The sequence below is a fragment of the Nuphar pumila genome, chromosome 2 (assembly GCF_984573655.1).
Source record: "Nuphar pumila chromosome 2, dmNupPumi1.hap1.1, whole genome shotgun sequence".
In the NCBI taxonomy this organism is placed as follows: domain Eukaryota; kingdom Viridiplantae; phylum Streptophyta; class Magnoliopsida; order Nymphaeales; family Nymphaeaceae; genus Nuphar; species Nuphar pumila.
In genome coordinates, this window is record NC_143250.1 from 124,685,047 (window position 1) to 124,829,225 (window position 144,179).

At 37.7% G+C, this 144,179-nt stretch overlaps 2 protein-coding genes and 1 non-coding gene across 11 annotated transcripts; 1 reads left to right on the top strand and 2 right to left on the bottom strand.

Moving 5' to 3' along the window:
* Positions 1-19,848: 19,848 nt before the first annotated feature.
* Positions 19,849-26,096, bottom strand: LOC149847008 (uncharacterized). Of its 5 annotated transcripts, none has more exons than XM_089996739.1 (9): positions 25,751-26,096; positions 24,848-25,353; positions 24,650-24,722; positions 21,467-21,547; positions 21,310-21,373; positions 21,011-21,098; positions 20,604-20,688; positions 20,289-20,484; positions 19,849-20,173 (listed from the first exon to the last, which is right to left on the bottom strand). In XM_089996739.1, the coding sequence occupies exons 1-8, from the start codon at positions 25,850-25,852 to the stop codon at positions 20,398-20,400; spliced, it is 1,086 nt and encodes a 361-aa protein (XP_089852865.1). In that variant the 5' UTR covers positions 25,853-26,096; the 3' UTR covers positions 19,849-20,173; positions 20,289-20,397. The 5 variants fall into 5 exon arrangements, with proteins under 5 accessions (XP_089852865.1, XP_089852867.1, XP_089852863.1 ...); XM_089996741.1 differs by having other exon boundaries at positions 21,310-21,547; positions 24,848-24,920; positions 25,305-25,353; positions 25,751-26,053; XM_089996737.1 differs by having other exon boundaries at positions 21,310-21,547.
* Positions 26,097-56,823: 30,727 nt separating this feature from the next.
* LOC149847009 (protein LNK1-like) lies at positions 56,824-103,281 on the bottom strand. Of its 5 annotated transcripts, none has more exons than XM_089996746.1 (9): positions 102,786-103,223; positions 102,605-102,673; positions 102,412-102,492; positions 83,960-84,549; positions 83,644-83,810; positions 83,446-83,534; positions 82,169-82,888; positions 81,837-82,009; positions 56,824-57,314 (listed from the first exon to the last, which is right to left on the bottom strand). In XM_089996746.1, exons 3-9 carry the CDS (start codon positions 102,439-102,441, stop codon positions 57,029-57,031), a joined length of 2,055 nt encoding a protein of 684 aa, XP_089852872.1. In that variant the 5' UTR covers positions 102,442-102,492; positions 102,605-102,673; positions 102,786-103,223; the 3' UTR covers positions 56,824-57,028. The 5 variants fall into 5 exon arrangements, with proteins under 5 accessions (XP_089852872.1, XP_089852869.1, XP_089852870.1 ...); XM_089996743.1 differs by having other exon boundaries at positions 83,377-83,534; positions 102,786-103,056; XM_089996744.1 differs by having other exon boundaries at positions 83,377-83,534; positions 102,807-102,926.
* Positions 103,282-140,824: 37,543 nt separating this feature from the next.
* TRNAR-ACG (transfer RNA arginine (anticodon ACG)) lies at positions 140,825-140,897 on the top strand. Its single transcript has one exon. It is a non-coding gene; the product is annotated as a tRNA-Arg (tRNA).
* Positions 140,898-144,179: the final 3,282 nt, after the last annotated feature.

The following is a 144,179-nucleotide window of genomic DNA, read 5'->3' on the forward strand; positions in this document are numbered from 1 at the left end:
CAGGTCAAAGACTGAGGTTAATGAGGATGAAGAAAATGACGAGGTAATGGTGTGTGTGTGTGATCGCGCATGCGTGCATGTGTGTGTTGAATTGCGTATGAATACCTGCTTCAGAACTTGAAGCATTCAATTGTCTCATATTCTAAAAGTTTGCAGAATTGGTGTTTCTCACATGTGCTTTCTTTTAAACATGATTGCTGGCATTTATGCAAAAGCATTGACCTATTGTTGGCAAAAGCCATTTGAGATACATTATTGACTTTCTATTCCAATTTATACTGATTTCATTTTGAGTTTAATCCCAGAGTAGCACCAAGAAAATCCATCTTCCACATGCCACAACTAGGAACATCAACAGGAAACCATGGCACACTATCCAAGAAAACTTCATAGGGAAGGACCTGTTAATGGGGCATAATATGCTTTCATAAAGAGGACACTAGTAACAGGAAAGCACATGAAAAATGAAAGTGATGGCCTTCAGTCTCTACGTTAAATGGGCTGATGCAGTTTTTCCTGTGTGTTGTGTGTGCAGAAAAATGAAATGCATAATAGATCCGCTTCACTCTAGGCATGTAAATCAATACTTGGTACCCTTAACTATTGAAGAAATAAAAAAGCTTCTTAGATCACTATACCAAATATATGTACCAGCTATCAAGAATCATTGTCATAGTACTGATCCTTTTTTCTAGATCTTTCCTTCACTTGCTTCGACCTAGTGCAGTCTTGGACTCAATCAGCCTAGGTCTAGAAACAAAATGACTGTATCTTAAACCAGTCTTTTATTGTCTTGGCAAAACTCTGTTTATCTATGATTTGTATAGTCAAGACAGACCTGGTTGATTCTTGATTACACTGCCATATTGTTGTTTAGAATTGTCTCAGTTAACTGGGACAAATACTTCTGTGATTAAAACCACGTCATAGACTATGAGGGGATATTTGACTAGTGGATTCTTACTATAAATACTTTTTGTGCTTATATAAATATATTTATTTATTTCACACAACCCAAATGACACCCTTGGACTTTATATTGTAAACCAACTGATAAGCCATGTCACGGGGTATTCTAACTTAATTACCCTCGTGTTGTTTATTATTTTATCTAGGCTGCTTCTGACTTCTGATCGAATTCTAATGGAAAAGCGGCTATAACAAAACTAAGTTGAATTTCTGCTTGGGGGAGAGAACAACGTTGAATTTGACAAAAGAAAAAATTAATAAAGAAAGAAAAAGGGGAATTGGTTCTTTGGTGTGATGTGTTTCTTACCTTTTTGCTATAATCTCTCAAGATGGGTGCTGGAATTGAATGGTAACAAAGGGATTAAATGAATGAGCGAAAATAAAGTAGAAGGGTGTTGTTTTGAGTTTTGTTTGTTCATTTTGCAGGGAACCAAAGGGTCGAAGATGGTAAATGCTGAGAAGCATCGCAAGAGCTTTGTGGACGTGCTGAAAGAATACATATATTTGTCGTGTAATATTTCGGTGGATGATATTGTTGTAGCTGAAGGGGCGGAGAAAGGTTTGGTGGAACCATTCAGCCGGAAAGTAGATACTGTTGTTCCAACCTTGTGAAAAATGGATTTCAGAAAAGAGATTTCAAACCTAGAGGCACGTTCTTAAGATCGCTATCTTTAGAACTTCAATCGCCCCACTCCGGGAATTCCAAAGATGCGAAAAAGGGTTTTGTTACGACTGAGTTCCCAAGATACAACTAGGTTTGAACCTCAAGAGAGTCACTGCTTCGCAAGGACAGATAATCTCTACCACACTTTTACTCAGCAAGCCAAATCGAGAAGAAGGAAGGAGAAGATTGGAGAGTCAGAAAATTCTTGTGTATTCAAAAGACGAAAATAGAAGATATTTATAGACTTTTAGAGAGGCCAAAACGTTTTGCGATAAATGAGATTAATGGCCATAAATCTGACGGTTTGAAAATAGGACGAAAAGGTACCTGAACGGTCACCCACATTTGACTGTCAATCAAAGGCCTTCAAAACCGTCCAACAATCACAAAGCGCCATAAACTCAATATAAATGCTATTAAAACCTTTCAATCGGCAAAATTTCTCAAAACCAAAAATCCAAAACAGACATTTGCGCCTCATAAGCACCTCGCACCGCTGCGAGCGTGCGAAGTGCACCATCAAAATGCCACATTGCGCATCTTGCGCCCTTGCGCATGAACGACGCTTGTGCAGCAACGTCCGCAAGCCACCCCAAGACACAAGGCTTACCAAAGTAAAGAATAGAGAACAAAGTCTGTATTTAAACCACTCAAAAAACTGATTTCTCTTAGATATGGGACTAAACATTTTAAAGCACTTTTGGTGGAAAAAAATCACCAATTTTAAAACTTTCCTAACAGATACAACTTTGGATTTTCAAACATGAAATTGCCGATAAAATCGGTAGAAGGATGGAGTTCCGATCTTGAGACGTGACTGGACATGATTCAAGGAATATTGGCTGCCCTCTTTGCTTAGGTGTGTTCGATCGGGTGGGTTGCAGTGGGAGGATATGCGGCCTCTTCACAGAGGATCGGGACCCATCAGTGGGAAGGATTCTTGGTAGGGAAGTTCAGTGAGGTGTAGTTTACCGCAACTTGTGAACAGATTTAAGCTGGTGGAGAGTGGATGGTGGTGCAAGGCTTGTGCAACCTTTAATGGCATAGACATGGTGAAGTGCTTATGGTGTTAATTTCAAAGGGACCATTGTAACTCAAACCTCTTCTCGACACCGATTAGGAAGAATATGCAGAACTTGGGTTGGACTAAGTACAAGTCCAAAGGTTCCATAAAAAGAAAGAAAATACAGCAAATCAAATCGGCAGTGGGAAAAGAGTAAGGTTGATTGGGTATGCTCAAGCTGTGCATACTCAAATTTCTGAGTTGTAGAAGATGCCAAGCGGTAATAACAACCTCGCTAAAACTACCAAGGAAGGAGGGGGTCAAAGGAATGCCGCAGCAAGACATCATCCAGGCGGTTTCATAACCGCAGGATTCATCTTTTTTTTGCTCGATTAGTTGTGGTCTTCCTGGTTCTGGGAACGATTGTGGAATCCAGTCAAACCATACATCCTTTTAGTATCTTAGTAGATCTTGGCCAAGGCTTCCTTCTTGTCCAGCCGGGAAAATGTTCACTGAAAAAAATGGCTCCCAACCGGCAGGCGACTGGACAGGGAAGACAATCATGGGTAGGGATGGCAGTGGTCCGGGGCAGGGGCGGGGGACAAGGTCTCCACCCCCACCCCGTTTCAAAATCTGAACCTTCATCCCCGCACGGGGATGGATTTTAACCTCCATCCCCAGTCCAAACAGGGTGAGGCGGGGCAGGGCCCGTTTCCCCTTAATCTATAGTCATCCCTTAAAGGATTGGGGATGGTGCGGGGCTAGATGGACAAGGCAGGGAAAAACGTAAGTCCATCCTCGCCTTCATCCTCGCATGGGGATAGATTTTAACCTTCAACTCCGCCTCCATCCCCGTTTCATGCCCTTCAAACGGGGCAAGGTGGGGCGGAGCCTTGTTGTCCCCCGGTCCACAGTCATTCCTAATCATGGGATATATGGTGGGAAACATGTATCTCTAAAATCTTATTATAAGCAACCAATCAGGTCAAGGCATTTTCATTTGGTTGGGAGGCTCAATGAGAGGGTTAATTATGGTAGTTATGCAAATATGTCTAACCACCCTCATCAGCCAATGGAATAGAGTCATATCCCGCAAAATAACATTATTTAAAGATGGCAATCTCATTGGTAACGGATATATATATATTTTTTTTGGAGGAGATGGCGATTTTCTGAAACCATTTAAGGGCTGACACGTGGATCTTCAATGATGTGTAACCTATTCTTCTCAACATTTCAAATTCCCTCAGCTATTAAAAAGGTAATGAATATGTCAGTTTTTTTATTCCTTGAAATTTCCTCTTTTACAGGTATTCTTGCAAATGGAGAATTGGGATTTTAAGGGGGAGACGCTGACTTGGCTCCACCACCACAAATGGATAAGGTGCTAGACTTAGATGACATTTTTGTCGATTTGGACCCATCTTTACAAATGGTTTGGGCGGTGGAACGGGTTAGCAGAGTGGATCAGGTTTCAGGTCAATTGGGGAAGGGACGCCTTATACCCATACATGATCTATGGGTGGATTTGGGGCCGATCCAAAGCTCGATACCAGAACCATTATATTCAGATGAGACTGTTGTGGATGGTTCGATCAGGATGGCTATTGTGGATTCGATAAGCAGTTGGGTAGCAAGGGAGAGTGGCAGGCAGGATAAGGGGAGTCTGGACTAGGTTGTGGGTGGGCAGGTGGCGCATGACTCTGTCCTAGGCCTGGTAGGATTGTCGGCACAAGGGGGTGAATTGTTCAGGGTTGACACCTTCCAGGGATGATGCAGTTCAAGGATTTTTTTTTTTTTTTTGGGGGGGGGGGGGGGGGGGGGGGAGGGATGGGTGTAGTTGTAGGGAGTCTATCCTTAATTGGGTGAGCTCCACGGGGGCAAAAGAAGTTATTTCCCGGCCACTCTACACTCTGAGATGCCTTGAAGGAAATAAAAATCAACCTTTCTTCAAATTCATATTCAGTTATAGAGAATAAGTTGAAGGAGAAACATATAAAAAAAGGGAGGCCCAAGAAGGGGACAACTCTATAGGGACCTAGAATTTTCAGTTTTAAGGGGCTTGCATACATCTCTAATGTAGATTCTTATGTGGAACATTCGGGGCTTGGGAGGTCTAAGACAAGCATAATTTTTTGTCTTGTTTAATTACACAAAAAAAAAATGCCAGATATTATCTATATTCAAGAAACAAAATTAGCTATAGTGGATAGGAATTTTATGAATGAAACTTGGGGCATTGTAATTTTGTTGAGAGGCCTTCTAATCGGAGGGCGGGAGGTATTCTTGTGGCGTGGAGAGAGGATTTAGCAGGGTCAAATATTCTTATTGGTGAATTTTCGATTTCGGTGTTCTTTCATAGTCAAGAACCATCATACTTATTCATTGCAGTTTATGGTCCATGTACTTGATATTGGAAAGACTTGTTTTGGATGCAGTTGAAAAATATCTCATGTGACTCGATTCCAAGGACCAAAAATTTTTGGTGCGTGGGAGGAGACTTCAATGCTCTATTGAGAGTGGATGATTTTAACAAATCATAATAAACAACCTAATTCCATACTAATTAAAGAATATACCAAAAACCTTAAGGTCCTATGTGTGCACCGATGTGCCTGAGGATGATGATGGGCCAATGGTGGATGGCCAATTGGAGGATGTTGCTATGTTTTGTTGGTTGTGGGGTCCAAGTGAGGAGGGGCCACCATGCACACTGCACAAGCCACAACAAAATATATATAGAGAAAGAGGTGTCCAAAACCACATATTGCATATATATCAAAGTGCACATTGTATAAAAAAAACCTTTGGTCGATCCTTGCAGCGTATTATGGCCACTGAATAATATATGTCAGTGCAATCCATAAGTCATCTGAGACCTGAGTTTGTCATTGTAACATATCGGAACCTCAAATGGATCCATCCCGATCGATCGTGACCAACTCGTCTGCCTAGCATTTTTTATAATTTTTGAAATTGAATTTAAATAAATTTAATAGCAATTTTTAATAAGTAATTAATTAATAATGTTTAATTAATTAATAGACTAGGGTATCACATTAGATCATAGGAGTGGATCCTATTGTGGATCCCGTACCTTTTTAGATAGAGTTCATAGTCCATGTAGGACTTTATAATTTATGTAATTAAATAATTAAATAATTAATAATTAATTAGAGTCTTAGACTATACTAGACCTTGACTGGTCTACCTAGGTGAGTCATCTAGATTTGGTTAGAGTCCAATTAAGAAACCTAATATAAAGAGGTAGTTGGGGTCCAAGTAGGAAACCCAACCCCCCTACTATATATAGGTTATGTCTCCTTCCAAAAAATACTATTCACGTTTTTGGAAGAGAGAGAGGTAAAAGAGAGATAAAAAAAATTGAAAGAGAGAGAGAGCAAGAGAAAAGAGTGCTGGCCAACCCTAAGAAGGCTTAGGTACTTTTTTTTCATAGTTTTTTCAGTGATCGATCATAGGAGCTGATCACATTTGTTTTTCTTTTTTGTTTTGTATGTGTGAACTGATACGAGGTCTATAAATCAATCTTAGATAATATAGAGAGATCTACGATCTTTTTTCAGATTTTCTTTGGTGTTTAGGGTATTCATGTGTTCATCATAATTTTTTATTCGTTTACACATCAAAGGGAGGTTTCTCATTACTCAACATGTTTATAGTTTGGTATAGGTTGATCAAGCATGGAATTGCATCCCTATGGTTATATTTAATGTATATGTTGATTTTTAAACCATAGTTTCAATTATTTTATTTATTTTTAATTGTATGTTTGATTTTATTCATTTTTTTATATCAAAATGTCGTAGTTTGATGTTTAAATTTATATTCATGCTAGATCTATTTACAACATGTTAAATATGTTCATACATAAATTTAATATGGTTTGATATATTAAAAATGTTTGTTAACCCAATTTTTTTTTTAAAATCATTTTTGGAGAAAAACATGTTTTTTTGTTTGGAAACATTGAATCTGGTTACCGCATGTTTAGATATTGATATACATGTGTATATTGTTTTTATGATTCAATGAAAATCATTAGATACATGATTACTGTGTTTTATTATGAAAATCATGAGATTTATTATGCATTTAATTAAAAAGCACTGATTTTCATGGCTCAGATACCTTTTAAGAACATTATCGTACTCTTAAACGGTTTGTTTAAAAATCTCAAATTTTAAAAGAACATTTCAGACTCATAGAGGAAGTCCCAGGAGAAAATTTGGCTATGTTCGAGTTCCGAATAAAGAAATATGACATTTGAGAGCCGAAATAGAATTTGTCCTAACAGAAATTCTACATTTGATTGTATTGTCTTGTAGATTTTATTTCTCTTAATTTGTTTTATGGTTATGGTTGAAAATTTTATATGTGTTCGTTTACATATTAAAGAACTTTCAATAAAAATTTGATGCACAGACTCTTTACGGTCTGTAAAATAGAAATCACGAAAATTGTCTTTGAAACTTAAAAATTTCTAGAACACAACTTGTCTAAGAACTTGAATAGACTATGGTCCATGAAGTCTAAATTCACATAAAAAAACCTGTGATTTTAGATTTAAGTAGGTGTTGGACATAGCTAATGGTCGGTATAATTTTATCGCAAAAAGCCTAAATTCACAGTTGCAAAGGGTAGAAGAGTCATAACGATGATGGATATTTGCGATTTTGAACATCAAAAGAATATTGAAAATTATAAGGTTATTAGGAAATTGGGTGAAATTAGTTGTACGGTATGGTCATTTAGTTGTATCAACCCAATCTGACTTTATAGATGTCTTCAGCATGACTTATTTGTTAGGGACCCTATCTTTTTTTTTATAGACATTAAGGTTAGGCAAACCCCCACCAGTTATATAACTATATCAATGGGATTCGAACTTGCAGCGTCTTAACACAAGGTGATGTGCACTAATTGTTCCTCTGATGAGTCAACCTAAGGCTTCAAGAGAGTCGACTCAAGTCCCAAATGTAATTTTCTTAGCACATTGACTTCGGTTAAGGACTATTAGACCTGGGGTTGGATTAATTAGTCTGAAATTTGTTATGTATGGATTGCAATAATTGTATTTAATTGTTTTTTGAGTAATCTTTGTACAATAAGGTATAAATGTGAGTTTGGGTGGTCCAGGAGGAACCCATTTTATGTATTGATGCATATTGAATGTTATATATTGCATTGGGATGTAAGATTCTATTATTTCCAGTTATGAGTATTATAATGATGGTAATACTGATTTGAAGAAAATGGTATGTTTCAGTACTTTTGGAATTCTAGGATGGTATCATGTTAAAAGAATATGCTTTTATTAAGATTGACATGTGCTCACCAGATTTTCTTATGGCTTGAGCTAGCTTGTCTGAGTTGATACTGGATATCAAGAAAATATATTGTGAAGTTGTATAATGCATAAGAACTTAATTAAAACCAAGGTGCAATATATGTTATCACTAAGAGTGACATGTGCTCCCTTAGTTTTCTTATGGCTTGAGCTAGCTTGTTAGATGTGATCAACTGCATACCAACCTCATGAAAAAAATTCTTGTTAATTGGGTCAAAGAGATCTATTCTCCACCATAGAGCCTAGGGAACACTGAAGTGAACCCTCTCTTGTAACCAATGTTGCTCTTAAGCATTTATGCTACATAAATATGAATATTTTTTTATATTTTGTGTTTTTCTATTTAGTTCCTTAATGTTTTATATGCACTTAATGCTTGTGTTGTTGCTCCTTGTTGGCTATTGTTTTGTCCTATAGTAAACTTATGCTTGTGATCTTGTAAGTCCTTAGTGACATTGATTTGTGCTTATGCACTTTTGTGATCGTGATCTTGTAAAGCTCTTAGTGGCATTGTTTTTTTATTTTTTGTTATTTCATTACATGGTATCAGAGCCAAGAATTTTTTTCTTGTCATTTTGCCACTTTTGTGTCTTGTGATTCTTTGGTTCAAGTTTGTGCTAAAAAGACAAGGCGAGAGAGATCAGGGAGGGGCGGTGCCCCTCTCCTGTTAAATAAAAATAGGGGACAAAAAGGAGGGAGGGTGGCACTCGAGTGGTGCCGCCACTCAGGCAGAGTAGCGGCATCAAGGTGATATTGCTACTGTCGAAAGAAGAGGGAGAGGGCAGAAGGGCTTGACCCTCCTACGCTTGTCGATAAAGGAAAAAGGGTAGGAGGGTTGGTGCCCTCCTGTCGGCGTCACTCAGAGAAAAGAGGGAGAGGGGGAGGCAGCGAGGAGGGGGGGTGCTCAGCACCTCCCTCATGGCAGACCCAAAGCCACCAACAATGGTGGCTCTGGTCCGCTGACCAAAAAAAAATGAGAGACGAAGGGGGGAAAGCAAGAGAGAAGAGAGTGAGAGCTCACCTGAGGGGGAGGATTGGCTAGAGGTTGCCGGGGAAGACGAGCTCCAGCATCGACGGCAAGATCCTCGAATGAGGAGGGGGAACAAGTGAGAGGGGAGAGGGTGAGAACTCAGGGAGGGAGAGAGAAGGTATCAGAGAGAGAGAAACAGCAGGGGGGTTTCTTTTGCGTAAGAGGAACTCCCCCACTATGTGCTTATTTATAAGCACGGGGGGGGGACTCGGTTCTGGATCCGGATCCAACCTAGGTCTGATCTTTTTTTTTTTTAACTGGGTTTTACATCCTACGCTCCTTAAAATAATTTCATTCATGAAATTTTATAGAATTTAACGCTTAAAAGTACAAGTCAGGGTATTTTTTCCTAACATCAGTCTTAGGTTTCCAATGGTCCGACATATCTGAGACTCCACTTTCCTTTTTTCTCGAATCGAAAAATACTCTTCGTCGAAGATACCTTGACAAAAACCCTATCCCTAGTCGAGAAAGTGTGTTCTCAACGACGTTAATCGACATAACTCTTTTGCCAACTCTAAGCAATTCGAAGTCATTTTTGTATTAACTATACTTGCTGAGTATAGTGTTGTAGCACTATTAGTGAGTCCAACTTTCGCTTGTCAACTTCGTCCCAATAGACAGATGATTGACAAGGTCTTTCATACAAAGCCTCGTAAAGGGTCATCCAAATGCTAGTATGGTAGTTGTTATTATATACAAATTCAACAAGGCTGGTATGAGAATCCAATTCTCCCTTCCAATCCATCATGCATGCCCAGAGCATATCTTCTAGAGTCTGAATTATGTGTTCAGACTGTCCAACAGTTTGGGGATGGAAGGCAATACTGAATTTTAATTTTGTACCCATTGTTAACTGAAGTTGTCCCCAAAACCTCGAAGTGAACTTCGGATCATGATAAAAAATATTCAAGTTTAAAACTTTGTATAACCTTATGATTTCTCGAACAAACATATTGGTCCGCCAAACTATCCAGAGACCGGTTGAAGCGAATAGGCAGGAAATGAACTGACTTGGTGAGTCTATCAACGATCACCCAAATCGCATCATGTTTCCTCTATGTCGTCGACAGACCTACGATAAAGTCTATAGTGATATTCTTCCACTTTCATTGTGGGATTTTCATCTGCTGCATTACTTCGTCGAGTCTTTGGTGCTCGATTTTGATTTGCTGGCAGGTCAAACATTTTGAGACGTACAAGGACACATCTCGCTTCATCCTATTCCAGCAATATCTTCCTTGAAGATCCTTTAACATCTTCGTGCCTCCCGAGTGAATAGTGTATCTTAATTTATGAGGCTCAACAAGAATTTCATTTCTCAAGACAAGGTCATCAGGGACCCAGAGGCGATCCTTCAGCCATACGCTTTCTTCCTCCTTAAGATGGAAGGAGGTATCACCCTACTGTGCCTGAGCTTTCAGCTTTTCGTAACACGCATCAAATTTCTACCCGACAATGATTCTAACTAGTAGCTCAGGTTGAGCTACCAGGTTTGACAAACAGATCGAACCTTGCGTGATTGCAAACGTTCCCAAGAAACCAGATCTTCTATCAACTTTCATCCTACGTACAAAAGGTTGACCAAAACTCCGAAAGTCTTTCGGTTGAGGACGTCAACCACTACATTCACCTTTCCTGAATGATAGGAGAGGGTGAAGTCATAATCTTTAAGGAATTCCAACCAGTGGTGTTGACTCATATTCAACTTCTTCTGAGAAAATAGGTACTTGAGGCTCTTGTGATCTATAAAGGCCTCAAAATGTTCTTCATACAAGTAGTATTGCTAAATTGTCAAAGCAAAAACTATCGTGGCTAACTCCAAATCATGAGTCGGATAATTCTTCTCATGAATCTTAAGTTGGCACGAGGCATAAGCGATTACGTTTTCATTCTGCATCAAAACACAACCTAAGCCTAACCTAGAGGCATCAGTGTAGATAACAAAATCGCCTTGACCTGAAGGTGAGGCCAAAATAAGAGCAATGATAAGTCGCTCCTTCATCATCTGAAAACTACTCTTGCACTTATCATCACATTCAAACTTAGCCTCCTTCATCACCTTAGTCATCGGTAGAGTGATCTTGGATAAACCTTCGATAATATCCAGCTAATCCAATAAAATTCTTAATATCATGTACATTTACCGATTGTTTTCAATTCAGCACGACGTCCACCTTAACAGGATCAACGAACACTCCTTCTTTGAAAATAACGTGCCCAAAAAACATAACTTCCTAGAGCTAAAACTCACATTTGAAAAACTTAGCGAACAAATGTTGTTTTTACAAAGTTTCCAAAATGATGCTCAGGTGCTCGCGATATTATTTTTGGCTTTCTGAATACAACAGGATGTCGTCAATGAACACGATCACTTAAATATACAAAAAAAGCTTAAACATCCGATTCATAAGGTTCATGAAGAGTACAGGTGCGTTGGTGAGTCCGAAGGGCATGACGGTAAACTCGTAATGCCCATATCTGATCTGAAAGGTCATCTTTGAGATATCATCTTCCTTAATTCTAAGTTGATAATACCCAAATCTAAGATCGATCTTTGAAAAGATTTTAACTTTTTACAGATGATCAAATAGAACTTCGATGCGAGGTAACGAGTACTTATTCTTTACTATGGCCTGGTTGAGCATTCGGTAGTCTATATACAACCGCAACGATCCATCCTTCTTCTTTATGAACAATATTGGCGCTCTCCAGGGTGAAACACTAGGACAAATGAATCTCCGATCCATCAATTCCTGCAACTACTTCTTGAGCTCCTCGAGCTCGGCTGACGCCATCCGGTATGGTGCCTTAGAGGTTGATGCAGTGCCCGATAGCAATTCAATATTGAATCACACCTCATGTTGCAGAGGAAGTTCCCACAACTTCTTTGGGAATACATCTGGAATTCCTGAACCACATCCAAATATCTGATAGGAACAACCATCGGTTCAGACCGGACGACACTGACCAAGAAGGCAATACATCCCTTCCATAAATAGTTTTGCGCTTTCATCAATGAAATCATTTGGCCTATAAGGACAAGCTTCAAAAGCTTGAATTCCACCCTAGGAAACTTGGTGGAAACAACACAGCTTTTTCATCACGGCAAAAGACTTTGGCGTGATACTTGTGTAACCAATCCATACCGAGTATAACGTTAAATTTCGTCGTATCAAGTAGGGTAGCACAGGCAGGCAAATGCCGGGCTGCCAAGACTACATCCAAATCTGGAATGTAGTTAGCATAAACTATGTTCTTCCCAATCAGGTTATATACGTCTAGAATATTGTTCAGGGGTTTTACAGATATTTGCATAAGTAGCTTACAAAATCCTAGCAATGCTAGTAGATATGCAGAAAGAGAAAACTATCTGCAAAAGCAAAGGAGTTCACCGACTCCTAAACCAAAACCACAAACACTAACGTCCCTCGGGGACAACTAGTAAATTGTCTAAGGTACTCTCTCCTGTTGCCAGTGCGCCCAAACTTGCACGGAGAAAATGGGTGCAAATCCTCGTTCGAGACTCCCTGCACGTGGAGGGGTGTTGTGGTGAGTCCGATGAATACAATGGTGAAGCCGGGGTGTAGACCAGAAAATCAGATGAGAGCGTGTGGATAGGTGAGGCATTGTCTTGAGTGCTTGTTGGGTGTGGTAGCAACCCACTAGACTCAGGTATTCCCAAAGAACCCTGGACTAAGGAAGTCATGTCCTCATGTCCCTGTGTTGTCGATACTCTTCTGTCGTAACCTTCTTTGAGGTAACAAGCATCCATTGTGTGCCCTGCTTCTCCACAAAAAATGTACTCCTCTTGTGCATTCAGTGGGCCTTCTACCTCCGATGCACCATATGTGATGTTATGGTTGACCCGTACATGTGACGAAACACAACCATCCACCTGAAAGAGTATTGTTGACCATATCACAACCAACGGCGCCTGGTAAGCAACAGAGAGTGCAAAACCCCAAGCATCAGTGAACGTGGGTGGGGATGGCTTGCTAGCTCAATAGTCTGACCAAGCTGACTGTTGTCCGCCTCTTTCTAGTACATGACCCCTATCCCTTACTGAGCGGCCACACGTCCTACGTGTGCCACTGCTCTAGCCATTTCCGACATCAGAAGAAGGATTCATAACTTTAAGCAGAACTTAAAAAACAAAGAACAAGAATTTTCATTTAATCGAAGTCTACTCAATTCAATTATAAGTAGACTATTACTTACAGCGCGATGTGGATGCTCGATAGTCAAGAATCATTGTTTCTCAAAGCTTTGATACCAAGTTGTAATGCCCCAAAATTTTGAACTTGTAAACCTTTTAAAATAATTGAAAGAGACTAAAAAATCTTTTTTTTTAAGATTTTGTTTTAGTGAATTAGCAGAAACAATTTTTTAAAAATAAAAGACAAGTCAATAACCTTGGGCACATTAGCGTAAAACCTCCATTTCACAATAGATTGTATCTTCACAAATCATTTAGAAACCCCCTGTATTAGAAGAAAATATCAAGTTTATACAAAATGGGATTTCCTGAGAAAACCCTTATACAAAATACAAAACTTAAAATACATCTAAGACGCGAAAAGCCAATAAAAACAATGAGATCTTGAAGCCATCTTGCAATCGTATCATCATCCGTCTCGTAAACCTAATCATCTCTTGTACCCATAAAATGGGTCAGTTTCAGGAAAAACTAATAGGTGCACAAGTAAGAAAATATATAACAGTTCTAGGATATGCATTTAATCCATACATGATACACAATTCAACAAGTAATACGTTAAATATAACATAAACAATTAATTAATACATGATAGGTAATTCAACAAGTAATGTGAACAAATCCAACACATGCATCAAATTCATACATGATACGCAATTTAACAAGTGATGTGAGCAAGCTAACTTTGTTTCGATATTAGTTGGCCTGCGGATACGCACAAACGCGAAACGTAGAAACAACTGAGACTAATCTGAAGGTTTATTATGCCATGTATTTTCGATACCCTGAGTAGCTAGCTGAGTTCACTCCTAAAGAGACGGTCGGTGATCGATAGAGAATTTTTTAAACGCGTATATGGCAATAGATGCATCCAATTTCTGCAAAAGTCCATGTAATCTACCACCTACGATAATCTCTAGTAGTCTCATCCCCTAACTTTGATGACTGAGAACACCGAGTCATTTGCCCGAGGGGTGATTGTTAACAACATGTCCATCGAAGTTTTTGTATTGATTCATTTGCTTTCTTGATGGAAACAAGAGGTGAATTGAGGTGTTAGGTTTTATTTAACTGACGACCCATTCTATATAATGTGGTTTTTCAAACCAGATCGAGCATCTTGCCTGTGAAGTCAATCATCATCATGATTTGATTTCAACAATGTGTCATTTGCATGCTTCGAGGTTACCACAAACCTCTCATCCAATCATCATAGTACTAACATGTCGTGCTTGTCTAAAACTATGTCTATGATGAGAGGGGTATTGGTTTCTCAAAAAACTCCCAACTTCATTGTTTCGTAAAAGAAACGATGCAACAAATATTTATTTTAACATGATCTAATCCTTTTAAAACACTTGTGCATTCTTGTGCAATTTGCACGATATGAGATCATCATGGATCTCTCATCCAATTATCACAGTATCAGCATGATGTGCATGTCTTGCGATACTGCTTGCGATAAACAGAGTATAGGTTTCTCAGCGAAACCCTGCCCAATCACATGCTCATGCCCCCACCTGGGGTTATTCAAGTTATATCAAAATCTCAAACAGAAATTGTAAAACATTTCTCTCAAATGTGCCGGCTTGAGAAAGCTTAGTTGCAATTTCGCAACCTATAAGCCGGCAGACTTTGCTTTGCAAAACTATGCATTTGGAAAGCTATATTCCCGCAAGAAATCCTCTTTTCTTAAAAACTCTAGCTCATGCGCAAACCTGTCTTTCAAAAAATAGCAAGCGTAAAAATTGATAAAATAAAACAGGCGCTTCTGTGTCCTACAAGGATGCATTTATGTAAGAATTATACATATACTACATAATGCAGACCTGTGCACATTGTAACGCGACGACAAAGTATAAAACAAATAAGTACGTAAGTAGTGCGCAGCCCCTGCCCGCCGGCTGGAAAGAGGAGGCGGCAGGGGCGTCGCCCTTGCCTGCCGGTCGGAAGACCCAGGTGACGGCAGGATGGCATGCCCTCCTGCCGGCTGACCTGAGAGAAAGAGCGAGAGAGTGAGGGCGGCAGGAGGACGAACGCCCTCCTGCCGACGCCAATAAGAGAGGAAAGAGAGTGAGTAGGGAGGGGCGATGCCCCTCCCCTGCTAAAAAGACAAGGAGAGAGAGAGCGGGGAGGGGCGGTGCCCCTCCCCTGCTAAACAAAAACAGGGGGCAAAAAGGAGGGAGGGCGGCACCCGAGTGGTACCGCCACTCAGGCAGAGTGGCGGCATCAAGGTAATGCCGCTACTGCCGAAAGAAGAGGGAGAGGCCTCCTGCGCCTGTTGATAAAGGAAAAAAGGCAGGAGGGTCGGCGTCACTCGGACAAAAGAGGGAGAGGGGGAGGCAGCGAGGAGGGGGGGTGCTCGGCACCTCCCTCCTGGCAAACCCAGAGCCACCATTGGTCCGTCGACCTAAAAAAAGGAGAGACAAGGGGGGGGGGAGCAGGAGAGAAGAGAAGAGAGCGAGAGCTCACCTGAGGGGGAGGGTCGGCTGGAGGTCACTGACGAAGACGGGCTCCGGCGGCAAGATCCTCGGATGAGGAGGGGGAACGAGTGAGAGGGAAGAGAGTGAGAACTCAGGGAGGGAGAGAGAAACAGCGGGGGGTGGGGGTGTTCTCTTTTGCGTAAGAGGAAAACCCCTTGAATGGGGAACTCAGGTCTGGATCCGGATCCAACCCGGGTCCAATCTTTTTTTTTAACCGGGTTTTACAGTCCAAGTGATAGGAGATTAGCGACATGGCAACTGCACAAGGTGGTGCTTCTATGTGATAAGGTACTTGTGGAATTTAAAAAGAAAAGATGAAGATGATCTATGGCAAAATTTGACGCAACTTTATGCATGGAAGATTGTAGAACCTCATTTAGCAATCCTAGGAACTCATTTTCCTGTTGAAAATATCTGCAATATTTAATACAGACGCACACTCAGTATTTCTTGTTTTTGTTTGTCGATATCTTCTCATTTGGTTATGATGCCACTGCTTTTTTTTTATTTTCCAGATTAAGGCTCTTCATCTCTATGACTGCCTAAGGGCTAACAAATCTACTTCAGCATGGGGCTTAGAGGCTCCTGTTCCTTTTCTGGATAAACATTTCATTGATGTTGCAATGGGCATATATCCAGAATGGAAGATGGTGAGTTTGCTTTAATAATCTTGACAAGCTTGAATTCAACATTTTGTGAATGATGTAGAATAAGATGGAAGAATGCACATACATCTTGTGATTATGTGCCTTTTTTAAAATGAGAGACCAAATTCATGTTTTCATCTTTTAATGACAGCCAAATTGCCAATTATCAATCTAGCTGTGTAGTAGGATTGCCAAATTGAATGACAGCCAAAATGATAATGCTTCGTTAACAATGTTACTGCCATGAAATTATCTTTTTGCTCTTCTGTTCATTTCAATATCAATTTTGGTGCATGTTCAGTTTTATTCTAAGATGCTATCTTTATCTTATCAGAAAATTGCTAGACGTTATGTATCATAATATGACTGGGTGGGAATGAAGAACTGCATCAGCCCTATAGTTTCTAACATGTGAAATTCCCCACCTTTTTAGGAGCATACCTGGTATGGATAGGATTAGTCCTTTCTGGCTAGATTTTGATTACCCAAGGAATAACCTAAAGATTGCTGTCAGTAGCCTTTAGGAAAACTCTCTCATGCATTTGTATTTGTTCATAATGATCTTTATATAATAATTTTATATTTTTCTTTTTGTTGTCATGAAGCAGTATTTTTTCCTTTTATCCACCCATTTATGTCATGCTGTAACATGCCATTTCCCTTAAATATTATGAAATTTTATAGCATTTACTGGTTGCAGTGACCAGTGTAGAACCTATGGGCCAATAACTAACAAAAGTTAGCGGGGATTTTGGGAAAAGTTGCCTCACCCTCACGCTAGGCAGCCGAAAAATGTTGAGGCTTTTTGGTTTTCACAATCAACAGCTCGTGAAATCATGTTCCTACTTTTTCCTTTTTAAGGAAACAATACCAATTAAATTGAAAGGTACAAGCTTGTTGTAGCCAAGATGTCATATGTTCTTTATCTACTAGTTTCAACATATTGATATTATTCCTGAACTTTCATCTTTTCACATCCTATATGAAACTCATTTCATGTTATGTTGTAGCCTGACCTTGGTCGTATTGAGAAATGGATCCTTCGAAATGCATTTGATGATGAAGAGAACCCTTACCTTGCCAAGGTGTGTAGTTTCTACGTTTGTATGATTGCAGTCTGCCCTTAGCAGAAGATTATCAGTAGATCAAACACTTGTTGGCCTAACAAATTACAATTTTCTTTTTGTTCTTGTTCAGCACATACTATACAGACAGAAAGAACAATTCAGTGATGGAGTTGGTTACAGCTGGATTGATGGCTTGAATGATCATGCCAATGCACATGTAATTCTTAGTTGCATAGAATCTTCAATTTTGATTTTTGATATGTTTGTTGATTCAGTTTTAAAGTCGGATCCTTTCTGTTTAATTTCTTAGGTCTCTGATTCAATGTTGATAAATGCAAGTTATGTCTTTCCTGACAACACTCCTACAACAAAGGAAGCACATTATTACAGGGCAATCTTTGAGACTCATTTCATGTTATGTTCAATTGTTTTGTTTGCATGACAATAGATAAAGTTCTTTCCAAAGGTAATCAGCATTCATGATGGAGTTTGATCAGTCAATAGAAATCATAAGATCCCCATCTTAGCTTGATCAGGCTCTCTTCCAATGCCTTGCCTAACCGGAACTAAAGCGAGTAAATTAGATAATCACTTTCCAGAGTTGCATTTGATCATTACTGTGTTAAGATATGGTGGGTTTCATAGTCACAAATATCAGTCTCAGCTATATCTTGGCAAGGCAGTTTCTTGCGATAATACCGGTTTAGTTGATAAATCTCAGGAAAACTAGTGCTTAAATTTAAAAAATATAAAAATAGTAGAAATAAATAAGAAAAATGACATGTTTAGATAATAAAATGCACATATAATAAAAGAAACAAGTAAAAAATATAAAATATAAAAGAAAAATATAGAATTTAAGATATAGAAAAGAAATAAAAAGGTAAAAGGTATATCGTGGCATATATAAATTTATGATTTTTTCAAAATGGCGTGATCATTTGCCTTTAGTATCATTTTATGAATTTACGACTATATTTTCAACATATCGCCTATATCTGTGACTATGGTTTCAATCTACTATGAAGTATGGAATTGGGAGGATTTATATATTTGCTAATACTGAATGGCAAATATACAATCCATCCATTCTGGGATGCACAATAGCATGTTCCTGGCATATCTGGTTGGACCCAAAGGCGTGAGAGGGCTAATATCTTTTCTGAGGGTCTTGATTATCATCCATGTTACGGGAAAGGGGTAGGCTTCTAACACTTTATAAGATAATATGTTCAATATTTGAGAAGGCTAAGGTACTTTAGTGTTTTCTATTGAAGGTCATACCGAGAAATCAGAACTTTAAGTATTGGTTATTTTGGGGCACTTTGCAATTTTCTGATTTTTTTATCACCTTAGCTGATGTTTCTTTTCTCATTTAGCATCATTGATGTGCATTGTCTTCTTTTGTTTTTGAGTTTGGTGTATATGGAAGTTAAAGTACATTGTGTTGTGAATATATCAACAAGTCCTTTATCATGCCTATCCAAAAGAGCTCTTGCATTTGCTGTTATAGTAAGAAATTAAGGCTATTAGTTTCTTTTTACTTTTCCTTTTGATTTGTAAGTTTTATAGTCTATTGCATTTTGTGACCCTCAATCCATTAAGAATGACTGTTGCGGAAGCAGAATGCATTTCTTAGAACGCCTTGTGGTTTTTCCATGAAAACTTGCATCTAACTTTATGAGCTATTTTCTTAAAACAGAATGCAGCAAGGATGACTGTGCCAGGAGGGCCAAGCGTAGCTTGCAGTACTGCAAAAGCGGTAGAGTGGGATGCCGCATGGGAAGAAAACCAAGATCCTTCGGGGCGGGCTGCTCTCAGTGTCCATGCTGCTGCATATGATCATACAGATGATGCAGCTACCATCTCTTTAGACAATGGAAGGCTTGATTTAGCACCGAAACTGCAAGGCGTAATAAAAACAACTGTATGACTAAAACCTTATTCTGGTTATTAGATTCATTGGTCTTTGTCATAAGGCATAGTACTAATCTGTGAACGGATTTCATCCCTTCTAAAGAAAAGTTGGCTAAGCCATGTATCAATGCATACATTGTTTTGTAATTTTTCATTATTGGTCTATTTGATCAAGCTATTGCCAGGAAATCGTCTCCAAAATGGATGCTGTTAAGGATTAGTATATTGGAAGTAGACCCATCAGCGTACCAGGGAATTGCTGAAATTATACTCGTGCACTGTTGAAAGGAGAATTCAATGTAATGGACAGGGAATGAGCTATACTAATGGTAACTAACGTGTTTTCTGAACCCATCTCTATCACTCGGTTCTCTGCGAGTCTTGAGAATCCATCCAATAAAGAGGCCATGATAAAGGTGCAGTGATAGCAAAATGATGTTTGGATGGTCAATGGAGCTCAGCATGTGACCCCTGACCAAAATTTTGCAATATTTCATCCTGACCAGAAATGATCGGCATGTGTGAGTGCTTTCATTTTTCACTAGACAATCAGCTACCTGTCTTGGTGTAGCTTCTAAGACAATCTTTATAAACCATTAAGGATCCTTGTCTAGCCATCATTCTATCATCTTTTTGAGACAATCTCTTTGAAGCATGTTTCCCTTCACTTAATCATCTTCACTATTAATGACCTTGCAGTGTGAATATGATCACATACTCGCCCGCAACTACTCACGACCAACTTGTGCTATGCCGGCTGGTTGGTTCATATTCATTGTAAAAGCTCCGATCGTAGTTGCAATAGTCTGATAGTATACATCACAAAGCAGAACCTTTTAGGGAGAGAATTACTTGAAAAGACCGCTTCTATATACGGACTAATGTTTACAACCAGTTAACCAACAGTATCATGAAAGTCACCTGTCTGCTCCATCTGAAGTTGTGAACACCAGTTCGGTCAATTAATTCTGTACATCATGACAAAGATTTTTGTTTTGACAAAGCCTGAAAGGTCGTGGGCCTCTTGCATCTACCACCTCCACATGCCAGCTGCTTCCACAGGGTGAAATGGAGCTTCTGTTTCACCATATTTTGAAGCATACGCAAAACCCCAAAGCTACGTAACACATCCGATTAGCTTCCAGTATCAGATACATATTTCAAGATTAAGCAGGAAAATAGGTGTTACAATAATCAAAGCACTGGATAAGGAAGTTCCAAAAACGGTTGTGATACCTCGACCTCCTTGACTTCGAAGTCAGGTGTGTGTGCTAGACACGAGTTGCCAAACGTCTCTGATGCAGAACTTGACCCACTTAATCTACAAATGCAGTTTTTTGAAGGAAGGATTCATTAGCTGTTTAAAAATTAGGATATCTTACCTAGAGGAATAAAAAGACCGCTCAAGAAATAAATATGATAGCATGTGCAGTGCTCATAGACCTTAGATGAAGCGATGATTTTAACCAGCCATTTGAAAAATTCAACTGTCTTGATTAATCACTTCTTTATAGGACCAGCTTTGCATAATTTTAATGTCATATGGTTCTCAAGGCTGATGGCATCACTAAGATATGAGCATCTTGCACACGCAATGACTCCATCTATAAGAAATCATGCATAAAGATGAGCAGACATCTTACAGGTCTCCATCCAAATAAAGTGCGAAATGGCCACCACCGCCCAACGCTATGAACTCAGTCGAGCAAAGTGTGAAATAACGATTTGTACCTAAAAGTATATAGGTCATAATTGAACTCTATTACCTTACGTCCAAGAAACTGAAACTGTGAACCAGCTTGGTCAGAAAGTACAGGGCCAATCAGAGAATCAAGGATCAAAAGCAATCAATGATTTCATCTCCATTTGCAAACAGATAATCATCACAGATATTTTCTGAGAACTTATTTTTCACCATATGAAAGAATGAACTGGATTATACCTGTTGGACGAAAGACAACAGGATGCCTGGATATATCAGTGAACACAAAGGAATTGCTTGTTCCCTGCTTGAGATCCCGAGCAGTAAGGGGCACAAAGAATGACAGGAATGGATAAAATAAACACCAAGAACTGGGTGTCAAAGTTAGATGTGTTACCTGATACTTTCTCTTAATTGTGGGTTTCAGTGGTGCCTCAACCAATCCACCAAAAACCGCACCTTTTCGATCACCAACAACCTGGAAAGGCACAAACTTGTAAGAGTAGAGCTATGAATGCACTATCACTATGTTCACAGACAATTATTTTGGTAACAAAAAGCTTGTACCAGTACCAGCAGGTACAATCACCAGTAGAATACATAAAAAAGATAGTTCTTTGCCACACATGGAAAGAGAAAACATATATCATGATGTGATTAAAGCTATAAAACTAAAATACCATGATGTGATTAAAGCTATAAAACTAAAGTACCACCACCAACAAATTGGAAGTAAATTATACATGGCTTAATTAATTTAGGAAACATAAATCTCTAGGTCTTCTTGGTGAGCGAACTTCTTTCATCTTCTTTTTTGCTGTCAATCAAATTTAGGGAACCCAATGCCCAACATACATAAATACATGCTCATGAATGCACACACTCATATGCATCCACACATAGACACAGAGTTCAATTAAAATTGCACTTGAAAAAAGATTTCAGAAAACATGCATTTCAACTCTTATAGCATCATTAAACAAAGGCAACCAATTGTTTGAATCAGGTCAGTAATAAAAAATTCATAAATAAGCACACAAATTAGATAATTTTCATCCATGACGTAGAATAAGTGAATAGCATAATGGTCAACCAAGCATTACAGGAAAAGAAATAAAAATCATGAATGAGATAAATGCAGAAGATAACAACAGAAAATACATCTGCGCTAGGCATTTTATCAGAAGAAAGCCCAAGCTTCAAGCCCTTAACTGAGGCAAATCAGAAAATATCTTCTTGTTGGATTAAAAAAATGCAGACGACAAAGATAGATACGCACTAGGCATTTCCAAGCCTTCACATTCTTTCCTCTCTCATCAACCAGGCAGGTAATCATAACATCATTCCTCCATCCTTCCCGCAGTCATCTTCATGGTTATTGGGCTCTATGGTTTGGGCAGTGGTCTACAAACCATAACCTGTCAAGCACAACTGGATTTAGTTCAAATGATCCTGACCTAGTGTAATTTGGATTTTTGGACCTTGGTGCTTGTCACCTGCAACCAGCGTCCCTGACAACTAGGGTCATCCCTCCAACATCCATGGGAAAATTTTGATGGGAATCAAAGCAGCTCACAGGAAGATATAGGATTCCAGATGCTTTAGGGAATCCAAAGTCCAAATCTACAGGAAGCTGAACTTATGCACCAGCTTCTGTATTTTTTTCTTGATATTATTGGAGATATCCATTCTTATTATGCATAATACGTATATTATGAGTTTGTGGATGCAACATACACAACTCAGCCACACTACACCCTTCTTTTGAAAAACAACCATGTTGTATAGCCATAGCAGGGTCATATCATACACCAGCACCCATACCTATGTAACATTAAAGAAGTATTATGGTGGCTGTGAAAATATCAAAAAACCAAGCAAACAACACACTGCTGTAATGTGTGGGTGCTCATGGAATTGAGATAGATGAGTAGGTCTTTCAAAAAATTTGCTATAAGTTTACAGTTGACTGTGATAAATTCTGGGACCTTTTCTTCAATAAGAATGTGCATAAAAATGTTTCAAACTTGGATAAACCCATATAGACATTCACATTTATAATGTTAATTATAAATAAAATTAAGTTAAAATTTTAAAAAGTGATGTTTGAGATGGTTTGAATATATTATACAGGAAACCTATCATAGCACCAGTAAGTAGGGCTGCACAACGAGCGGAGCTAGCTCGGACTCAACTCGTTTAAACCCGGCTCGGACTCATCCGAGTAGGTAAACGAGCTGAGCTTGATTAAGCTCGGTTAATAGTCATATGAGGGCTAGTACTAGGATATGTAGAACTTTGTTAAATAGCAAGCACAGAAAAATGTTTCAGCCAAGTGGGTAGGCTGTTTGTCATTTATGTATGAGGTCACGGTTTCAAATCCTGCCCTCTATACCCTAACCTTTCATTTTTTTTAATGAAGTCAATGCCGCTCAAACTGAGCCTAGCCAGGATCGAGCTTGAACTTGAGTCGAGTTTGTACGCAACCTTTCAAGCTTGGCTCAGTTCGAGCCGAGCTTTTTGAGCCTGAGCGAGGCTCGAGCTCGGTTCATGTGCACCCCCTACCAGTAAGAGAAGTTGACAGTTAACACAATGCAAGTAGAACAAATCAGGAAAAACAAGAACAATAACAAGTTAGAGGAAGGCCATAAATAAGGTATATGAAAGGTAACAGAGGTCATGGATCATGGAGAAAAAGAACTCATAAAGATGATTCCATGTAATGAGGGTAAGGCTTCTTGAAGGTGATGCAGACAGTGGATTTCTACATGATATCAAAGCATTGAGCTATTGCTCCAATCAGAATCAGTATTTTTTTTCCTTTTTTTTGCTGAATGAAGAGATAGAAACAATCTTGTTTGATTACAATCTAGGTAAGGACAGTGGTTTACTTGAAATTTCTCACATTGATATCGTTTTTCTTTTTTCTACATTTATTTAAATCTAACAACCCTATTTCCTATAATAACCCAAATAGAAAGTAGGAACCTTTATAACTGCTGACCATCCATTTTTCCTAGAAACTATATTAGTGAAGCGTGGCTGTAAGAGTTACAGTCACAAGACAATTTCCTAGCAAGGATCATTTTCTATTTTCAAAAGTCTATTTAAAGTGGAGCTTTTTCAAAGGAGCTAGAAACAAAGACAACTTTAAAGAAAATATTACAGTGCTAGGAAGAAACACAAACAATTAAGCAGCATCTAAATATGAAGACCTATGTAGAGTGCACTAGCTATAGGGAAAATGGAGATGTCATTTATGTTCCCATTTGCATGCACCTATTTAGACCACATCTTGAAATGTCCAATTCTCAATACTGTTCAATAAAAATAAATATAAATTATTTAAATAATACTTATCAAGTGATTGAAATTATAGATGAAATATCAAAAGGCCAAAATTTAAGAATTATGGCTCAGATATATCATTTGCAATCTGGCTTAACTGTTTCTTATGGTCATGCACCATGCAACAATTACGGACATTTATTGTCCAAAAGGATTAAGTTCAAAGAATTGGATAGCAAAGACAAAGGTAACCATTTATTCATAAGTACTAATCTGAACAGAAAGACAATACCAGCAGACAGTACCCAGGGCAGAGCAAGCTTCTCCGGTAAAGAGTAGAAAGTGAGATTCCATCTCTCCAAGTGCTTCATAATAAACAAGTAAAGAAATGCTAGAGTCAGCAAGAAAACGAACAAATAAATCTCAAACTTTGAACTTGGCAAAAGATAGTGAGTGCAAGGAGAAACAATAACTTATATTCATGTTTTACCTATAAAGCAACACCCATTTCATTCCACGGATCAAAGCAGGTAGTGAAAGACAAAGAGTGTAACGAGTAGTTTCTGAAAGAAGTAATGAAGGCTCAGAAATATCAGGTAGAGTAACATCTAACACAGCATCCTTTGAGACTTGAAACACCTTCATTTCACATCCAACCAAGTTCTGATTATTCCTCTCACTATTTCTAGCATGTCCATCTAAGTTTACTTGATCCCTACGATTATCCTCCACCCCTTGCCACACTGCTTTTCCAATTAATTTCTTCCCCCTTTTAAATGGTAAAAATGTCCGACAAATACTGCCTGTTTTGCTTCCAGAATTAATGTCATTACTGTCCTCTTCATCATTGGAATGATGACCATGGGAATCTGAAGATAGAAATAGAGAATAGAGGAATGCAGTAAAAGAAGACGTGTCAGGGACATCAGCCTGAATCATGGACTCACTTTCTGGAGCTATCTTGTATTCTTCAGCTTTCATCTCCGTTTCTTCGTCCTGAAAACAAAGAGGATGCATTACTGACTTGTAAAGACCAAATCTAAAGCATCCGCCAATTTTGTTTAGGTATTAGTAGCATGCTTAGAAAATAAAACAGTATTCATAACAGCAAACTGAAAAGATCAAATTGGAGTCCCCAGTTTCAACCTAAAAGAACCAAGCAGTAAAACGATTGAAATTCAGTAATTAGTACGAAGAAATTCAATTAGCAGACCATCTACAACTAACATGAACAATCTAACCGAGCATCCCTATTTCGAATTAAGAACAAAGAACGGAAAACCATCAATGGGTGATCCAAGAAACCAATGAAAACCCTTCGAAACAAGGACCCCATCATAGGAACGAATAAAAAGGCACATGCTTTCGACAGAACATGAGATGCCCAACTTACACGAGGGCGCGATGGCTCATCCGAGATGGGGTTCAGGAGGGCCGTGGTCAGGTCGGAGACGAAGCGAGCAGCTTTTCTACCGAAGAATCCCTGGCAACCCATCTTGAGAGCATGACAAACTCTCAAACCACCAACAAAAATATGGTTTGTTTTGTGAAAAGTAGGATGGCTTCCAATTCCATTGTGGTGCCCCCTCTATCTCCTCCAAAAAGCCAAGAAAAGATTCAGCAGAAAGTAGAATTGGAATAAAGTGATTATTAAACAATTATTGAAGAAGACGGGCTCAGCGGTTGCGTGGTGAGCCCTACAGAAACGATTCTCTCTACGAACCTATGGACTGAGGCATGGATTTGGACACAAAGAGACAGATTGGAGATATTTGCTTACAGTCGGTTTGTATCCGCAGACCACTAACGTTTTTTTATTGTTTGATGTTTAGATTTATTGCAAAATAGTCCCCGACTTATTGGCGATTTGCAAAATCTGTCTCTACCTTATAGGGTTGTAACTTGGTCGGGGTACTGACGTTTCCGAACCAATTATACTATTTCCGACCTGATTTTAGTGGACTCATAGATTCAGGTCGGGTTCAAAATATAGACCCATGATGAAAGCATGTCGGGTCTTGGGTATTGCAATTGAAGAATCAAACCCGTTTGAATCCAACCCCCTTTTATACCCAACCCAAATAGTTCTCCATATTGTAAAATGGAACCGACCTAAACCTGATCCAATTATGTATATGAACTTGTTTATTTCTTAAACTGACCCGCACTTGCTTTTTACCAGAACTAATTATGTATCCAAACCCATTTTATATGTGAACCGACCCAAACTAAACACTAACTTATGATACATTTTGAATATGATATATCATTGACGTCTTTTTATGTCAACTTAGGTACTTAATGAATAGTTGGTTTTATTTTTTTATTGGCAAGTAATTAGGTATAGATTACCAATCACATCAAAACTCGAGCTGATATCCGAACCCGTTAAAACTCAAACCGATCATACTCAAACCCATTAATCCATATGATTTTTGTAAGATCCATAATTTTTTAGTAAACTTTTGAATAAAAATAAGAGATATTTTTATGTAATTTCATTGTATTAACCTCAAATGAGAAACAAAAAAAATTTGCTTGGATGCATATATCCTCAAGGATATACACTCAAACATTTAGAGAGCTCTATCACACTCATTTTTGGCAAAATGAGAGAATTTCACATAGACAATCTGCTTCGTCTCGTCAAGACGAAGAGAATGACACACTCACTTTTTTTTAAAAGATATCAGCGAAACTCCAAAAATGTGCAGGCCCCACATACATCTCACAAAAATATCTCATAAATATCTTGTAGGCCCCACATAAATATCACATAAAAATATTTAGGTGGGCCCCATACACTACAAGAAAATACGTTGTTAGCGACGGAATCTTTCCGTCGCTAGTTAGCGACGGATTGGCGAGCGACAAATATTCGTCGCTATTATTACTGAATCTTATGAAAGTAGCGACGGAAGATAGTTCGTCGCCTAGTCCGTCGCTAATTAGCGACAGATGTTGCGACGGACTGTTTCGTCGGTACGATCGCACCATTTACCGACGACGTTAACGACGGAACCTAGTTCGTCGCTAAATAGCGACGGATGTGGCGACATAATATAATCCGTCGCTAGTTTCGCGAATTTGATTTTATGTTGGCTTAGCGACGGAATGAATCCGTCGCTAACTTTCGAATAACCCTAATCCCAGGCAGCTTTTCCTTTTCTTCTTTCGCTGCTCCTGCCGTTCGCCGCTCTCGCCGTTCGTCGTTCGCCGGTCCCGCTCCCGCTGTTCGCCGGTCCCACCGTCTGCCGGTCCCACCGTTCGCCGCCCGGAGAAAGGTAACGCCCTCCCCCTCCCGTTTCCGGCAGGGGGTTAACCCCTATTTTCACGCAGGGGGTTAACCCCTTGCCGTTTCCGGCAGGGGGTTAACCCCCGTTTTCACGCAGGGGGTTAACCCCCTGCCGTTTCCGGCAGGGGGTTAACCCCCTCCCGGTTCACACAGGGGGTTAACCCCCTGTCGTTTCCGGCAGGGGGTTAACCCCCTGCCGGAAAATGCAAGGGATTAACACCCTGCGTCCCCTGCCGTTTCCGGCAGGGGGTTAACCCCCTTCTGTTTCCTGTAGGGGGTTAACCCCCTTCCGGAAAACGGAGGGGGTTAACCCCCGCGTTTTTCGGCAGAGGGTTAACCCCCGCGTTTTCCGGAAGGGGGTTAACCCCCTGCGTTTCTTGCAGAGGGCTAACCCCCTGCGTTTTTCGGCAGGGGACCCTTGCCCCCTGCCTTTCCGGTAGGGGGTCGACCCGGGCAGGGGGTTAACCACCTGCCATAACAGGCTGGGGGTCGACCCGCTGCCCGAACAGGGGGTCAGTTAACTCCCTACGTTCCGTAAGGGGGTCGACCCCCTGCCGGAACAGCAGGAGAGTCGACCCCTTGCCAGAACAGTTTTTTTTCCGTGGTGACTTCATTTTAAAACAGTGTTTTTTTGTGCAGATTTTTCAACGGAACTCGCTTGTGCCCCGCCACCCGTGGTAAGTAAGTGACAAAAACAATGCAAATCGGGTAAATACCCGTGGTGAGTAAGTGATGCAAGCGCATCACATGTTATTTAATTTATTGAATGTAACACTTTATTGTTCACACACTCACTTAGTTGTTGATATCTAGGACTGCTTTGTTGGAGTTCGGAGATCATGCTGAGCATGATTTTAATGTATATATATGGAAGTGTTCTTATTTTTGGAGTACGGAGTCCATGCTAGGCATGGTAGTAGTTAGTGGGATATTGGAGTGTGTTTGTTGCAGGTACATGTTTGAGATTTGTTTGATATGAATTATTTTAATGTATTGCAATGTTTGATGTGATTGTATCCATGCTTACATGTAGTTACTTTCAATTTGATTATGTCTACTATGTGAAATTGTATACTGAAAGCATGCTTCAAATGAATGTATCGTGTCATGAATAGTTTGCACATGAAAATATTAAGTTATCAATGCATGTATCATAATTCTTGTGATTGTATGACATCATATATTGCATGATAAATTTGATATTTTCTTCATCATAGCATTCTGATGGTTCTCTTTTAACTGGTTAGGATACTATTCGCACCATCATACGACAAAATGACTGCAAACCGTGAATGGATGTACCGTAGGATAGTGGACAATGAGTTATCGCATGAATATATGGATGGTGTTGACAATTTTATTGAATTTGCAACGGCAAGTGTCAGTACAGTAGATCCCACAGGTCAGATTAGGTGTCCCTGCAAGATTTGTAAGAATAATCGATTTTTAGAACCTCATGGCGTTAGACATCACCTATACAGGAAGGGTTTTGTGAGTAATTATCAGAACTGGACGTTTCATGGAGAAGAATTTAGAAACGATTTTGATGCACGGGTGAATGTGGTGCACGATAATCCATATACGAATTTGATATTTGATGTCGCAGGAACAGAACTGGGTTCTGCTATGAGTTCTAGTGATGTAAGAACTGCCATAGATGAAGAATCACCAAACGATGCAGCTAGTAGATTTTATGATTTACTTAGAGATGCTGATGAGTCACTTTGGAACGGTTGTGAGAGTCACACTATCTTGTCTGCAGTTCTTCAACTAATGAATTTGAAGTCCGAGTATAATTTGAGTCAATCATGTTTTGACCGTTTGTGCATGATTGTGAAGAGTATGTTGCCTAAAGATGAGAAATTGCCACAAAATTTCTATCGTGCGAAAGTTATGGTCAACGCTCTAGGTATGGGTTACAAAAAGATTGATGTTTGTCCAAATCACTGCATGTTGTATTTCAAGGAGCAGGAAAACGACATATCATGCCCGTCATGTGGGCATCCTCGGTTCAAGCCAAAGACAAGAGGCAATGGTAGCACAAGATCAAAGGAAGTTTCATACAAGTCGCTCCGCTACTTTCCTATCACTCCTAGATTGCAGCAATTGTATATGTCTTCAAGGACAGCTAAACACATGAGATGGCATGCAAATAAAGTTCGACACGATGAAAACAAGATCACGCATCCTGTTGACGTTGAAGCTTGGAAGCACTTTGATCGTACTCATCAGAACTTCGCAATGGAAGTGCGAAATGTTAGACTCGGTCTATGTACAGATGGATTTAATCCATTTGGGGGTAGATAAACTCCATACTCATGCTGGCCAGTATTTGTTACTCCATACAACCTTCCACCAAGCTTGTGTATGAAACGTCCAAATCTTTTCTTGTCTCTGTTGATCCCTGGTCCGACCTCACCTGGCCAAAATCTTGATGTATATCTAAGGCCATTGATTGATGAATTAAAAGTACTATGGGATGACGGTGTTACCACGTATGATGCCCACAAAAAACAAAATTTCAACATGAAGGCCGTTGTTCTATGGACAATCAGTGACTTCCCTGCATATGGTATGTTATCTGGTTGGAGCACACATGGGAGGTTGGCTTGTCCGTACTGCATGGAGGATTCCAAAGCTTTTAGATTGAGGCATGGAAGAAAGCCTTGCTGGTTTGAGTGCCATCGTCGATTCCTACCCCGCGATCATCCGTTCCGACGTCAAAAGAATGCATTTAAAGCAGGCACAATTGAAACGGAAGGTCCATCCTCAAGATTGTCCGGCATAGAGATTCTAAGAAGATTGCGATACTTTCCAGATGTATTAACAGATGCCCGCAGTCCTACACCCTTCCGTGGATTTGGGAAGGATCACAATTGGACGAAAAAATCTATTTTTTGGGAACTACCGTATTGGCCGACCCTATTGATACAACATAATTTGGATGTGATGCATGTAGAGAAAAATGTGTTTGATAAAGTGTTCAATACAGTAATAAATATTAAAGAAAAAACGAAGGATAATCCGAAGGCCCGTATGGATTTAAAATTAATATGTAAAAGACCAGAATTGGAACTCAAAGAGTATAATGGCAAAGTATTGAAACCAAAGGCGAAGTACGTGCTCGGACCTGATCAAATAAAACATATATGTCAATGGTTGAGACAACTGAGATTTCCAGATGGATATGTCTCTAACATTGCTCGGGCTGTGAAGATTGACGATGGACAGTTATATGGGTTGAAGAGCCATGATTGTTATATCTTTATGCAACGATTGCTACCCCTAGCATTCCATGATATGTTAGACAAACCTATATGGGGGGTATTGTCTGAGTTGAGCGGATTTTTCAGAACATTGTGCGCATCGGAGGTCGTTGTATCAGATGTAAAGAATCTCGAGGACTCTGTCATCACCACTGTTTGTCTGTTAGAAAAGATATTTCCGCCAGCATTTTTCGATGTTATGGAACATTTGATCATACATCTGCCATATGAACTAATGGTTGGTGGCCCTGTGCAATATCGATGGATGTACCCATTTGAAAGGTATATGTTTTTTTATAGCACATCTCTTTAATGACAGATATTTAAAATTTGAAATGTATATTCTTGTCAGATGCATGTTCGACCTAAAAAAAAAGGTTCGTAATAAAGCAAGAGTAGAAAGCTCTATTTGTGAGGTGTACACTTTAGAAGAGATTTCAAATTTCTCATCTATGTACTTCGAATTTCATATTCCAACACGTTACACATGCCCGCCCCGTAACGATGATGGAGAACAAGTAACTGTAGCTGACAAACTGTCGACATTTCAACCACTTGGGCATGCATTTGGTAGTTGCCGATCAAGGCTATTGACAGATCGAGAGCAAGATGCAGCACACATCTATATTCTTTTTAATTGCTCAGCAATCGACCCATACATTGAGTAAGTATATGTATATGCAACTCATTTATAAATCCTTTTATGTTCTATATTTGGATACATGGCTCGGTAATATAAGTATTTGTGGTTTGCAGACGATTTGATCTGGAGTTGCAAAGCGAAGTTTCACATCTCATTGATGCAGAAGTACAAAAAGAACGTGAAACTAAGTTTGTGAAGTGGTTGAAGCAGTTGGTAAATAAGCTAACATAAATTTTGTACTTATAAACAACACTAAGTTACTTAATTGATCGTGATCACAATAATTGTTTATGTATGTGCGTAGGTTCACCATGGTGATGTTAAAGATCAAGGAATATGTGATTTAGAAAATGGTCCGACCAAAGTTGTGCAATGCTACAACGGGTATATCATAAATGGTTATCGATTCCATACAAAAGATTACGGTACAAACAAATCAACAATAAATAGTGGCGTGTGTGTCAAGGGTAGCAGCTACGGTGAAAATGAACATGATTACTACGGTGTTATAGAGGAAATAATGGAGTTGACTTACTTAGGCATGAATAACAGGGTTACGATATTCAAGTGTCATTGGTTTGATCCAACTGCAACAAGACTCGACAAAGCTTCAGGCATTGTGGAGGTGAATCATAAATCCAGGTTTGGAACATATGAACCATTCATATTAGCCTCGCAAGCTCAACAAGTTTATTATACTTCATATCCGAGTATAAAAAAGTCAGATAGAAATGAATGGTGGGCAGTTTGCAAGGTGAAATCCAAACTATACCCCGAGTATGATCAGTTACAGGAAGATGAGTTAGCTGAAGACAGTGATTACTATCAATCAGATGATGTCTATGACTTCGCTTATGGTCACGATGTTGCGCATGATATGCATGTCATATCTCCATTGGCCGATGAAACATTCATAGAGGAATGTGATCCAAATGATGTACCAAGTGGATGGGCAAACAATGAAGAAGAAGAAGAAGAAGAAAGTCAAACTAGTGACGAGGAAGAATTCTCAAGCTAGTGAGCAAAATCTTATACTACAAACCTCTATTTAAATGCATTGTAATACTTGATGTGAGTTGTATTGCAATACTTGGTGTGAATGATTAAAAATTTTATTTGAATGTATATTAATACTTGATACGAATGATTCGAATGCATTGTAATACTTGATGTGAATGATTTCAATTATCTGAATGTATTATAATTTATGCAATTAACGAATGATTTGAATTAGTGCAATACTTGATGTGAATGATTTGAATTATTTGAATGCATTGCAATGCTTGATGTGAATGACTTGAATGCATTGTAATACTTGATGTAAATTATTTGAATGTATTGTATGACATATGTTATTTGTTAGAATATGGTTCGTGGAGGTTATAGTGGTCGCTCATCCAGTAGTAGCCAGGCTCAGCCTTCATCTTCACGGGCTCCTATGATAGGTATATCATATAACTAATTGGATGCTTGATTAGTTCAAATGCGCATTCTGAGAATTTCTAATGTATTTTTTTACAGATGATGTTGCGCCTGTACACGACCCACCTACACCAGTTGATCGCACAAGTCAACAGCCAACACAAGAAACAGGGTCTTCTCAGGCTGGCACAAGAAGACTCATTCGAATAGTGTATATCGATAATCGACCGTAAGTATTTTATTTTCAATTATTGCATATCTTTTAAATATTTTATATTGATATTTACTGTGTAACAATTCATGTGCAGCACGAGGTTTGAGCCACAAGAAGTAGTACGGGAGATTAGGAATTCACTTCTTCAACATCTACCAGGACCAGTTGCTCAATGGAAAGAGTACCCAAAGGAGGTGTTAGACAGATTGTGGTCCTCATTCATGGTATACAGTTGTTCCTCATAGTTAACGTGTTTCATATTTAATTTATTTAAGCAATGTCTACTAACTTTCTGAAAATATTTGTAGGCTTCGAATCGCTTCGCAACTACGGTGGAAGAAAATGATGCAAGGAAGGTGTGGCAGAAGGTGGCTGCCAATCGATTTGCAGACATGCTGCACACTATGAAGACTGCAGCAAAAAAAGCATCTGGCGTAGTAGATGATCCATTACTGTGGAAGGGTCATGGTCCTATTACTATCAGGAGAGATTACTGGGATGAAATGTACGATAAGTGGGCGGGAGATGCATTTAGAAATCGCTCTGCGAAGGCTGCACAAAATCGATCGAAGATGCCCGAAGCCCATCTACACACAGGTGGATCTAAGAAATTTGGGCGCCACCTAAAGAAAATGGTAACTCATCAATATATAATATTAATTTTATAAGTATTTTTGCAAACTTGTGTACTAAATCTTTCGTCATTTAACTTCGCAGGAAGCAGAAAAAGGAGGCAGTGTACCATATAAGAATGTGTTTGTAGAAACACATAAATGGAAGACCACGGGAGTCTTCGTATCAGAGAAGGCGAGAACGACAACGGTATGTATTAATTCTATTAATAATCATTGCAATATATATGCAAGTTATCATAATGTTATCATTAATTATTAATGAATACTTTAAACATTATTTTGTAGGAGGCATATGAGCAACAGATGGTAGAGCGATATGGCGAAGACGCTACTCAGCATCCATCATTTGATCCTACAGCATGGGTGACTGCAGCAGGTGAACCCAAAAAAGGTCGCGTGTTCGGGTTTGGGAGTAATATGAACACTTCACCAGTTATTGGTTCTTCCAGTTACAGCTCACCGACTTCTTGCGCCGACATAAGCTCCAAGCAGCCGACTATTCTTTCCGGTGATGATGTACGCGAGATCATTAATGAATCACTGAATAACTACTTCCAATACACCGTCGCCCCCTTTCTCCGAAATGAGATCAAGGCCGCTGTTAAGGATAGGGGATCTTCGATTCCAGGTCCCTCTCAGGTATAATCACATATATAGTTTTTTTGACTGCCTTAAAGTACATCTGAGCATGGTAGAATCACATATAGAGTTTTTTTAGATGCCTTAGAACACATATGAACATGCTATAATCACATATTCAATTTTTTTACTGCCTTAGCACACATATGAGCATGATAGAATCACATATATATATATATATATATATATATATATATAACTTTTTGTCTGCCTTAGAGCACATATGAGCATGATAGAATCACATATAAAGTTTTTTTGACTGCATTAGAACACATATGAGCATGCTCGAATCACATATTCAGTTTTTTGCCTGCCTAAGAACACATATGAGCATGTTATAATCACATATTCAGTTTTTTGACTGCCTTAGAGCACATATGAGCATGCTATAATAACATATAGAGTTTTTTTATTGCATTAGAGCACATATGAGCATGCTATAATCACATATAAAGTTTTTTTGTCTGCCTAAGAACACATATGAGCATGATAGAGTCACATATAAAGTTTTTTTTACTGCATTAGAACACATATGAGCATGCTATAATCACATATTCAGTTTTTTGACTGCCTAAGAACACATATGAGAATATTATAATCACATATTCAGTTTTTTGACTGCCTTAGCACACATATGAGTATGCTATAATAACATATAGAGTTTTTTTACTGCCTTAGAACACATATGAACATGTTATATATCATTTATGATAGAATCACATATAAAATTTTTTGCTTTGCCTGCCTTAGAGCACATATGAGCATACTATATTCACATATTCAATTTTTTTACTGCCTTAGCACACATACGAGCATGATCGAATCACATATAGAGTTTTTTGCCTGCCTTAAAGCACATCTGAGCATGGTAGAATCACATATAGAGTTTTTCTAGATGCCTTAGAACACATATGAATATGCTATAATCACATATTCAATTTTTTTACTGCCTTAGCACACATATGAGCATGATAGAATCACATATATATATATATATATATATATATATATATATATATATATATATATATATATATATATATATATATATATATATATATATATATATATATAACTTTTTGTCTGCCTTAGAGCACATATGAGCATGATAGAATCACATATAGAGTTTTTTTATTGCCTTAGATCACATATAGTGTGTAATTTATTTCATTATATTTTGTTTATCAATACTGACTGTTCTTTTCTTGTGTAGGCCGCTAGCGATAATCAGCGTAGTGGAGCTGAAGGGACAGATAAAGACAATGAACAAGAAGACGCACAAAATCTTGGCGATGATTAGAGGATTGTGTTAAAGAAGTTCTATTTTTTTTATTTTTCCTAATTGTAATTGTTGAATTGTAAATAATTAAACTTCTTAATTTTAAGGTGGAACGATTAATTGTTGTAGATTCTTGTTATATGAATTTTTTTGTGTGGTTTGTTTTTTATTTACAGGAAATATAAATTGTACAGGAAATAAAAATTGTACAGTTCTCGGTATTTAATTTTCAAATAATTTTTTTTTTAATTTTTTTTCGTGTTTGCGACGGATTAGCGACGGAACCATTCGTCGCTATTCATATTAATCTAGCGACGGCATAGCGACGGCAGTAAATCCGTCGCCAAGCCGTGGTCGCCGTTTAGTACCGGCGGATTGGCGACGGAATATAGCGCTCGTTATTCCGTCGCAATTAGCGACGGACCTGGCGACAGAATTATTTCGTCGCCAGTTAGCGTCGAAATATTCGCGACGTAAGCATACTGTCGCCTCGTTGTCGCTAATCCGTCGCTAACCATGTTAGCGACGGATTAGCGACGGAATGTGGTCGTCGCTAATCCACTGCTTTGTTGTAGTGATAGAAGACATATTTGTCCTTGTCCGAGAAAGGTAGGGAGAAATCGAAAAGAAGAGGCATGATTATCTCTTGGGGTGGAGCCCACACCCAAAGTCCATAAATAAGACCCTTCACCCCCCTTTTTAGAAATTGCCACCTCCTTCTCTCTCTTCTCTTTCTCTAGCTTTCTCTCTCCTCTTTCTCTTTCTTGGTTCTAACCTAGGTCAAGCCTACTTGACTTGGATCAAGCCCACTTGAAGTGAGCTTAGACTTGTCTGACCTAGACTGATCCTACTTGGGTTAAGCCTACTTGACCTACCAGGTTAGCTTTTTTCTCTCTTCTTTTATTTTTTAGTCTTAAAAGCTCAATTGACTTAAATCGAGCTCACTTGAAGTGAGTTCGAACGTACTTGACCTAGACCGAGCCCACTTGAATCAAGATCACTTGACCTTGACAGGTTGACTTTCTCTATCTTTTTTGTTACTTCTTTATTGCCTAGGTCCAACCCGTTTGACTTGGATCGAGCCTACTTTAGGTAAGCTTGAAACTAGTTGGACTTAAGCTAGGTCTGATCCATTTTTGGCTTATATCTCTAAGTTTTTTCACGTCGATGAGTTCTATATGAGACACTCTTGGTTGTTATCGTACCAGACGTAAGGACGTGTCGGCCATGACCTAGGAATGCCTCTACGCTTGCGCTAAGCCACCTCTATTAGATTTTTGGTAGGTTTGCACATCGCTGTCTATTTCAAATTATATTTGTTTGAATAACTGTCGTGTACGGTGTGATTTTTTTTACTGTACACCTTTCCAAAACAATATCGGGTCCTAATCCTTGTTTCATGCCCTCTAGACCACCGCAAGCTTGCTTCGGTGTTAACGCACGTGTCATTGCGACTACTTCTTGATATTTATAGTGAATTATGTGTTATAGTGTAATGCCTCTGATTTCCAAAACAATACTTGGTAAAAAATGTATAGATTTCTTTTTTTTCAGCAAAATTTAAAAAAGGTTTTTAGCAGCGAAAATAGATGATAATGAGTCGTCAGTTTTAAAAAACACTAGACAAGTCATAGGTATGTGGCCAAGCACTCATTGACCACCAAGGTGTTCCATTTATCAAAACGAGTTATTTGTTATAAACATCACTACTTGAAAAAGCAGTATTCTATTAAACTAGTTTTATAAATGAAAAAGGTTCAACATTGTCTAGACAAACCCTAGAACTCGATGTCGCCTTGCTTCGTATATTGCATCACAGGTTCAATACCTATATCCCCCACATAACGGAGTCAGAACCATCGCTCGTCTGGTAAAAAACATTCAAATTCAAAATAGGTATAAACTATGAAAATACAAGGAGCCACTTAGGGTCGCAGTTCGAGACAATGACACTAAAGTCTCCATGACTTATCGTATATCACCAAAGGCTCCTCAGGGCCATGGTTGAAACATCCAAGCTCAAGTCTCCAAGACTTTGCATCTCCGTATCCCACAAATCCAAGCTAGAGCTCCTTGAGCTTAGCTTAATCATGCGGATACAATACAGATCTTTGCCCTATTGGTTCAGCAATGTACTGATCTTAAACACCTTTCACAAGGTTATGCATGAATCATCAGAACAATGCGCATTCATTCATTCATTCATCGCTGAACCCAAAACTAATGCATCATTTCGATATTAATCATTCACCCCCTAGTACACGAGAGAAGCTTGAACTTTGGCATTAACACGACGTTCTAGTGGTTTATTATGCTATGTATTTTAGATACCCTAAAGGCCTGGTGACCCTATCCATGGTGGAGCAGTATAACCCATATTGTGCTAACTCTACGAGGTTGTTTTGGATGCATCCTCTACTGCATTAGTGGGGTTCAATCTTTAGATCTTAAGGATAACCTAACCTCCAAACCTCCAGAGTGACGGAAGGTCCCTTGAATTCTTTGGTTCATAATAAATTCACTTTACTCATGGTTGTACTATCACCATCTGCTATGGTGAGCATAAGTTTTAAACGGGTTCAATGGTATAATTGTTCTTATAGGACATTTAAATGTCATTTGGGCAAACCGGTGCATTCTGCACTAAGAAAAATATGTACCCTAACCCCATTTAGTATTCCGAAGCACAAGTCGCCCGTGTGGTCAAGGAATTATTGTTAAGTTTTATTTATATGCATGCAAGACTCTGCTCTCGGCATCTACGACCTTCACGAGTGCTTCACCCTTTTTGGGTGGACAACTAACTCTGACACGCCAACCCTTACGAGTCTTGTTGTATAAGAGTGATTCATATGAGCATACAACAATCACCTTGGGTCGATTGTTCAATGTATGTAGCAGCAACGAGCACTGACCTAGTCAAGGCACAACAACTACTCTGGTGCATCGCCCCTTACGAGTATGGTGCCCTTACAGGCGAAGGTGGAACGAGTCATCCAGGTAGGGTTTCGACAACAGGAACATCATCATACCAAACAAACTAGCTCAGGCAAGTGTTTTGCTAGAAATCTTGGCAGCACTTTCTCTGTTTGACGAAGGAAGTGTGACGATCTTTTTTACTTATAGAAAATAACTTGTCAGAAGTTTGGCAGCACCTCCTCTGTTTGACGGAAGACGTGTTATGCTCTTTCTAAGCTCGGTGAGCATCTTTCAAAAAATTCAGCAACACTTTCTCTCTTTGACGGAAAAAGCATTGCGTTCTTTTAAGCTCGGTGAGCATCTTTTCAGAAAATTCGGCAGCACTTTCTCTCTTTGATGAAGAAAACACTACGCTTAATCGGAGATAGATGCGTACCATTGTGCATACTTTATATCTATCATGGTTTGTTGGAACCTAGGCCTTAGTTAATCCATAAGCAAGTGACTTAGGTGTTTACGTAAAAGTAGTTTTGTGCAAAGAGCAAAACCTTTCCAAAATAGGTTTCTTTCTTCAATCAAAGTCTTGATCGATGATGGGCATATGGAATCACATTTGGTGACAGGAGTAGATCTCCGTTTGTATGCTTACTTATACGTAGCTATATGTAATATAAGCAGGAACCTGTGCACGAAATAGCATGGTGGAAAAAGTGAAATTATATTTATGGTTTTACTGGTGAAATCGAACTAAATAACTTACAGAAAGCAAATACATATATATTTGCAGAAAGCATGAGCCTTGACATCGTTCAATATGATGACAATCTTAAAAGCATAAACAAATACATATGATATATATATTGTGAAAAGCAGGAGCCTTGACATTGTTTAACACGACGACAATCTTAAATGCATAAGTATATATATATATATATATATATATATATATATATATATATATATATATATATATATATATATATATATTCGGCAACACTTTCTCTCTTTGATGGAGGAAACAATACGCTTAATCGGAGATAGATGTGTATCGTTGTGCATACTTTGCATTTATCATGGTTCGTTGAAACCTAGGCCTTAGTTAGGCTATGAGCAAGTGACTTAAGTGTTTACGTAAAAGCAATTTTGCGCAGAGAGCGAAACTTTTTCAAAAGGGGTTTCTTTCATTAATCAAAGTCTTGATCGATGATGGGCATATAGAATCACATTTGGCGACAGGAGTAGGTCTCCGTTTGTATGATTACTTATGTGAAACTATATGTAATATAAGTAGGAACCTATGCACAAAATAGCATGGCGGCGAAAGTGATGCAAAGCATCCAAAGGTTCAGAGTTCAAAAGCAGAGTTGGATCTCAATCCAACTCTCTAGACCCGATCCGAGCATCGCTACCCGAGGCGATCCACCCACTTGCAAGACATCCCTTGTCTTAGTGGATCCATAATTTAGTCGATGCTCGCCTTGATCCTTCGCTTGATTCCATTACGCTCTTCATAGAATCATATTTTTAGACATTTTGTCGTCAACCTTTATTTTATATAATTTAATTTTTTTACTTTTTTTAGGAGCTAGATTCTACGGATCCGGATAGTTCTAGTGTCATGTAGGATTGTTTTGCGACACTAGAGGGTGTATGGAGTACTTAGGGTAGTTTTCTTTTTTTTCCGATTTAGAAACCCAATATCGTGAAGGTTTTTTTAAAGCAAAAACAATATTTGAATCTTGGATCTTATCCAAGATCCAATTCAAGCCCAAGCCCTAGATGGCGTCACCTTGATTGAACCTCTATAACCCTCATTTGAAATCAGTTTGACCATAGAAGGTCAAAAAGGGTTGTTGGAGAGGCAATGATTCCCATTTTCAAAAGAAGCCCGTGCATTGGGCAAGTGGGTGGCACCTTGGAGAAGCCCACCCCCCCTTTTGGTGTGATTGGAGCTGGAAGTGGCATCATCATTCTACCCTCCAGCAGACCTTAAGAGACCATGGTGGTCGACCATGGAGGAGTCCTTGTTTTTGAGAAAAAAATTCAGCAAAGAAAAGAGGTGCAAGTTTTGTTTGGGGAAAGAAACTCGAGTTTGGTAGAGTGCCATTGTTAGTGTGTGGTTCCGCTAGTTGCTGGTTGTGGCAGCACTAGATTGAGGTTGCTGGAGGTTGGAAGGTCGGTAATGGGCTGTTGTGCAAGAACTTGAGATGGTGACTGTTGTCCAGCAACACTCCCTCTTGATCCAACCGAATATTGTGTTTGGTTTTCTTCACTATACGTTTTTTAATTGTTGCTTTGTTAAGATCATTGCTTATCAATTGCAAACTGCCAAACAAGTTGCTTACTGTCAATGTTCTAAATGTTGATAAGTCTTTTATGATATGGAATGTGATTTTTAGTCATCACTTGTTTCGAAGCCTTGTGTTGTACCCATTTCATTTTTCTATCATAAATCAGAATTTCAATTCCAGAGTTGTCAGAGTCAACTCCAAAGAATTGATTGTATCTGCTAAGATACAAGTTCGATTCTGGTGTTCTTAGGCTTCCTAAAAAGATAAAACACAGGCCTTCAACTTTACTGTTGAGGTTATGGCCTGATTCGGCTGGCAGGGTCCCAGAAATTCCCTGTTAAGCTGTCAGTTAGATAGAGCCTATCAGCTCTTGTCCCGTCCAGAACACTGTGAATAGTGTTCCGTATTTTGAAGATTTCTCACGATCCCCTCCATAAAAATATAATCTGTTTGATTATGTAGAAATCTAAGACAAAGATCTATAATTTTCATGTTTTCCATTTTAACTGATTAAGAATGCAAGTAATCTGAAAAAATCTATCTTTCTGTACAGGTCTGAATATAATATTCACTGTTATAGCATTCTGTGTATGGCTTCTTAATTTTCAAATATTTGAATATGTATGGTGTGAAATGAAAATCTGAAAGTTAGTTTGGTTAGCTAACCTTATGTAAGGTCATATATATTAAGGGGCGAAAGTCTTCAAAAGCGGCTTCACCATCACCACTATAAATGATGGAATAAGTGCTATAAAAGTACTGTTAATCTCTCACAATAGTGAAGTTTAGGGTTTCTTCTGAAACCCTCATTTGAGTGCCCGAATCTGGGGTGATTCACACAACCAACTAAACCCCATTTATCAGGTTAGGCTAGTTAACAACTTGCAAGTCAGAGAATTTTAAAATTCAGTAGAGGTGTGTAGGATTGCTTAAAAATTTCAAGCCATAGCTTTTTGGAAAGGTTAGGATTTGACATTCATTTCATTTGTTGGGAGTTTTCACAAACTACATCAGCTGAGGAGTCAAAAACCTCTTTGAACAGGCTGTCCACCAAACCCAAAGAGCCTTTCATAGGCTTGATTATCAGTCTCAGTGTTCAGTTCGTGGAACAAACATCTCTGATCCGAATCTAGTGATTTTGGATTCGTTGGAAAGGCGTACAAGTCACACACAACTTTGTTTTGGACTGCTCTTGTCAAAACAGAGTGCACAAGTCCCAAAAATCCTATTTCCCATATTCCTATTGGGACTTATTTTAGTGAAAAAGCTTATGTGCGTATAGAGATTCATTTGGATCTTAGATCATGGATCGATGCTTACTGAGTTCACATCAGAAAGTGAAAGTATATTTAGGGTTTGCCTGGTGAAACTAAACTAAATAACTTGCATAAAGCAAATACATATATATTTGCAAAAAGTATGAGCCTTAACATCATTCGATATGATGATAATCTTAAAAGCATAAGCAAATACATATATATATTACAGAAAGCAGGAGCCTTGGCATCATTTAACGTGATAGCAATTTTAAATGCACAAGTATATATATATATATATATATATATATATATATATATATATATATATATATATATATATATATATATATATTACGAAAAGCAAGAGCCTTCACATCGTTCGACGCAACGACAAACTTAAAAGCATAAGAAAATACATATATATTGCAAAAAGCAGGAGCCTTGGTATTGTTCAACACGACGACAATCTTAAATGCATAAGTAAATACATATATATCAAGAAAAGTAGAACTTTGGCACTCTTTGGTGTGCAAACCTACACAAGCTATTCAGCGGTGCTCCAACAAGGTGGTTGAGGCACTCCTATGTCGTGCTCAGCACATCCTTTATGTCTGGTATAGTCACAACCAAGAGTGTCTCTTGCAGCTTCCAACAAAATAATGATACAATGAAGTCTAGACCAAAAACCGAATTATACCTAGCTTAGGTCCAACTGTGTTTAAACCTACCTCAATTGGGTTAGGCTAGGTTAGATGGGTTGGACCCAATCAAGGGAATGGTAGAGGAGGTCAAGCAGTCAGGATTAAGGGGTTTTGTCCCAAATGGGTTCAATCTAGGTCAAGTGGGTCTAAGCTTACCTTAAGTAGGCTAAGTCTAAGTCAAGTGGGTTTGACCTAGGCTAAGACCAAGTCAAGAGCAGAGAAAAAAAAAAGCTAACCTAGTTGGTCAAGTGGTCTTGACCAATTGGGCTCAGCCTAGGCTAAGCAGGTCCAAGCTCATTGCAAGTGGGGTTGGTTTAGGCTAGAACCAAGAGAGAAGAGAGAGGGGAGAGTGGCTAGAGAGAGTGAGATTGTCATCGCATTGAACGATGCCAAGGCTTCTGCTTTCTACATATTACATATATATGTATTTGAGATTGTCATCGCGTCAAACGATACCAAGGTTCTTTCTTTCTACAATTTACATTATGCTTTTAAGATTATCGTCGCATCGAACGATGTCAAAGCTCCTACTTTCTGCGATTTATATTATGCATTTAAGATTGTTATCGCGTCGAACGATGCCAAGGCTCCTGCTTTCTGCATATATATATATATATATATATATATATATATATATATATATATATATATATATATATATATATATATATATATATATATATATTTGCTTTCTGCAAGTTATTTAGTTGAGTTTCCTCTGCTGAATATTAAATATGTCTTCATTTACGCTGTCGCACTATAAAGCACATGCTCCTACTTATATTACATATAGTTGCGCATAAATGAGCATTCAAATAAAGATCAATTCTAAATCGTCAATGTGATTTCATATGTCAATCATTGATCAAGATTCTGCTTGACAAAAGAAGCCTCTATTGAAAGGTTTTGCTTTTACGTAAAAACGCTTTTTCGTAAAGACATAAGTCACTTGCGCATGGCCTGGCTAAGGCCTAGGGTTTCAACGAACCTTGATAGATGCAAAGTATGCACAACGGTGCATGTCTATCCCTGAGTTAAAGCATAGCGATTTCTCTGTCAAAGAGGAGAAATATTGCCAAACTTTCTAAAAAGATGCTCATTGAGCTTAAAAGAATGCACACTTTCTCAGTCAAAGAGAGAAAGCGCTGCTGAAATTTCTGAAGAAGCTCAACAATGCTCAGACAGAGCATAACATGTTACTCTGTCATAAAGAAGAGGTGCTAGTACTTTCTACAAAGTAGAAAGGGTCATCACACTTTTATCGTCAAAGCAGGAGAAGTGCTGGCAAAATGGTTTGCAAAAGAATTATCTGAACTAGTTAAATGACACGAGGATGCCATGTTGTCAGAACGTTGTCAAAATAACTCGTTCCTATGTTTGCCTATAAGAGAACCTTACTCGTAAGGGTCGAAGAGCTAGAGTAGTGGTTGCACCTTGTCTAGGCTAAGTGCTCGTTGTGGTTATATACAACGAGCAGTCAATCCATTGAGATCATGTCATATGCATGCTCATGAAAAATATTGTTGCACAACTAGACTCGTAAGAGTCGGAGAGCCAGAGTTCTATATCCACTCGAAAGAGATGAGGTGCTCATGATGACCGTAGATGCCAAGAGGAGAGTCAAGCTTGCATATGAATAAAACTTAAAGGTCTTCGGGACCATACGGTTGGACCGTGTTTTTGAATACTGAATGGGGTCGGGGTACATATTTCCTTAGTGTGGGATGCACTAGTTTGCTCGAGTGGCATTCGAATATCTGACAAGTAATGGTTAGACCGCTGGACTCCTTTAGAACTATTGCTCATCGTGAAAGACAATGATGGTACAGTCATGAGTGACACATATTTATCATGAACTAAAGAGTTCAAGGGAGCTCTCACCACTCAGGAGGTTTGGAGGTCGTGGTTATCCTTAAATATCTAAGGATTGAACCCAACTACTATACTAGAGGATGCATCCGAACCGACCAAATAGGGTTATCCTGGTATAAGTTCTACCACCCTATCATGGATAGGGTCAATAGGCCTCTGTGGTATATAAAATATATCGTGTTGATGCCGAAGTTCAAGCTTCTCCTATGTACCAGGGGGTGAACATTTAATATCAAAATAATGCATTAGTTATAGGTTCAACGATGTATGAATGTATGAATGAATGTGCATTGTTTTGATAAGTCCTAGATAACCTTGAGAAATGTGTTAAGATCAATATATTATTGAACCGATTGGGCAAAGACCCATGTTGCATCCGCACAACTAAGCTAAGCTCAAGGAGCTCATGCTTGGATTCGTGAGATACAAATGCGCCAAGTCTTGGAGACTTGAGCTCGATGTTCTAATTGAGACCCTGAAGAATTCAATTGAAGCCCTAAAGAGGCTCACATGATATATGCTAAGTCTTGGAGACTTGTGCACGATGTTCAATCATAGCCTTAATGAGGCTTTCGCGATATATGCTAAGTCATAGAGACTTAAGCGTCGTTATTGTGAATTGTGACCCAGAGTGGTCTGTGTATGTGTTGATACTTGATTAAATGGGTGATAAATTCTTTCTTACCAGACCAGCAATGGTTCTGGCCCCATTTTGATGGGGAATACAAGTATTGAACCTGTGATGCGATATGCAGAGCAAGGCGGCATCAAGTTTCAGGATCTTTCCAGACAGTGTTATGTTGCTTTCTTTATAAAGCAAATAATATTTTTTAAGCAGTAATGTTTGTAATAAACCAGTTGTTTTGATAAATGGGACACCTTGGTGGTCAATGAGTGTTTGACCACATACCTATGACTTTTTCGGAGTTTTCTAAAACCGATGACTCAATATCTTCCATTTTTACTGCTAAAACTTTTTCTAAGTTCTGTTGGAAAGAAAAAAAAATCATGAAATTTTCAGCTTAGCTTTGTTTTAAAAATTCAGAGTGTTATAGTTTATGCAGGCATATCTGGATAGATCTGTCACTTCATTTTGCTTGGATAGATCTAATCTAGATCTGTCTGTGTTGTTCTTCTTGTACTGGCCGATTGTTTTGGAGTATTGGTTCTTCAAAGCCGAGTTCCCAAAAACTAGTTTTTGATGTGATATTTCACTTACCTGCGTATGACTATTCAGAAATCCTTACACAAGAAATTTGAGATGGTTGTCATTAGGTGGTTCGATGCTGCCATATGAGTGGGCATCGAAACAACCTTGAGATCATAATTTTGATCCATGTTAGCACCCTGATAAAATATTTCCTGCATGCTGAATTTTAATTGTTTCTTAATGTTGCCAAATGAGTTATTCTAATATTGTGTGATATGTTCTATTTATGATTTTGGTGGGCTGTTATAGGGTAGAACAATGTTATCCCGAGCATGATCGAATTGGCGAAAGTGTTTATTGGTTATGTATATGCTCATGCTGTTGAATATCATGTTGGCATAGATGTGCATATCATGAACACGTAAATTTTGAAGTTATTTTGATGTTGCATTAACATGATCATGTGCATGTTTGGATGTTATGCATGAAATGAATCATGAAAGCAAAAATGTAGGTTGCAAGCAAGTGTTCATATGCATATACAATTTGTTTTATATGTACATTCTTAGTGTGTGTGAATGCATATGCATTGTGGACATGTTTCAATAGTTGTGTGTGTGCATGTCCACTGAGAATTTTGCTTAAGATGCATTGGTGGTCAAATGTGAACCACTGTAGGCCATGTGGGTCAGGAGCATGTATAGCTTCATGATTAGTGTTATGCATTATAAAATTCACTTTTGAAATTATTGGCTTTCTATATTAATTGCACTGTTAATTTGTAACGGGCAAGGTCCCGTGTTGATTTGCAAAATAGTTCTTTTGTAAAGAATTTGACTTTTGTTAAAAAAATAAAAGGGATAAACATTGTAATTAATATTTTTTCTCCTAGATGTCTCTTCTACAGTGTAGGAATCCTCGATGGCGGTTTTGGAAAAACCGTGAAGATACTAAAATTCTGTGTGCAATTATGCTCCTGAACCTGATAAGGTGGTTCACCTCTCAGACACGGTTTTAAAGAGTTTTCAGTCACTTTATTTGGGGGTGGTGTTGTAGACACAACTATTGTTATTGGTATACCAAGAAAGTAGCATCAATAGATATTCATTTTCCTGGTGTCCCAACATTAGATGTTGATTTCTAATGTTCCGATAGATGGTGTTGATTCTCGATATCGGTCGAGGAACAAGTGTGAAACCCTGTAATAAAATATAAACTATGTGTTAAGCTACAATTGAAAACCTATCTTGGACTTCAGAAATTTGTGGTGTCTGTTTTAAGTAACCACGGGTTTTAATGAAAAGTAGAACTAAACTTGTGTGCACTTAATAGGAATATGCATGTAAAAGAGAACTCTGATAATGACTTAATAATTTATTCATGCATGTGCATTGAAATCATGCATATTTATTGTTTTGCATTAGTTCATGCATTCTTACTTGTTTTGTTTTATGTAAGATATTGTTATTACATGATAATTGCTTATAAATGGTTGAATGATAATTGAATTATGAGAGTGTTGTAATTATATTCTTCTGAAAACTTACATGAATTTGATTTATGCATTTTCTTGCCTATTTGGATTTCTAGAGGAATTCATACAAAGAATCTTTGATTCTTACCCAGTACTCCCTATGTTTTTAACAGGATCTGAAGCTCAGTGATGAAGACGACTACCACAGGGAGCCTACGAAATTACATAATTTTCTTCTGTTATTCTTGGTAAGTGTGGCTCTATGATTTTACACTTTAATTTAATTATATTCTCAGACTTTGATTTTTTATTAATAAAGTTAGTTCTTTTGATTGGATGGTTCAATATAGAGATCCCTTGTAGTTTAAAATATTGTTAATTCTTTGAAGCACTGAATCCTTAGGTTTTGGTTTTTACAATTGTCTAAAAAATAAAAAATTCCACTTTTCAACGGGGATGAGTTGGGGTCGTTACACTTCGTGTCTGAACCTAGGTCTTAATCAGGTTTTCTTATTTATTGTCATACCTAGACCCTATAGGGTTTGGTTCGGGTTAGATCTGGGTAGACCCTACACGATGACACCCTTAGGTAGAGGCACGTAGGGATTATTCATCCATCTGCTAGAACAGCAACCCAAACAACGGGGTTGGATAGTTTACCTGTCACATGGGTCTCACAAAAATTTCCCTGGCCATTTGTCTCGTAGATGAGAGACATCTAAAGCACAAAAAAGTAACGACTGAAAAACAGAAAAAAATGGTGGTGTTTGCGTTGCCATTCATGTCATGGGTGAACGACATCCAAGGCACCTCCCTGGTAGGGTCTCATAACAATGCAGCAGTCAAATAATATGTTTGAATTGAACCTAAACCATGGTTTCATTGTCTCACCACCACCTATAATAAAAAATGGTGCAACCTAAAATTCGTCTCACGCTTATTAACGTTGATGAAAGGGTAGTTGGATACACATTTCTTTCACTTAAGAAAATATTTCATAATTTTTTTTAATTTCTTTTCTTATGTTAGTACACATTTGATATATAAAGACGGATGCTTTTCAGAGTTCGTTTTATTGAGCTAGTCTTGAGCTTGGTGTATTCTGGCTTCCCAAGAAGGCTCTTTGAGGAGGTGGATCTTCCTCTAGAGCAGTATTTTTTGGTTGGGTCTTACTTGCTGGTCGCTTTAACACGCCTTTTTTTAAGGCAAGCGGGTTTTAGGCAGACCCCCACCAGTTATTCAACGTACCACTGGGTTTTGAACCTGCAAGGTCCCACCACAAGGAGATGTGCACTGACAGCTCCAACCAACCACGCTGAGCACCCGTAGGGTTACATCAACACACTTGACTGTAAAAGAGCTCAAAGAAGAAAGCACACACACCAAACACAATATTTAATGTGGTTCGGTGAGATCCACCTACGTCCGTGTAGAGAGTCTTTATTTATAGTCCGTGTACAATGCATGGGGGACGTCCCGTAACGAGTAATGAATAAGCCACAGGATTGAACTTGTACAAATCAAGGACTCCTTGTGAGCTATTCCTTGAGGAGGAGTTTTGTTACAATGAAGCTCTTAGGGGGCCTTCACAAGCGAGACCATATTCTATGGACTCTTCTTCTCTTGATCATATTGTAGGTCTATTATAGATCCTTTTTTCTACCTTAGGTTCAACCCAGAATATCTATCTCAGTCCTAAATCCGCACCAGTGGTAGTCGCCTAGTATATTTGAGACTCTACGCCAGCCCAGAGTCTTACTCAGGTGAAGGCTCTAGTGAGATGCCCTCCTAGAATTCCTTTTAGTGAAGGACCGTTGATGTACACTTTATCTATTTTTTTTTTTTTTGTTCTATAAATAGGCACATGTAACTCTTTTATTCTTTAATGAGATTTATTGAGTTCAAGCTCTAGATCTCATTCTTGGTATGTGTGATTGCTTCCTGAAGGAAGGACTTTGCTCCTTCACCCGTCCATCCATTTTCGCTCATTGCCGGCCAATCAAAAACATATTTCTTCCTTCCAATCGTGCCCTCCGCCTACCGCCTTGATCTCAGTGACCAGTCAGGAGAGACCCATCTCTCTCTCCCAACAGGTACTTTCTCCCTTGTCGTGTCCCTGCCCTAGACACGTCCAACCTGCCCGCTTTTTTATTGTCACATCTTCTCCCTAGACATGCCTTTGCCACCCTCTGCGTGGTGCGGTTTTTGCTGTGCTTGCCTAGCTTCTGAGCCCTGCCCAGCTCTGCTCCACATGCTTGGATCTAGTAGGACCAACCCCTCTGGGAATCAGATCCTATCAAGGTCAATGGAACTAGGGCTCTTCTTCATTTGATTAACACCTGATTCGTGTTGGATACCTGGTTAACATTGGACTTGATCTTGATACATATCCTTAACAGATTGGCTACAGGGCCGAGGTTTTCAAATGGCCTTTAGGTGTGTGATGTATGTTAAAGATGGTGAAACAACTGCGCATTTGTTATGGTTTTGTGACTTTGTACAACTCTTTCGTGAGGCCTGGCCAAACATCTCAAATATTCAGGTATCCTCGAGCTCATGTTTTAGGCAGCTGAATTTGAAACATCTCAAATATTCAGGTTTCCTTTCACAAATTTGTTACTAGGAATTGCTTCCTTTAACCTTGGTTGGATAACTTAGGGGCTGTTTCTTTATTGTGAACTTGGCAACTGTTAATTCGGCTTAATTCTTTGTTAATTCCTTTCTAAGCATCGACTGTTATAACCAAACTGGAGTCACCTACTACGTTTGATGGGAGTACAATTTTGGGTTTGGATCATGTCTAGTTCAAAAATTATCACGTTGTGTATGCATTATAAGAAGTTTAGAGTAACCAATCTGTTAAAAATTAATGGTAGCTATTCACTAATTACAAAAAATAGAACAAGCATGATTGAAATTGTGTCAAATGCATGATCCGTTTTACCTATGAGAACTCAATTAGGTTTTGATGAAAAAATTAAGGATGTTTAAATTTGATTGGGATTAGAACTGAAAATCCAGCAATTTATTTAATATGTTGAGCAGTACTGAAATAGATATACATGGATATGCGTCAGGCTATGACCAAGTTCATAGTGTCCCATCCCTAGATGCAGAGTCAATTCAAGCACTAACCAACCTTGTTACATTTTTTTTCCCGATCAGATGCTCTACTTGAAAAGGATGCATTATCATATTACAATTAGCACCGAGGTTATGCTGCATTCTTTTATTTCCAACCAACCATAGGTGTAAGGAAACCATAAGCATCTGTTCGCAATGTGAGTTATTTATCCATGACATGTTCGTCATTTATCATTTTTAATCCAAATCCTAATCATGTGAAAGTGAGAAGTCACATACATACATCGATGAGTTACCTATTCATTAAATGTTTCACGTGTCATTTTCTCTTCTCAACTCTACAAAAGGATGTGTTGAGAAGCAGTAACTATCTAGTGGGTCGGGTCCCTCGTATTTAATTATTATTCTTAAGGGTATTATTGTACATTCTTTGTTGCTGGCTAATCTTTCTATTTAAGTGAGATTAGCCCTAATGAGAAATAACGATTTTTATTCTTCTCTCTCTCTCTCTCTTCTTCTCTCCCTCTTGTTTACTTGAAAACCCTAGCCACCAACTTCAATATGGTATCAGAGCAGGTTGCAGATCTGGGTGTGTGATCTGATCAAGTTCCTCCTCAAATAGGTTTACGCGTTAGAAGGATTGCAGATCTGGGCGTCATCTTTGTTATTGGTGTGTCGTAGAGGATAGATTTGCTGTCGACATCGGAGTGGAGGCCAGTCGATGAATGCAAGCATGTGATCTCTGCGTCGTGGTTATCGGGTATGTAAACCAAGATTGCAGTCGCTGCTTGGAGTCGATCTGGTGAGGTATGATATAGTTTTAATTGTGTGTGTTCAGATCTGGGTATCGATCTGAGGGTGAATGACACAATTTTTTTATGATTCAAGTCTGCGTTCAGTTTTGGGTGATAATAAACTTCTTGTCGTGGTTGTGGGTTTCATGTTGCGTGTCATAGCCTTTCCCTTTGTGATCTAAATCAGATCTGTTAAGTCGATGAAAGTGTTTGTGGGTGGTGTTTTAAATAAGACAATGAAAGTTATCGATCGTGTGGAAAATCAGATCTGATCAGGCCTCTTAAAGCTGATCAGACCTATTAGTGTTGAAGTTGCTGATCGGTGTGGAAAACCAGAACTGATCAGCGTCTCTTAAATTTGATCAGATTTATTGGTGTTATAATTGCATCTCGGTGTTGGTCAGATATATAGTTGTTGCAGCAAATTGTGTGTGTGGGAGTGTCTGTGAAGTGAGACACATCTACATCCTTATTTCATGGCTGAAACGCAGAAAACTGAATTGAAGAATGACTCAGCCACTGAGTATAAGGCTTTTGCAAATCCATTCTCCTATGGATCATCTGTAAAACTCGATGAGACCAACTATGCTAGATGGTCTTGTACGTTCATGATGTATGTTTCAGGGCATCGCAGAAAACATATTTTGTTAGAAAGTGAGCCTAAAGACAAAACTGGAAAATATGCAACATGGGAAGAGGACAATGATATAGTCATGTCGTGGATTATGAATAGTGTGCAACCTTCTGTCGCTGATGGGCTAATTTATTACACAACTGCAAAACAAATGTGGGATAATTTGCGAGATACTTACTCACAAGAAACTAATGTAAGTCGTATTCTTCAAGTGGAACAAGAGATCTATCAGTTGCAGCAAGGAGAGCAATCTCTAGCCCAGTACTATGCCTCTGTGAAAGCAGCGTTTGAGAGACTAAATGCACATAGACCATTATGCTGTGATAACCAGAGGTTACACCAGGAGCACACCATGGTCGCACGGTTTCTTACTGGCCTGTCAGCTGAATTCTCAGTTGCCAAAGTTCAGATGTTGACAGGATCCGATGTTTCCACTCTTGCTGAGGCATATAATCGGCTGATCAGGCTTGCCATGTCTCTTCCCTCATCACAGTCGGACTCACAAACATCTGCTATGTCTGTCTCCTATGGTCGAGGCCGAGGTTTTATTCCTAATACACAAGGATGAGGACGTGGTCGAGGCACAGGAGGACGTGGCAAACTTCAGTGTTCCTACTGCGGAAGATTTGGACATTTAGAAGATAGATGCTTTGACAAGAATGGGTGACCCCCTGCACATTCAGCTAAAGTTGTTCCTACAGCTCAAGTTGCCAAACTTGAGTCTCCTGTTGTTCCTCCTAATGATTCGGTTACACTCACTCGTGCTGAGTATGATGATTTGTTGGCACATCGTCTGTCTAGTCCTCCTGTGGCTGATGTTGCATGTTCTGCAGGTGATAATTTATCTTGCCAAGGTAGTAGGTGGATTATTGATTCAGGGGCATCTCAACATTTGTGTGGAAATGCTTGTGATTTTTCCAATTTGGATAGTGTTGCTAACCATAAAAAGGTGGTTCTTGCCGATGGAAGTTCCTCTCCCATTGTTGGCCAGGGAAATATCTCCATTTCCCCTACTCTTCAGTTATCAAATGTTCTCCATGCTCCTTCATTCCCTCAAAATCTGTTATCTGTTAGTTGTGTTGCGAAACAATTGAATTGTCGAGTAATATTTGATCCTGCTTGTTGCACTTTTCAGGACTTGCTGATGGGGAAGATGATTGGTGGAGGATATGAGGAAGGTGGAGTCTACTATCTACATCAACCTGTTGGCTCTGCTCATTCCGCAGTTGAGTCTTCTTCTAGTCCGCTGCTTTGGCATCATCGTCTTGGTCATCTTCCGTTGCTTAAATTGTGTAGAGTTATTCCTCACATCTCACCGTCCACAACTCTGCTGTGTGAAGCGTGTCAGCTTGGGAAGCATCATAGGAGTTCATTTCCGTCTAGTCAGAGTCCCTTGAGTCAAAATTTGTTTGATCTTCTTCATGTTGATGTTTGGGGTCCAAGTAGAATTCTTAGTCATTCTAAGTGTCGTTATTATTTAGTCATTGTAGATGATTTTTCCATATTATCTTGGGTATTCTTGTTAAAAGATAGGGTTGAAGCCCCCATTATTTTAAAATCCTTGATTATTGAAATAAAAACTCAGTTTAATTCTTGCGTCAAAGTTGTTCGCACTGACAATGCTCTTGAATTAAAATCCTCTGACCTGTTATAATTTTATAAAAACCTTGGGATCCAACCTCAGACTTCCTGTCCTCATACCTCGCAACAGAATGGATTAGCAGAGCACAAGCATAGACACATTCTCAATATTGCCTGTTGCCCTATGATTCAGTCTAATATGCCTGCATCTTACTGGGGAGATGCAGTTCTAACAGCGGGATACCTAATAAACCGTATGCCCTCAACCTCAGTGGGGGATCGTATTCCCATTCAAATTCTCAGACCTGAAGCTCCTCTTTTCCCTGTCTCACCAAAGGTGTTTGGTTGTGTTTGCTTTGTTCATAAGCTTGGTCCCAATCGAGATAAATTGTCTTCCCAATCTATAAAATGTGTTTTTGTTGGGCATCCTAAGCATCAAAAAGGATATCGTTGTTATGATCCCATATCCCAAAGAGAGTATGTCAGTGCAGATGTGTCATTTTTTGAGTCTGTCCCATATTTTTCTAGTACTTCTCCAAGAATACAGACTAGTCAAGGTGATTCATTCCCTCTTCTTGTTCCCCCTTTTCCATTAGAGCTGGTTCGTCTTGAGCCTCTTGTTCCCAGTCTGACTCCGTCCCGTTACAAACATCCTCATATGGTGTACACACATCGAGCTCCACCAACTCTATACCCGTGCCATCAGCTTCTCCCGAGGTGAGTGTTCCTGAACCTACTGACAATTCTCTTGTTGATGATGATTTACCTATTGCTCTTCGGAAAGGAAAAAGGCATTGTACACTTCATCCTATTTCTCAGTTTGTTTCCGAGGCAAGAATTGGTGCAAATATGAAGAATTTTGTATTAGCATTATCTGTTGCACCTGTTCCTCTCAATCATCATCAAGCTCTTCTGGACCCCGAATGGGCGAAGGCCATGCAGAATGAAATGGATGCATTGCTCTCTAGGCAAACCTGGGACTTAGTTGATCCTCCACCTGAGGCTGATATTGTTGGTTGTAAATGGGTCTATACTATTAAGTATAACTCAAATGGATCGATTGAAAGGTTTAAAGCTCGCCTAGTTGTGAAAGGATATACTCAAACTTATGGGGTGGACTTTTTTGAAACATTCTCTTTTGTTGCTTGTCTTGCGACTATTCGCCTTGTTTTGTCAGTCGTGGTGCACCATGGTTGGCCTCTATGTCAGCTTGATGTGAAAAATGTTTTTCTGTATAGAGACTTGGAGGAGACAGTTTACATGCAACAACCTCTGGGGTTTGAAGTTCAGGGGGAGTGTCAGAAGGTATGCAAGTTAAACAAGGCAATCTATGGTCTCAAACAGAGTCCCCGTGCGTGGTTCTCCAAGCTGGCTAAGGTCATGTCAGCATTTGGGTTTGTTCGATCTGCCTCTGACCACTCGCTTTACATTAAAAAGTCTTGCACAGGGATTGTGGTCATGATTGTATATGTTGATGACATTATAGTCACAGGAAGCAGTGAAAAAGACATTGCTGACACAAAGTCTCATCTTCAAAAACACTTTGTGACTAAGGACCTGGGACCACTTAGATATTTCTTAAGCATAGAGGTCGCAAGGGGTAAAGAAGGATTGGTTTTGTCACAGCGAAAATATGTCTTGGATCTGCTGAAGGAGACAGGAATGTTAGGTGCCAAACCTGTAAGGATTCCTATGGATCCTAAGGCTCATCTATTTGATGAAAAATCAGAGTATGTGGACAGTAGTCGTTATCGCTCCTTGGTTGGCAAGCTATTATATGTGACTGTTACCAGACCCGACATATCTTTAGCTGTGAGCAAGATAAGTCAGTTTATGGACAAACCTACAAAGGCTCACTGGGAGGCTGCGATGATGATTCTCAAATATCTAAAGTTATCTCCTGGTAAAGGACTATGGTTTAAACAAAATCCTTCTCTTGATGTTACTGCCTATTCAGATGCAGATTATGCAGGGTCGGTTGTTGATAGAAAGTCGACAACTGGATTCTGTGTGTTTGTTGGAGGAAATCTGGTTATTTGGAGAAGTAAGAAACAAACTGTTGTTGCCAGGTCGAGTGTTGAGTCAGAGTATCGGGCTATGGCTCAGACTGTTGCTGAGATGGTGTGGGTTAAATCTGTGTTGACTGATCTCCAAGTGAAAGTCTCATTACCCATGGAGATGATATGTGATAATAGAGCTGCTACTTATATTGCTAATAACCCAGTGTTTCATGAAAGGACAAAGCATATTGAGGTGGATTGTCACTATGTACGTGACCTGGTACAAACTGGATACATTTGTACCAATCACATATCTTCAGAGAACCAATTTGCAGATGTCTTCACTAAACTCCTAGCTAGTTCAAATTTTTCAAAATGTTGTGACAAGATGAACATTATTGATATATATGCTCCAGCTTGAGAGGGAGTGTTGAGAAGCAGTAACTATCTAGTGGGTCGGGTCCCTGGTATTTAATTATTATTCTTAAGGGTATTATTGTACATTCTTTATTGCCGGCTAATCTCTCTATTTAAGTGAGATTAGCCCTAACGAGAAATAACTCTCTCTCTCTCTCTCTCTCTCTCTCTCTCTTGAAAACCCTAGCCACCAACTTCAACAGGATGCAAGGATCTGCACTAGTTTACAATCATTTAAATTTTATGTTTCAAATTTTGATTATCATGATATGGTGAAATATCTTATAACTAATCAAACTATTGTACAATGTACATGTTATTAGAGTCAACAACAGAAGGGGCTAGTTTTGCAAAAGCAAGCAAAAATAAGAGTTTTTGGACTTCTTAAATCTAATTTTTTCATATTTTTATCTAGTTTTCTGTTTTGGTTAGAATCTTTCATACTCGTGCTCAGAATAGGACATGATATTGCACACCCAGTTATAATTTCAGGGAGTTAGCCACATAATGAGACAGATATTAGGTTAAAAGTACAAAAGAAGAGCTTGTTTGCAGGCGTACTTGAAGTTAAAACAACTGAATGGGACCATGGGCTTACTGAATTCACGAAACAATGCATTAGCAGGCAGTGTGATTTGAGAAGTTTCTTATACACTATTACAGAGATGGGAAAAGCTCAGGATCCACCATGGTTCGCCAGAGCAGATGTGACAATGACACAATTTATTGGATGCCTGGTTGGCTCCTCCAACAGTATGGCAAAGAACTTCACCAAAAAAGGGAAAAAAAAGAGAGCACCAAATCCAAACAAGCAAATATAAAATGATAAGTTGCACAAAACAGCCAAGGCAGTTCACTTATAAAAATGAACGCACTTAGAAATAAACAAAAGATCGATTTTGCCAAACCCAAAATCCTCGGTCAAAATAAAATAAACAAACATAGTAGTAGTTAATAATATAAAATTAGGTAGCGACACGATTACAAAGTAGTAAAGAGTTTTAAGCTACTTATACACAAGGCTGAAGAACAAGCCATCAAAGAGTAGTACTATTCCCAGAACTGCAGCAGGGAGCTCTAGGTGCAAGCCAGTTCTCTGGCATCAGGAATGTGTCTGTTCTTTATGTGCAACAGATTGGCTGGTCAGGTGATGCACTGGATCATCGAGCTCCTTGTGAGCAGTGAGTGCTGAATTATTAGTTTGACCTGAACAGTGTCCATAGGCATGCGGCATCCAAGACTTCTGAATGTTTGCCATGTGAGACTCCAAAGGTAACACACCATTAGGAGGCTGTGTTGAAATGTCAGATGGCTTGTGGAAAAGCAAGTGTGCCACTGCTCGATCTACAGGATTCGTAACAGTCTCCATGTTGATCAACCCCTTACACCTGCAAAAGAAAAAAAAAAGAATATACCTTATATGAAAATGAAATAAGTATTTGGATTGAACATACCCAACAAATTTGCCAACAATATCTCAAGTAGACTAATAGCCTAAGTCACACGGACTCGGCTAGGGAGGCGCCGCATCCGAGGACACTCCCCGACACGGGTGCGGCTTAGGACACGGCCCGGACTCGGTCAATGAATCGAGGCCGAGTCCGTCCTCGTTTTGGACTCGGTCAATGTTGACCGAGTCCAAAAATGTCCATTTTTAGTGCAAAAAACAAAAAAAATGTTCTTTTTATATATTTTAAAATATATATATATATATATATATAGATAGATATATAGCATGAGTCTCAAACATAAGCCCCAGAAGAAAAAAAATTCTGGGGGGCGCTGCCCCCCTACGCCCCCCGGACCCCCGCCGGCTGACCGCGCCGGGGGGAGCCCCCGGACCCCCCTTTCTGCAAGGGCAAAAGTACAATTTGCAAAGTTTGTAAAAACACTCATGCTGGTGCCAAACTTTAGAGGACAATATCCACATATATGCACACACTGGATATATATATATATATATATATATATATATATAGCCGTGTCCCCGTGTCCAGAATTTTTGAAATTGCGCCGCACCCGTGTCGCACCCACACCCATGTGACAGCTAATAAGTGCAAGCAAATGACCAGAAAAAAATTCTTCTAAAGTAGGCAACATCCTCAATATTCAACATGGGACCTGTATAGCCACAAGTATTTTGTTCAATATAAAGATGTCTTCCACATTATTAGTTGTTAATACTCACTACACATTTATTGGAAGTGTCACCTCAGAGTCTGATTCTGATCACATGAAGTAAATAAACCTTATTTATTCATAAAAGAATGCTTACTAATTAGCAGCAAGCTACCCAACTATTAAAAAAGTGACATGGTACCAAGGCTAGATGTCAGAGTTGGAATAAGACGACTTCAAGAAGTTAGAGCATATACGAGAGAAGTGATACACAAAACGCGAAATGAGAAGCCACTGTCTACGGAATGGCTTAATAGGTGAATTATGAGATGTTTAGAAAATATGGAAGCTAACTAGAAGCTACAATGGAACCGAGTAGGAAGTGACCATAGCACAAATCTATTTCTTGGCAATTTCTCAGCAAAGTTTTTCCCAGCAGTTTTTTTCAAGATGTTATTCTCGGGAAAATCTTGGAAAAATCTCAAATGTTAAAAAATTTAAGTGTAAAGAAAATTAGAAAAGGTTAAGAAATAATAGGTTGTAGCATTATCTTTTATGAAATATAAATAAATATTTTGCCATTAATATTGGCTGAAACTATTTTCATATTATTTCATTGCAATATTTAAAAAATGTTGGTGATAATTGTGCCTATGGAAGTGACATAGAAACAGTAAAAAAAAACCTATGATTTTAACTAATATATCTTTTAAGCTTTTTAATCATACTATTAGGAGCTATCTTGGCCCTTTCTCAAAAAGAGTAAATGTTTAGCACTTTAGCCTATTCCATAATGTAACAAGACAGATTGTGTTTGTATATATTCTTATTTAGGCCACATCACCCGATTTGATCACTCATGCTTATGATAAAGCATTGTCTTTTTCAGGATGTGGATGAATCTTTTGTTTTCATGTCGAGATTTTTTTATTTATGTAGATGAGATGTCAAAAATACATTAATTTCCAAAAAAAACCTCCTCCACTATATATAAAGCGCTTCAAATTGTTGATTCATAACCAGAGATGGCTTAGGACTAATACTAATAATGGATCTTTTTGTTCTAATACTTTATCCAAAAAAGTTACAATTATTATCGAAATGTTCCAATCTAATTATAAACTCACTATTAGGTCAAATGACGAAGACATTGTTGAGAAAAAGATGGTTTTCCCCAATGAAATGAAAGAATTGATTCATGAACCAAGACAAAGATTTCCATACCTTCAAAAGAAAAGTGGCAGTAAAACAGAGATTAAGTGGAACGAGATTGGCCAGATGGTAAAGCAGTGGAAATACTTGTACATTCCATATTTAGAACAAAATTACACAACATATACATAAATTTTATAATGAAAACTTTATTTCAAAATAAAATTCTTGTAACATAAAAAAGTTACAAGACTTCTTCATGATCAACTATATTTGCCTTCAATCAACTATATTTGACTAAGGCTGTGTCAAGGCCAGGAATACCCTAAAATTCATACATAAATAAAAGGCAAATCCTCATATGACTAGGAAAAGACTTCTTCATGATCAGTTAAGAAATTGGACCATAATACCTTTTCCTTAGGAGTCTATGAGGCTACGATTTTAACAATAAAAGATTCCTACTACCTCCTCTACGACTGAAGAAGGCTTCTCATATCATTCTGAAACATGCCAAATTTCCAGGTTTTCTCAAGCCCATTTGGTTGGAATTGTACACAGGATCGTCTCTGCTGGAGTACTGAAAATGGTCTTCAAACTGGGTTTTTGAGCTGAGCTAAGGTGTGGTTGTTTGCATTATTGTTTTCAATGAAAGAGGTAATCAAATAGTTTGCAGAGATAACGCTGGGTGTGAGTGTAATAAGAAAGCAGTCTGGCACTTATTATTGCTATGAGGCATATGGACACTTATTATTGTCGAGATATGTAATATAGTTGCATCACTAGAGTATGGTGCTACCCCCATTAGTCTCTTTATTTATTAAAGGCATTATTGTCCACTCTTGTAATGTTGTTGCTAGAGTCAAAGAGGCCTATTGTGATCCAAAATCATATTATTAGAAGTTAGAAAGGGGGTCGTTCTATATGTATTGTTGTAACCCTCATTTTCTAAGCAATGAAGTTTCTTTGTGTTTCTCTCCTATTGCTCTCCATCGCCATTTTTCTTCTCTTAATTTGATATGGCATCAAAGCCATATCAAAACCTAAAAGAGGATTGAAGTTGTGTGGAGAAAAGAAGAACTCATCCTGGTGCATTGAAGCTCTACCTCGAGTATCATGCCAAAGGTGCTGATGTCAATGGTTGTCTAGTACAATTGTTCAGCCTTCGCTCAATTAAGGTATTTGTGAGTTCTTGATTTTACGAGTGCACCAAATCAAGAATCTTGAATTTTTGGGCCAGTTTAGACTTTTTATGAATTTCTGAATATTTCTGGAAAGAGGGTATTGGTCTGACCAGATTTGATACATCTGTTGTTTCTGATCCAGTGTTATCAGTATCATCGTGTATCGTATGATACAATATGTTGTATCAGTGTATTGGTAGGAGAACCAATAGGATATTTACCCCTGTATTGGAAATTTTTTTATTATCAGTCTATCATACAATACATGTCATATAGTAAGATACGACTACTTTTTCACTTTTTTTTATTGAAAATTTTCAAGTAACTTATTTTTTATTATTTTCCACTTTTGATGACAACTTTTTGTTAAGAATAGGTGTGTACTTAAATACGGGTATTTTAGTCTTTCAAGTTATATCACGATATGTTTGTACATGTTGTATATGTTCAAGGGTACTTCTATACATCTAAAATATCTTAATATAAAAAGAGGAGAACCCTAATCATGTGAGACGTCCTCTCATTCTTTGGCTGCCATTCTATTGCATCTTCTACAGCAGGTTGCACGAGTTCCAAGGCTTCTTCTCATGGTATCAGAGCGGGTTCGAGTGTAAGCCCTCATCAAATCAGGAACTACTGATGAACTGCCTCTTCTTTCAGATAAGTCATTTCTCCTTCATTTCCTTCCTGTCCAGTCAAGATCTAAATCGTTTCCCATATTCCTTTGTTACATCCAATCAGATCTGAATCAAAGTCTAGGCAGATCATGTCCTTCTTCTTTAAATCTGTTCATCTTGATCAGATCTGAATCATAATCAAATCTGATCAGATCCTAATCAGATCTGATTCATACCAGGTCTGATCTTCGTTTCCGATCGTGTCTTTTTTCTTTAACCTCGGATTTGATAAGACCCTAATCAGATCCGAGTCCATATCAGGTCTGATATTCCTCTGGTTTACTCTTGAAAGGCAGTATCATCTCAAAAAAGAAAAGGGGGACCTCAATTTATTTATTTTTCAAAAAAAAAAACTGATACAAAAAAAAGGAAAAAGAAAAAGGGAGGAACTATAAAAAAAACTTTGTGATTCAAAAAAAAAGGGGAAGAATCACAAAAGAGGTTAAAAAAAGGAAAGATCCCTTTCAAAAAAAAGCTTTGTGATTAAATCTGTTAAAAAAAATGCAAACACCATTTCTAACGTCATTCATGCAGGCAATCCCTAATTTTGATCCCCATTTATTTCCTTCTTGATAAGAGGTCGTGCATCGAGTATGGGAACGTTTGGGTCCAGATCCAAACGTCTGATAGATCCAAACTGCTCACTTATATTGTTTTCAGCATGTGCTATATTCTTTTCACTAATCAGTGGCACTTTGTAATATTCACATATTGTAAATCATGTTATACAGTAACCATATTAGGGTTGAGAGGGGTTAACGTGTGTAGACTCCTCCCTTTTCTTGCAAGTGTCTTTCTCTTCTCTTCTTCTCTTCTTCTCTTCTTTTCTACAGAATAGGGTTGTGGTGGAAATCTTTCATGGTATCAGAGCCAGGTTCGACTGTCTTACCAGAAGGTATGCCCAGAGAGATCTCATTTAGTCAATCCAACGGCGGGTACTTCTTTCTCTTCATTCTCCTTCTATTACTATTGTTTCTGTTCTTTCTCTCATCGCCTGAGCTTCTTCCTACTCTTATCCTAAATCAGTTTTTTCTTCTCAAAACCTAATATTCTTGTTCTGTCATTAAGATTTGCCTTTGTTTGACGTCAAATCTAGTCGGTTTCTGTTTTGGGCCTGACGTCAAACCATTCAGTTCCTTTTTGTTGTGGAGATTTGATTTATTCTCCGATCTGATACTCTCATTTTGTTCTATGAAATTTCTGTTTTGCTTATATTTCTACCGTGTGATTGTATTTTGTTTGCTAGCAGCCTGAATCAACAAAACATCTTTTCTACTGTCTTTTGTCTTCTTAGCTGTTTTCTCAAACCACATTTTTGTGCCTTTTCAACCAGCAACGTAAGATCACGTATATTGGTGTTCTTTGTTTATTGTGAGCAGTTATTTACAACTGAATTTTACAACGCTCATAAATCAGTGCCTCCTGTCTGAACGTCGACCAGACGATCTGTTCGTTTTACTGTTGAGACAGTAAAAAAAAAAGGGGTTCACGGGCATAGGTTTACATATTGTTTGGAACAGCTCATTCAGTTTGTGTTGCTGGTTGAATATTTGTTTTTCTGTCCTTTCAATCTTTAATGGATTACTCCTTTACTCAAAATGGTATGTCCTCGAGCTTTCTTCCCCATCTCATTTCTGAAAAACTTAACCATTCTAATTACCTGACTTGGAAAAGACAAATCACTCCTTTCATAAGGAGCCAAGATCTCTTTGGGCATCTAGATGGTTCTACACTGGCCCCACCACAGTTTATTTTGCTGGAAATCAAGAATGAGAAAGGAGAGAGTTTCTTCTAAGCAGATTCGCAATCCATAATATACTACATGGATGAAACGGGATCAGTGTGGTGGCTTACATCACCTCTACTCTTTCTCAAGAAGTGTTAATCTCCATCAGCAGAACAATTATGGGTAAAGCTTGCATAGACATTCTCAAATATCAGAAGCTCGGGTTCTTTACTTGAAGAAGGAATTTCATAATCTAAGTAAGGGATCGATGTCAATTATGGAGTATCTCAATCGTGTTAAGACCATCTCAGATCAGTTGGGAATAGTTGGAAGTGAGATTTCAAATAAAGAAAAGGTTCAACAAACTCTCAGTGGACTTGGACCAGAGTATTACGCTTTCACTGCAGCTCTTGAGGTCTTACCTGTGTTGCCCACTTTTAGAGAGCTACAAGCCAAGCTATTGCAACATGAAATGAGTATGAAGCAGCACTTGACAAGCAGTGGTGACCAAGGTGGGAATCCACATAATGTGTTGGCTATGTCCACATTACCTGGACATGGACGTGGAAATGCAGGATATCAAGGAGGAAGAGGGCGTGGTCGGTTTGGACAAGGGGGTCGTGGCATTCTTCCTTCTCCTAGCACTCCAGGAGGGTTTCAGACAGGGGTCAGAAGAGAGTTCCTACCCATTTCCAGTGCAACAAGAAAGGTCACATAAAGGCAAACTGTTGGTTCAATCCCCAAAACAAGGATAAAGGAAACAAAGCATAGAATAGGCAGATAAGGCAGAACCAGTGTTGTGAAAAGCGTTGAGGCGTAGCGAGGCGCTCCACCAAAAACCGAGGCGAGGCGTAAGCCTCGAGGCGCAAAGCGTAAGCCTCAATTTTTTTTTTTGAAAACTTTAGGATGAAGGCGTAGTTGTTGTTGTTGTTGTTTAAAAAAATTATAAAAAAATATTTAAAAATACAAATAAATAAAGAAATGCTTTATTGATGAAATACCAACCAATAAGAAATAGAAAATCTCAAATAAGTACTAAAAATATGAGATTAACATATAAAAGTAACTAAAAACTGATTATATAACTGGAAAATATATGAGATTAACCAAAAAAAAGTTAAAATATACTAAGAAACTTATTAAATAACTGAAATAACTGAAAATTATATGAGATTAACCTACAAAAGTTAAAATATATGAGATTAGCATATAAAAGTAACTAAAAAAATGATTACATAACTGGAAAATATAAGAGATTAACCAATAAAAGAAAAAATATACTAAGAAACCATTTACATAACTGAAAAATATATGAGATTAACCAACAAAAGTTAAAATATATGAGATTATTCTAAAAAATATGAGATTAACATATAAAAGTAACTAAAAAATTGATTACATAACTGGAAAATATATGAGATTAACCAACAAAAGTTAAAATATACTAAGAAATTGATTACATAACTGAAATAACTGAAAAATATATGAGATTAACCTACAAAAGTTAAAATATACGAGATTATCCTAAAAAATATGAGATTAACATATAAAAGTAACTAAAAACTGATTAAATAACTGGAAAATATATGAGATTTAATGAGTTGTGGAGCCTGATTCAGAGTTTTTGCCCTTACAGGAGGGGTGTCCGGGGGCTCCACTAGCGCGGGTCCTGCTGCGCATTCAGCGGGCGGGGGTCCAGGGCGGGCGCCCCTGGCGGGGGGCATCGCCCCCCGGAAGAATTTTTTTTCTTGGGCTTAAGTTTGAGACCTGGTTTCTTATGGATCAGACCCGACTTGTTTAGGTTTAGGGTTGTCGCCCTTGCCTTGTATAAATTCTTTCTTTTCTTTCTCTCTTGTAACTGTCAAAAAAGAGCAATACAGCTTTTTCACTGGGTGGCTGTGGTTTTTTACTCTCTCAGATTTGAGGGGAGGTTTTTCCACATAAATCTGTGTGTCCTTGTTGTGTTTGGTTTGATTGTTCTTGTTTATTGTTTCCTTCGGTTGTTTCTTGCTTGCGGTTTTCGTAACAAGATTAACCAACAAAAGTTAAAATATACTAAGAAACTAATTACATAACTGAAATAACTGAAAAATATGACATTAACCTACAAAAGTTAAAATATATGAGATTATTCTAAAAAATATGAGATTAACATATAAAAGTAACTAAAAAACTGATTACATAACTGAAAAATATATGAGATTAACCAACAAAAGTTAAAATATATTAAGAAACTAATTACATGACTGAAATAACTGAAAAATATACGAGATTAACCAACAAAAGTTAAAATATAGTAATATACTAAGAAACTAATTACATAAACTGGAAAATGTATGAGATTAACCTACAAAAATTTTTTTGTTTATGTCTCAAAAGTCTTGTAAAAAAAAATTTGCGCCTTGAGGCACAAAGAGTCGCGCCTCAAGGCGCGTTTTCGATAACACTGGCAGAACCAAAGGGCCTCACCAGAGAATATACAACAGTTGCTAATGACTGCACTGTCAAAAATGACGATCAAGCAAAACGAAGGAGAATGGTATGTTGATTCAGGGGCAGCCACCCATGTGACGGGAAATGCAGGTAAACAGTCTAGTCTATCACCTTATTTCGGTAGAGGGAATATAGTCACTGGTGATGGAAAAACTCACCCCATCACTCACATTGGTAGTGCACACATTCCTATGTCATCTTCTTCTTTGTCTTTGTCTAATGTTGTCCTTGCTCTAAATATTAAAAAGAATATTATTTCAGTTTCTAAACTTGTTGACGATACAAATTCTTCTGTCGAATTCACTCCCTCCTTTGTGTATGTCAAGGATCTTCAAACGAAGAGAACGTTCGCTAAGGGGGAGCGACAAGGAAACATGTATGTCTTCAAGGAGCCTCCTGCCAGTCCTTCATCGTCTTCATTGGAGTTAGCCTTGGAGCCAAGTCATCCTTCATCTTCTTGGTCATCAGTTCATAGTTCTTGTCTTCAGTCAGATGTTGATAATTCTCTTCGATGTAATAAGCCAGATTTATGGCATGGTCGGTTGGGTCATTGTAGTCGTGTTTTTATTGAAAAGCACGTGTCATAGAGTCTTATTCCAGTGTCCAGTTTGTCTACTGATTTGAATGTCAAGAAGTGTCCAAGTTGTGAACTTTGTAAAAGTCATGTGCTTTCTTTCAATGTTCTGAATAAAAGGACTTCTGAACCTTTTGAGCTTATATATTATGATGTATGGGGACCAGCTCCCATTGATTCTTTATCTGGTTCTCGCTATTATGTTCTGTTTATTGATTCCTACTCTCGATATACTTGGATTTACTTCATGAGGCATAAATCACAAGTGCTCCAATTATTTCAAAATTTTCATGCAATGATTCAAACACAATTCTCGTCTAAAGTTAAGCGCTTCCAATGTGATGGTGGGGGGAATATTCTTCAGATGTCTTTATTGCTTTCTACGAGATAATGGAATAACTCGACAAGTTTCATGTCCTTACACTGGTCAGCAAAATGGAGTTGCCGAACGTAAACATCGACATATTGTTGAAACAACCATGAGCACGATACATGATAGTAATGTGCCCATATCATTATGGACAGAAGCTTTTCATACAACTGTTCACATAATAAATCATTTTCCCATGTCACTCTTGGAGTTCAAATCTCCATATTACACTTTGTTTGGGCATCATCCTGATTACAGTGAAGTACAGGTGTTTGGAAGTATATGTTATGTCCATATTGATGCTTCATTGAGGAATAAATTTCATGACAAAGTTGTTCAGTGCAAATTTGTTGGATATGTAGATGAGTTTAAGGGGTTTAGGTGTTATGATCCCGCAGCCCGGCGAATCAAAATCTCTAGAAATGTTGTGTTTAATGAGAAATTTTTTGGTAAGTCTGCAGAACCTTCACAATTAATCGAAGTGTATGATCCATGGATGAGTGCTGAATTATTCGCAGAGAACACTCATGGAAATGAGATCAACAATTCATTATCATGTCCTTCAGATGATATAAAAGATTTGCAATCTAATGCAAAGGGAAAGGATGACGCGATGCCTCATCGTTTTTCAGGATTTGTATACACTCGGCGAGAAGGGAGTAGGAGTTCTGAAAGTGTTGATAATAGGAGTCAGGAAAAGCAACAGAATAGGAGATCTGGGAGGACACGGCATCCTATACATAGATGGGTAAGCTACGAAAACTTCTCTTTGGATTTTCAACTTTTCATGACTCAAGCTGCAAAGCAAGATGAGCCTGTTTTCTTTGAGCAAGCATCTCAATCCGGAAAATGGATAGAGGCAATGAATGAAGAAATGAATGCCCTGCGTGAATGTCAAACTTGGGAAATTGTTGCTAGGCCTCAAGGAAAGAATGTAGTAGGCTCCAAGTGGGTTTATAAAATAAAATATAAACCCGATGGGAGCATTGAGCGTTATAAGGCGAGACTCGTGGCCCGAGGATTTACACAATAGTTTGGTGAGGACTACGATGAGACCTTCAGTCCTGTGGTTAAAATGGGCACTATTCGAGTAGTAATATCTTTGGTTGTAGAACATGGATGGAAATTAAGTCAAATGGATGTTAAAAATGCATTCCTTCATGGTGATCTAAAGGAAAAAGTATACATGGAACAACCTCGTGGATATGATCCTCGACTATGGGTTTGTAAATTACGGAAATCTCTATGGTCTCAAATAGGCCTCAAGATCGTGGTTTGACAGTTTTTCTCTCGAAATCCAAGAATGTGGATTTCGCAGGTGTGCCCTAGATTACTCCCTCTTTATTTTCAAAAGTGAAAACGTAATCACTTTATTGCTCATATATTTTGATGATATCATCATCACTGGGAGTTCGGAGAAACATATAGAGGAAGTGAAGACTCTTCTAATGAAAATTTTTAAAATGAAGGATCTTGGAGACCTTCGATACTTTCTTTGGGTAGAGGTTGACAGACATACCGACTCTCTTATTCTGCTGCAACAGAAATACACTCTTGATTTGTTGAACAAAACAGGTATGACAGATTGTAAACCAGTTGGGACTCCTAGTGTTTTAAACCAGCGAAGAAGCCAAGAAAATTGTTGAACAGAGGGATGCAATAGATACTGAACTTAGAGCTCTTGGAAAAGCTAAAACTTGAGAATTTCAAGATCTACCTAGAGGTAAGAAGGCAATAGGATGTAGGTGGGTTTTTAAGGTCAAGACTAAGAGTGATGGGTCTCTTGAAAGATATAAAGTTTGTCTCGTTGCCAAAGGGTATACTCAAGAATATGGAATAGATTACGATGAAACTTTTGCTCCAGTTGTGCGTATGGTCATTGTTAGGTGTCTTATTATTATTATCTCAATTAAAAAATGAAACATATATCAAATGCACATAAAAAATGCATTTTTAAATGGAGACCTAAATGACGAAATCTATATGGATGTTCCTAAAGGTAAAGTTCTTCGTCTGCGGAAAGCTCTCTATGGTTTGAAACAAGCTCCCAAGGCTTGGTATGATTGGTTTAATAATTTAATGATAGAAAATAGTTTTACTTCATGTTATACTTGTTAAAATGTAAAACTGTACATATATGTATATATAATAATATTATATTATTATATATATATATAAATACATTTTTAATTTCTTTCTTTTCTGTATTTTTTTTCCTTTATTTTTATTTTTTGTCTTTATGTCATCTAGTTCAGTTTGAACTAGAATGACTGTTGCTAGTCAAGTCCTGTCCAGACTTGACTAGCAATAGAGCTGTTGGACTGACACAGTCCAACAGCTCTAAATAGAGCTGTTGGACTGTGCCCAACAGCTCTATTGAGTCCTCTTTCAGCTGTGTATATAAAGGGGTGCAGCCCCTCTTGTATTTCACTCTAATGCTTCTTAAGCAATTGGTTTTTCATATCAATAAAGAATACATTTTTATTTTTATTTTGTTTCCAGTTATACCCTTTTTAAGGGTTATGCTTTAGTGTCATTCTTGACACTTGCTCTTGTTAATCAAAGCTCGTGTTTCGAAGATCCCCATTTCATTTCATGGTATCAGAGCCGCGGAAGTACTAAATCTTGAGGAAAAGCTGCCTCGGTTTCCGTGCCCGTTTGCAAAAGTGTTCGCCACTTGAAGAGAAGTGTTTTATCACTTCATTGGAGAAGATTTCACATCTTGTTGTATTGTTTTTTTTTTTCTTTCTTTCTCATTTTCCTTCTTGTTTCTCTTCTATCCCTATTCTTTCTCTCCTTGTAATCGATGGATGACAATGATAAAGTCACCATCATGCCTATGAAACTAAGCGATACGAACTATGTAACATGGGCTTCAATCATGAAGCACCATATATGGGGAAAAGGCTTATGGGGGATTGTGGATGGTTCTGATTCGGAACCTAAGCTATCTCTTACTAAAAAGGAGGGAGATAAAGACGTCCCTCTATCGGAAGAAGAGAAAATCAAGGCTATTGCCTCATACGAGAAGAAATTGAAAGAATGGAGAATATCTCATGCGAAGATAATGTCATGGCTTATCAATAGCGTTGACATTAAAAAATGCTCAAGTCTTGCCAAATTTGATCATGCCGATAAGGCATGGGAATACCTTAAGAATATGTATTCCCTTAAAGATATTGCACACGTGTGCAACCTCCAAGAAAAAGTTCGAATGATGACACAAGGAGACAAAACTATTCGTGAATATTACAATGGGTTGTCCGAACTTTAGGAAGAACTTTCCCTTTTAGAACCAAAGTGGCATTGTGCCGAAGACATCGAGCTTCGTCAGAAACAACTCGATGTTGAACATTTTTACCAGTTTATCACTGGATTAAGGCCGGAATTTGAAACCACTAAATCGGCCCTACTTCACCGGGGAAAAATTCCTTCTATTGTTGAAACTATTGAAGAGTTAACAATGGAAGAAAATCGTCTCCGGAAAGGTTCTTTAAAAATTGAAGATGATTCCGTTTTAGCCGTGTCTAGACCAGGGAATCATGTTCGATCATATAGGCCTCCTCACTTTAACCGACAAAATGGTGACTATGATAAGAAGAAAGTTATTTGTCATCACTGTCATGAACCGGGACACTACAGGCCACAATGTCCCAAACTTAAGGAGCTGAGAGAAAAAAGAGCTGCAATTGCTGGATCGGAGCCTAAAGATCAGGATGCACCAGTTTCCCTGGCCCAACTAATGGAGATCCTTCAGCCTCTCATCAAAGGTGCCTCTTCCTCATCTGAAGCTTCAACCGGCGCAGCAGCCTCATCTTTTTCTGATTTAGGTAAAATTTCTTGGCTTTTTGACTCTGGTGCATCTTTTCATATGACCCCAAATAATCAAAGTCTATCCAAATGTGTTAAAAATAAAACAAGTGTGTCAAAGGTCTTTACTGCTGATGGGACTTCTCTTGAAATAGAAGGAATAGGAGATTTTGAAAAAATTTATAAAACAAAAAATTTTTTTATTCCAGAAATTAGACATGTTCCCAAATTAAATTTAAATCTTTTATCTGTATCTCAAATTTCTGATTATGGGTGTAATATTTCTTTTTCTTCTCATGGTTGTTGGGTACAGGATCGCCAGTCAGGCAAGCTGATTGGGGAAGGCCATAGAGAAGGAGGACTCTATTACATGGATTTTTTGGAAATGCCGAAGAAAGCTTTTTGTTATAATATTCAAAAAATAGAGTTGGAACTGTGGCATAAGAGACTTGGTCACCCACATATAGCCAAAATCCAACATTTTCCAAATCTAGGGAAATTTTGTAACTCTGAATCATTTGATTGTAAAGATTGTATTCTCGGCAAAATGAAAAGATTACCATTTCAGAACAGAACCTTTTTCTCTTCAAGACCACTTGAATTAAATACACTCGGATGTTTGGGGTCCTGCACCAGTAATTTCTAAAGGAGGATTTGTTTACTATGTTATTTTTGTCGATGATTTCTCCCGACATACGTGGATGTACTTTCTCAAACATAAGTCTGAAGTATTTTCATACTTTCAAACTTTTCATAATATGGTTAAAAACAAATTTCAAAATGATATTACTATTTTTCGCACAGATTCAGGGGGAGAGTTTTTATCCACAGATTTTCAAAATTATCTTAAATTGCATGGCATCACACATCAAAGATCTTGTCCTTATACACCTCAACAAAATGGACTGGCAGAACGAAAACATCGCCATATTATAGAAACCACTAGAACTTTATTAATAGCAAATCAAGTCCCTAAAGACTTTTGGGCAGAAGCTGCCTTAACTGCCACCTATCTCATTAATAGGATGCCATCTTCTTCGTTACAAAATATCACTCCCATTGAAAAACTTATGAACATTTCTCCAGACTACTCTAGATTAAGAATATTTGGGTGCAAATGTTTCATATTTATTGACAAAAATGATAAACTTTCCCCTCGTGCGATTCCCTGTGCCTTTTTAGGATATGCTGAAAACCAGAAAGGTTATAGATGTTTTGACTTCAAAAATAATAAACTATATGTGTCTAGAAATGTTTCCTTTCTTGAAAAGGAGAGCTTCTTTGATTTTAGAAAATTAAAAGACGTCACTGAGTACTCCTTTTTGCTAGATCTAACATCAACATCTGATGAATATGACCTTGATTGTAACTTTGATGATGATCCAAGAATTATTGATCTTAATGTTGAAAATGAAGAAGTTCATAGAGATACTAGTATTCAATATTCCAGGCGACAAGAGTCTAATACTCCATGTGCACTTGAGAAATATTCTAACATTCCAACTAGACAATCATCCCGAATCTCGAGGCCTCCAGAAAAGTTTGTATCATACGAGTCTTTCTCACCCACATATAGGGCAGTTATTGCATTAATTCACTCATATGAAGAACCATCCACATATTTTCAAGCAAAAAATGATATCAAATGGATAGAAGCCATGAAAGTTGAATTAGATGCACTTGAAAAGGCTTCTACATGGAATATTCAAGATCTTCCTCCAGGGAAGAAAACTATAGGATGTCGATGGGTTTATAAAATTAAAACCAAGAGTGATGGTACTCTTGAAAGATATAAAGCCCGTTTAGTAGCCAAAGGTTATGCCCAAGAATATGGGATTGATTATGAAGAAACCTTTGCTCCGGTGGCTCGTATGACTACTGTCCGAACCTTAATTGCCTTAGCTTCTATCAAAAAATGGTCTATTTTTCAAATGGATGTCAAAAATGCTTTTTTAAATGGAAAGCTAGTTGAAGAAGTATATATGGAACCCCCTCATGGTCTAAGTATTCCTAAGGGTAAAGTCCTTCGCTTAGAAAAAGCTCTTTATGGACTTAAACAAGCACCAAAAGCTTGGTATGATAGGTTTAGTCGTGTTATGATTGATATTGGTTTTCAATTCTGTTTAACTGACACTGCTTTGTTTATTAAGAATTCTGATGCAGGGATCATTGTGCTTCTTCTCTATGTGGATGATATGATTATCACCGGAAGCGATAAACAGGGAGTTGAAACAATCAAAATACTTCTTAAATCTCATTTTGAAATTGACTGATTTGGGCTTGTTGAGATATTTTTTAGGCATTGAAGTTGCTTATTCTCCTAGAGGATATTTATTATCTCAGACTAAATTTGCTTTTGATATTGTTTTCAGGTCTGGTATTACTGATGATAAGAAAGTTGACACTCCAGAAGTTGTTAATGTTAAAATGAAGATTGATGATGGAGAACTTCTTGCAGACCCTACTCCTTACAGACAGCTTGTCGGGGCACTTTCCTATCTATCCATTACCAGACCAGATATAGCACATGCTGTTCATACAGCAAGTCAATTTCAACATGCTCCTACTTCTGTTCATATGGGAGCAGTCATGCGTATTATCAGATACATCAAGTCCTCTCTTTCACGAGGACTTTTCTTATCTTCCTCCTCTTCTCTTGATTTAATTGCATATACTGATGCTGATTGGGGAGGTGATCCCAATAACAGACACTCAACCACTGGCTTTTGTGTCTTTTTAGGGGAATCATTAATCTCGTGGAGGTGTAAAAAACAGCAGAAGGTATCTCTCTCATCCACCGAAGCTGAATACAGAGTCATGGCAACCACGACCATGGAAGTAGTTTGGCTCCGACGACTGCTTGCTGACATGGGAGTTGAAGCAACAAAGGCTTCACAAATGTGTTGTGACAACAAAAGTGCGATCTACATTGCCAGTAACAGAACATTCCACGAACGCACCAAACACATCGAAATGGATTGTCACTACGTCAGAGAGGAATATCTACACGGGATAATTGATCTGCCATATGTCACTTCAGAATATCAGTTAGCAGACCTCTTTACAAAGCCTCTCGCTGCTCCCCGATTTCACTTTCTCTTAGACAAACTTTCGCTCATTGTACCGTAAGTTTGAGGGGGAGTGTTAAAATGTAAAACTGTACATATATGTATATATAATAATATTATATTATTATATATATATATATATAAATACATTTTTAATTTCTTTCTTTTCTGTATTTTTTTTCCTTTATTTTTATTTTTTGTCTTTATGTCATCTAGTTCAGTTTGAACTAGAATGACTGTTGCTAGTCAAGTCCTGTCCAGACTTGACTAGCAATAGAGCTGTTGGACTGACACAGTCCAACAGCTCTATTGAGTCCTCTTTCAGCTGTGTATATAAAGGGGTGCAGCCCCTCTTGTATTTCACTCTAATGCTTCTTAAGCAATTGGTTTTTCATATCAATAAAGAATACATTTTTATTTTTATTTTGTTTCCAGTTATACCCTTTTTAAGGGTTATGCTTTAGTGTCATTCTTGACACTTGCTCTTGTTAATCAAAGCTCGTGTTTCGAAGATCCCCATTTCATTTCAATACTGACACTTCCTTGTTTGTCAAGAAATCTAACGCAGGAATTGTAATTTTATTATTATATGTTGATGATATGCTAATTTCAGGTGACGATACTAAAGAGATTAACAGTATCAAGTCTACATTGATAGAAAGATTTGAAATGTCATACTTAGGTTTTCTGACATATTTTTTAGGCATAGAAGTTGTCTACTCTCACAGGGTTATTTTTTGTCTCAAACTAAACTTGCTTTTAAGATTATTGACAGGTCAAGAATTGCAGATGATAAAATTTGTAAAACTCCTAAAGTGGTAGGAACAAAGTTGACAAATAATGATGGGGTTTTTCTAGAAGATTCCACTCCTTACAAGCAACTTGTTGGATCTTTGATGTATCTTAGCATCACTAGACCTGATATCTCTCATGCTATGCATGTTGCAAGTTAATTTAAGCAATGCTCTTACGTTTGTTCATATAAGTGTCATTCTTCGAATTATCGGATATATAAAGGGGTCCATAAACAAATTTGTATTTTTATCATCATCTTCTGAATTAAATTTAATTGTCTATACTGACTCTGATTGGGGGGTAATCCAAATAACCATCACTCCACCACTGGTTTTTATGTGTTCTTAGGTGAATCATTAATTTCTTAGAGATGCGTTTTTTGTGTGTTCTTAGGTGAATCATTAATTTCTTGGAGATGCAAGAAGCAACAAAAGGTGTCTCTATCATCTACTTAGGCCGAATACCGAGCCATGGCAACTACAACCATGGAGATTGTTTGGATTTAGCGACAACTGGAAGATATGAGGGTTCATGTTCAAGGGCCCACGAAGTTGTGTTGTGATAATAAGAGTGCAATATATATTACCAAGAATCACATTTTTCATGAGCGCACGAAGCATATCGAGATGGACTGCCACTATGTTAGAGAAGAATATTTGAAAAAAGTCATAGATCTACCTTATGTAACATCAGAATATCAACTGGCTGACTTTTTTACTAAGGCGCTCTGTTCTCCTATATTCATTTTTCTTCTTGGCAAACTTTCGGTCATTACACCGTAAGTTTGAGGGGGATGTTAAAATGTATCTTATATATATCTATATAGAGAGAGAGAGATACAATACATATATATCTCATGTATATGTCTATTTATCTATATATATATATATAATTCTTGTAATACCCACTAGGGGTAGAACAGTCTTTTCTTAGTTTCATGCATATTCTTTTTTGATATGCTTTATTCATTTTTGTATTTTTGTCTTTTTTCTTTTTAACTTTTTTTTAGGCATTGAGGGGCCCACCATCTAAACATTGGCCCCCTCCAACGGTCAATTATTATTGACCGCTGGAGGGGCTCCAACGTCTATATGGGGGAGCCCCTCCTTGGGTCCTCATGAGTGTATAAATAAGAGGTTACCCCCTTTGTAAATATATCCTTTTGTAAGGCTCTCTCACTCATTCAATAAAATCTTTCTTTATTTTTATGCCTTTGTTCATTTGTACATGTTCATTTTGTGCCTTTGTGCACATACTTCTTATTGAGAATCTAGTGCCTTTGTGCACATAGCTTTTTTGAAGATATTTTGACACATATTTCATTTAAAAAAAAACTTCAAAGCAATTAGGTTTGAAGCATTTTCTTACTAAACAAACCATACTTCCAATTTTTGCAGGTATTATTTTGTCAATCAGACCTTGTAGATATGTTCAGTGTTCATTTAGTAAAAACATACTTTGGATCTAAATGTTTGCATGAAAAAATTGATCTTTGCTTTTGTTCAAAGTTATGGTGAATTACGGGCATTCTTAGATTCTTTTAAAAACCAACCTACACATCAAGATCTCTTGGGGGCATTTGCGCCTTGGCCTTTCCTATGAAAAAGGCTCTCTTTCACGAGAAAGTGGGCCTCTCTACTAAGGAGGGTGAAACAAACATCTCCATGAGAAATATTTGTTGGAGCCCACACAATAAATTCAAACATGTTTCCCATCAAAAGGGATTCACACCACTCTCCATCGGGAAGCACTTACCCTCCCGAGTGTCTCTTTCAAGGGAAAGCTGGTTCCCTTGGTGGGGTAGAACAAACTACCCTCAATTAGTACATTTTCTCCTTGAATAGACTATGGAGATCCCATCTATACTGCTAGATCCACAAAACATTAGAAGAACGAACAAAAGAGCTACTAAAGAGTACAGCCTCCTTGAGAACCAAAGATAAACCATCTACAAACAAACAAACATACATACATACACTCATAATATATATATACATACATATATATATATATATTTGATACAGAAGATTGTGTTAAAATGTATCTCCCAAAATCGTTGATGTAAATATAAATATATATATTTATATAAATAGAGATACATATACATATAATATATATATGTATATGTATCTCTATATATAAATATATATATTTATATATATATTTTATTGTTACCCGATAAGGGTATTATTGTAATTTCCTCTCTTGCGCATATTTCATTTGGAATATGCTGTATTTTTCTTTCTTTTTATTTTTGTATTTTTTTATTCTTTTTATTTTTTGCGTTTTCATAAAAGGCGCATTGGGGGTCCCCCAATAGAGTCGTTGGGGGCTTCCCAACGACTCCTTTGGGAGCCCCCTTGCACCTCCTCTTTCTTGTATAAATAGGGGTGTTCCCCCCTTGTTTTCCCTAAGCTTGAGAGTCTCAAGCATTTGGTTCTTTCTATAAAATACATGCCATTGTGCATGTTTATTACTTTTTACGCTTTTGCGTACTTTGTTCAAGTGTTGTGAGAGTGCCTTCGTGCACATCTTTTCTATATTATTTGTGCTCGTTTGCGTATTGTCTTTTCATAGACAATTTTACATGGTATCAGAGCAAGGTTGATTATTGAAGATCGGGGGATTCTCCATTTTCGAGTGCCTCGAAAAACGTGCCTTCCGATCTTTGAAGCTTGAAGTGGTGGATCTTTCTTCTCAAATATTTTAGAAGAATCTTGTGCAAAGTTGGTGTTGAAAATATTGTGTTGGTACGCTTTTTTCTCTACCTCTTTACTCTCTAATGGGCGAAAAAGAGTCCCATTTTGCTCTTGGTTTCAAATTAAATGGGTCCAACTATCATGTTTGGGCCGGAAATATGGAGGCTCATATAAAAGGAAAAGGCCTATGGGGATATGTACTTGGCACAATTCCGGAACCGGAACCCAAGATTACCGTAGTAAATGGAGGCGAAATCAAGATTCTTGAGGGAGAAGAAAGAACCAAAGCCCTTGAAGAATACTCCAAGAAACACGATGAATGGGAAATGAAGAATTTCAAGATTCTTTCATGGTTTTTCTCATCCGTGGAAACCAAGATTAATGCCAACATTATTAAATTCAAAAAGGCATCGAAAGCATGGCATTATCTTGAAAAAATGTACACCTCAAGGGATCTCTCTCATAAGTATTACCTTCAAAAGAATCCCTTACTCAAGGTGAAATGACGATTAGGGAATACTTTGCCGATCTTTCCTCCATTTGGGATGAGCTTGCAATGCTTGAACCAAAATGGAGTGGAGAGGCAATTGAGCTCCGTCACAAGCAACTTGAAGAAGATCGGTTCTTCAACTTTTTGAATGGGCTAAGGCCCGAATTTGAGCAAATAAGGTCATCTCTTCTCTCATCTTTTTCTCCCCCTTCTCTTGAAGATGTTCTCACCAAATTAAGTGGTGAAGAGACTCGTATGAATTTATGTAAACAAGGACCAAATGTTCTTGCGGTCCCTTGTAATATTCAAGAAAATAGTGAGGTCAATGCCGTATCCAGACCCGGAAACAATGTAAGAACCTATCGTCCCCCTCACTTTAAATTTCAAAATCAAGGTGAAAATGGTGGTCAAAGAGGAAGAAGGGACTATAGCAAAACTATTTGTCATTTTTTGTAAAGAACCGGGGCATATCAAACCCGTATGTCCCAAATAGAAGAAACTTCTGGCCATGGCTACCACTGGTGTACCACAGAAGGATGAGGCATCTTCGAGTGGGACCCTTTTTATAAATCAAATAGTGGAAGCTCTTTAACCTCTCCTCAAGGGATCTACCTCCGGTGCGGCCGTATCCACTTCTTCCTCTCCAGGTAAAATCTCTTGGCTTTTGGACTCCGGTGCATCCTTTCATATGTCCCCAAACATTTTTTCACTTTCCGATTATTCGAAAAATGGTTCCCCATCTTATGTCTCCACTGCTGATGGAACCTCTCTTGAAATTAAAGGAATAGGTAATTTTGAAACTCAAGAATTTTCTATTCCAAAAATCAGATTTATACCTAAACTTAACTTAAATCTCCTCTCTGTTTCTTAACTCACGGACCATGGCTGCGATATTAAATTCTCTTGTGATAAATGCTTAATACAGGATCGCCAGTCCGGGAAATTGATTGGGGAAGGCTTTAGAAGAGGAGATTTATACTATATGGAATCTCTTCAAGTTCCAAAAGTTTTGTGTAATGTTGCCCGACATAAAGATATAAATGTGTGGCACAAAAGACTTGGTCATCCTAATATCACCAAGTTATCATATTTACATTTTGCAAAAGACCTATGTAAAAGCTCTTTTTCTTGTAATGACTGCATTCTCGGAAAAATGCGAAGTTTACCTTTTGAGCAAAGAACTATGTTCTCTTCTAAAACTTTCGAAATTGTTCATTCGGATGTTTGGGGACCTGCACCTGTTGTTTCAAAAGGAGGTTTTTCTTATTACGCAATATTCGTGGATATATTTTCTTAAGTTTAAAGATGAAGTGTTTTCATGTTTTAAAATTTTTCATTCAATGATTAAAAATCAATTCAACAGCAACATAAAGATTTTTAGAAGTGACTCTGGAGGAAAATATCTCTCCAATCAATTTAAGGTATATCTTGAGGATCACGGAATTATTCACCAAAGGTCTTGCCCTAAAACACCTCAACAGAATGGGTTGGCTGAAAGAAAACATAGGCACATTATTGAGACCACTAGGACCCTTCTTATATCTCAAAATATTCCTAAAAACTTTTGGGCTGAAGCAGCTCTTGCTTCTGTTTATTTGATAAATCGCTTACCATCTAGGATATTAGGAAAAATATCTCCCTTTGAGGTATTACATAAGCTTGAACCTGATTATAATAGGTTAAGGGTCTTTGGATGTAAGTGTTTTATACTTACGGATAAGAATGACAAGCTCTCTCCCAAGGCTATTCCTTGTGCCTTTCTTGGTTATTCCGAAACTCAAAAAGGTTTTCATTGTTATGACCTTAGAGATGATAAGCTATATGTCTCTAGAAATGTAACTTTTTTAGAAAATGAGAGTGGTTTTGAAAAAAATGTTTCTCAACAAGAAAATTTTGATTACTCCTTATTTGATTTATTGTCTAGTAATGATGATATATCTAGTGATGATGAGGTATCATTAAACCATGATGAGGAAAATGATGCAGATATTGGTGAACATAACTCATCCAATGAACAAGAAAGTAGAGTTCTAAGTGAGCCAATAACCTACTCTCGTAGAAACCAAGACACCTTTAGAAGTGCTATTGATCAATATAGTGAGCTTTCTCCTATTCTTGACCATAGAAGATCTGAAAGGAATAGAAGACCCCCAACTCGTTTTGTATCTTTTGACTCTTTTTCACCCCGATATAGGGCTTGTCTTAGTGCCATTCACTCTTATTTTGAACCAAGAAATTTTGAAGAAGCTAAAAAATGTATAGAATGGCAAGAAACCATGCAAAGTGAAATTAATGCTCTTAAAAGGGCAGAAACTTGGGATTTCCAAACTCTACCTATAGGAAAGAAAACTATAGGCTGTCGATGGGTATTTAAAGTTAAAACCAAGAGCGATGGTTCTCTAGAAAGGTATAAAGCTCGCTTAGTTGCAAAAGGGTATGGGCAAGAATATGGAATTGATTACGAAGAAACCTTTGCCCATGTAGCTCGCATGGTTACCGTTAGGTGTCTTATTACTATTGCATCTATTAAAAATTGGAACATTTTTCAAATGGATGTTAAAAATGCCTTCCTAAATGGTGATCTTAACGAAGAAGTGTATATGGATGCCCCACCAGGCATGATAATTCCTAAAGATAAAGTTCTTCGTCTTCGTAAAGCTCTCTATGGTTTAAAGCAGGCCCCCAAAGCCTGGTATGATAGATTTACCAGTGTGATGTTGGAAAATGGTTTTTCCTCATGTTATACTGACACTACTTTGTTTACTAGAAAATCTAATGCAGGGATTGTAATTTTGTTACTCTACGTTGATGACATGTTAATTACAGGTGATGATGTTCAAGGAGTCAAGGGTATTAAGTCCGTCTTGACTTCAAAATTTGAGATGTCAGACTTAGGTTTTCTGACATATTTTCTTGGAATTGAGGTTGCATATTCGCAACGTGGTTATTTTCTATCTCAGTCCAAACTTGCCTGCGAGATTATTGACAGGTCAGGTATTTCTGATGTCAAAATATGCGAAACTCCTGAAGTTGTTGGAGCAAAAATGAAGATTGACGACGTTGTTCCTCTAACCGATCCTACTCCTTACAGGCAGTTGGTAGGTTCTTTAATGTATCTTAGCATTACTCGACCCGATTTGTCACATGTTATACACATCGCCAGTCAGTTTCAGCATGCTCCTACAACCGTTCATATGAGTGTTGTGCTTCGCATCATCAGATATTTGAAGGGAACGGTAAATAAGGGAGTATTCCTATCCTCTTCCTCTGAATTGAAATTGCTTGCTTATACTGACTCAGATTGGGGAGGTGACCCTAGTAACCGTCACTCCACCACTGGTTTCTGTGTTTTCTTAGGTGAGTCCTTGATCTCATGGCGATGTAAAAAAGCAACAGAAGGTCTCCCTGTCATCCACTGAAGCCGAATATAGAGCCATGGCGTCTACCACCATGGAAATTGTATGGATTCGAAGTCTTTTGGAAGATATGGGAGTGTTTATCAGAGAACCAACAAAGTTGTGCTGTGACAATAAAAGTGCAATTTATATTGCCAAGAATCACACCTTTCACGAGCGAACAAAGCATATAGAGATGGACTGCCATTATGTCAGAGAAGAATACTTGAAGAAGGTTATTGACCTGCCATACGTAACGTCTGAGTATCAGCTTGCTGACTTCTTCACCAAAGCTCTATGTTCGCCCAGATTTCATTTCCTCCTTGGCAAACTTGCGGTCATCACACCGTAAGTTTGAGGGGAGGTGTTAAAATGTATCTCCCAAAATCGTTGATGTAAATATAAATATATATATTTATATAAATAGAGATACATATACATATAATATATATATATGTATATGTATCTCTATATATAAATATATATATTTATATATATATTTTATTGTTACCCGATAAGGGTATTATTGTAATTTCCCCTCTTGCACATATTCCATTTGGAATATGCTGTATTTTTCTTTCTTTTTATTTTTGTATTTTTTTATTCTTTTTATTTTTTGCTTTTTCATAAAAGGCGCATTGGGGGTCCCCCAATAGAGTCGTTGGGGGGGCCCAACGGTCACAAATGTGACCGTTGGGGGCTTCCCAACGACTCCTTTGGGAGCCCCCTTGCACCTCCTCTTTCTTGTATAAATAGGGGTGTTTCCCCCTTGTTTTCCCTAAGCTTGAGAGTCTCAAGCATTTGGTTCTTTCTATAAAATACATGTCATTGTGCATGTTTATTACTTTTTACGCTTTTGCGTACTTTGTTCAAGTGTTGTGAGAGTGCCTTCGTGCACATCTTTTCTATATTATTTGTGCTCGTTTGCGTATTGTCTTTTACCTAAAATCTTGCTGAAATATCATGATCCAAGTTGTTTTGACTCAATCTCACCCCATAGATGTGATCAACATGATCGATTTAGTGGGAATCAGCCCTTGGATCATGTTTTTTCCAAAGAAGATTCTTTTTTTGAGTCGGGAAAAAACAGTGCTTTTATAGCTGTTGATTTCTTGCATCACCAGAAAAACTTGTACATGGGCCAGATGCCGGTGATTCAAAAGCCAGTTCCTACTAAAAAGGCGATGCAGATCACATCCAAGGGGTCAGAAAATAATAAAAGAATAAAGTTTGCTAAGTTGTTTCAGCATTATATATATACTTTTTTTTCTACCAATGCATACATTTAGAAACTTGGAAATCTCTCTTATTTGCACCATCACATGACAAACAAAGGTGAAAACTGTTTCAGGGTTAAACCTGTCAGACTGCAACTTTTCTTGAGCAGCAGGTCCATCCATGCTGAGGCTCTCATTTTCGTCTCGACCACTTTTGCTACAACTGCTTGAATCACCAACATTATGCCTTTGCATTGCACTCCTGGCTAAACGATACAAACTATCTCGGATGGATAGCTTTGTTTTATTATTCAACTGAAATTCAGAAAAAAAAAATTGCTTAGATGGTTCCACTTGAAATACATGGACAAGCTGCATATCAAAGACAGTCTGCCCTTGGCAAAAATATGAAAGTAAAAAAATGATAAATAGAAAAAATTCTGATTCAGACGAGACAGATTTCGATGGTTTAACCTGGGTGACTACATCCTGAAGCTGAGACAAGCAAGCCTCTTCAAGTGAGGTTTCATCTGATAGCATTGAGCTCATACAGGAGCTTTCCTGCGTAGCTGAATCAATTTCAACTGCAGAATTTTCCATGCTACGAGTTTCTACTTTAGTATGATCTCGAACTTCATCATGAACTTCCTTTGGCTTTCTTCGAACAGGAGTTTGATCAGTAATTGCAGTTTGACAAGCAAACCCCTGCTGTTGTTGCATCACAGATAAAGCTGCACGCATCTTCTGGCGCCTCCTCAATTTTTCAATTTTTTCTTCTGGTGTCATGCCCGAAGGCTTTGGTAAAGGATCTCCAGATCTATGTATTTTTCTATGATGTGAAGCATCATTAGATATGTAAGAAAGTGACACGTGACTGTGGCCTTCAGGTTTAATATATGGCAAGCCTGGCACGACTGGAGCTTGATGTGAGCTATAACCATAGCCTAGGTGAATGTACTGTAAATCTGTGTCCATATACCTAAAGGAATCAGATCTCCACGGTTGCATTTCTTGTGCTTTGACTGGAGAAGCATATACTTGAGACATCACGGGTGCAGAACTTGAAGGTGTAAGGTTTTCTTTCGTGGGATCATTAACAAACGAAGAATCTGCTCCAGCATGTTTCAAAGATACACCTTGTCTCTTCCCTTCCAATTGGTTTTGACACTTTGATAATGTTCTTTGTGCATCAACCTGGCACAACAATAATAAATAATGATATTTGATATACTTTAACTAATTGAGAGAGAGAGAGAAAGAGATTATGAGAGATTATCATAGAAATCATCTGCTCAGTATAGATCTGCCACCAAAAGCATCAGCTAACCTTAACCATGGCCAATTTACAGATGGAAGAATTTATGCCATCTCTCATCCACGATTACCATAATGCAATATGAGGCTATGTATTATTAAACACAAGAAAACAAATCTAAAGAACTTATCAGCCTTATCAAGCCTACGAGAATCACAAATAGAAAAGGGAACCTCTAAGTCCAATCCACTCAAACAGTATACAATCACAAGCCAAAATGGCCTACATTTGGTGACATGTGCCTCTAAGGTAATCTGAAAAGGATGCAGAATGTATCAATAGTTATACTACTATACTTGAAAAGCACGCAGACATGTTTAACAAGCTTAAGTAAATTTTGTAAGGAATAAGAAAAGAAGGTTCATACATCCAAGTCCACATTCCTATGGAAGAAAGACAATACAAATGGACATGTTTCAGCTAAAATCCTTTCAACCTTTTCTCTGTGTGTAGACTTATCCACCTTTTCTAATTTTCCATCCAACTTTTCTCCACACAAAGCGCAATTTGGTTGAGCCAGATCATCTGCAACACAAATCAAAGGCAAGTGAAAAAGACAACTGGTATTTTGCAGTACAGTATTTCTCATTTCAGTTGATAACAAGAGCACAATCACAAAGAATTGTTTCCCCACCAGCATCTTCCTGCTTTTTTACATTCTTGAATGGAAATCTGTCCAAATCTGATGACCTGAAGACTGATTTAGCATCAGTGTCATCAGTTCCAAGAGAAGAAGATGAAGCCCAGGCCTGGTCATCTGCATTATCTGCAGTCTGTTGACCAAATGTTGCATCACAATTTCTGCAAAATGATACGAGTCACAAGAAATGGTACCACCCAGGAAACACTTCCTATCTAAAAATTCAACATACCAGGAGGGTAATCATTCATAAATAAAACTTGATACTCAACTAAAACACAACCCATGAAAAGTTTAGAAATGAATTTACCTGAACATTTTATCCACATCATCGAAATTCCCAATATTCGGCCATCCATAACCTAGGAAATTAGCAGTCTCTTTGTCCTCAAGCTCACTTCCAAATAATTCAAGATCAGTCTCTGTTGGAGAGATATCACTAAGTGAGAAGCGACACAGGTCACCATAGTTCACAGAATTCCTATTACTCAGAATAGGATCACCATCAGAGAACTCAGAAATCAAAGTATCATCAACTGTCTTATCCTCATAGTCAGACATCTTATTTTCTCCTTCAACTAACACTTCCACCTTGTCAGCACACTCTGTGCTGTATGGACCAGTAAGTACATTTTCAGGCCAATGAGCACTCTGAGCTGCTGGAGAAGGTGGTTTTTTTTTGGTGCCCAAATACAGCGTACCTCCATTTTCTGCATCAAAAGCATTGTCATTTCCAGATATAGTGCCATCTGCACCTCTTTCAGTGGAGCTCGCTAGCTCAGGACAAGGTTTCTTAGTACAATCTACATGAACAGCACACGCATTCTCTTGCCCAGAGCCAGGATGAGGCACTATATGGTCATCGCTCTTACCAAATTCATCCCAGACAATATCTTCAAGCTGGAATAGTAAAATAAAAAATAATAATTAGCTCTATCAATACCTTGAACACAATTTTAACGATTATGCACAAAGTGCTTATCTAAACACTTATGCATGAGTACAACCAATAGACATAATGGAAAAGAAAAACAGATATAGAGAATAATCATGGCATGCCATGTGAAAGTCCATTCCTCCAGCAATCACACACACACACACACACAAGAATCAACAATAGTTTTATCAATCCCAGCAAAGCGATAACATGACAGCCTCCAATAACATAAGTTTTCCCATATTGAAAAAAAAATGAACAGAAATTTAGTAACTAAAAGACAATGCATGAAACATTTCACAATGATTCACAAAATGAAGAAACCGGGACAGATATTGTGCAACTTAAAACTAAGCTAGGGTTGTGACTTGTGACGAAAACATTTCGCCAGCCATTTCATTGTAAAACATTATACATAACCATAAAATGGGAGGTAGTCTTACTACTGCACAATGGCACCTCCTTTACCTTCCACAATTTCTGGACATCAACAAAAGCAAAGGTTCATGGAATATCATATTATAGATAAGCAATAGGTAAGCAATTGCAACAGGTCAACATCAACCAAATTAATGTTATCTAAGCAGTGAGACATCAAGGAAATTGCCTCACACTTACAAAGCAACAAGAACTTCACACAAGATGCATACTCATACATTACGCTTCCTTCTCGTATAAATAGCAGTTTCTTGCTCCCAAAGTTATCGAAGTAAAATAAAGATAGGAAGAAGAGGTGACATCGATCAAAAAATGCTGTCAAATAATGAATAATGTTAGTTTTTTAGAAACATCAAATAATTTTTATTTTTTTGTTGAAACATCAGTTACAAGTGTACTTTTTTTTAATGGCAGCCTTAACAACAACACTAATATGTTGTCTTTTTTTTAGACTTCAAATAAGAAAATAGAGAGAAAAACTTCAAGAACAACGACTGCAGCAAGGTCATATCAGAATCAACTAGAAAATATGCATTTAAGGAAGATAAACAGAGAACAAACTAAAGGAATAAATAAAATAAGAAGGTAGATGGCACTATATTTTAAATAAAAATAAAATAGGGAAAACTTGAGACAGAAGAAAAGGTCGATAAAGAGAGAAATAAGAGATTGCAAGGGATTTAAAATAGAGGAAAATGCAGCCTTGATCTAATCGAACTTACCTCTTAAGGTACTCTAATACTATGTTAAAATCTGCCATCTCAAAGTACGTGCCCTGCAAGAATGAATCTTCTGAGAAAGAAGAGGAAGAGCTAAGGAAAAGGAAGAAGATTAGGGCCAAAGACGTCTAGCAACTCTCTTAGGAACAGAGACTAAATATTTATGTTAAACACATGAACAATTACACAACTGCCCTCAATGGGCCATATGCACAACACATCCCATAAGGGACTCATATGAATCAAAACTGATCTAGATCCAATGGTCCATAACATGATACATGTATTCTTATTCTTAACACTATGAGCACACAAAGCACATACAGATGGACTATCACTATGCCAAAGAGAAATATTTAAAGTGTAGCCTTCGCAGAGTTGCCCTATGTGTCTTTAGAATACGGGCTTGTAGATTTCTTTACTAAAGTGTAGCTTTTGCCTCATTTTTCTTTATCCCTAACAAACTTTTGGTTCTTACACTGTAAGTTTGAAGGGAAGATTTTATATATATATATATATATATATATATATATATATATATATATATATATATATATATATATACACACACACACACATTATGTGTATATACTGTTTTTAAAGAATATATGTATTTTTCTTTCATTATTTTTTATGTATTTGTCTTAACCAATTGTATTTGTGGTGATTAGATGTGTGGCTGCATAACCAAATGTGTAGTTGTTTAACGTTTAAGAACATATATATGTTTAGTTAATCTTATTACATAAATAAATTGTGTTCTTGTATTATATAATTTCTTTTGTTTTTTTAGATTTTTAAAGAAATTTTTAGTGAAATTTATGATTTTTTATGATACGATACGTATCTTACTTTGGGCCCGACTGATACGGATTACGATACAATATTTACAACCTTGAAATAATATAATGACAATAGTTGCACTCGATTTTCAATCGGTTTTCACTCACTACTTAAGTGCCCCATTGTCATGCTGGATCATTTGACGTCATCTTCCCCCCAAAAATTCAATGGGAAGAAAAGAATACAGATTTGTTACCTTAGCCCACTCCCTTTAGTGAAAAAATGATGGAAATGCACCCTTCCGTGAGAAATCTGCAAAAACCCTCTCCCTTGCACAAATCAGCCCTCAAATCATTGTCACGCCTCTAAGGGTGTGTGGGTTCTCCTCTAAAGGCCTCTACACAAATGAGAGAATCGGCTCTAAGGAGGTTTTTAAAACCCAAAACTAAAAAAGTCGAGTTTCAGCCCTTTTAAAGTGTGTCAGACACATATCATAAGATACATCATGTATCGTATGATATAGTATAATACAAGGTTGTATCATATGATATAGTTACGATACACACTCATATCACGATACAAGTGTGTATCGTATCGAGTTAGGCAACAATTATGATATGTATCATACCATATCGTATAATACATATCACTAATTTGATAATACCACAATATTATCACAAGAATATTGTGATATTCTCGGGATAATATCATGACATTATCAATTATTGCTATTGTTTTTATTTATTTTCTACATCTTAGATGTGCTTATCTTCTTTATTTTGAATATTTTACTTATTTCTTTTATTTTATATATATATATATATTTAAACATTATATTTTCTTACTTATTTTTGTTATTTTTATATATTTTTTGTTTTTTTAAGCCTCAAGATTTTCTCAAGATTTTCCTGAGATCTATCACCAAACCTATAATATCGCAAGAAATAGCCTCGCCAAGATATAGTCGATACCGATATTTGTGACTATGGGTACACACTCGAAACAATGGGATTTGTACCAGTATCCTTCATCTGGAGCATCTTCATACACCTCTGCTAGTTAGGTATGCCCAAGCCACGATTGAGCACTCGTATAATTGATTCAAATGTTGTTTATTGTAATGTCGCGTAATTTCGTACTTAGTTATTTTATGATTTTGTCGAAAATTTGGCTAAGTCTGGGAGAAAAATCGTTTAAACCTCGACATAGGGCTGATGCTTGTGATTTTGGGCTTAGCTCAGGTCTCATCAGCAAGGTCGAGGTGAGCCAATCGAAGCGTAAGAAAGAGTTTTATTTTCGACCTTTAAATTCAAGCGAAATTCGAGTAAAATTCGGGTTATTTTTTGGTGAAATTCAGAATCTGATATTCGTGTAATATGCCGTTGGATGCGTCTCGGAATTTTGACCACAACGATATTTTATTTATCTGAATTCGAGTTTCGGTTGGCCCGAAAATCACATTTTTCCTAAAAAAGAGCAATTTGTCGGGTTGGATTCGAACTTGGATCGGACTGGATCTGATAGTTTTGATCCGAATTAATATGGATCTGGACTCTATCCAAGACCCATATTAATTCGGGTTTGGTACAGTCCAAAACCCATTTGGATTTTTGGAAATGGATTTGGATCTTAGATCGGGATCCAGATCCAAATCTAAATCCATGCTCAACGATTTTATAACTTTAAATTGACTAGATAGCTTTAAATTGAGGTTATTTAGTGTTAGGAAGTCTTTTATGTTATTAAAATAACAATCGAAAATTTCTAGATATTTATTAATTTATAAACAATCAATAATTAATTAATTAACAAATTAATTAATTTAAATTTTGAAATTTGATTTAAGTTTTGGTTTAGGAATCTAAGAGAGCCTTTAAACCCATGTAAAATCACTTGAGAAGGGTCCTAGTTCAATAAAATAACTTTTGGAAGATTCTTGGTATTTATATTCATTAATAAAGGAAAAATAATTAATTAATTAATTAATATTTTTTATTTAACTCCGAGGTTTAATTTTCTAGAGTGTTTAGGACTCTTTATAGAGCCTTGTCCATGCTTTAGTAGCTTTAAGAAAGACTTTTAAATACGTTCAATTGAGAAAAGTCAACATTTGAGGAATTTTGAAAATTTCGGAAACTTGGAAAGAGAGTCACGTAAGGTGAAGGCTCTCTCTCCAGCCCATTTTAGAAGGGGCTGGAGAGAGGGAAGGGCGTCACCCCCTATGCCTATAAATAGGCCTCAAGGCCTAGAAAAAAAATGTAAAGTGTAGAGAGAAAGGAGAGAGAGAGAAAGAGAGAAAGGAGCAAGGAGAGGAAAAGAGAGGGGAAGAGGAAGAAGGTGGTTCCTTCTTCGATCGTCTGGTGCTTTCCACCATTTATTTTTCTTGTTCTCTTCAATTTATGAAAAGGTATGGGTCTCCTCTCTTGAATCGAGTGAGGTATTGAATATAGGTGAGATTTTCATGCAATATTTTGTTGAAAATCCATGTAATGCGAGGAAATATGGATGGTTACCTTTAAATACATGGAAGCGGATTCATGGATCCTCTTCCATGGGCGCGTTGAGGGTTTTTTTCACTCGTGTTCAATTAAAATTTTGTACATGTCAGAATTTTTAAGTAACGTATATAAATTTGTTTAAAGCTTATTCTTGATGGAAATCGATTTTCCATGGATGGATCACGTTAAAGGTTAACTTAGATACATATAAAAAGATGTTGAATCAATGTTGTTTGCATACATTCGTAAATCTGAATATGTATGCATGTTGTCCTTACGATTCGGTTGTTGTCTCACACTCTTTACATACATGTATTATTAAGCTATGAGATCCCATGGTCATTCATGCTTAAATGAGAATGTGTTGCATGGGTTTAAAGAAATATTCTGAATTTTATGATTATTGGTTTAGTAGGTGAAAGCATGGGCAAATGAAAATCTACTTGTGTACTACTCTTTTGAAGTAGGTAATTATGAACCACTTGTGCATGAGCTGACACATGCACACACCTGTTGAAACATTAAAAGAAATAAGTTTCTATGGTTCGGGCCGACTGTCAGCATGTCCACAGGCCCGGCTGGGCCTGTGTAGTGACTGCCAGGCCCAGCGGACTGAGCCGGCTGGGCTGGAGCAGAACCCCAGTCGAGCCAGTCGGCTGGGTACAGTGTATTTCTCAAAAATAAAATAAAATATCGCAGCAGGCCAGCCGAGTGCAGCTCAGCTGGCCAGGCGTGACCAGGTACGGCCACACCTTGATAGGCCGCAGGCCCAGCTGAACCCATTCAGCTGGCCTGGCCTGTCATACTCTTGGAGCCCAGCCTAGTGGCGGCTGGGCAGCAAAAAAGAATATTTCTTTTACATAAGTGTTCACTTATGAAATTTTCCAGATGTTTGCACTTGAATTGAAATGGACTGGTACATTCAAAAGAATGAGGTTCCCCATACATGCATTTGGTTGGGTATACACATGAGCGTACATGTATTTAGGGCACGTTATGTTATGTTTAAACAAAGAAATATTACATAGTTGTCTCATGTACAGGTGCCTACCTGAATTAACGTGGGTATACATGTATGTAGCTGCATGGATGTTCACATGTGTCATTAATAAATGAAAACATGACACTCAAAGAAAACATGCATTGACATGAATATATACACTCAAAGAAACATGCATTGTCGGGAACATGTATACTCAATGAAAGTATGCAATTGACATGATTATGTCTAATGAATGGAAGCATATATTTAATATGAATGTGTGAAATCATAAACATGCATATGACGATCATTGTGGTTTCACGCACATTGCTAAGTTGGCATTTATGAATGGGTATTGGAGAACATGTGTTTTATTTCAGATATTGCATGTTGTTATGATTTTTGTGGATAATGCATCGATGATCCAAATGAGTCATCGTAGGCTTGGTGGGCCTTAAGCTTTGGTTTGCTCATGCTTTTCTTATTTAATGCACCGCAAAAATCACATTAATATTGTTTCACTATATTGCATTGTTCTATGCTTTTCTTCGGGCAATGGTCCCATGATTGTCCTCACATGGGGATATGCAAACTTGTGTATTAATTTTGCATACTGAATTACAAATTAAAGAATTTGTTATTAATAAACAAATAAAAATAAAAGAACAGTATAATATATGTTCTGAGATATCCTGTCGTTAGAATGGACTCTTAGAGTTTTTATTTTGGGAAACCACGAGAATACAAAAACTCTGTGTGCATTATTGATTACCCTTGAACCTGATATTGAGGTTTTTTCTCCTAGCTACGGTTTTATGGAGAATCTGCAACTTTACCTGGGGATGGTGTGTAGACACAGTTGCTGTTTTGGTATATCAAGAAAGTGACACTATTAGATGTGAAGGTCCTTAGTGTCCCGACATTAGATGTGCAGGTCTAATGTTCTGAAAGTGATTCGGTCGAGGGACAAGTTTGAAACTCAGTAATAAAATACAACTTTGTGTGCTAAGTTACCCTGAGAACCCTACTTAACCTCTAAAAATTTTACTCGTTTGGTGTATTCGCAAGCAACGATAATAAAAAAAGAAACTTAAATTGTGTGCATTCTAATAGGGGCATGCATATAATCAGAGAACTTGTTAAAGATAATAAATTATTCATGCATATGCACTGACATCATGCATTTTTTCCTGTTATGCATTAGATTATGCACAATTGATATTATGATATCGCACCATGTTGTATGCAGAATATCTTTACTGCTTAAATGAAATTATGAAAGTTGTTCTAATAATATTTTTCTAAATTATGGCATGAATTTTATCTGTATTTTTTATGCTTATTTGTTTCACTAGAGGGATTCGTACACAAAATTTCTTGAATTTCTGACACTCTTACTTTTGTGTTTTTCGCAGCCTCAAGAGATCAGTGAAGTGACTTGCTCAAGAGAGGATCTACGAAGGGACGACACGGCTGCTTGATAGATTCTATAGAAAACATGGCTCTTTTCTTTTCATTTAATTATTATGCACTTTGATAACTCTTCATTTGTCGTATTGACTCTATTCTTTCTGAAATAGTAAATGATGGCTTGTTATGGTATGGATGATAAATGTAAGATTTCTTGTGGTTTGTTTGGTTATTCAGGTCTCTAGAAAGATTTCCGTAATGGTTTTAAAAAAAACAACATTTTTTTGTATGAGTTGGGATCATTACAGGTTTGGTATTACAGCAATCACAAAATCTTACACATTTATCAGCTTTTAGCATTAAGTTTTAAATTGTAGTAAGTGGGCCATGTCCTGAAGTGTCAGCAAGTCGTGCCTCGTCCTCTAGAACAGTTTCTTTCACTAGTAAGGCTATTTGATATTTTTATTTAAAGTATGTGAATTTCTTATGATTGATTGCATTCATAGTTTAAATTCTCTTTTGGTGTGACTATATGAATGTATTTGTCTGAAATCAATCCTAAGAGGGTAGGATCGATCGAGGTATAATTTTTCAAATTTTCATGTTTTAGATTTATCAACGCATTCGTGCTTATTCATCTTTCGAGGCTCCCGTGGATTGGCAGGAGGAGAGGGAGTTCATGATGAATGCCCTGCACACGCTGACAGAGATAGTGACGGCGTAGGTGGCACAAGGAGCTACTTGTATCCACCCCGCCGAGAGTGTTCCGAACACATGTAGTGTTTCCTTCGAGAGGTTCCTGAAGTTAGACCTGCCAACCTTTTCAGAGAAGGCCAACTCGGAGGTAGCTGAGAGCTGGGTCGAGGAGACTGAGCGGGCGTTCAACGTTCTACCTATCCTCGAGGACAGGAAGAACCCTTTAGGCACGTACCGTCTGAAGGGTGATGCCAAGAAGTGGTGGGACACCCTGGAAAGGGCAAAGTATGTTGATTTGGACGTGGTTCCCTAGGAGGTGTTTAGGGAGGAGTTCCTGGACACCTACTTCCCTTCCTACACTCGGGAGTAGATGCAGCAGCGATTCCTTAGCATGAGTTTGGTGGAGTATGACACCAAATTTAGGATCTTGAAGCGGTACTGTCCGAACTTGTTCGCTGGTGAGAAAGCAAGGGTAGCCAAGTTCAAGCGCGGGCTGAAAGACGGGCTGCAGACCTGAGTGTTGATGAGTCGGCCTACTATATTGGCTGACGCGATTGAGTCTGCTATAGTCCTAACGGAGGACTGTGAGAGGTCCAGAAATGCATTTTAGAAAGAAGGCAGCAACGGAGATGGTTCTTCGAGCGGAACGAGGAAGATCCCACCTGCAAGCGGGAAGGCGCAGGGTGGCAAGAGGCAGCGGACCCGAGAGGGGCGTCAGCAGGGCACACAGCAGGGTCGACCTCAGCAGCGGCAGCAGGGAAAGGCCCAGTCAGTATGTCACAAGTGCAACAAAAGTCATCCTCTGGGCTTTTGTCCGTTGTTCAAGAGGGTCCGCTACTAGTGCCAGCAGCCTGGGCATATTGCTCTATATTGTCCGAACAAGCCAGCGGCTTAGGGAGGATAGCCATAGTAGCAACCACCGCAACAACAACAGCAACAAGGTCAGCGCAGGACCAACAGGCGAGTCTACACGGCTACAGCAGCCACTCAGAGCGATCAGACTAACCTGATCGAAAGTATCTTACTAGTCGTCGACTATGTCACATGGGTGCGGGTGCAGGTGCGGGTGCGACACGGGTGCGGCGCAATTTTAAAATTTTTGGACACGCGGACTCGGCTATATATATATATATATATATATATATATATATATATATATTAAAAGATATTATTTTATTTTATTTTATTTAAAAAGTGCACAGTCACAGCACTGTGCGCACTGTGCGCACTGTGCACAGGCACTGTGCACAGGCACAGGCACTGTGCACTGGCACAACATTGTGCACTGTGCATAGTGCACAACACTGTGCACTGTCTCTTTTTATATAAAAAAATCATTTTTTTAGTTTTTTCAATAGACATTTTTGGACTCGGTCAAAGTTGACCGAGTCCAAAATGTGGACGGACTCGGCCTCGACTCGTTGACCGAGTCCAGGCCGAGTCCGAAGCCGCACCCGTGTCGGGGCGTGTCGACTCGGGTGCGGCACCTCCCTAGCCGAGTCCGTGTGACATAGGTCGTAGATCACTTTGCACGTGTGATGTTTGATTCGGGTGCGACCCACTGTTTTATTTCTACTTCGTTTGCAAAATTGCTCGAATTGATTCCTTTTAGCCTTGATAAGGCTCTTGACGTGATGTCACCTATGGGTGCATCCTCTTCCTGCAGGAAGTATTTTCCGACAGTTTGCATTGTTATCGAAGGGCATGAGTTGTCTGCCGACTTTGTCATACTAGATATGACATTTTATGATATCATTCTGGGTATAGACTGGTTGACTAGACATAATGCTACCCTAGAGTGTCGGGGCAAGAAAGTTATATTGGAGCGTCCCGATTTGTCTGTGTTGTTATTCCATTCGACGAGACCGGTGAGCGAGATGAAGATCGTCTTAGCCTTGAAGATCTCCAAATACCATAAGCAGGGTTATATGGTGTTCTTGGCTAGTGTGTCTGTGTAGAACAGTCAGGCGACACCCTTGGAGCAATTAGACGTTCGTGAGTTTTCGGATGTCTTTCTCGAGGACTTGCCGAGATTGCCACCGCATCGAGAGATTGAATTCTCGATCGAGTTAGTGCCTGGTACGGCACCTGTTTCTCAAGCTCCGTATCGCATGACACCTACAGAGTTAGTGGGGCTGAAGAAGCAATTGCAGAAGCTTCTTGATAAAGGTTTCATCAGGCCAAGTGTATCTCCCTAGGGTGCACTGGTCCTCTTTGTCAAGAAGAAGGATGGTTCGATGCGGCTTTGTATTGATTACCGCATGTTAAACAAAGTGACGGTGAATAACAAGTACCCCTTGCCTATGATCGATGATTTGTTCAATCAGCTGAGGAAGGCAAAGGTGTTCTCGAAGATCGATCTTCGTTCTGGGTACCATCAACTGAGGATCAGGACAGAGGATATTCCGAAGACCACATTCAGGTCCAGATACGAGCATTATGAGTTTCTGGTGATGTCTTTTGGACTCACCAAGGCCCCTGCAGCGTTTATGGACCTGCTGAATCGGGTTTTTAGTTTGTGGCTGGATTCTTTTGTCATCGTGTTCATTGATGACATTCTTATCTACTCTGAGAGCATAAAAGAGCACCGAGAGCATCTACGGATCGTATTGCAGACACTGAGAGAACATCAGCTCTATGCTAAGTTCTCAAAGTGCGAGTTCTGGATTGATAGGGTGATGTTTCTCGGCTACGTGATATCCGAGAGGGGCGTGGAGGTCGATCCAGCCAAGGTGGAGGTCGTGTTGTCTTGGGGGCAACCGAACTGACATCAAGAGTTTCTTGAGATTGGCAGGCTACTACCATTAAATCATCCAGGACTTCTCGCGTATAGTTGCCCAGATGACTCGACTATTACAAAAAAGAGTGAAGTTCAAGTGGTCACCTCGATGCGATGATAGCTTTCAGGAGCTGAAGAAGAGGTTGACCACAACAGCGGTTTTGACGTTGCCTTCTGAGATGAATGGTTTCGTTGTGTATAATGATGCTTCGGGGACCGGACTAAGTTGTGTCCTATGCAGCACGAAAAGGTCATTGTGTGTGCTTCTTGGCAGCTAAAGGTGCACGAGAAGAATAAACTCATGCATGACTTGGAGTTAGCAGTAGTGGTCTTCGCGTTGAAGATCTGGCGCCACTACCTTTATGGAAAGCAGTTTGAGGTCATGTCCGATCACAAGAGCCTCAAGTACATATTCACTCAACGTGATTTGAATTTGAGGCAGCGTAGGTGGTTGGAGTTCCTGAAGAACTACGACTTCTCCATCGCTTACCATCCTGGTAAGGCGAATATGGTGGCAGATGCGCTTAGTAGAAAGGCATCGGTCATAACAGCTAGCCTGATTGGACGCAGTTGAGAGCTGGTCAAGGAGTTCGTCAGATGGCAGTCTTCTGCTGATGACTCTGGATGCATCCTTTATGTTGAGATGCAGGCACGACCAGAGATCATAGATCAGATCGAGGAACTTTAGGCAACCGATCCGGATTTTGAGAAGTTATGCGTGAGTGCCCAGAAGCCAGAGGCACAGTTTCGTCGCAAGGAGGACGGGAGCATCATGTTCGGAGATAGATGGTGGGTCCTGAAGGCATTGTGAGAGGAGCTGACGAGTGAGGCCCACATGTCTAGATATTTCGTTCACTCGGGTTCCACCAAAATGTTCAAAGATCTTCAGTGAACTTATTGGTAGAACGAAATGAAACGGGATGTCGATGAGTTCGTGTCCCGGTGCCTCACCCGTCAGCAGGTGAAGATCGAGTACCAGAGACCTGGTGGACTTCTGCAGCCACTTGAGATTCCAGAGTGGAAGTGAGACGATATCTTGATAGATTTCATCGTAGGGTTGCCCAAGACCCAACAACAGCACGATGCCATTTGGGTGACAATGGATCGTTTGACGAAGAGTGACCACTTTCTTCCGATCAATATCAGTCAGAGCTTGGAGAGTTTGGTCGATCTCTATATAGATAAGATTATTAGACTTCACGGAGTGTCGCGTTCGATAGTGTCAGATCGAGATCCATGTTTCACGTCTCGATTCTGATGTCAGTTGCAGAAAGTCTTAGGCACTACGTTGAAGTTCAACACAGCCTTCCATCCTCAGACGGATGGGCAGACGGAGAGTACGATCCAGACGCTCGAGAACATGTTGAGAGTGTGTGCTTTAGATTGGGCAGGTGATTGGGACAAGCATGTGAAGCTTGCAGAGTTCTCGTACAACAACAATTTTCATGTCAGTTTCGGTATGGCCCCGTACGAAGCTCTGTATGGCCGACCATATAGATCCCCCATATGTTGGGATGAGGTTGAAGTGCGAGCAGTGGAATCTCCAAAGATCATCCACCATTATGTGGACCAGGTGCGTTTGATCCGGCAGAGATTGGTTGCAGTGCAAAGCAGGCAGAAGAGCTATGCCGATCGGCGGTGTAGAGAGCTCAGTTTCGACGTAGGCGATCACGTATTCGTACGGATTTCTCCTACGAAGAGTGTCGTCCAGTTTGGGAAGAAGAGGAAGTTGAATCCTCGGTACATGGGACTCTTTGAAATCCTTGAGAGGATTGGAGAGACCGCATACTGAGTAGCACTTCCTCAGTTTTCGCAGATCCACGAGGTGTTTCATGTCTCGATGTTGAGAAAGTATGTACCTGACCCCTCACATGTGATTCATTATGAGGCGATCGAGGTCCAGCCTGACTTGACGATAGAGAAAAGGCCAGTTGAGATTGTGGATCGTCAGGAGAAGACGTTGCGGAATAAGACGATTTTGTTCATGAAAGTGCGCTGGCAGCATCAAAGACTGGATGAGTGCACTTGGGAGCCTAAGGCGGACATGCATCAACACTACCCACACTTATTCGGTATGTTCTAATTTCGTGGACGAAATTTTTTTAAGGGGGTATGGATGTAATGTCGTGTATTTTCATACTTAGTCATTTTATGATTTTGTTGAAAATTTAGCTAAGTCTAGGAGAAAAATCGTATGAACCTCGACATAAGGCCGATGCTTGTGAGTTTGAGCTTAGCCCATGTCTCATCAGCAAGGTCGAGGCAAACCAATCGAAGCGTAAAAAGAGTTTTATTTTCAACCTTTAAATTCAAGCAAAATTCAAGTGAAATTTAGGTTATTTTTAGGCAAAATTTGAAAATTGATATTCGTGTAATATGTCGTTGGATGCGTCTCAGAATTTTGAGCGCAACAATATTTTACTTTTCTAAATTCGAGTTCTGGTTGGCCCAAAAATCGTGTTTTTTCCAAAAAGAAGCAGTTTGTCGGGTTTGATCCAGACTTGGATCAGACTGGATCCGATAGTTTTGATCCGAATTAATATGGATATGGACTCTGTCCAAGACCCATATTAATTTGAGTTTGGTCCAGTCCAAAACCCATTTGAATTTTTGAAAATGGATTTGAATCTTGGATCTGGATCCAGATCCAAATCCATGCCCAACGATTTTATAACATTAAATTCACTAGATAGCTTTAAAATTGGGTTAGTTAGTGTTAGGACGTCTTTTATGTTATTAAAATAACCATCAGAAATTTCTAGATATTTATTAATTTATAAACAATCAATAATTAATTAATTAATTTAAATTTCGAAATTTGATTTAAGTTTTGGTTTAGGACTCTAAGCAGAGCCCTTACACCCATGTAAAATCACTTGAGAAGGGTATTAGTTCAATAAAATAACTTTTGGAAGCTTCTTGGTATTTGTTCATTAATAAATAAAAATAAATAATTAATTAAATATTAATTTTTATTTAATTCCGAGGTTTAATTTCTAGAGTGTTTAGGACTCTTTATAGAGCCTTGTCCATGCTTTAGTAGCTTTAAGAAAGACTTTTAAAAACACAAAATTTGGGAAAAGTCAACATTTGAGGAATTTTGAAAATTTCGGAAACTTGAAAAGAGAGTCATGTAAGGTGAAGGCTCTCTCTTCAGCCCATTTTAGAAGGGGCTAGAGAGAGGGGGGGCGTCAACCCCCTATGCCTATAAATAGGCCTCAAGGCCTAGAAAAAAAAACGTCAAGTATAGAGAGAAAGGAGCAAGGAGAGGAAAAGAGAGGGGAAGAGGAAGAAGAAGGTGGTTCCTTCTTCGATTGTCCGGTGCTTTCCACCAATTATTTTTCTTGTTCTCTTCGATTTACGAAAAGGTGCGGGTCTCCTCTCTTGAATCGAGTGAGGTATTGAATATGGGTGAAATTTTCATGCAATATTTTGCTGAAAATCCATGTAATATGAGGAAATATGGATGGTTACCCTTAAATACATGGAAGAGGATTCATGGATCCTCTTCCATAGGCGCGTTGAGGGTTCTTTTCACTCGTGTTCAATTAAAATTCTGTACATGTCTATTTCTGTGCTAAAACAGAATTTTTAAGTAACGTATATAAATTCGTTTAAAGCTTATTCTTGATGGAAATCGATTTTCCATGGATGGATCATGTTATAGGTTAACTTAGATACATATAAAAAGATGTTGAATCAATGTTGTTTGCATATATTCGTAAATCTGAATATGTATGCATGTTGTCCTTAGGATTCGGTTGTTGTCTTGCATTCTTTACATACATGTATTATTAAGTTATGAGATCCCATGGTCATTCATGCTTAAATGATAATGTGTTGCATGGGTTTAAGGAAATATTCTGAATTTATGATTATTGGTTTAGTAATCTGTTCAGGAACCTGAAAGCATGGGCAAATGAAAATCTACTTATGTGTACTCTTTTGAAGTAGGTGATTATGAACCACTTGTGCATGAGATGACACATGCACACACCTGTTGAAACATTAAAATAAATAAGTTTCTATGGTCTCTGCCGACTGGCAGCCCATCCGAGTGGTGCTCGGCTGGCTGTCAGGTCGTGGTTAGGCTGTGGCAGCATGTCCACAAGCCCGGCTGGGCCTGTGTAGTGACTACCAGGCCCAGCCGGCTGGGCTGGAGCAGAACCCCAGCCGACCCAGTCGGCTGGGTACAGTGTATTTATCAAAAAGAAAAGAAAATATCGCAGCAGGCCTGGGCAGCAGGCCAACAGGCGTGACCAGGTATGGCCACACCTTGATAGGCCGCAGGCCCAGCTCAACCCATTCAGCTGGCCAAGCCTGTCATACTGTTGGAGCCCAGCCGGGTGGCTCAACTGGGCAGCAAAAAAAATATTTCTTTTTACATAAGTGTTCACTTATGAAATTTTCCAGATGTTTGCACTTGAATTGAATTGGACTGGTACATTCAAAAGAATGAGGTTCCTCATGCATCCATTTGGCCGGGTATACACATGAGCAACAGTTGTATATGTATTTAGGGCACATTATGTTATGTTTAAACAAAGAAATATTGTATAGTTGTCTCATGTACAGGTGTCTACCTGAATTAATATGGGTACACATGCATGTAGCTGAATAGATGTTCACATGTGTGATTAATAAATGGAAAAATGCACACTCAAAGAAAACATCCATTGACATGAATATGTCCACTCAAAGAAACATGCATTGATGTGAATATGTGTACTCAATGAAAGTATGCAATTGACATGATTATGTGTAATGAATGAAAGCATACACTTAATATGAATGTGTGAAATCATGAATATGCATATGATGATCATTGCGATTTCACGCACATTGCTAAGTTGGCATTTATGAATTGGTACTGGAAAACATGTATTTTATTTCAGATATTGCATGCTGTTATGATTTTTGCAGATAATGCATCGATGATCCAAATGAGTCATCGTAGGCCTTGAGCTTTAGTTTGCTTCTGCTTTTCTTGTTTAATGTACCGCAGAAATCACATTAATATTGTTTCACTGTGTTCTATGCTTTTCTGCAGGCAGTGGTCCCGTGATGGTCCTCGCATGGGGATATGCGAGCTTGTATATTTATTTTGCATGCTGAATTATAAATTAAAGAATTGAGTATTAATAAATAAATAAAAATAAAAGAACAGTGCAATATACGTTCTGAGATATCCCGTAGTTAGAACGAGACTCTTAGAGTTTCAGTTTTGAAGAACCACGAGGATACAAAAACTCCGTGTGCATTATTGATTACCCCTGAACCCGATATTGAGGTTCTTTCTCCTAGTCATGGTTTTAGGGAGAGTCTGTCACTTTACCTGAGGGTGGTGTGTAGACACAGTTGTTGTTTTGGTATACCAAGAAAGTGACACTATTGGATGTGGAGGTCCTTAGTGTCCCGACATTATATGTGGAGGTATAATGTTCCGAAGGTGATTCGGTCGAGGGCTAAGTTTGGAATCCAGTAATAAAATACAACTTATGTGTTAAGTTACCTTCGAAATCCTACTTAACTTCAAAAAATTTTACCCGTTTGGTGTATTCGCGGGAAACGGTAATAAAAAAAGTAACTTAAATTGTATGAATTCTAATAGGGGCATGCATAGAATCAGAGAACTTGTTAAAGATGATAAATTATGCATGCATATACAGTGACATCATGCACTTTTCTTGTTATGCATTAAATCATGCACATTTACTTACTTTATTTACTTATGAAGCACAATTGATATTATGATATTGCACCCTGTTGCATGCTGAATATCTTTACTGCTTAAATGAAATTATGAAAATTATTCTAGTAATGTTCCTCTAAATTATGACATGAATTTTATCTGTATTTTTTATGCTTATTTGTTTCACTAGAGGGATTCGTACACAGAATTCCTTGGATTTCTGACACCCCTACTTTTATGTTTTTTGCAGCCTCATAGGATCAGTAAAGTGACTTGCTTAGGAGATGAGCTACGAGGAGACGACATGGCTGCTTGACAGATTCTATGGACAACGTGGCTCTTTTCTTTTCATTTAATTATTATGCACTCTGATAACTCTGCATTTGTTGTATTGACTCTATTCTTTATGGAATAATAAATGATGGCATGTTATGGTATGGATAATAAATGTAAGATCCCTTGTGGTTGGAACTATAAAGGCCCCGGGTCTCTGGAAAGATTTTCGCAATGGTTTAAAAAAAAATCTGCACTTTTTTTTGTATGAGTTAGAGTCGTTACATTGATCATACGGTTGGTATGAGGTCCCTTTTAGTCCTCCTGAGCCGAATAAGAACTTACCTATTGCAGATGGATCACTATCTTCAATTCTTGGAAAAGAAACTTTACTTGCTCTGTGTTTCCACAAAAAGTTGTTCTACATACTCCTAAATCCTCGTAAATATTTGATATGTTAGCACCATTACCAAAAATCTTAACTGCATAGTAACATTTTCTCTCTATTATTATGTCTTTCAAGGCCTGAAATAGGCAGGATCTTTGCATGTTAACATGATGATCCAAGATTATAAGGACTAAGAACATTTCTTAAGTCAACTTTGAGTAGTTACCATGTGTCCTCAGAGTCATAGACAGGGTGATAGGCATCCCATATAGATGGTGGCTGGTTGATCTTTGGACTTTTGTATACTGTTTTATATTGGGGGTAAACTAGTCTCTTGGATGTAAAGAGGCTTTAGTACCTAATCTCTCTTTTTTCTTTCTTATCACATCTTCTTCTCTCCTTTCACTTCCATCTTCTCTACAATGTCTTCTTTTGCATTTTTTACTAGAATAGGTTTATACCAAAGATCAGACTTAACTGAAGATTTACATGGGGGGCAACAGAAAAACTAGCTTGCAATTCTTGCATGGTCTAATGCCAAATATGAATATCAGGCCAATACCACACCCAACATTCACACGTGGTATGTGAAGTTCTCTAAGCAAAGGTTTACCTAACACATCATTCTACTCCCCAACTTGTTTTAGGAAAATAACATAATAAGGCATACACACTTCTTTTCTCGTTCTTGAAAAAACCATGTATCAAGAAAGTCTGTTCTCGATAGCAACCTTGCTCCTTTTGTTACGTAAGTATGAGAGGTAGTAGCTATGTGTTAAGGTTGTCAACAATAACCATTCATTGTAGTCCTATTTTTCATCAATAAAATGCATGCTTTGGGTCATGGTGAGGTTCGTATTGGGTTTATATGCTAATTGATTATTGATAAGATGTACTATTTCCCTTCACCATCAACTGCTACAATTGAGCTTTCATGTAGTATGTTTCCATCTTAGGTAGACTATAACATAGGGATTTTTCAAATCAGTAACCAAAGGCATCGAATTAATGGTAAAGGAAGAACAAAGAAAGAAAAACATCTCTAGACCATAAAAAGATGCAGGATAGCAAGCTGAAGGAGTACAACGCTTAAGGAGCCACTTCTCATCCAAAACTTGGAAGCATTACTACGAAAAGTTGAAACCTTTAGAAATTAAGCAAAGCTACCTCGTAAGTGCTCCACTCAGATCCTAGCATTATTGGAGTAACAAATCCCTCATCCAGCTACCAATCGCCGATCCCAACAACCTACAATTTAGAAAGAAAATAAAACAGAAAGCCGCAACTATAAACCTTCAGAAGAAAATGAAAACCGCACCACAATCTTCGCCGTAAAAGAACCGAAAACACAGATGAGTACCTTTGACAACCATCGATCCACCGCGATATCACAAGCAAAGACGACTCTCAGCCTCCAAACCCCTCAAACCTACTCCGCCAACCAGGGAACCCAAGTCAGGCCACAAACGAAGATCCCCTTGTACAAGTCCCAATCAAAAATCCCAAGAGCGAAAACAGCACTCAGAATCAACAACCATAACCTTCACAGCACGAGAACTCACAGAAAACCCTAGCCGTAGTCCAGAATCATCGTGTCGCTCCTCTGTCGTAGGGCCAAAACCTCTCCGCCCAAAACAAGAAAAAAGTAAAAAAAAAAAACTAGAAATGGGAGAAAGATCAAAAGCACCTCTCTTTTGCACACCTCAGAAAGAAGAAGAACGAAGAACTAAGACTGAAAGGAAGATGTAAGAAACAGAAACCCTAACGATAGAGGGCGAAAGCTGAAGGGGTTTCACAGAAAAAATACTGGGGCCAAAGAAAAATAGAGGGTCAGGAAAGCCAAAACTGATTTTTACCAAGTAAATTCGAATAAATATGAATAAGTTTCAATGCCAAAGAAATTCAGAGAGCAGGAAAAAACTCGGAAATTCGAACTCTCCAGGTCCTCAAACTTCACTCCTTTTGTCGGTTCCTTCAGGAAGAAAGAGAGCAGGGTTAGAGAGAGAGAAAGATGGTGGGAGCGGGGGAATGGCGTTGAGGGAGGTAACGACACGTGTCGGAGGATCGAAGAGGGGAGGCGAAGCTTGTGGACAAGAGCGGAGCAGGGAGATACGATCCCTCGCTCTTTTCCCATTGGCTGCCATCTTTCATCGTGCCATCAGATTGTTGCCACGTGGGTTTGCGCTGGCCGAGAAAGAGCCAGCGTGCTTGTGAGACTGCGCACCATGTAGACTGCGGAGGGATTAGGTGGTAAGCGCCCTTAGCGTGTTAGCGTACGGGCGCCTCTGATGCCATTTATCCCTGGTTAATAAGACTGCGTTTGGGAGCACTGCGACGGAGTGCATGGGCATCGCTTTACGGAATCCACGATGCACTCCGCCGTTTGGCAGCGATGTTTTGTCAAAACTTGGGTTTCCTCAATGCCCAAATTCGAAACGCACCCTTAGAGATGGGCTTTGGTGATTCCACGAACCGACGCAGGCCCTGACGCCCTGCCCAAGGCTTTCTGTCTCCCTTCCAATGTTGTCAGTATCGGAATCGGACCTGTATCGTTTGCCCAACGATTCAGGTAAATCGCCCCTCCATACTGATTCTCAAGTGAATCGTTTTGAAATATTACATGTCAATCAGAATGTGACACGTGTTAAAGCATTAAAAAAATATTAAAAAATTAATTTTAAGCTGTTTTTGTATTTTTTTAAAAAAAAATAAGTCTGTATCAGTATTGATTTTCTAACGATACGATATGTATCGGCCAATATTGACAACACTGATCCCTTCTACCCTCCCTCTGCAAAGTCCCACCTGCTTCCCCTCCATTGAAGCCGCCTAACCCATCAACGCATCGAACTCTTATTCACCCAACCCAGTAACCACGTTCTTCTTTCCATTACCACCCCCTTTCCTCTTTGGGTTAATTACACCATAACCTCTCCAGGAGGGTTAGAGAGCTTCTTCAACCAGTAAAAACAAAGGTATAAATTTTATCAGCTTTTTTTTTTGCAAAGAGAATTTCTGTTTTTTTTTTTATTTTTTTGCCATTGGAAGCAAAATCTTCTTAGAAAATGTGGCTACAAGGTAACCGTTGGGGGAGAACCACCTCCAACAGTTACATCTCTCAAAAATATGTGGAGGCTATGCAACTAAGTTTAATATATAACATGAAATAAAATTAAATATAAGATAATAATATATGTTAATACATAGTTAGATACTCTCTTTGAATCCAAGGGATGCAACCCTTTGAGTTCAAAAGAAACACACTTTTCCATTGGACATGTCCCAATCCAAACCCCCTTGAAGTGTTACAAAAAGGACCCTTGAGGCCATGTTTACATACATGAAACATTTACATAATTTCATGATTTCAGCATACTAATGAAATATGAAAGGCAAGAGGTTGTGAATCAAAAACTTTGTCCGTAGTGATTTATTGCATAACTATGTAGCCCTTCAACTCGGTTTTGTTTGTTTCCATGTGTAGTTCAAGTCTTATAGTGGTATTAGACCCCAAGCATTTGTGTGCCCGTGTGTGATCTCTAATAGTATTACTATTTTGTCGGTAGGCAGACATCAAATCGAGATCGATTGTGCCATGTGATCAACTTTCAAGTGCACAGTCAAGCAAACAACCAACAAAAAAAATTTATTAGCGTTAAATGGTAGGTCAAAGTCTCTTTGAGGCAATAACCTTCTTAAATGGTGAACCGAAAGAAATCATATATATATATATATGCAACAAACAAATGATTTTGCAATTAAAAATCAAGAAAATAAAATATACAAGTAGAATAAATCTTTGTATAAGTCTACCATAACTAAATTGGGTTATGAAACAAATAATTTAGACCACTTTGTATATGTCAAGAAAAGTGAGTAAATTTATAATTGTATCCATCATTGTTGATGATATATTAATTGCAAGAAATGTCATAGAACTGATAAATGAAATTAAATCTTGTTCAAATTTTTTATTTGAGATTAAGGATATGGGTTAAACATCATATATCTTAGGTATTAAAATCCAAAATTGAAATTGTTGAACCTAAATCAAGAAAAATATTTTGACTGCATTCTAAGAAAAATTAGAATGGATATTACCAAAACAAAGTCAACTTCTGTAATTAAAAGTTTATGATTAAGCAAAAATGACAGAACAAAAGATGCGCAAAAGAAATTAAATGTTCCTTGTACACAAGTAATTGGAAGTCTAATGTATATACTAGACCAGATTTAAGTTTTGCAGTGAGTCTAGTAAGTAGAGACTAGAGCAATTCTGGCCTTTCTCATCAAAAAGCAGTGAAAAATATATTTTGGTAACTAAAGGAAACAAGAAAACTTAAGATATGCTATCAAGCATATAGACTAAAGTTTTTTGGTTCGATGAAGCAAAATCCACCTCTGTTTATATCTTTATTTTAAGAGGTGGGGCAATTGCATTGCCATGCAAAAAACAAGTGTGTGTGGCACAACATACTCAGGAAGCTAAATATATAACATGTAACATGGTTACTACATTTGGTGTTAAGATAAATCACTTCTTAAATTATTTGAAATTAGATATTCCAAGATATCTAGTTCAAATTTATTATAATAACACAGTTATCATACAACTAATTCATACATGAGCAAATAACTCTAAAAGTAAATATATTGAGGACAATATCAATATGTGTATAATATGGTTATTGATACAAACCCAACTATGGAGGAACCCAGTTTGCATCCTCTGTCTCAAAATCTCAAAATGGATCTATGTGTTGCTAGACCAAATTCAAGCCCATTGCATCAATTACCTTAAGTGAATCCATTTGATGTTGCTCCATATCCAAGTTCGAAGCTCCATTCAGTTGTGGGACTCATCATTAAGATGTCATATTATCAGAGCAGCTAAGTTGGACCAGTGGAACCTGCTCTAAGGTTGCCACCTCATCCTGGCATTAAAGGCTCTAGGGCATCCCTCTTGGTTTAAGAAAGGAATATTGTGGCACCCACCTGGGGGTGACTTCCCTATTTTTGAAAGCCAAGGGAAAACATATAGACTAGCCTAAAAATGGCTTGGCCAATTCTATCCAAGTCAAATAGGTATTATCTAAAAATGGCATTAGTATAGTAGGTGTTATCTAAAATAAGCTTAAAGTCTAAGAGATGTTATCTAATATTAGATTAGAGCTTACATGGTGTTAACCAGTTTTAGGATTGCATTTACTTATATTTTTATAACTTGTAAAGTGGTTTTGTGAAGCCTCTTGAGCCTATATATAGGCTTTATATCCTCTTTAAAAAGAATGCAAATTTAAATGAAATCTTGACTCTCTCTAGTGGGTGTGACCCTCTCTTCTCTCTCATTCCTCACTGTGAGTCCCTACTCCTGACTCATCTCCTTCTCTCTCCATGGCTTGTCCCTGACCCAACTCAATGGTTGGACCCTTGTGGTCAATCTTTCTACGTAGACCAAGGTTTACCTACATCTAGCAAACTGCATCAACCCCCTATGACATTTCCTATGTTTCAATCTCAATTTGTGCAGCCAGACCTTTCTTAATTGACCAAGACCCTGTAGCAAACCTAGATTGATATATCCCAAGCCTGGTAAGTCAATCCCCACCACTGATTCATCAACACTATAACCATGAGATCGGTCATGGGCTTCATCGATGTTGGTGGCAATGTGCTACTTATACACATACTTGTTGTACCTTTATCTTTAGCTCCTCTATCTTTTCTTTTACTTTAGGCACCACAACTCCTATTATTTTCTCCTTAGTTTTTTTTCTTTTCTAAAAAAAAATCATAAGCATGAAACAAATCTTCCCAATAAGCAAAATTAGGGGCTTGTCATGTATGCCAAAAATCTATGCATTGAAGCGTGAGTTCAACAACTCAAATCCTATTGTCAATAAGAGGAATTATGGGTGGTCTAGATTCCATTTTGAGAAACGTCAATCCCTTGTATATAAGAAAATATGATGGTATTATGCTTCTTGCTCGTGCTGAAACAAAGCAACTCCTTGAGAGCAAGGAGTGCACTATGAGTTTACATTGTCGAAAAAGCGATTGTAAATATGGCAAAAATAGCTCGCTCAACTTGGTCTTTAATTTTGGAGTGGTCTTCCCATTTCTCATAGAAAAAAAGTTAAGTATAAAATTTTGATTTTACACCCATGGAGAACCTGACTCATATACTAGATAGATTGGGTCTGACTCAAGACTTATTGAGAATGAACTGCAGCATGTTAAGGAAATATCAGATCTGGGTCAGATCCAATCAGGTCATCCAAACGAAGATGAAGTCTTAAATGGAAACAACCATTTAGATTGTCCAAATGGTGATAACATCGCCAATAAAGATGACATCCCAAATGAGGATCATGTTTTTGGTGAAGATAAAGTTCTACTTTTAGATAACACTCCTAGGACAATTTGAAGAGGACTACTAAAGTTAGTGGAAATCTAACAAATATAAGGAAGTTGGTTACAAATAAGGTTGCATCTAGCATCTATTTTATAATGTGATAAAGACAAACAAAAGAGCAAAAAATGTGTAACTGATTTCAATTTAAAGGAACCTATGATCTCTAGAAATAGCAGAGATAGAGATAGAGAGAAAAAACCTAATTATTGTGGATATAGACCTGTAATATCGTGTATTTTCATACTTAGCTAAATTCAGAGACTGTTGAAATTTGGCTAAGTGATGTATAAATATAAGAAAAACCTTCGATGTTAGGGTGTGATAATTGAGTCTGAGCTTGCCCCAAGTATCATTGACAAGACCTAAATGAGCCAAATAAAAGGTGATAAAAAGTTTTACTTTCAACCTTTAAAATTAAGTGAAATTTGAGGAAAATTTAGGTGAATTTCTTAGGCCAAATTTGAATTATATACTGTTAGATGCACCTCAAAATTTTGAGTTCAATCGTATTTTACTTTTCTAAATTTAGGCTACGGTTGGCCCAAAAATTGTATTTTTTCAAAAAAGACTCGTCTCAATGGGATCGGGTCTAGATTGGATCAGACCGGATATGATCACTACAAGAAATCTGTAGATTAGTGATGGTCGTAATCCATCGCAAATCCATCGATGAACAATTTAGCGACAACTAACTTTCATCGCAATTTCCTAGTCGCTAATTAGCGATGAAACATATATTTCGCTACTTTCGTCGCTAATTTATGACGGAATAGTGAATGTCATTATCCATCGCGAGGCCATCGCTAATCCACAGAGATTTGGTTTTTTGACAGATACACATCCATCGCTAATTTCATCGCTATTGTAGCGACATATTACAATTCATCGCAAAACATAGGTCGATTCAATTTTGCAATGGATAAATATTCGTCACTAAATTGGAGGTTGATACTAATTAGCGATGGATATTATCTGTCACTAATCTGTCACAAACAATAAAAATAAAAATAAAAAAATTTGTTTGAAATATAAATATTGAGAAAAAATTTCTCGTTATACAATTTATATATCTTACGTATAAAAAACATAGTACACATACAAAATACAAATACAAGGAAGCTGGAACAAATTTAACACAAGATACAAGGTGAAAAAAATTATCGATCCATTATAATCCTCGTTAAGTCCTAATTATTTACAAGTGAACATATACAAAGAGTTTCTTTTGAAACAACAAGAAGGTGCAGCAAATGCAATACACGAATCTAATCATCGCCAAGATTCTGAGTATCATCCTCTTTATTGTCTCGATCTGTCCCTTCATCCATGCTTCCATCAGCTTCTCTACGTTGATTATCTCCAACATCCTACAAGAGAACTGAAAGGTTAGCATTGATAACAAAATATAATGAAATAAATTATATGTAATGCACCTAATCTAAGGCAATCAAAGTAACATGAATGAATTACACATAGACTAGCTAGCAATAAAGTAAAGGATATTAACTGAATTCAGATATGTGTTCTAAGGCTGACAAAAAAAATTCACAGTGATTCAATCATGCAGATATGTGTTCTAAGGTTGTAAAAAAAATATTATAGTGATTCAAGCATGCATATATGTGTTATAAGACAGTAAAAAAAATTCATAGTAATTCAATCATGCAGATATATATTCTAAGGTTGTCAAAAAACTTTTATAGTGATTCAATAATGCATATATGTGTTATAAGGCAGTCAAACAATTTCATAGTGATGAAATCATGCTTATATATGTGTTCTAAGGTTGTCAAAAAACTTTTATAGTGATGAAATCATGCTTATATATGTGTTCTAAGGTTGTAAAAAAACTTTTATAGTGATTCAATCATACATATATGTGTTATAAGGCAGTCAAAAAACTTTCATAGTGATGGAATCATGCTTATATGTGTTTTAATGTTGTCAAAAAACTTTCATAGTGATTCAATCATGCATATATGTGTTATAAGGCAGTCAAAAGACTTTCATAATGATGAAATCATGCTTATATGTGTTCTAATGTTGTCAAAAAAACTCTCACAGTGATTCTATCATGCATATATGTGTTCTAAGGTTGTCAAAAAACTTTCATAGTGATTTAAGCATGCATATATATGCTCTAAAGCAGTAAAAAAACTTTCATAATGATGAAATCATGCTAATATGTATTCTAAGGTTGTCAGAAAACTTTCATAGTGATTCAATCATGCATATATGTGTTATAAGGCAGTCAAAAGACTTTCATAATAATGAAATCATGCTTATATCTGTTCTAATGTTGTCAAAAAACTCTCATAGTAATTCAATCATGCATATATGTGTTCTAAGGTTGTCAAAAAACATTCATACTGATTTAAGCATGCATATATGTGTTCTAAGGCAGTCAAAAAACTTTTATAATGATGAAATCATACTAATATGTATTCTAAGGTTGTCAAAAAACTTTCATAGTGATTCAATCATGCATATATGTGTTATAAGGCAGTAAAAAAACTTTCATAGTAATGAAATCATGCTTATATATGTTCCAATGTTGTAAAAAAACTCTCATAGTGATTCAATCATGCATATATGTGTTCTAAGGTTGTCAAAATACTTTCATAGTGATTCAAGCATGCATATATGTGTTCTAAGGCAGTTAAAAAACTTTTATAATGATGAAATCATGCTAATATGTGTTATAAGGTTGTCAAAAAACTTTCATAGTGATTCAATCATGCATATATGTGTTATAAGGAGTCAAAAAACTTTCATAGTGATGAAATCATGCTTATATGTGTTCTAATGTTGTCAAAAAACTTTCATAGTGATTCAATCATGCATATATGTGTTCTAAGGTTGTCAAAATACTTTCATAGTGATTCAAGCATGCATATATGTGTTCTAAAGCAGTCAAAAAACTTTTATAATGATGAAATTATGATAATATGTGTTCTAAGGTTGTCAAAAAACTTTCATAGTGATTCAATCATGTATATATGTGTTATAAGGCAGTCAAAAAACTTTCATAGTGATGAAATCATGTTTATATGTGTACTAATGTTGTCAAAAAACTCTCATAGTGATTCAATCATGCATATATATGTTCTAAGGTTGTCAAAAAACTTTCATAGTGATTCAAGAATGCATATATGTGTTCTAAGGCAGTCAAAAAACTTTCATAATGATGAAATCATGCTAATGTGTGTTCTAAGGTTGTAAAAAAACTTTTATAGTGATTCAATCATGCATATATGTGTTATAAGGCAGTCAAAAAACTTTCATAATGATGAAATCATGCTCATATGTGATAAAATCATGCATATACTAGCTTGAAATCTAACAACAGGAAACAAATGACATGAACATTTCATACCTGACAAGCACCTGCAGACGAAGTTTTCCTGTCCCAAAAAAAGTTGCACAACTCATTACGGACAACGTCAAAAATGACTTCATATAAAAAGTCACGTACTGTGTCCTTAACAAGCTGGCGGGCACCATCCCAAGAATTAATAGGGTCAATCGGACGTTGGGAGTTGATGCTGGCAGAAGAATTCTGAGAGCCCTGACTGTAGTAGCCAACGACTGGTGTGGTGTCCATGTTACTCCCAAACCAGAACACACGACTCTTTTTTGGTTCACCGGTTGTAGTCACCCATGTTGTAGGATCAAAAGGCAGATGCTGAGTGGAGTCATTGCCATATCGCTCTACCATCTGTTGCTCGGATGACTTCTACAAAGTAATGATTACAGTATAGATTAATAATTAAGAATTACAATGTTCATGGTAACGTGTCTATTATAATATTTATTAATACAATAAATACATACCGTTGTCGCTCTCGCCTTCTCTGCTATGAACTCTTTCGTGCCCTTATGCTTATGTGTTTCAGCAAACACATCTTTGTAAGGGATAATGCCTCCTTTTTCTGCTTCCTGCGAGGTTAAATAATAAAAAAATCAATTGAAAAGTATGCAGAAATACTTATAAATTTGACTATATATATATATATATATATATATATATATATATATATTGATAAGTTATCATTTTCTTATGGTGGCTCCCAAAAGTCCTAGAATCACTTGTGTGTAGATGGGCATCAGGCATCTTTGCTCAGTTTTGTACAACCTTTGCTTAGTGGTTTCAAAATTCATGGCTCGCGTACTTGTCGTACATTTCATCCCAATAATCCATCCTGATAGTAGAACGGCCATGGCTCTTCCACTGCAGTGGATCATCTATCCCATCAGCTGATTTTATTGTTGCAGTCTTAATATTATGCAACATGTCAGCAAATCGATTGGCAGCCACCTTCTGCCACACTATCCTCGCGTCTTGCTCCTCTTTTGTGGTCGCAAAGCAATTCAAAGCCTACAAATAATTTTAGAAAGTTAGTGCACATGACTATAACAAAAAATCATATATGAAACACATTAGCTATGGTAAACGAGTGTATACTATGAATGAAGACCATAATCTTTTCAACACCTCTTTTGGATACTCTTTTCATTGAGCGATCGGTCATGGTAAATGCTGAAATAGTGCCTTATTAATTTCTCGTATTACTTCTTATGGCTCGAACCTCGTACTGCACATGAATTGATACACATTAACAATCAATATATACTATTTATAAGATAAGTATTGGATAAGTGAAAATAAAATACTTACGATCGATTATCGATATACACTATTTGAATAAGTCGTCGTGTGTCAGACTGAGAAGACCCTGCATCTGGTGTTGTCTCGTGACATATATGAATAACTGGTGTAGGTGGGTCATGTGCAGGTAAAACATCATCTATAGAAAAATGAGTTAGAAATTCACACAATGCACATTTAAATTAATCAAGTATATAATTAGTTAAATGATATACCTATCGAAGCTGCCCGTGAAGATGAAGCCTGAGACTGGCTACCACTGGGTGCTTGACCACTGTGACCTCCACGAACCATATTCTAACAAATAAAATTTTTATTTGAATCAATTACACAACTCTATATCTTCATACATATATAATCAAATCACAAATAACTTCATACAAGCATGCATACAGTCACATCAAACATTGCAATACATTCAAATCATTCACATCAAACATTGCAATACATTCAAATCATTCACATCAAATATTGCAATATATTCAAATATAAGAACATATGAGAAAGTGATGTGGTATCTATTACAAGATGTATTTCACTAGCTCGAGTATGCTTCCTCATCACTTGTTTAACTTTCATATTCTTCTTCTTCTTCCTCCTCCTCCTCCTCTTCATCCTCTTCATTTTCTTCTTCATTGGGCGTCCATTCACTTGGTATATCATTTGCATCATATTCTTTTAAATGTGTGCCATCAAACAATGGAGATATGACATGCATACCATGTGTGACATCGTGACTATAAGAGAAGTCATACATATCATCTGATTGATAGTAATCCCCCTCTTCAGCAATCTTGTCTTCTTGTAATTGATCATACTCGGGGTATAGTTTAGACTTCACCTTGCAAACTGCCCACCATTCATTTCTATCTGACTTCCTTGTATTCAGATATGAAGTATAGTAAACTTGTTGAGCTTGTGAGGCTAATATGAATGGTTCATATGTTCCAAACCTTGATTTATGATTCACCTCCACAATGCCTGAGGCTTTGTCGACTCTTGTTGCTGTGGGATCAAACCAATGACACTTGAATAAAGTTACCCTATTATTTATGCCTAAGTCAACTACATTATTTCTTCTATAACACCGTAGTAGTCATGTTCATTTTTACCGTAGCTGCTATCCTTGACACACATGCCACTATTCATAATTGACTTATTTATACCGTAGTCTTTTTGTATGGAATCGATAACCATTTATGACGTACCTGTTGTAACATTACACAACTTTGGTCAGACTAATTTGTAAATCACATATTCCTTGGTCATTAACATCACTATGGCGGACCTACAAGCATAAACAATGACTGTGATCACGACCAATTAAGTAACTTATTGTTGTTTACATGGAAAGAATGTATGTCATTGTCCTTACCACTCTTTCAACCATGCCATAAACTTATTTTCACGTTCTTTCTGTACTTCTGAATCAGTGAGATATGAAAGTTCTCATCGCAACTCCCGATCAAATCGTCTGCACTTAACAAATATTTATATTGTCGAACCATATACACACGTATAGAACTTAGTGTTACATATTAAGTATACTTACTCGATGTAGGGGTCGATCACTGAGCAATTAAAAAAGATATAGATTTGTATTGCGTCTTGCTCTCGATCTTCCAAGAGTCTTGATCGGCAACTGCCAAAGGCATGCCCAAGTGGTTGAAATATCGACAGTTTATCAACTACAATAAATTCTTCTCCATCATCATTACGAGGTGGGCAAGTGTAACATGTTGGAATGTGAGGTTCAAAGTACATAGATGAGAAATTTAAAATCTCTTCTAAAGTGTACGCCTCACAAATAGATCCCCCACTCTTGCTTTATTCTGAACCTTTTTTTGAGGTCAAACATGCATCTGTCAACAATATACATCTCATAATACAATAAATTCTTAATAGCATTGAAGAGAAAAATATAAAAAATATATATACCTTTCAAATGGGTACATCCATCAATATTGCACAGGACCACCAACCCCAAGTTTATATGGCAAATGCATGATCACATGTTCCATAACATCAAAAAATGCTGGCGGAAATATATTCTCTAGCTGACAAATAGTAGTGACGACAGAATCTTCAAGATTCTTTACCTCAGTTAGTACAACTTCCGTTGTGCACAATGTTCTAAAAAATCTACTCAACTCGGATAATACCTCACATATAGGTTTGTTTAACATATCATGGAATATTAGGAGAATCAACCATTACATAATGATAGGACAATCATGGTTCTTCAACCTATATAAGTGTCAATCATCTATTTTCACAGCCCGAGCAATGTTAGAGACGTATCCATCTAGAAATCTCAACTATCTCAACCATTGACATAACTGCTTTACTTGATCTGGTCCAAGCACGTACCTTGCCTTTGGTTTCAATACTTTGCCATTGTACTATTTGAGTTTCAATTCTGGTCTTTTACATATTACTTTTAAATCTATACGGGCCTTCGGATTATCCTTCATTTTTTCTTTGATATTTATTACCGTATTGAACACATTATCAAACGCATTTTTCTCTACATGCATTACATCCAAATTATGTTGTATCAATAAGGTCGGCCAATATAGTAGTTCCCAAAATATAGATTTCTTTGTCCAATTGTGATCTTTCTCAAATCCAAGGAAGGGCATCGGACTACGAACATCTGTCAGTCTATATGGAAAGTATTACAATCGCCTTAAAATCTCTATGCCAGACAACCGTGTAGGTGGACCTTCTATTTCAGTTGTGCTTGCTCGGAACACATTCCTTTGTCATCGGAATGGATGGTCGCTGGGTAAAAATCGATGATGACAATCAAACCAATACAACTTCCTTCCATGCGTCAATCTAAAAGATTTTGTATTCTCCATGCAGTACGGACATGCCAACCTCTCATGTGTGCTCGAACCAGATAACATACCATATGCAGGGAAGTCACTGATTGTCCATAGAATATCAGCCTTCATATTTAAGTTTTATTTTTTGTGGGCATCGTACATGAGAACACCGTCATCCCACAGTATTTTCAGTTCATCAATCAATGACCTTAAATATACATCAAGATTTTGGCCCTGAGAGGTCAGACCAGGGATCAATAGAGACAAGAAAAGATTTTGACGCTTCATACACAAGCTTGAAGGAAGGTTGTATGGGGTGATAAATACTGGCCAACACGAGTATGAAGTTGATCTACCCCCAAATAGATTAAATTCATCTATACATAAACTGAGCCTAACATTTCTCACTTCCATTGCGAAGGTCTGATGAGTACGATCAAAGTGCTTCCAAGCTTTCGCATCAACAAGATACGTGATATTATCTTTATCATGTCAAACTTTATTTGCATGTCATCTCATGTGTTTAGTTGTACTCGAAGACATACACAATCGTTGCAATCTAAAGGTGAGAGGGAAGTAGCGGCGTGACTTGTATGACACTTCTTTTGACCTCATGCTACCATTGCCTCTTGTCTTTGACTTGAAACGAGGATGCCCATATAATGGACATGATTTGCTATTTTCTTGATCTTTGAAATACAATATGCAGTGATTTAGATAAGCATCTATCTTTTGATACCTCATACCTAGAGCGTTGACCATAACCTTCTCATGATAGAAATTTTATGGCAATTTTTCATCTTTGAGCAACATACTCTTCATAATAGAGCACAAATGGTCACAACATGATTGACTCAAATTATATTCAAACTTCAAATTCAGTAGTTGAAGAACTGCAGACGAGATAGTGTGACTCTTGCAACCATTCCAAAGTGGCTCATCAACATCCCTAAGTAAGTCATAAAATCTACTAGCTGCATCGTTTGTTGCTTCTTCCTCTACCCAAGTTGGTACATCACTAGGACCCATAGCAGAACCCAGTTCTAGTCCTGCGACATCATATATCAAATCCATATATAGATTATCATGCATCACATCCACCCGTACATCAAAATTGTTTCAAAAAATTTCACCATGAAGCGTCCAATTCTGATAATCACTCACAAAACCCTTCCTGTATAGGTGATATCTAACGCCATGAGGTTCTACAAATCGATTGTTCTTACACATCGTGTAAGGGCACCTGATCCAACTGATGAGATCCACTATACTGACACTTGCCGTTGCAAATTCAATAAAATTGTTAACACCATCCATATATTCAAGTGATATCTCATTGTCAAATATCCTACGGTACATCTATTCACGGTTTACAACCATTTTATCCTATGATGTTATAGATATTATCCTAACCGGTTAAAAGAGAATCATAATACTATGATGAAGAAAATATCTAATTTATCATGCATTGTTGGATATATATATCACAAAGATATTTAGAAAGATGAAATTATATTCATAAACACGATACATTCAATTTAAGCATGTTTTCATAATACAATTTCACATGGAGGGCATAATCAATTCGAAAATAACTTTATGCAAGAAAGGATACAGTCACGTCTAACATTGTAATACATTCAATCATTCATATCACAATAATGTCAAACATGTACCTGCAGCAAACACACTCCAATATCTCGCTAACTGCTACCATTACTAGCATGGACTCTGAACTACAAAAATAAGAGCACTTTTATTTCCATATATTCAAATCATGCTCAACATTATCTTCAAACTCCAATAAAGCAGTCATAGATATCCACAACTAAGTGAGTGTGTGAACAGAAAAGTGTTGCATCCAAGAAAATAAATAACATGTGATGCGCTTGCATCACTTACTCACCACAGGTATTTACCCGTTTTGCATTGCTTTTGCCTTTACATTTTTTTCTTATTTCTTTTTGCATTGCATTTTTAGCCGCATGCAATGCTTAGCACTAAGCATCGCGTAATTAGCTCAGCTACATACCTGCAATACACATTTATATATTGTAATACACATTTATATACAACGAAGAGGGACGAGGGCGGCGGTGAGAGGGGAGGCACAGTCGAGGCTGAATCCCTCCCTCGTAACCCAAGCAACAGAAGGGGGGTCTCAGCCCCTCCCTTACGAAGAAGGAGAAATGGGAGGGGGTTGAGCCCCTCCCTCAAAACCCAAGAAAAAGAAGACAGGGAGGGAAATTGACCCCTCCTTGGAGAAAAAGAAGGAATGGGTTAAGCAAGGGGCTTGCCCCCGCATGCCGGAAACACCCAGGCAGTAGGGGAAAAGCCCCTGTCGGCCGGAAGGAATGAGGGAGGTGCCCAAAGCCCCTGCCTCATTTTTTGTCAAAGACGGCAGAGGGTGTCTCTCCTACCAATCAGAAAAACTGGCAAGGGTGCCCCTGCTTGCTGGTCGAAAAAGAGAGACAAGCTGGGGCACAACTCCTGCCTGTCAACCAAAAAACAGAAGAAGACGAAAAGGAATGGGTTGTGCCTGTCGGTCGGCGGCAGGTAGCCAGATGCAGGGAGGGTCGGCGGAGGCAAAGGGGTCATCTTCTGCTAAGGAGCCGGACGACGGAGGCAAAGGTGACAGACACGAAGAGGAAGACAACGTGATACTGAGAGAGAGAGAGAGAGAGAGAGAGAGAGAGAGAGAGAGAGAGAGAGAGAGAGAGAGACCTGAGGGGGCCAGAAGGCGGAGGGTGTCGCCAGCGACAAATAGAAGGGAGCAACAGTGGGGCTCAGGGAAGGGAAGGGAGCAACAACGTGGTGACCTCCGGTGAGGCAAGGATTGGGGCTCAGGGAAAGGAGCAGCGGTGGGGTGGGTTCTTTCTAGGTTGTCGGCGACAGGTAGCTGGATGCAGAGAGGGCCGACGGAGGCAAAGGGGCTGCCGTCTGCTAAGAGGCTGGCCGACAGAGGCAAAGGCGGAGGGTTAGGGTTCTTTGACTGAGAACCCTATTTGGGGGAAATCAGAGAGAGAGAGAGAATTTTTCACCTTATGCGAACTTATATCGAAAAATAGCAACAGATTAGCGACGAAAAAGTTCTGTGTCAAAATCCGTCACTAAGTAGTGACTTTCGTAGTGACAAAAAAATTTTGTCGCTAATCCATCGCTAAGTTGCGACGGAGTTTGTCATAAAACTTTTTTGTCACTAATTAGGGACAGAGTTTGAGATGAAATGTTTTCATCGCTAATTCCGATGAAATGTGCTCTTTCACAAACATTATTTGTTAAGTGGTGGGATTAACCACTTCATATAGTATGTAGAACATGCAAAAGAAAACTTATGTTGCTCAATCAAAAGCTCAAGTTCAACAACTCAAATCCCAATTGCAAAACTTGAAAAAGAGAATGAACAATATATGATGCATAGCATCTAGATAGTCACGATGAGCAAAGACCTGATCTATATTGCACGACCCACGACCCTATGTCAACCCCCCATTTTAGATCTATCTGGGGTTGAGGGGTATTTTGGTTATTTACCGTTTAATTTTATGAGAATTTTAATTCAATCATCTCAAAAAATTTATTTTAATTTTGTAATTCTATTTTTGTGTATATTGAAATCAATTTTATATATTTTTTTAGGTGCCAGATCTTACGAATCTAGATAGTTCTTATATCTGGTAGGATTATTTTAGGGCACTAGAGGCTGTATGAGGTATTAGAGTAGATTTTTTACTTTTTTTGGCAATTTTATTTGCTCTAAAATGGTTCGAGATCCATTTGCACAAATTAGATCATGTAATAGATCCAATTTATCTTAAATTGATCCATATTGGTGCCCCCCATGGCTGAACCAATATAGACCCATTTGAATTTGTTTGACCAAAGTCAAGAGGAGTGTAGTTTGACTCTCTATTAGTGCAGAGAGGTGGACTTAAAGTCTCTCTAAGCTCAAGTCACCATTGAAGGTAGCCAATAGGAGGAGACCTCCTTCTTGACCATCCAAAAGCAAAGCATTTCAAATTTGGCCTTCTCATTAGCCACTAAGGAGGTGGCCGCTCACATGGCCAATGAGAGGTCATGCTACATTTCTTCTTCCCTTAAATGAGCCCAGAAAAAACTTTGAGGGGGTCTTTTCTCTCTTGGCTGAAAAAAAAATTAAAAAAAATCCATGGTGGATCTCCCTTAGTTGTCTCCTAGCATGGGATATTTTTTTTTTGTTAAAGCTTGCTACAACCAGACCATGGTGTAGATCATAGCTCCAGTTGGGCGTGAACCAGAGATGTAAGTGAACCGTTTGAGTATCAGTAGTTGCTGTAAAAAAATTTGTACTAACTATTGTAGCTAATTCCTTGGTCATGGTGCCCTTGTCGAGTTGGAAGGAAGTAGATTTCTTGTTGTTCGTGTTTACGTGAATCTTTATATTTTACTAAAACTTTACCTTGTGACTTCTAATCAGGTTTGATTAAACTTGCTTTAGTTTAAACTAGTTATACATCTTGTTTGATCTAAAAGATTATCTTCTAAGCAATAGATATTGAATAAAAAATTTCTGCTAGTTTGTTTAATACTTGTGTTTTGTTTATAGTTCTATCGTAGTATAACTAGAGTTGGGATAAGGTGGAAGGAATTTGGCATTAGAGAATATACATTTAGAAGTATTTATGTGTATAGATTGGGCAATAAACCTCTAATGCTAAAATTTAGATTAAATTAAATTTATTGTTGAATCGTGTAACACCATTCGGTTCTATGACTGTTTGTGTATCAAACACAGTCGCATTAATCAAAGCATAACTCTTACTTTACTTTATAAAAAATATTATATGATAGCTTGTTGGAAAGCTAACATCAATGGCTACAACTTATATGTTTAGCACATTTTTTAATTTATTCATTTTGTCTGTCAAAACTGGTCTATATTTGAGAAAACAATCATTCGGGTGACTGTCAGGACTGTAACAGTCTAACCCCTTGTTTGATTCATAGCAGAGTCATCTAAACTCTGATTCAAGTAATTTTTATTGCTCTGATTTTATAATTAAATTTTCTATAACTTTTATGTCAAATAAATTTGTTGAATCAATTGTCTGTATTGTCAAAAGTGTCTTAAAACATACAGAACAATCTCACGAGTAACTGTACCAGTTCGCTATCTTGCTCGGGTCATATTAGAGTTATATGACATCTGATTTGAATGATTTTAGTTTTTTCGATTTGAAAACTAAATTTCATACAACTTTTGTGTTTGGATTATTGATCAAATCCTTTGAGAATGGTACCGTTCTGGCATATTCATACTGAACAATCCCAATAGACCCACCTGTGAACCCGAGTCAATTGATCTGGTGTTTAGATTGTATTTTGACCATTAGTAGTCAAATTTTTGTATTTTGGGGATCGTTAGAAAGAGGATTATATCGTCTACATAATTTGTTTTGGCACTTTCCTTCCATTTATAGCGCAACAGGTTTCAAACACCCCCGTATTGAAAACTATAAGTTTTTTAAGTTATTCAGCTTAGCTTCCACACATCAGAATCTATTTGGATCTTGGATCAGCTCCTTATCAGAGCCACATCAATATATCTACTTATTTTCATAAGGCCAAAAACATAGCTCGTCAACTCGCGATGGCTAGAAAACTCGTCCCTAATGAATACCTTACTATGCATATTCTTGTAGGTCTTCTCATTGGTGAACATGATTCTTTACGAACTGTATTAAATATCAAGATGACACTATCGTTCCCCCAAATACATGAACTTGATTATCCCAAACCACCTATGGCTAATTTGACTTATAAGCAGAACAATCAAGGTCCAACTCAAGGACACTGTGGTACTTAAAGTCGGTATATCTCCTCAAGAGGAAGAGGAGGAGGATGATAGTTCAATAGTCTTTGACAAAATAGAGGAGCTAAGCAATTTGTGCTCATAATATAGCATGCATGTGACAATCAAGGTCACATTTCTGCACATTGTTGAACCACATGTCATGCATGTACGTAGAAAGCAGGGGACATGGTGCATTATGGTGTAAGACATTTAAATTTGAGAATGATCCAATTAACCTTGAAGTACATCATGCTACTATGGATGATGGGGCCTGGATTCTTGATTCTGGAGCTACTCACCAGGTTATGACAGACCTCAACAATCATACTCCAGTAAAACTATTAAGTGATTACATAAAAATTGGTAATGGTTCTTGCCCACAAATAAAAAATATTGGTGATTTAGTTTTCAACAATTCAAGTTCTAAATTTGCTATGAATAACACTCTTCATGTTTCTGCTATTACACGTAAACTCTTGGGTTGATGACAACTTTAGTATTAACGATAATTTAGTTATCATTAGATCTCGTCACTGACGACAACTCGAGATACGAGCCAATAATGATGATAATCGGCACTTAAGGTGTCATTAGGGAGAGGATGATGTCATCTTTTCAAAATGGAATGTCCTGTAATGGCAATCCAGTGACATTGACTACAATGTTGGAGACAAAGCAAGTACTACAACAATTCAACAAGGGCTAATGACAACCTAACTTATAGTTAGAGATTGAGAAGTTGTTTTAATCATAACTTTCGATTTCGATGTCGAATTGACCTGATTTTTTGGTTTGGTAGAAAGATGAGAATCTCCTCTTCAACTATTTTTCATGTCAAAAGTCTAAAAAGAGATTCCTTTGAAGACAGAAAATTGGTTTGGGTGTCTACAGGGTTAGATCGAATGGGATCGTCCAAATAGATATAACGTCCCAAATGGAGACAACCATTCAGATCGTCCACATGGGTGATAACACGCACAACAGAGATGACATCCCAAATGAGGATCACGTTTCTGGTGAAGATAAAGTTCTACATTCAGATAACACTCTCAGTGGAGACGACGGTTTGAAGAGGACTACTACAGTTGGTGGAAATCTAACAAATGTAAATAAGTTGGTTACAGATAAGGTCGTATCTGTTGTACAGTGTGATAAAGATAAACAAAAGAGCCAAAAAAAATGTGTAACCAATTTCAATTTACACCTCTCATATCTGAAAATAGCAGAGAGAGAGAGCCTCATTACCGTGGACATAGACCAGTCCTGGTCGAACCACGTTACTTGGTGTGTTATCATCTGTGTGATTCAGCTAATATACGTTAACACAGCCAAACTCGGCTCATCTCATGTCAGGTGCCACACTATTGTTGCTCACCATTTGTAAAGATGGACGGTGTTTAGTGCAAGCAGTTTATCTGAGGTCGAATCAGGTGCAATTAGGGGTGGCAAAACCTGACACAACCGGCCAACCCGCCTCTTAGGCGGGTTCGGGTTTGGAAAAAACCAACCCGTTTAATAAACGGGTCGACCCACCAAACCCGTTTATTAAACGGGTTGGGTTCGTGTTAGGGGTATGCCAACCCGCCAACCCGGCTGACCCGTTTAATAAACGGGTTAGGCGGGTGGGTCAACCCGTCTGCCAACCCGACCCGCCAACTTGACCCGCGAACCTGAGAACCCGTTTACCCGACCCAACCCATTTATTAAATGGGTTGGCGGGTCGTGTCGGGTTACCCATTTATTAAACGGGCCGGGTTCGTGTTTGCCACAGCCGACCCGTTTAATAAACGGGTCGGGTTCGGGTTGAGGTATGCTGACCCGCCAACCCGTCGGGTCGACCCGCCAACCCGACACGATTGCCACCCCTAGGTGCAATCACATTGCATACTTTGAAAGTTCTGCTGCACTTGACTGCCCTTCATCTCTGAAGCTGTGGGGTCTCAACAAAAGATGAAGGGCAGATCAGGTGCAGCTGCACACTAAAGTGTGCAATGTGATTGCACTTCACACGGAGCAGGTTCCGGGTACCCCTGTCTGTTCATTGAAAGATGCCATAAATGCAGTTGGTTTAGAGCATACGAACAACTCTGAAAAGTTTTGTCAGGCCCATTTGAGGTATAAAGAATCCGACCATGGTGGTTGGGTGCCATTCATCTAGTGAACAAACGGCATCTAAAGAACCCTTTCCTGATCGCACTAGCTCCTCACGGTGTTGCCATCAGGGGGGCCACCCTCACCTGCTCTGCACCCTTGTGGGCCTGTGGCGACCACTTGTGTGTGCATTAAGAAAAGTATGCGTCTACCCTTCGTTTCATGTTTTTTCTTCTTTAAGGGGATTAGTTTAATGGGACAATTGGAGGGACGGTGCGTGAACCAACGCTGTCACCGGTCAGAGCCCCACGCAACTTGCATGCCAGAAATGGCATTTTCCCTTAGCAACGGTTTTGTCTCATTAAAATTCAAATGGCCTGAGTTAATTATAAAAAAGCCCCCCCATTTTTTTGCCTATTTCGTTTCGCTGGCTTTTGATATTTTTCTTTTGGAGGACAGGCTATGCGTTTTTTTTTTTTTTTTAAAGAAAAGTCACGGATGTTTTAACACCATCTTGTTGATCGTTGTTTATTTGACCCCTAGTAATTACATATGTTTATTATTCTCCAAAAATAAAATAAAATTCCATCTGTTTATTATAAAAACATAAGATGGTTTGTTTTATCAAGAGAAGATAGGAAAGTAGCTAGTCCCATAAGGCGACCATTAATTTGAACCGCATTAAGAGAAAACAGTAAGTTAGACGTAAATACATAATAAACCACAAGTTTGAGTGCCTTTTTCTAAATAACAGGTAAGTGGGGGCCAGCCTTTTGTTTTATTACTCTCTTCTTCATAATGCAGTTGTCTTTATCAAATTTCATCTTGAGTGGTTACTGGAGGAAGCATTTACAAGTAATGATTTAGCAAGTTGCTTGAAGCCCATAACGTCAGTGGAGTTGAATTGCACTGTCTCAATTGCGGTGGAGTGGTGGTACAAAATTGCAAATGCATCAGCTGATTAAGCCAGATGTTAGATTCGCATTTGAATTATTATTATTATTATTATTATTTTCTTTTGTGATGAGGAACCCTCGTCGAGAACCGGGTCGCTTAATGGGGCCGACTCCTATGTGAGGTAAACCCCGGGTGTGGTCACGGACACCCAAGCCCATACGGAGCCCAGGGTTGGATATTAAAATTAGTGCGAACATGAATTTGCATTGGATTCAGATTCACGAAAATTAATGTTGTATTTGGATTTGGAACTACCTTTTGTTGACTGGAATTGTTGATCTTCACTAAATGATTGTAGATCACATCTATGGACTCGGATTTGATCAAAACAACTTGCATAAATGAAATCCCAAGGAGGGGTATCAAGATAGAGATGACAAAGGGGGATGAGTGGAGCCATCTGCTTGTTTTGACCTATTGTCAGAAATCTTATTCTTGGGATTTTTTTTCAACAAAGGAAAAGCACACATGATTTTGAAAGAGAAAATATATCGTAGAATACATGGGAAGAGCTGTTGGAAAAAGTTTCAAAATAGACTCTTTTCTATGTTGGGAAAATACTTAATCACATGCATGTTATACATTATTGATTCCTTTCTTTTTATTTCCTTCAATTTTCTTTTAAAATTATTTAGTCCCATATCTAAGAGGGAGAGAAATTTTTAAGAGTTTAAATAGATAAATTTTCAATTTACTTGTACATTGAGAAATCCTTCCGTCTTATTGTGGCTTGTTAATATTGTTGCTTAACACATAGGAACAGACGCTTTGCATGCGTGTGTGTAAAGGGGTTTGGGCTCCAAGGGTGCTCGAGGTAATAATGTTGTGCGCACTTTGCACTAGCAAATATTATATCCAGCAGTGTGCGGTGCCTATTTCATTTTGACCCTTTAGACTAATTTTAAAATGTTGAATTTATGGCCATTTAAATTTGTTTATCACCCAAAATCCTCTTGTGTTCTTAAGTCTATAAAAACTCTTCAATCATTTTTTTTTATGCTTTTCTTATTTTCTATCCTTTTGGCTCTCATTTGGCTTGCAAGTTTCTCTTTGAAAATGGTCACATGCTCTTACGAAGCAGTGACACTCTTGAGGTCCTAGCTTAGTTGTATCTAGGGATGGTTAGAGCTCGGCTCACCAGGCTCTAAGTGCAACCCAACTCGGAAATAACTCAACATGTTTATTAATGGGCCAGGTTTTGTCCCGCTTCTTCATAGGTTCAAGTTTGAAGAGCAGCCCATGGTCTAGCTCGTTGGCCCAACGAGCCAATGTTTACTTAGGGGCCTACTTTGATCCGTACAAGGATTTCTCAAATTTATAAACGTTGCATTCTTGCCCATACACAAAAAAGGCTTTAGGCTGCTCCATATATATCTCTTTATCTAACTCTTTACTTAAAAAAACTATTTTCATGTCCATTTGATGAATTTTAAGCTTATATATAACTGCTATGGCAAACAAAATTTTAACAGTAGATATTTTAATCACATGAGCAAAAGTATAAAAATAATCAACACAATTTTTTTGTTTCAATACTTTTGCAACCAAACAAACTTTGAATTTTTTAATTGTACCATATGCTTTTAACTTCTTTTTGAAAATCCATTTGCAACTATGGATCCTTAAATTTTGAAATCTAAAAGAAGGGGTCAAAAAAGATTTTGAATTGAAAAACCATATCTGAATTTGAGATGAGAGAGAGAAGATGTAAGGTCTGCTCTTCAAGTTGTTCACCTTTCCTGCTCCACTGAGCAGGGATTAGCCACACCAAGGATTCAAAATCTTCAATGTCTGGGTTGTAGTTTTTTTTATTTTCAATTTTTTCCTATTGTCTATCTTTTTGGTTCACAATTGGATTGCAAGTTTGTGTATGCAAGAGGTTGCCTACTCTTATGAAGCAGTGACACTCTTGAGGTCCTAGCCTAATTGTATCATGAGGACTCAGTCACATAACATCCCAACTCACATCTTCAAAAATCTTGAAGTGGGGTGATTGAAGTTCTAAAGATAGTGATCTTAACTTTAGGATATCTTGAAATCTAGAAAATAGAATCAAAACTTCTCACTCGTTCTTTCTCTTCTCTCTTTTTTTCCTCTTTCTCGCCTTTTTCTTTCTTCTCCTTTATCTATTTTTGCACTTCTTTATCTCTGCAAATCCGAGTAGAGAATTAACTCAACCTAGATCTCACTTCAAGTAGATCAAGTTGTATATTCAATTATAGAACTCAATCTCCTTCAACTTATTGTTCTCCTTCAATTTATGCACCAACAAAAAGCTCTCACGGTGATCTAGAAAGTGTAATATCGCGTATTTTGGTACTTAGTCATTTTATAATTTTGACAAAAAATTGGCTAAGTCTGGAAGAAAAATCGTTTGAGGCTCAATTTTTAGACTGAAGTCTTTGAGTCTGGGCTTGACCCAGGTCTCATCGACAAGGTCGAAGCGAGCCAAACAAAGCGTGAGAAAGAGTTTTATTTTCAACTTTTAAATTTAAGCTAAATTCAAGCAAATTTTGGGTTATTTTTAGGCAAAATTCAGAATTTGGTATTCATGTAATATATCGATGGATGCGTCTTAGAATTTTGAGCGTGATGATATTTTACTTTTCTAAATTCGAGTTACGATTGGCCAAAAAATCATATTTTTTTGAAAATTGATCAGTTTGTCGAAATGGATACGAAGCTGGATCAGATTGGATCCAAGGCATAGGATCCAAAATTTTATGAATTTGAGTTCTATTTAGGTCCTACTTAAATCTGGATTGAATCCAGGTCTTGATCCATTTTTGTTTTGGGTATGGGTTTGGATCTTGGATCTAGATCCAAATCCAAGCCCAACGTTTTTCCAGCTTTAAATTCAGTATAAAACCTTAATTTGGGTTTTATTATAGTTAAGAAGCCTTTAGGGTTAATTTGGTTATTTTTGGAAGTTTTTAGATATTTTTAATTAATTAATAATTAATTAATTAAATAATATCAATTCCGAATTTTATTTTTAGAGCTGAGTAGGACTCTTTAAAAGAGTCCTTATTCCAGCTTAAGAGAGGTTAGGAAAGTTTTAAAAGAATTGAAAGTTTTTGTTTTGAAAAGTCAATATTTGGTAGTATTGCAAAAAAAATAGGAAACTAAGAGAGAGAGCAAGAGAGTTCCACCTTTTGGGATCTCTCTCTTAGAGAGGGCTGGAGAAAAGGGGGGGGGGGTCACCCCCTCTCCCATTCATTACACAAAAAAAAAGAGAAGAAAGAAAGAAAAGAAGAAAGAGAGAAAAGAAAGAAAAGAGAAAGAGAGGAAGGAAGAGAGGAAAAGAGAGGAAGAAGAAGAAAAAGAAGAAGGAGAAGCCTCCTTCTCCAGCCCATCCACTCCTTCCACTATTGTTTTCTTCATTTTTTGCACAAAGTACAGGTCTTTTCTTTTGAAAATAAGTGAGAAATGAAATGCCGGTTCGATTTCATGTAATCTCTTGGATGAAATCCATGGGAAAAGCGTTTTTATGGTTGTTTCCTCAAAACGCACAGAGGAAGATCTTCCTCCATGGCTGATTTTTGGATGTTCTTTCATCCTTTAAAAAAAATATATGTTTGATTATGGCTCACGATTTTCTGGTTTGTTTTGTTGGGTTAATATGCATATTATGGGTGTTGGAAGTTGGTGTTCATACATATGCATAAGTGCATATAAGTATGTATTGGTGAGAAATCTGTATATGCATCTTTCTCAAGGTTTTAGATGTGGAAGGTTCATGTACGTGGATCATCAAAAAAAAATTAATAAGGGCTTGTGTTTCAAATACTGTTGTGCTCCAGCCGACCCACGGTTGACTGAGCCTTTGGGCTGTCAGCCCCAGCCGACCCAATCAGTTGGGCTGCGTGTTTGACCCAGCCGACTGGGTCGGCTGGGTGGTTTGGCTGCATGTATAACAGATAAAAAAAAATGGGGAGAAACCCCCAGCCAAATGGCAGCAGAAAAGATATATTGATAACTACTACATAGCCACTGGCTGTTTTGAATTCAATAGGGGAATAATCATGTAGCAAAATACTTTGGTATACGCACTACGAAATTTGAAAATGCAGAAAAGATTTTTCAACAATTTTGCAACATGCCCTAGAGAAAGATATTAAACAGTAATAGAGTTTATCATGGTATGCAATTTCATGGTCAAGTAGTTATTTGTTTATCAGACAAAATATTTAAAGAAGGATGAAGATATCATATTTTTAAGAATAAATAACTCTTGTTGGTTAAGATGAAAATCCCCTAAGCCCTACGAGATGTCACAGTTTACCCTTTAACATAAAATAAGTGGCCTCCTCTGAGACCATCACCCTTAATTAGTTGGTTCATAATAACTTGAGATGACAACAGTAGAAGTCCTAATTATGAGGATACCTCTGTTATTTAAGTGTGACAGGAGTAACCATAGCTCAATTGACAGGCCAATGGATAATTTTCTTCCAGGAGAGTTTGATTAAAATTTTATGTTACAAGTTTAGCAGGAAAGAGCATTGTTGCAGCAGTAAAATCCAATCAATTAGACTGGTCAATCTTAGTTTTTTTGTATGGATATATCAACCATGAAAATGTCAACGGAATAAAAAAAAAGGGAGAAACCCTAGCCAACTGACAGTTGGCTGGGTGCAGACTAAGTTCTAGACCCAGTCGACTGTCAGTCGGCTGGGCGTGAACCAAAGGTAGAGTACAAAAAGAAAAAAATATATGTGTGTGTGCAGGTGTTGGATCCTTGCATTACAAAAGAATTTTAGTATGTGAGGTGTGCATTAATATTCTTTTCAATGAGAAACAACATGTGCATTGAGGTGTGTGTTCTCTTAAAAAAGAAACAGTGCATTAACAGTTATTATGCATTGATGGATATAGGTTTATCTCAAAATGAAACAATGTATCTACACATATGTTTGCATTTGATAAGTAGCACATGCATTTACCATGTTTATGCTGAATTTGATTTGAACATGCAGTTGCTAAATATATGCAGAATTTACATGAGCACATGCATTAATTTATTTAGATCATGCAATTGGTATGAATATGCATACTTGATAGGAATATGCATTTACATGAGCACATACATTCAAAGGGAATATTCATTGTCATGGATGCGTGTATGTAAATGAAAGAAGGCACTTGACATAGTTGCATATGAATGAAGTTAATACATGCTCATAGATATTTTTGTTTTGTACGCATGATAAAGGTTTGCATACATGAATGTGCATTTGGAACATGTGATTGGTGCCATAAATGACATATTGTTTTGGTTTTTGCATATGGGGCATCGATGATGCAAGCTAATCATCGCAGGCCTAGAGAGCCTCGAGCACTGGATGCTCCTTCTCTATTTACTTTTAAATGCATTGCAAAAATCACATTTATTTTTATTGTACTATTCTATGTGTTTCCACGGGTGGGAGTCCTGTGATGGTTCTCGCAAGGGTAGATGTGAGCTTTTACCTTTGCTTTTGTATGCTGAATTGCAAAACTCAATAATTGGCTTTTAATAAAAAGATAATGAATAAGAACAATGTAATCTACATTCAAAGATCTCTCATCGGAAGAATGAGAATCTTAGATATTCAATTTTGGGGGACCATGAAGATACAAAAAACTCCATGTGCACTAATGTTTACCCCTGAACCTGATATTGAGGTTCTTTCTCCTGACCACAGTTTTAGGGAGAGTCCACCACTTTACCTGGAGGTAGTGTGTTTGACACAACTGTTATTTTGGTATACCAAAAAAGAGGCACTGGTGGGCGTGGAGGGTCCCTGGTGTCCTGATATTAGATGTAGAGGTCTAATGTTTTGAAAGTGATTTGATCGAGGGCTAAGTTTGAAACCCAGTAATAAAATATAACTTGTGTGTTAAGTTACCCTGAGAACCTTACTTGACCTCAGAAAATTTTACCCGTTTGGTGTATCCGCGGACAACGATAATTAAAAAGAGAAACTTAAATTGTATGCATTTAATAGGGACATGCATATAAAAAAAAACTATAATGAAAGATAATAATTTACTCATGCATTGCATTGAAGTCATGCATATTCCTACTATACATTAGATCATGCATGTTTACCTGTTTTCTTAATTGTTAAGTGTTGGTGAATGCATAATATTGTTTCCTAAAGCATATTAAATGATTATATTGCTAAATTTGTTAAATGTTCTTTCATGCTTAATAGTTGTTCCTTACTGAATGAATGCTTAAATTAAATTATGTAAATGTCATAATTGTATTTCTCTAAATTATTGCATGAAATCTTATATGTATTCTTTATGGTCATTTATTTTATTAGAGGAATTCGTATGCAGAAATCCTTGAATTTTTGACACCCTACTTCTGTGATTTTTCGCAACCATAGGGAATCAGTGAAGCAACTAGCTTTTGGTAGAGCTACGAGTGTCACACTTTTGCTAGACAGTTCACAGATGGATAACGTGACTCAGTTTTTCTTTTTTACTTTTATGTCATTTAAATAACTCTGATATGTCTCTTGCAATTTCTATTTAAACATTTTTTTTTATAATTAATAAATAATGAGTTGCTATGGGTTGAGATGATAAATGTAAGATCCCTTGTGGTATGGTTGGTTATCCAATTGAGATTGGAACTGTAAAGGCCCTGGGTCTCTAGGAATGTTTTCACACTTGTTTAAAAAAATCGCGTTTTCAAGGGGTATGAGTTGAGGTTATTACAAATACTAATGATGCATCAGCTGACATGCACACAACAACAACAATCCCTATTTCACCTGCGACAACATTGTTTCCCCTCCTCGGCATTTTTTGATGTCTTCAGCTCCTTTTTGTCTGCGCTCCATCAATTTTTTATCGGCACAAGGGACCTAGTTCATCGGTTGGTCCAGCCTCCACTAGAAAGATTATCATCGTTGATCGAGTATCCCCAGGTGGTTAGTACCGGGTGACTCTGTGTTTCGCAACAGCAGCAGATATCCGAAACAAGAGGTACAACGCACTATCGCGCATGCTAAAAAGACACTCCACAATAGGCATCATGGTGCGTCTTGTCACGTCATATTTTTCTCCCTTCCTTTCCCATGTGGAGAGGGAGCTTAGCAGACTCTTTGCATAGTGCAGCACACAACTTGCCTTAGAGGCAACGAGCTGCGTATATAATGTCTGACATTTTTCTTGATTATTGTATTATATAAATAATGACAAATTTAGGGCATTTTTCATGACTTGCATGCATATGGTTGCATTCTTAGAGATTTTTCAAGAAGAATAGTTTTCATTTCATCAAAATCAAAGTTCAAACAAGTTTGGAGCATACTCGACAAGTTTCAGAGGCATAGTGGTCATTTTAGGAGTGTTCTAGGGGTATTTGTGTCTTGAGGGTCATAATCATCCAACCCAGAGTTGACTCAGCTCAGTCAACTGCATAAAGAACATAGTTGCCATTTTTATTTTTTGTTTGAGTGGCAATGTTGTGGTTCTTCTGTTTGGGAGGGGACAGAAATGGGTCCAAAGGACCCATTTGGGTTTAGTTTAGCATGAAGGGAATTTTATTCCTTAAAGGGCCTGGGCTGCCGCCCAGTCCAACCAACCACATCTGGTCAAACCCTGCCACATTTAGCTAGATTCAGTCAGATGGCTGGGCCCTCTTGGGTTTGGTCCCCTCCTAGTTGAACTAACTAAGTTGGGACCTAGCCAGTTTAACTAGGGAGCTAACCCTAAGTCTGGTTCGAGGAGGATCTGGTTGGGTCTAGACTAGACTCAGTCCTGTGCCACCTGACCCGAATCCACTCTCTTTAAACTCCTTTTTCTTTTTCCTTTAACGATTTTCTCTCTCTCATGTCCTAACCCCTCTCTCCCATGCATCTCCTTTTCTCCCCCAACACCCTCCTTCTTCGTCCTCTCAATTGTCGCCAGCAGTGGTGCACCACCCCCACTGCTGCCCTCTTTCTCTTGCTGCTGGTGCTGACCCGCCGCCTACAATGGAGCTGTCCCTCTCGCTTCTAGTGCTGCTATGTGGGAGGATGTCCTAGCCATGAGGAGCTTAGGTAGGTCTACTCTTCCCCTCTTTTCTCTTCTCCTTCTTGATTCTTCTTCACCTTTTTCTTCTTATTCTTCTATTTTTTTTTTGTTTTGGAAGTCCTCAAAGAAGATGACAAGCGACCGCAAGTCTGCTACAACCTTGAGATCACTTGGGAGGCTTAGAATGTGATTTCTCATACCTACCAGTTTTTTGAGATTCAAGGTAGGAGCTTGACCCTCCTTCATAATAGTAGTGTGTATAGGTGTGTGTGTTTGTTTTGCAACATGAAACAGGATGCTTATTGCTACCTACGTGAATTGGATTGACAAAAAAAATTAATTTTTGTAATGTAAATGGCTGCATATGTGATTAGATTTGAAAAAAAAAATTGTAGTGCATGTTTATGCTGCACAAGAGATTAGTTGTTCAATTTTTTTTCTATAGAGTATATTCATGCTGCCAATAGGTTTAGAATTTGGAAAAAAAATATAATGTATGTATAGTTGTTCATGTGTATGCTAAGTTCATTTTTTTTTTGTAAAGTATAGTCATCCTGCTAGTATGTTTAGAATTTGCAAAAAAAAAAAATTTGTAAAGTATATATGTTGAATACTTTCTTGATTTGAAATTTTCTTGAGTTATGAATGCTCATGTAATCTCGTTTTACAAAAAAAAAATTTGTATGTGGGCTGCCTATGTAATCTTGTTTTACAGAAAGAAATATTTTGTATGTGAGTTGCTTATGTAATCTTGTTTTACAGAAGAAAATTTTTTGTATGTGAGCTGCCTATGTAATCTTGTTTTATAGAAAAAAAATTATATATGTGAGCTGCCTATGTAATTTTGTTTTACAGAAAGAAAATTTTTGTATGTGAGCCTATGTAAATTGTTGTTTTAAAAAATAAATTTAGTCATGGACGCCTAAGTTGTCGCATGACCTGTTTTGAAAAATTTTCTCTCATGAATACTACGTTGCCTATTGAATTGATTTTTGGAAAAAAATCTTTTATGAGAATGCTTAGTTGCTTATGTGTATTGATTTTTGAAAAAAATATTTTATGAGAATGCTTAGTTGCTTATGTGTATTGATTTTTGAAAAACATCTTTTATGAGAATGCTTAGTTGCCTATGTATTGAATTTCAAAAAAGAATTGTTGTGAGAATGCGTAGTTGTCTATGTATAATGATTTTTGTAAAAACAAACCTGTTATGAGAATGCTTAGTTGCATGTGTATATTGATTTTTGAAAAAAAATCTGTTATGAGAATGCTTAGTTGCCTATGTGTATTGAATTTAAAAAAAAAAATCTGTTATGAGAATGCTTAGTTGTCTATGTATATTGATTTTAAAAAAAACTGTTATTAGAGTGCTTAGTTGCCTATGTGTAATAATTCTTAAAAAAATTTGTTACGAGACACTTATTTTTCTATGCATATTGAACTTAGAAAAAAATTCTGTTATGAGAATAATTAGTTGCCTATGTGTCATGATTTAAAAAAAAAAACCTTTATGAGATGCTTAGTTGTCTGCGTATTGAATTTTAAAAAAAAATCTGTTAAGAGAATGCTTAGTTGCATATGTTTATTGATTTTAAAATCTATTATGAGATTTTTGAAAAAAAATCTGTTATGAGATGCTAAGTTGCCTATGAGTATTGAATTTTGAAAAAAAATCTGTTATGAGCAAGGTTGTTAAATGCAATGATGCGAAGCGAGGCGTTGAGCCTGTTATGAAGCGAGGCGTAAGCCTTGAGGCATCGAAGAGTAAGCTTCATGATCAAAACAATAAAATATATAATATTAATAAAATAATAAAAATTTTAAATAAAAACTCCTAATCAACGTCAATATATAATAATCACCAAAAGAAAAAGAGACAAAAATGAAGCACAAGAACAACCGTGTAAATTTCAATCGAAGATCAATATAAGGATGAAAAACTGCAAACCGTTCCCTTAATTTAAGCATCAAAGTAAATCGAATTCGGTTAATTACACAAAAACAAAAGGCTCATTTTCTCGTCTCCGATACGATACCAAAAGAACACCAAGAACTAACTACCGCTTACAGAGAAGAAAACAAATAGCAAGGAAGAGGAAAAAGATAATTGCCTGAAACAATTTGCTGCCCTTGTTAGTGAATTGGAGGAGGACCTTGGCCGATTTGAACGCCGATTTGAGGGCGACAAGGCCCGCTACGACATCTAGTCCGATGGCACCATCCCTCTCCCTCAACTCATCAAAGAGAGGGCTCAACAACTTCACCCTCCCCGATAGATCGGAGGCCTGCTTCTTCGAGGGGCCGCAACAACTTTTTGACATGGCTTAGATCTCCTAAACGAGGTCAATCAACGACTGCACCACCTCCCTCGCCTCTGATTCCGACTCTGACGCCTCCAATCCATAGGAAAACATTTCTTCACCTCCCATTCCTTCCAAACGAAATCGAGCGGCGTGTTTGGGGATTTCTTCCTCTATTCCGAAAAGAGAGGGAGCAAAACGAAGGAAAAAGATTAAAGAACTCTTTTCTTTTCCGCTGTTTGGACGGAGTAGGGGGATGAGTTTCAGGAGGCCTTGCTCATGAAAAGAAATGGAGGTATGGGAATTGGGAGGAGCGAGGGGAAGGTGCAAGGATATTGTTGTGCTCACTCGAGACTACATGATGCACACGCCTTAGAAGCGAAGCGCGCCTCAATGCGAGGCGTGCGCTTCACCCATATGAAGCGTGGGCTTCAAGCCTGCAAATGCCTCATACAGAGCCTCAGTACCTTGAGCTTGTGCTTCGTCTCTAAGGCGTAAGCCTCTCACAACACTGGTTATGAGAATGCTTAGTTGCATGTGTTGATTTTTGAAAAAAATGTGTTATATGATGTTTAGTTGCCTATATGTATTGATTTTAAAATCTATTATAAGATTTTTGAAAAAATTTTGTTATACGATGCTTAGTTGTCTATGTGTAATAATTTTTGTAAAAAAATATGTTATGAGAATGCTTAGTTGCCTATGTGTATTGATTTTTGAAAAAACATCTGTTATGAGATGCTTTGTTGCCCATGTGTATTAATTTTAAAATCTGTTATAAGATGCTTAGTTGTCTATGTGTTGATTTTTGAAAAAAAAATTGTTATGAGAATGCTTAGTTGCCTATGTGCATTGATTTTTGAAAAAAAATCTACTATGAAATGCTTAGTTGCCTATGGATATTGATGTTGGAAATTTTTTTTATTATTATTTACTCGTTGTTCACGTTGTTTTAAGTTAGAAAAATTATCTATAGCATGTGTACAATGGAGTCTGTGTTGTTCTAAATTGAAAATGTACATTATTTTTATGAAACATGTTATGAAAAATTTGTATTTTAAGTATTGAATTGTTCTCTTATTTTTGGCGGTCGTTAATTGAACTGAAGGCATAGAGGTTATGACATTAAATGAATAATGAACTCTTATTAAACTGTTCTTTTATTTTTGTAAGGCCTAGAAGTTGTGGCATTAAATGAATAATGAACTCGTATTGAACTGTTCTTTTAATTTTTGTGGACATTAATTAAACTGAAGGCCCGAAGGTTGTGACATTAAATAAATAATAAACACTTTTCTTATGTTTGAATGGTGATTGAACTCATTTAAAAGTTTTTATGATTTTGTTACTTTCTTTTGGGCTCTTGAATGGATTATTTGTTGATCTTTTAATACACGGGCCTTAGTATGTCATGCATGTTGTGTTGGGATTTGTGAACTTGAAGTTTATAATTTTTTTTTGAGTTTTTTTAGTGTGGACCTTGGAAAATGTTTTTCTCAAGTGTGAGTCTACTGTAGGATGACAATGAGGACTTAGTTGAACATGATTCTTTTGGGGCATGTAAGTGACCCCATATGTGCAATAAAGTGATTGCATAAGTTAGATAACTAATTTCATAAGTTAAAAAACTTAGTGTAGCTTGTTGGGCAAGAAATATGTACCTAAAAGGTATGTTAAAAACTAAAGTAAAAATGAACTTTAATTAAATATGGAACAAGTTATACAAAAATGTTTGGTTATGCCCTAAAAGATGGGGGTAACCTGTCATCTTGAGTGACTTTGTACTCGTCTTGTGAGCAAGTTTACAATAATCCCTTATGATGTGTGGACTTTAGGGGTGTCAAAGCATAAGTCTAACAAAACAGATTCAAGGTCATACATATCTCCTGAAGAAGTCGAGTTGAGCGAGTCGATAGTGGGGTGATGCTAAAGCCTTTGACATATAAACATCCAAGCCAATGAGGGATAGGTGCATCACCTTCCTGTGATGAGCACATGAGCAGTCGAAGGCCGTAAAGCCAGCTACACGTCTGAATGAGCATGACATTAGAGTGAACATCGAGTTTCGAATATGCATCAAATGGGGGGTATATTGATGTTTGGGACTTATGAGCCCCGCGAGGCATATAGTAAGCAACACACAAGACATCTTGTCACAATGTGGAAGGCCTTTCGACTCCCAACCGAAGCCAGTTGCTAGTATAACGTAGTGAAACTCCCTAGCAGAAACCAAAATATGTTTCTATCGGTCTCAGACTTCTTAAAATTTCATAAATACTTACAGTTTTACTCGTAGATGTATTTGCGCTTTAAAAGTGAGAATAAACTGACTTTTTTAACCCTAAAAAGAAAATCAACATATTACACGTGGTGAGTAATTAAACAAAAACATATTCCCCTTGATACCAAACATTTCAAAATTTTAATAATATTTATGGATTTACCCATGGGTATTTTGAGCTTAAAAATGAGACTAACATGGTTTTTTAACCTTAAAAAGGGAATCAATGTACATGTCGTAAGGAATGAAACTAAAACACTTTCCTATGGATCCTAAATTTTTTGAAATTTCATGAATATTTATGGCTTTACCTATAGTATATTTTATCATAAAAAATGAAAACAAGTTGACTTTTTTAACCCTAAAATGAGAATCAACATGCTAAACATGTCGTGAGAAATGAAACCAAAACTCATTCTCGTCGATTCAAGATTTTTTAAAATTACATGAATATTTACGGTTTCATTTGTGGTTATATTTGCACTTCAAAAATGATAAGAAATGACTTTTTTAAGCCTTGAAAAGTAGATAAATGTCCTACACGTGCCATAAGCAAACGTTCCTCTCGAACCTAGACACTTCAAAATTTCAACAAAATATTTATAGTTTAATCTGTGGGTATATTTTGGTTCAAAAGTGAAATAAATTGATTTTTTAGTTTTAAAAAAGAGGTCAACGTACTAGACGTGTTATGAGTAACAAAACCATAATACATTCCTGAAAAGAGAATCAACGCACTATACAGTGAGCACTAAAACCAAAACACATTCCTCTCGATCCTTGACATTTCAAAATGTTACGAATATTTGAGGTTTTACACGTGGTTATATTTAGAATTTAAAAGTGAAAATAAATTGAGTTTTTCAAATTTGAAATAGAGATAAATGTAGTACACTTGCAGTGATGAACAAAATTTCATGAATGTTTACGGTTTTACTCGTGAGTATATTTATGCTTCAAAAGTGGCAATAAAATGAACTTTTTAACCATGAAAAGAGAAAAAATGTAATACATATGTCGTGGGAACAAAATCATAACACATCCATGTCAATCTCAGACTTTAAAATTTCTCAAACACTTGCGATTTTACTCATAAATATATTTGCACTTCAAAAGTGAATAAATTGGGATCAACACACTATTTACGAACATGCCATGAGTAATGAAACCAAAACTCATTTATGTGGATCAAAGTTTTTTTTTTAAAATTTTATGAATATTTATGATTTTACGCATGGCTAATTACCAATTACTGTTCGTTTAGTCCATGGCTTGATTGTGAAGATTTGAGTGAATATTAGTATAAAATTTTGGTGGGCTTTCGCAACCTTAGGGGCTTGTTTGATGGCTCGTCTAACATTGAACAAAACTCATGTTCTGTTTATTCTGTAACAACTGTACTAAGGATAATGTTTGTTTTGATTGTACAAAAAGTCGTGCTCATTGTGTCCAATGTTTGTTTTACCCTGTTTGTTGATAACATGAACACATACGGATAATGGGTTGAATAACTTCATTTTGAATCATATGACTTGATTTGCCCAACCATATGAGTGTTTTAACAAACACATTGTGGATTTTAGCCCCGGATATGGATCTTATATTATATCTAAAACCTAAAAATATTTAAAATTTGAGTAATTTGAGAAAAAATAAGAATTGATATTTTTTAATATATGAATAATTTAATCAATGTCATATTACATCTAATTATGAAAGTTTATCATAAAAATATCAAACCCTAAAATCAAATTAACTATAAAAATCAAATTATCAAACCCTATTAAATCATAAAACCTTAAAATGTAAGAAAATAAATCACAAATAAACCCAAAAACCCTAAATTATAAAAAAATAAACCATAAAATTAAATAAAAAAACCTTAATTCAAACACTTGTAAAAAAAAACTTAGTCTTATAAAAAAACCTTAATTAAAAAAATTGATTGAAATCCCTAATCATAGAAAATCAAGAAAAAAACTCTAATCAAATCAAAGAAAACCCTAATCAAATTAACTATAAAAAAAGCATAATTTAAAAAATTTGATTCGAAGCCTAAATCAAAGAAAACCAAATAAAAAACCTTATTCAAATTAACTATAAAAAAACTCTAATTTAAAAAATTTGATTGAAAGCTCCAAATAAAAAATTATAATCAAATCAAAGAAAAACCTAATCAAATTAAATATAAAAAGCTCTAATTTTAAAATTTTGATTCAAAGCCCTAAATAAAAAAAATCAAATCAAATCAAAGAAAATCCTAATCAAATTAACTATAAAAAATCTTAATTTTAAAAATTTGATTCAAAACCCTAATTAAAGAAAATAAAAAAAAGCTAATCAAATTAATTAAGAAACCCCAATTTAAGAAATTTGATTCAAATCCCTACGAAGAAGAAGATCGAAGAATGAAGAAGGAAAAAAGACAGAGAAAGAAAAACATAAAACGAAGAAGAGAGTAAAAAAAAAAGAAAAAGAAATGAGGAAAGAACAAAGAAGAAGGGAAGAGGACTTGCCGACTGCCTCACCACTGGTGCCGCCTCACCCCCTCGCTGCTTGACTGCAAGAGAGAGAGAGAGAGAGAGAGAGAGAGAGAGAGAGAGAGAGTCGGGGGACCCCTCAACCTTTTTTTTTTTAAACGTTCTCCCCCTGTTCTAACCATAACAGGGGTGAAAACGCAAGCTACTCCCTTAGATTGTTATATCCCTCCGTTTTCTGTCCAAACATCCCTTAAGTGGTCACAAGTGAGCCCTCAAACGTGACCTTGCTTTTGGTCAACCCGCAGGATGGTCCCATTACGTAGATGGGAATAATCTTTTTTAAGCCCCAAATAATATTAATTAATTCCATGTTGTCTTTAATTAATTATGCCAGTGGGGGACAGCTGACGGCTTCAGCTTTAACCTTTCTCAATTTTTTGCATAGTATAATGGTGGACGTGGACAGGGGACTCTCTCACCCAATTCCAGCCACAAACTTGGAGCACTTGTAGGGATGACAGTGGACCGGGGAAAGCAGGGCCCCGCCTCGCCCCGTTTGGACCGGGGATGAAGGGTATGAAACGGGAATGAAGGTGGGGACGAAGGTTAAAATCCATCCCCTTTCGGGGATGGAGGTAGGAATGGACTTACACTTTTCCCGTCCCCGCCCCTCTCCATCCCCAGTCCTTCTAAAGGATGGCAATAGACTATGGGGAAACGGGGCCCCACCCCGCCTCATCCCCGTTTGAACCGGGGATGGAGGACATGAAACGGGGATGAAGGCGGGGGTGGAGGTTAAAATCCATCCCCGTGCGGGGAAGGAGGTTCATGTCGGACCTTGGCAGGACATAAACTCGCTCGAAGTCGGAACCCTATATGCTTGGATCTAGGTCCAAATTTGGATCCCATCTCCAAATGTTTGTGGATATATGTCAGTTTGGGTCCAATCTCTGATAGAAGTAGGTTGAGATTTCAAAATGTGACAATTACGGCACATTTGATTGATTGGATCACAAAATTGGGATTTGAGATCCAAGGATTAGAGATACACACGTATCTGTATAGTTTGAACCACCGCCACCTCTATGTGCGAATTTCAACTAAAATATGAAATTTCAAATCTCTGCGTTTGGGGGAATCTGAAATTTAACATTGCTTTACATTTATTCTTGGTGTTGGTCCCATACAGGATTCAATACATGGATCCGAGACCGTTACTACATGTAAAATGTGATTTTGTTGAAACTATGTCAGGCCCACATATGAATTGGGTCCAGATCTTGCTGGATCCAGCAAGGCTTTTACAGGGACCAGGATTTGGATTCAATCAGATAGACCTGACATCTTGAGTGATTTTGGTCAGGACCGGGTCTTTTCACATGTCTGACTAGTTTGTGTTCTTGTTGTCATGCCATCTAAACTGTGCATGAAGGCTCCATGTTCCTGGTTAAGAGCGATCGTGGGTTCGTCACTTGACATGGGATGACTGACCCCAGGGGGCGTTCCTTACCGTCCTGCTCTTAAGGGTTCTACCAGCTGGTGGCCTGTTGATGTGCAGTTAACTAAGCCAGTCTGATCTGAAAGCTGGTGTCCTCGGTGAATCCCCTGTACAAGGCAAAGTGGTGTTCGTACGTGCGTGTGAGGGGCTTTTATTAGGTTTTTTACAAAAAATATAATTTAAAAATTTGATGTCTCGTATCATAAGCGGACTCCATGGCCCAATGGATAAGGCGCTGGTCTACGGAACCAGAGATTCTGGGTTCGATCCCCAGTGGAGTCGCACTTTTTAATAAAATATTTTTAGTTAACCATTTTCCAACACCACCATGCGGAGCCTCCTTCCGCAGAAACAGAATCGGACCAACCCCAACGGGAAGCGACGTTGCTTTGTGCTTGTTTCTGCGGAAACCCTACCATTTCCGCGACACACAAACACACCATATTGTCCGTTTACAGGTACCAACATCGAAACGGGCTTTTCTTTGTGTTACGTTTTAGTATGCTTACACATTGTTGATGCAGGTAAGGATGCAAATCAGTCAGAGTTCTGATACGAATCCAGACTGGATTCAGGAAGAGTGGTGCACGTCTCAATTCAAATTTAGGTTATATGCCGAACAGATATGGCTGGGACTAGTCAGATTTGAGCGGGAAAGAATGAACACATATGGTTGGATCTGTCTTAAAATAAGCCAAACCAAACTATTATACTTCCCACATGAAATTGCTTACATTTCTCCCTTTTTATCAGATCCAAATGTCAGTGCGACTCATATGGCAATTGGATCTGCCTCTCTTTTGTAAGGTCAGTCAGATCTACATGTGAAAGTAAGACATTAAAAATCAGAGCAAGTTTTTTTTTTTTTCGACAATCAGAGCAAGGTTTTGGTCAAGCATGACAAAACCTTTCTTTTTCCATACCTGGACTTTTGGCCAAATTGTTTGTTTCCTAGGTATCACATCTTGGATCACGTTTTACCAAAGTAAAATCACAATTTTTTTTTTGTTATGAAAATTTTGTAAATTGGTAACAATTTATTTTTCATGTTCTTGTAAATTCTTTTTGTACATCGCGATCACATGATCCAAAATATATTTTTACTAAATAAACCACGATGATCATATGTAAAGTGTTTTCGACCATTTGATCGATTAATTGGACAGCCTTGTTGCACACCAAAACTTGGTACCAATCTTTTTTATATGTGTGTGTGTGGATGTCAATGTATCGGAATTGAGTCAGATATCTGATCGGATCCAATTGTTCAGTTGGATTCAGTAGTACATATGACATCTGGATAATAACATCCCATCTGATTCAGAATCTGATTAAGCAGTATCCGATTAAGTTGTATTACATCCGATCCATCTACATCCTAAGTACTTATACTCGATAAAAAGAAAAGCTAATTCCTTTCTCAACAAAACAAGAAAATCCTTTTCTTTGTGTAAGATAGTGTCAGCCTGACTAGTTTGCCTTGATCCAATTTAAGCTTCGTATTGCTGAATCCAAGTATTGGATCCAAAGTATGGATCTAAGTATTCGATCCAAAGTTGACCATTGGGTCTTACACAGAATCCAATGAACCACAAAGTAGTGGATCCTTGAAATGCAATTATGGAGGTGGTTATTGGATAGTGGGGCATGATGTTGCATCGGGAGGTGTAAATATACCCAAGGATTTTACAAGGTTGTATGTGCCTGATTACTAAGTAGAAAACCCTCCTCAATGAAGCCATCAACATCTCTTACCCCTCCCTCTCTTTCTCTCTCAATCTCCATTTATCTCTCTCGACACTACGAATCTACTGCAACTATATTGTAATGCTCCAAAATTTTCAACTTAATTTTTTTTGTAAATACGAATCTTTCAAACAACGAAAATGTTTGAATACAAGCTAGATAATTCTGGCCGATCTATTTTCCTTAAGACTTGGATCCTGGTACGAAACCAAGCAATTTCATACATTCAACTTTGATATTCATTCATCAAAATAAAAATATAATTAATTTAACATCAGAGAATCATATCAATGTATATTGTCAAAATGGTTCTCGTCTAACTATAACCCCAAAATATTCTCAGAAACAACTACTGATAGTATCATGGCTCACTAGCCTTGGTCTTGTACTATGCCATTATTGCAACTAACGATCCTCACTTGCATTCCCCATAAAACATGATCGATCTCTTTTGAGCTAGTAAGATACAACACAACATAAAGATGTACATTCTAAAGTATTCATTTTCATATGTTGGTCATAATTTCAAAATAAAGCATTCATCTAACAACAATGTATAAACAACATGATTTATTCAGGGACATATCCATGATATGATAACAATGCAACAATATGCATAAATCTCACAACTCATCAATTATGTATTTGTGATATGAAACGAATATCAATAATTGATAACAATTCTTCAATTGCATAAATAAATATTTGTTTCATCTTAATTATTTGGCTCGTGGTACTCGAGCTCTCACTGTATCAACAATGCTACTTCAGGTGTGTATTATTTAATGTTCTCGAAGAGTCAACCTGACTAGGGCTTCCAAAATCGGCGTCCCATGACCGAGAGAATTCTCAAAATGACAATCATACTAAAAGTGGATGCATCCAACACTACGGCAGTAGATGAGGTAATCACCTAGGACATACTGAAAACCTCAAGCTCCATAACTTCGAGTGACTGGAGATCAATGTGATGTTTTGGTCTCAAAACAAATTGACATCGCAGATGAACCTACATAGCCAACATCACTCAAAGTTGTACCTTCTACCTTCTCTAAGTAGATCTATCGTGGATGAGTTACTGGGTCTATTATCTTCATTAGATTTATTATTATATCATGCTCCTCATTCCTTGAGGCTATTAAGGGCTTAGAAGCCCAAGTACCCCCTTAGAGTACAATCACATCAATGTCATTATGTGAACCCAACCCATTTTCACTTATGCTCGAGCGCTTTTAGCCCACAAGAGCATATCACCGGTAAAGGTGACAAAAAATTATAAGTGTGGATTTATTCATGTATTATAATACTTTCTTACATGCCGCATGGGTACTTAATAGACCTTAACTCGCTCACGAGCTAATAATGTGTAACCAATGGCTCACATGAATCATACATCAAGTTCAACATTAAGAACATCCATACAAATGTACGCATCACACAGTGAAGGCCCCTTGAACCCTTCACACAAACTTAAGAAAGATAATGAAAACATGCATATCATTCATATGACTTTCAACAAATGTGCTTTTCATTCATAACATCATTATCAAGCACAAGAAAATTCAAACACATAAGCACATATGAAATTCCAAACATTCACAGACATTTACTTGCAAGTGTAAAATTTGTCGAGGTGTAAGTGTGCATATATATATATATATATATATATATATTGAAAGGGCATACCTATAATAAAAAATTGTTACACACACTAATATATATATATATATATATTCAATAGGTGCAGACATGTGATGAAAATCATTGCACATACAAACTATATAAATATTTTTTTTAATGGTGCAGACTTGCGATGAA

Bases quoted from the DNA above. Each gene is read 5' to 3' on its own strand.
- LOC149847008 (XM_089996737.1), bottom strand. From the start codon at position 25,852: ATGGGTTGCCAGGGATTCTTCGGTAGAAAAGCTGCTCGCTTCGTCTCC. The intron at 24,723-24,847 runs GTAAAACATGAA...TTTATTATGAAG, and splicing joins AAATGGGTGTTGCTTTATAG to CACTTGGAGAGATGGAATCT. The intron at 21,548-24,649 runs GTATTGTCTTTC...GTGCCTTTCCAG, and splicing joins GCCCTGGGTACTGTCTGCTG to GTTGTTGGTGATCGAAAAGG.
- LOC149847009 (XM_089996742.1), bottom strand. From the start codon at position 102,441: ATGCTAGGATCTGAGTGGAGCACTTACGAG. The intron at 84,550-102,411 runs GTAGCTTTGCTT...TTACTATTCCAG, and splicing joins CTGAGTGGAGCACTTACGAG to CTTGAAGATATTGTCTGGGA. The intron at 57,315-81,836 runs GTTTAACCCTGA...TTTCTTTTGCAG, and splicing joins GAAAAGTTGCAGTCTGACAG to GTGTAAGGGGTTGATCAACA.